This window comes from Staurois parvus, unplaced genomic scaffold (genome assembly GCF_062004578.1).
Source record: "Staurois parvus isolate SC_StPar_1 unplaced genomic scaffold, SC_StPar_1.0 ptg000604l, whole genome shotgun sequence".
Taxonomy (NCBI): domain Eukaryota; kingdom Metazoa; phylum Chordata; class Amphibia; order Anura; family Ranidae; genus Staurois; species Staurois parvus.
This window is the reverse complement of record NW_028318400.1, coordinates 5,220,390-5,364,568: the sequence shown is the minus strand read 5'-3', so window position 1 is coordinate 5,364,568 and position 144,179 is coordinate 5,220,390. Positions and strand designations below refer to the sequence as shown.

General features: G+C 44.4%; 1 protein-coding gene and 1 pseudogene across 1 annotated transcript; both read right to left on the bottom strand.

Moving 5' to 3' along the window:
* Positions 1-39,477: 39,477 nt before the first annotated feature.
* Positions 39,478-133,756, bottom strand: IPMK (inositol polyphosphate multikinase). The gene is made up of 6 exons (XM_089692796.1): positions 133,287-133,756; positions 94,887-94,972; positions 93,306-93,402; positions 91,200-91,372; positions 65,833-65,914; positions 39,478-60,017 (listed from the first exon to the last, which is right to left on the bottom strand). Exons 1-6 carry the CDS (start codon positions 133,441-133,443, stop codon positions 59,386-59,388), a joined length of 1,227 nt encoding a protein of 408 aa, XP_089548922.1. The 5' UTR covers positions 133,444-133,756; the 3' UTR covers positions 39,478-59,385.
* On the bottom strand, positions 72,459-72,576 carry LOC149449810 (U2 spliceosomal RNA; annotated as a pseudogene).
* Positions 133,757-144,179: the final 10,423 nt, after the last annotated feature.

Below are 144,179 nucleotides of genomic sequence, written 5' to 3'. Positions count from 1 at the left end.
AGGACAGGAGAGACAACATGGCTGCGACCAGGGGCAGACTGACCATTTGGAAACTCAGACACTGCCCGAGGGCCCGGGGTCAGTAGGGGGCCCCAATGACATGCCCCTGGTACCTTTTTCATAGGCTTTTTTGAGTTTGGGCAAGGACACGGGGGCCCCATGATCCCCTATTGCCCAGGGGCCCCATGAATTGTCAGTCCGCCCCTGGCTGCGACCTAACAAGATGGCTGTCAGGTACGGCGTCCATGCCTCTATGCGCATAATCGTCACAGAAACCACACAAGATTCCTTAAGAAATGGCACTACTATATTGGCATGAATGTATTTACTCAGAGGACTATGCCACTCTGCTCCTGTAGTCTGCTAGACTGTCCTGTTCTATGATCTCGCACAGCTCGGTGATGGCCTGTGGGGGAATGGCGTTGAATAGATTCCCTCTCTTCTGATTCCCCCCTCACCCAATTTTTTTTTAATCTCTCTTCTCCCCCTCCTTTTTCTCCCACTTCTCTTTCTCTATTTCTCTACCTGTCTGCTGTTTTTATAGATGGAAAAAAGAAAAATTACATGGTGAAGCGCAGGACTCAGAAACTCCCTCTATCCTGAGACATCTGAGCTAAGCAGACAGGTGTCTTCTATGCTTACGAATTGCAACCTGTGAGCCCCACTACTCAGGGAAGATATGATGTGTTGAATGCCATTGTCTATTTCTCATATAACATGTTGATCACAAGTATGGGTCTCTGTAAATGTAAAATGTCTTGTTTATCGTTGATTTTTGTACTGTTGCCATGTGCTGTTACTAAAATAAAGAATTCACCAAAAAAAATCTGAGCCACTTGCTGTTCTCCTTCTTCCCCCTTGAGCCCTTGCTGTGTGATGATATCAGCTTAAAGGTCAATCTCTCCTGAGCACTGGGCCATGAAAAAGTGGGGGGAATCTTCCCTCTTGGAAAAAGAGAGCATAAGACCTAGGTGAAGCAAGTGGCAAGTCTCCCACATATGATAGTGTAGAGAGGTATGGTTCAGTAGGAAGGTATATGCTGGAACCTTTCCATACTGTCCTTCCCTGGAAGTGAAGACTAAGATACCGCTTGCACCTCAATCGCCAGGGAGTAGACATGTGCATGCTGGAAATATTTGTTTAGTTTCAGAATCATTTGTTCATTGAAAAATTTTGTATTGTCATATTTATTATGTTTACTGGATTCATTTTTGGAAATCGTTTCATATCTTTGGCATTCGTTTTGCATCTTTGTTGGTCAGGGTGGATTCAAATCAGAAGGATTTGATATTTTTAGACCCTCGTCCAAATCACCAAGAGAAGTGGCATGAGCTGATTGGACAATATTGTCTGGCATCATGTGCATCCAAATTAAGGAATGAAATGAAATTTGGATCCATTCATTATCCAAATCTGAATTATCAGACAAATTCTACAATATCAATATTTTCTCATGACCCTGAACTACCATCGCATCATGAGACATCACCCGAATGAAACAAATGCATTTGTTAATGTCGTTATAATTTTTTTTATATGTTGACATTCATTACTGTGCCCATTTGGAGATTTGTATATCTGAATATCTGAATCTCCAAAAATGACATTTTTGTCCGAAAAATGAATCATAACGAAATACACAAGTCTACTAGGGAGCCTGAGCTCACAGTTCATGGGCAACCATCTAAAGAGACTTTTAGTGAAAGCTCTAGAAGAGATTATTGCCTAATTTATTGTTTACAAACCAATGTAGTTGGAGATATCCTGATCCATACCTCACCCTCCTTCTGCAAGAAACCTTTTTCTGTTTTGATATCTACCTGCCTGGCGCCCATTAATTTTGAGCATCCAGAGAAAAGAAGCACAACTGAGACAGATGTTTCTGATTCTATACTGTGAGTAAATGGACATATTGTAGTAGTTAAATAGCTGAAGATCAATGTGCATGCATAACTATGGATGATCATTACAAATAGCTCTACAGTAATAACAAAAACCCCGCAGAACACAGAGTCTACATAAGCACCGTTTCTGTACTTAGTTAGGAGTGGTGCTAATACATAAACATTATTGCTTCAAGGGGCTATGTAATCATTTTTTCACCTTGGACAGTCAGTGTATGCCAAAACTGCATCTGTCACAAGTGTTAGATTCCTCTTGCACTGTGTTCAATATTACTATTCCTATTCCATGTTACTCCGATTACAGTTACATTTTACAGCACAAACGTGCAAAAAATGTCTAAGAGCATATGTCTTAAAATACAGCTTCATCACATCTGTATTAATAATATATAGGCATATCCATTTTCAGTACTTATTCATACAGTTTTGAAACACAAGAAACCCAGACATTCTTAGAATATATTTAGTTTCCTAATTTCCCATTTTGATTATCTGTCTGACATATTGGTAAGAGATTCAGTTCAGGTTTGATTGAATTTTCGAAGTTGGCAGGAGTTGTGTGGCTTTTTAGATTTCTGTAGGTAGACATCCATATCCTATAACATCATTCACCCAGATCACAAAACCGAAGGGACAAATTAAAACATATCAGTCTGAATGAAAATGTATTTATGATAATGCATTTGAAGGTATGAAAAGTTATTAAGAGGGACATGTATCATAGTAAGAGGATATTGGTATCATATCATTGTATCATAAGCCATCCAAGCACGTGCTACAGAAGATGTGCATATACTGCATTACATATGGTTACACAGTGACACCTAGCGGCAGCACTAAGAAACGGACACTCTAGAAAATATATATATATATATATATATATATATATATAGACACACTATATTGCCAAAAGTATTGGGATGCCTGCCTTTACACACACAGGAACTTTAGTAGCATCCCAATCTTGGTCCGTAGGATTCATTATTGAGTTGGCCCACCCTTTGCAGCTATAACAGCGTCAACTCTTCTGGGAAGGCTGTCCACAAGGTTTAGCAGTGTGTCTATGGGAATGTTTGACCATTCTTCCAGAAGCGCCTTTGTGAGGTCAGGCACTGATGTCAGATGAAAGGTGTTCTAATGGGTTGAGGTCAGGACTCTGTGCAGGCCAGTCAAGTTCCTCCACCCCAAACTCGCTCATCCATGTCTTTATGGACCTTACTTTGTGCACTGGTGCACAGTCATGTTGGAACAGGAAGGGGCCATCTCCAAACTGGTCCTACAAAGTTGGGAGCATGAAATTGTCCAAAATGTCTTGTTATGCTGATGCCTTAAGAGTTCCCTTCACTGGAACTAAGGGGCCAAGCCCAAACCCTGAAAAACAACCCCACACCATAATCCCCCCTCCAAACTTTACACTTGGCACAATGCAGTCAGGCAAGTACCGTTCTCCTGGCAACCACCAAACCCAGACAAGTTCATCAGATTGCCACACAGAGAAGTGTGATTCGTCACTCTAGAGAACACGTCTCAGTGGTACTCCAGAGTCCAGTGGTGGCGTGCTTTACACCACTGCATCTAACGCTTTGCATTGCACTTGGTGATGTAAGGCTTGGATGCAGCTGCTTGGCCATGGAAACCCATTTCATGAACCTCTCTACGCACTGTTGTGCTAATCTGAAAACTACATGAAATTTGGAGGTCTTTAGCTATTGACTCTGCAGACAGTTGGCGACTTCTGACAGTTTGCTTCAGCATGCGCTGACCCCGCTCTGTCATTTTACATGGCCTACCACTTCGTGGCTGAGTTGCTGTTGCTCCCAGTTGCTTCCACTTTGTTATAATACCACTAACAGCTGACCGTGGAATATTTAGTAGCAAGGTAATTGCACAGATGGCAACCTATCACGGTACCACGCTTGAATTCACTGAGCTCCTGAGAGAGACTCACTCTTTCACAAATGTTTGTAGAAGCACTCTGCATGCCTAGGTGCTTCATTTTGTACACCTGTCATGCAGGTGATTGGAATCCAATGATTTGGATATTACAGTATATAAATATATATGCATGTTTATTTTATCTACACTGTGTGTGTCAATTAGTTAGAAATAATATATATAATTATAATGGGAAAAGTATGCCGGTGTAAAGTGCAACCTCTTCAAGCAATTTCAAGGCAGCCTCAGTTCTTTTCCAGGGAGTGTAGCATTTATTGTATCCCAGCAACAGATGACAACAGTTGTATCTACAAACATTCAGATATAATATACTGCATATGCACTGATCAGCCATAACATTAAGATCGCCGACAGGTTAAGTGAATAACACTGATTATTTTGTTACAATTGGGTCTGAAAGTTGGTGGGATATATTAGGTAACAAGTGAACATGTTCTCCATAAAGTTGATGTGTGGAAAGCAAATAAAATGGGCATTGCAGTTTGCTATGTACAGGGATGTAGAGCTGCAGACCAGTCAATGTGCCCATGCTGACCCATGTCCACAGCCAAAAGCACCCTGATAGGACATCAGAACTGAACCACAGAGCAATGTAAAAAGGTAGTTTTGTCTGATGAACCATGTTTTCTTTTCCATCATGTGGATGGCCAGGTGTGTGTGTGTCACTTACCTGAGGAAGAGATGGCACCATGATGCAGTATGGATGGAAGGCAAGCCAGCAGAGGCAGTGTGATGCTCGGGGCAATGTTCTCCTGGGAAACCTAGGGTCCTGCCATTTATGTGGATGTTACTTTGACATGTACCACCTACCTAAACATTGTTGTTGACAAAGTACACCATTTCATGGGAACAGTATTCCTTCATGGCAGTGGCCTCTTTCAGCAAGATAATGCACCCCCTCCCCACACTGCAAAAATTGTTCAAGAATGGTTTGAGGAACATGACGACTTTAAGGTGTTGACTTGGCCTCCACACTCTCCAGCTCCCAATCCATTGAGAATATGTGGGACGTGCTGGAAAAACACATTAGATCTATGGAGACCTCACCTCACAACCTACAAGATTTAAAGCATCTGCTACTGATGGCTTGGTACCACAGCATACCTTTAGAGGTCTTGTGCCATCCATGCTGCAATGGGTCATGGCTGTTTTGGTGGCAAAAGGGGGACCTACTCCATATTAGGTGGGTCATCATAACCTATTTACTTGCAGTCACTCAGCAAAGGTGCTAACTACACAGTGTGACATACAAGTGTAGCCAGGACAGCTACTGCTAGCTGTTGCAAAATGTTCCACCATGTTGAATTGTATTACTTCTTGTTTGAGGTATCAACCAAGTTAAGTAAAGGTATCTATAATACAAAGCTTGCTGAAGACCAAGTGGCAGAGGCCATCCTGAAAAAGACCATGATCAATGCTTAGCTATAGTGTGTTTTCAATCCTGGGGTGACTGTGTTGGGTTAGCCCGAATGGATGGGGATTGATAGTTATTGGCCAGAGGGGGAATGTCCAAGAGACACGTGTAGAGAAATACAGAGGGGAACAGATGTGTGTGAGACTGAAAGCTGCGGCACCTGTTACTGGCTACCGATTCCTAGGTGCCAATGTGGACACAGGTTTTTAGTGACTACTTTACTGATTCCTGGTGTAGGAGAGACTACAAGTCCCAGCTTCCCCAGGACTGTGTAGCTACTGCATTGCACTACCAAGTAGAACTACAGTATGTTCAACAGGGTACTCTGAATTGAGAGACTGAGTCTGTAAGTGCCCCTGTTGCTCCACCCGAAGAAGGCGACCGGAATGATGAACTGTGAGAACTGTGAGTGTTGATGTTTGATACTATTCAGACATATACTATGCCTTTGAAATCAGTTAGCCTCATATCCATCTAGAACCAAACCTATTTGTCTTAATGGTGGTTCTCAGAATGGCTCTTCTCTCTTACCACTGTTTTTGCCTATTTTTCTTATTGTCTGTATTATCAGCAAGGTGGTGTAGCCCAATAAAACATTGGAAAACTTTAAGGTATGTCAGTGAGTTTCATGCAACCAAGGTGCGTCACCCTTCAAAGGACAGAAAACATCTTAAAACCAGCAGCTCCTTAGGGGATAACGGTAAAGAATATATACATTTGTATGGGAACCGTAACCATGAAAATGTGGAAGGCAAAAAATGAAAAAATGTTACAATGGTACTTCACAATGCTGACTAGAGTTGGGCTTGATGTTCAAGTCAAACATAAGTTCGACTCAAACATAGGCCGTTCACCCAACGAGCCCCACAATACACTGGGTCCTGACAGTAGTGGTACCATGTACCCCATACTCATTCACATGGGCGGAAGGATCTGGGGGCCCCCTTGTTAAAGGGGACTTCCAGATTCCGACAAGCCTCCAGCCCGCAGACCCCCACAACCATCAGCCACGGTAGTGGGGAAGAGGTCCGTGTTCCCATCAACATGGGGACAAGGTGTTTTGGGGGGGAGCCCCCCTGCCCTAAACCACCACTCCATGTTGAGGGCTTGTAGGCTGGTATAGTTCAGGAGGGAGGGGCACTCACTCATCCCCCCCTTTCCTGGTCTGGTATGGATTTTAGAGGGCCCCCACTCCATTTTTTTTTTTAAATTTTGGTATGGGGGTTCCCCTCAAAATCCATACCGGACCCAAAAAGGCTTGGCATGGATTGGGGAGGGGGGCATGCCGTTTTTTTTTATTTATTTATTTTTTTAATTGCTTTTTACATTAAAGAATCTTTTCATTACTAAAATTCTTCATGACTTAATAATATATCTCATGTGGTATTTTAGTAGTTGTGCAATATCTGCATACTCGGATGCGGTAAGATATCACTTAGTGAATTGTCCCTGTTCAAAGTTTGCGGTTGAACTTTCATTAGGTTCGAATGTTTGTCTGCGAACCAAACGGGGGCGTTTGGCCCACCACTAATGCTCACACCATAAATAAATAAAAACAAATTCCAGTATATATCCCATAGTTTGTAGGTGCTATAACTTTCACACATACCAATCAATATCCACTTATTGGGATTTTGTTTTTCTACCAAAGATATGTAGCAGAATACATTTCGGCCAAAAATTATTAACAGTTTTTTTTTTGTTTTTTTTTATGTGGTATGTTTTATAGCAGAAACTAAACTTTTTTTTTTCTTTTTTCAAATTTGTTTTTCATTTATATATTTAAAAATAAAAATCCAGAGGTGATCAAATACCACCAAAAGAAAGCTCTATTTGTATGAAAAAAATTATATAACGTTTGTGTGGGTACAGCGTTGCATGACCGTGCAATTGCCTGTTAAATTAGCATAGCAAAAAATGGCCTGGTCTGAAAGGGAGTAAAACCTTTTGGAGGGCAAGTGAATATACTTTAGGAAAGAAGGTCAAGGAAAGCAATTAGAAGGTGTGTTTATTTTTATTCAAACATGGCATGATAGCAAGAACAAACTTTCTGCAGATTTTTTGATCATTTTGGTCTTTGAAATATATTTATCTTCCCTATCATTAACACTGGCTCTCACAGTAGAATGTATTGTTGCCACCCCTCACTTTCTGGAAGTCTTAAAATATCACAGGAGAACTAAAATACTTTTCTCAGGTTCTCAAAGCAATGTAGAGGAAAGAAGGTATGCAATTCCCAACAAAATGATTTGTCAGCACTCAGTCCAAATCTAATGTATAGCAATTACTAAATGGATTCATTTAGTTGTTATAAATTGGGGTAACCAGCTGCTGTGACAATGACCCTCTCAGCCTCACCCTTACAGAGATTTTCATGGGACACCAATCCCCCACTGGGGTCTGTTAACTCTGCCGGTAGCGTGCACACTCACACAATAGCTGCTACCACGTGTTGTAATGGAAACACGCACTGTTCTCGCTATCGGCTGTACAACTCTGACTTTTATGAAATGTCTGTACAAATGAAGGCAGGGTCCCTATAGAGTCTTTGCAACCCTCATCTGCCAAAATATTTTGTTAAAGTGAGTTTAGCTCTGTTTAAGCTGCCAGATGGGGCTTAGAAAACATATGTCCACACAGGAGACTGTGCTGTCGTTCAGTTACTGAATAGCGACTCTTGCAGACCAGAGTCTTCTGATGCAGGTTTACAAATTTAAATCAAATCCTTCTAATAATAATTTAATGTTCTATGTAATGAGATGGACATCTTGCAGGTGTGTTCCACAGTATGGTATGCAGGGATTTTTTTTCTCAGAGATCAGGTACAGGAACTCCCCCTCTCTGAGTCCCCCTTGTCTCCGCCCCCTATACCCTCCTCTGAGCAACTTCCCTTGGTTCCACCCCCTAGCCATCTCCCTGTCCCGCCCCTTTTAGAGAATACAGAACCAAGTATCATTTTGTGGTGCTAAATCATTTGTATGGAATTAGACTACCCCAGCAACAGAAGATCCCCCCAACAATAGATCCCACATCAGCAACAGAAGATCCCCCAACAACAATGGACCTGTCTGGGAATTCCAGTGAGACATTGTAAGGGAATTCCTGTACAGCGACTGGCGCATAGATATGCACATGCACACATCATCGCTCATATAAATTATCACAGGCGCATCACTAATAAAAATGAGGATAGCCTCACGCATGCATGCAAGAATGCATGCACATGGATGCACGCACGCGGGATCGTGCCCACAGTTTCTGGTACCAGACGAGCTATTTAAGGGATGCTCTTGTTCACTGTCAGTGCTGACTGGTCTTCAGCTGTTGCCTGTGCCCTGTGTTCTTCCAGTGTGTTCCCTTGTTACTGCACCGACTTGTTCCTGACCTGTTTTCGAATTCTGCTCTTGCCTTGTCGCCAGTATCTGACCCGGCTTGTTCCTGACCTGTTTTCGGATTCTGCTCTTGAGTTGTCGCCAGTTTCTGACCCGGCTTGTTCCTGGCTTCGGCTCTGCATATGATTTGGTACCTAGCTGTCTGCCTGTTCATGACCCTGGCTAATCCTGTGACCTTGCTTCTTTCTCCGACCTTGACTTCCCGACCAGTTTGAGTGCCTGCCCGGCTATCTGCTGTTCTGCAGATGTGCACCTTACTGAGCGTTTTCCAGCCGTCAGTCTGCTGAAAGCTCTGATAAGTCACATGTCCTAAGCCTGCAGCGCAAGTCGAGTGCCCCTTTGACCTCAGTTGGACTACTGAACATGGCTACTGTTCCTGACCTGATGGTTCACCAGTCTTCTTGGAACTGCTTCTTCTGCTACAGGTTCTCATATCAACATCTGCTGGCATTTGTGTTCCTCCTGTCCCTCGGCACCATTTGTTCCACTCTCAGTGAGGCCTGGGCTGGAAATTTAAGAGAAGCCAACCTCATGATTTCAGTCTCTTCTTAGGTACATGACAGGGGACCACCCACAACAAAACCTAACCCCCAGCAACAAAACATCTACCCCAGCCTCATTAGATCTCCCTGGCAACAACAGTTCAACAGACAGCCAGCAACCTCTTCCTCTACAGTAGATCCCTACTAGAAATATAAGAACCCCCAGCAACAATAGACCCTCAACAAAAAAACAGATCCCCACAAGTGACAATAGATTCCTCAGCAGCCAGCATCAATATAACCTCCAGCACACCCCTTGCCATTACATACATTCAGTGCTGGAGATGCCGGAACTGCGTTCCCCCATGTTCCCGCTGAGAAAAAGCCATGATTGTATGTAAGGACCATTTATTGTCACGTGGACATTACTGTTAAATTTTTGACTTGGCTGAAAATGTCAAAACACTGACCATAGTAATCCCCATTCACGGTGTTTGACAGATGTTTCAACATGTGGCTTTTTCATAAAGAAAACAAATTTATATAAACATGGGTATAGAATTATCCCCCATGGGAATCTTAGAGAAAATCCTAAAAATGAAACCAATCCACCCTCCTAACTTAGGTCCTTAGGCCAGACTATTGCAATGCATTCTAACAATGACACAGCTAGGAACCTGCTGGCTTTGACCTGGAATTCCCATTTGTTCTGCTTTCCAGATCTTAGGCTCTAGCTATAATCTCTGGCATTCTAAGGCTCCATTCAGACTTGGCATTTCTGGAATGTGTGACAAAGCACAGAAAACACAAATTTGTCAGTGCGTTATGGAAACGTGTCACACTTGTGGTGCCATTCATTCTTAATGTCACCTCAAGCATGGGTACCAGTGCTGTGTATTTCGTTACTGTCAAACAGTGGGTGTAAAAACGCACCACGCTCCACTCCAGAAAAGGTTTTCAGGATTCTTTGGGGTGTTTGTCACAGGTAGGGCAGCCCATTCAAGCGAATGGGCAGCCAACCTATCAGATTGAAATTCACTAAACTGACACCCAAATTTCGCTGTCACAGCCAAATTTTTACTGGCATTTCCAAAAGTTCTCTCTCCAGTCCAAACAGCACTGATAGTCCCGCTCCCCTGCTTGCCTTGCTCCTGTCCCACACACAAGGCTCCGCCTGCTGCAGTCCCTTGCACCATAATATCCCCTGACATTCTCAGGCACTTCCTCCACCAGACTCACCCCCTACACATATTGTGGCAGGCACTAGGATGATCTCTTCCAGCCCTGGTCCGGAAATGTGCATGCGCAGTTCCAAGCCAACCGTCACAGCCATATTTTTAACTGGCAACCTTTTCCTGTCAAGGGCATTTACTGGAAGGAGAAATGTGCCCATTTTTTACAGGCTGCCAGTAAAAATACTGACAGTTGGCAACACTGAATGGGCTGCCCTATGCTTGACAAGTGGAAATTCTCCAAAACCTGCAAAAGAATCCACTAGTAGGAACGCATGTTCCCACTATGCTCAAGTGGGGTGAACCCAGACTAATAGCTGACTGAAAGTAAATATGGAAGTGTTACCACTCTCAGTCAGCACCAGGCATACATAGTCAACAAAATAAAGCTGCTGGAGAAGAAGGGAGGCAGGACCAGTGTTTCCACTAAGCAAACTAGGCGGCAGCCTAGGGCGCACTGCCACTCAGGGGCACCTAGGGTGCTGGCACTCTCTCTGTGTGGGATGTTCAACACGTCATGAATAATCCTTCAGCTGAGGGGAGGGGCAGCAGAGGGGAGGAAGAAAGGACAGAGGAAGATGCCGGTTGTCTGGGACCAGTGTGGCAGCTGAGCTGTCGCTCCTGCCACCCTTCCAGTGTTCCTCTCAGACTCAGTCCCTTACTGCAAGCCAGCTGGCATCTGCTGATCACTGTGGAGTTCAAGCCCTTCTCTTCCCATTCATGAGACGAGCCAGAGCTGTGCCTGCAGAGGAAGATAACATCTCACTCTGATGTCTTGTGTCTGTGCGAGTGTGACCTGGCCGGTCGGACATCCATCACATGTGCAATGTGTCAGCTAGTGATGACATCATCACAGTCCCACAGCCTGCTCTTCTAGTGTCTTCTGGGCCTGCTGATCTGTGTCAGTGTCGGTGGTGGTGTTTTGTACCGGGTCTGTCACTGTGTGGGATTGCTCAGTGTGTGTGTGTGTGTGCGCTGGCCTGCCTGCTGTCACAGCATTTTATTCCCCCCATTGCCAGGAGAATTCAAGCCTGGGATCTGTCAGAGTGTGGATCCATCATCCTCCACTCACTGTAACTGTCACCCTGCCACTGCCAGGCACAGATACAGTCCATCCGTGACACTGATTTTGTCTTTAACCACTTGCCTACCAGGCACTTATACCCCCTTATTTACCAGGCCGATTTTCAGCTTTCAGCGCTGCCGCACTTTGATTGACAATTGCGCGGTCATGCAACATTGTACCCATATGAAATTTTGATCATTTTTTTTCTCACAAATAGAGCTTTCTTTTGGTGGTATTTAATCACCACTGGGCGCTTTACTTTTTGCGCTAAAAATAAAAAAAGTGTAAAAAATTTGAAAAAAAAAAAGTTTCTTTGTTTCTATTATAAAATTTTTCAAACAGGTATTTTTTCTCCTTCACTGATGTGCGTTGATGAGGCAGCACTGATGGGCACTGATAGGCGGCACTGATAGGCAGCACTAAAGGGCACTGATAGGCAGCACTAATGAGGTGGCACGAATAGGCGGCACTGATAGACAGCACTAATGAGGTGTCACGGATAGGCGGCACTAATATGCAGCACTGATAGGCGGCACTGATGATGGGTACTAATAGACGGCACTGACTGGCATCACTGCTGGGCACTGACTGGCGGCACTGACTGGCACAACCCCTGGGCACTGACTGGTGGCACTGACTGGCAGCACTGCTGGGCTGCACTGGTGGGCGGCACTGGTGGGCAGCACTGGTGGGTGGGCACAGGTGGGTGGCACTGGTGGGCACAGGTGGGTGGGCACAGGTGGGTGGCACTGCTGGGCACAGGTAGGTGGCACTTCTGGGCACAGGTAGGTGGCACTGCAGAGTGGCACAGGTGGGTGCACTGCTGGGCACAGGTGGGTGCACTGCTGGGCACAGGTGGGCGGAGCTAGTGGGCGCACTGCTGGGCACAGGTGGGCGGAACTTGCGGGCGGCACTGCTGGGCACCGATCATCAGGGCACTGATCATCAGTGTCCTGATGATCGGTGCCGATCCCCGCTCTGACAACTGCCGGTTCTCGGCAGTACTTTCCTCGCGATCTGACAGCGTGAGGAAAGTGCAGCCGAGAACCAGCACTTGCATTTTCCTCTGATCAGCGTGTCATTGGACACCGCTGATCACGTGGTAAAAGGCTGCTGTGATTGGCCTTTTACCACATCACGTGATCAGCTGTGTCCGTAAGACACAGCGATCACGGAGATCGCCGGGTGCGCGCCCCCTGGGGCGCGCAGGAGAGCGCGTTCTGGGAGGACGTCATATGGCGTCCACCCAGAACTGGCCGGCCGCAGTGCAGCCATCATTCGGCTATCTGTGGTCGGCTACTGGTTAATATTGGTGCTGGTGGCATCTTTTGGCACTTATTTTTGCAAATTAAAAAAAAATAATCAGTTTCATGTTTTGTTGATTTAATATTTTCTGTTTTTTTTTTTTTTTTTTTTTTTTTTTTGAAGGGGGCGCAAGTAGCTGGTGTTGCCTAGGGGCACAAGCCCTGAAGTGGGGAGCACCATTTCTTCCCTACAAGCAACAACGTATGCTGGGACTTTTTTTGCACTTTTACTGCGTTTGGGGTGCGTTTTTTACAGGACACGTGACTCAAAAACTGCATCAAAAACGCAATGCATGTAATTTTTTATGCACTTTTGCTTCGTTTTCCACTGATTTTAATGGGAAGGTGCAATTTAGTGTGTTTTTTTTCACCACAGGAAACCTGCACCAAAAATGCAACAAGCAGGATTTTTAAAAAAAAAATAATGTGCCGGACCTGCAATAGATCAGTGTGAAGAGTTCTATAGGAATACATGGTCACACATTATTTTCTGCTTTTTTTTTAATGCAAAAGCGGAAAAAAAATGGATCAGTGTGAAAGCAGCTGCTATAGGGAAGGTCTGCACTATCACATCAAGGATCATAAAAGAAGGTATAAAGTAGTAATATAATTACTATCATTGCAATTGCAGGTAAAAAAAATATTAGATAATAATTGTATTTGCTGAGCTTTTGGATTGAACCATTAAACCTGAATTTAGGTCCAGTTCCATGAAGCCATACCCACATTCTGTTGCAGATCACTAATCAAACATCCACCCACCATAGTTGTGGCTCATGTTGTAATTGCCCGATTGTTGCCCATGTTGTTGTAATTGCCCATTTGTTGTAAAATATTGTCCCAATTGCCAGTTGGTTGCTCTCATATTCTAATGATTGTCTATATATTGTCAAGATTGTTGTTTATGTATTTTCGGGACTATCATTTTGTTGACCATGTATTATACCTACCATCTGCTTGCTGCCTATAAGTTGTCAAGATTGTGATTTTTTTGTCTCCATATTATCAAATCAGCGCTATTTGTTTCTAAAACCATATTTCTATCATTTAATCTCCTGGAGGCCTGACATTATTACCGTTACCCCATATTAAATAACACACAATTTGCGCCACTAATAAATCCTGCAATTTGTGGACTTTAGATATACTTTAACAGTTACTCTAACACTAATTTAAAGAGTTACCAAACCCACAACAGTAAAATCAGTCTGTATATTCAGTAAAGCATGCTTGATATACTCACTGTGGAACCTAAGGGGGTAATCCTCTGCATTGCGTAAAAAGGCCATATGATCCTTTCTTTTCTGTTCCTTCCCTTTTTCAAGCGACCACGTCTTATCTCCTGATAAGACAGACTGAACCATAGGCATTTGCACATGCTCAGTTTGGTGTGTATTGCTAGAGAGGTTTTTTTTTTTTCTTGGGAGAGTGCATGTGATCAGCAAAGGACCAATCAGCACTGTACAGACAGAGGTCAGGGGTTTTGCATCTTCCTACAGCAGAAAGAAAACTCTTTCTACAAGCTTTAGCAAGTGCTGGGCTGGACACTGATAGAAGTCACAAGACTGCTCTAACATCTGATGAGAAAAGGTATTTAGCAGTTTATATTTACTAAAATAATTGGATTTCCATGTTCTGTGTACTGTGGGAGAGTGGATATAGTCGATGCAGGGTCCTGGGTTTAGTAACATTTCAAACACTAAAACTATCTATTCCAGAAGTATCCCACACTGAAAACTAACAACCCCTGTGCCCAAAATGTGCTGCAATTAAATAATTCTTGATGTCCCAGTCACCAGAAGAAACATAAACTGTATATACACTCCAATAAAGGGTGTACATATATTACAGTCATCATAGTAGAAATTATATTGGCAACGTCATTCAGTTTTAGCCTGCTTCTCCCTTGGAGCCATAATGATATGGTTACGTCTTAATCTGCCTTGCCTTGTTAACAGTTTCTGTACTGAACTCTCAGTCAAGAGGTGTCTGTCAAACACTTGAAAGGCGCCTGACTCTCAGCCTTTTTCCACAAGGCCTCAAAACAGCATTCATCAGCGGCTCTTATTCCAAACCATTATCAGCCCCAGCAGTCATCATTTTGCAATTTCCTCCTCTAAATGATTTACTGAATCTTTAGTCCTTTCTGAATATAAATAATACATAATTATCTTCTAAAGGAGCTGTTATAGCTATAACATAAAGTTTGATTTCTATTTCAGCCAAAAATGTTCTTTCATTTCTAGCTAATTGGCATTAACATTTTGTAAAATATATCCATTAACATAATCCCTTTGTCCTCTTGCTGCATTCTTTGAGCATGTGATATTATCCCTGGTTATTAGTAATTATTACTGCTTGCTGTTCAGAGGAAGCCATAAGTCCAAAACAAAGAAGCTGTACCCATAGAAAAGATGCCTAGATGATGAAAAGTACAACCACCAAAACCTGTTACCGTTCACCAGGGGCGGACTGACCATTTAGAAACTCGGGGTCAGTAGGGGGCCCCATGAGATGCCGCTGGTACCTTTTTCATAGGCTTTTTTGAATTTGGGCAAGGACACAGGGGCCCCATGATCCCCTATTGCCCGGGGGCCCCATGAGATGTCAGTCCGCCCCTGGCGTTCACCATATAATCCATCCTTGCATATTGTAAGAGGAACAGGCACAACTGATAGTGGCAAACCATGCACTAGACTGGAAAAGTACATATTCACCAGCACACCACGAATCTCCAATATGGTCCAAAAGAGGTTTTTATTACAAAAGGATCACATCACAAAAGAAAGTGCAACGTTTCGGAGCTGCGCAGGACCCCTTCGCCAGGCATGTGATAAGCTATAGTGAAGAAATGGCAAATCCAAATACTCGTGGGCTTAGGGATAGACTCCAAAAGGATGAAACCACATCATGAATTTCTTGGAATATGCACGCCTTGCTGCCCTCAAATGACCGAGGAAGTCCAATTGTACTGAGTAGAGAAAACCAGAAAAAGGGCACACTGGCCTAGTGCATTACCTTAAAAATGTGTTTATTGAATGATAAAAGTAAGTATTGTACTCACAAGATGACAATACAGTCAAAGGTACATCGTATAAGAACAGCTCGGTCCGATCCGTACTGCTTGTGCGTCCATAATGGGAACTCTGGACCTCCAGCAGGATAACGCGTTTCGAGGACTTGCCTCTTCCTCAGAGCTCTGAGAAAGTAATTCTGTAAGAAATGAGTAATTGCAATTAGTCATTCACTGTGTGTGTGTCAGTTTCACCTTGAGCTGTTGAGGTCTGTAAGTAGACAGGAGAAAATATGCTACCCCCTTCCACAAACATGTTCCTGCTGTCCTTCTCACCACTACTAGCTCCAGAATCAATCAGCACTCTTCCCCAAACTTCCTTCTTATACAGGAGACAGCAGAACTCCAGCTTCTGTCAGTCAGAGGAGAGGAGGAGGTCAAAGAAGGAGGGAGCAGGGGTGTGAGTTGCCAGGAGCTGTGCCTATGGACGCACACATTACCAGCTCGGAGCGTGCATGCGCGGGGGTCTTCTTAGCACCAAGTTAGGTAGAGAAGATACCCAAAAACAGGCAGGAAAAACAACAGTTTTGAAACCCCCCAGGGAAAGAGCAAAGGAAAAATTTGAAGGACAAGGTTAGGTAATAATAGGTACTGTTAGTCTGGACCACCTTCTTTAAACGTAAAAAGAGAGTTTAATATAATTTTAAAGCCTTACTTCACTGAAACTTTTTTTTCTTCATTTTTATAGTTTTACATAGACTGGGGAGAGGCTAGAATCTCTTTCTCCCTGATTAGTGAGCATGAGTATCCAACTCCCCTCGTACATTGGTGGCATTTGCCAGTGGGCACAAATATCCACTTCTTTAGCATTTTTTTTCTTTTTCCTATAAATGCACTGGGGACATTTCCCCTCACTTCCTATCCCCTTGACAGTATGCCACACATTAAGTGTAAGAAATCTCTCAAAGACAGAGACAATAATAAAGTTCTGACAGATGTTCTAACCCTTCCCTATGCTATAAAAATACAGTTTTTGGCTATAACTTGATGTAACTGTTTTAAATCACTGTTCACTTAGTATTTCCATTAGCGGCTACATTCATTATACAGCAGTGAGCTTTGGGTGAGGAATGCTTTAGATCAGCTTGTATTTTGTGTTTCACATCGCATTGGGTCAGGCCCCATGTGTCATCTGGCCATAATGCCTTAAGCAATGTTCTCAGAGAAGGGAGAAGATGAAGTCACCCATTAAGAGGTCAACAATAAAATGGCTATTAATCATACAGCTCCTAATTGTTAATAACTGCAGTGTTTTACTAATATATAGTGAACCTGCTCTTCTTGCATGAACTGCAGTTAGGATATTCAGAACATTACAAAAGGATTGCCTAGTTTTTATTGAAGAAAACTTCCAATTTTACAGAAATGAAATCAAAGGAATCAAGATTGTTTGCAGTTCCGTTGTCAAAGTCTGCGGGGTACAGTATAGACAACCAGACAAAATTATATAAACCTATAGATAAGTCAAAGACAGGAGGTGTCAGGCATTTTAAGGGTCTGCCCTTTGGAGAAAAGATTAATTTGAAGTAAGTTGTGGAATTGGTAATTTGGGCTTTTTGCAGAAGTGCAGACCTGTTTGATAGAACTGGTGGGTTGGTTCAGGGGCAGTCCAACCATTTGGAAACTCGGGCACTGCCGAGGGCCCTGGATCAGTAGGGGGCCCCATGAGATGCCCCTGGTACCTTTTTCATAGGCTTTTGAGTTTGGGCAAGGACACAGGGGCCCCATGATCCCCTATTGCCCGGGGGCCCCATGAGTTGTCAGTCTGCCCCTGGGTTGGATCTTCTGTTAGTAAATGGATTTTATTAAGTTACAGTATGTATGAAGTTAAAAGAAACCAGATTCATATATTGTACATAAAATGTTGGCAATAAGCTTGAGAAAGTCAAGCCTGGAGAAATATAAAATATGAACTGTCCCACAAGTATCAATGTCAGGCTAGGTTGGTTCACTTCTGGCCTTGGTCTAAATGGTCACTATCCACATATTTATATTATATCATCTGTGTCAAATATAGGTAATGTTTCAATATTTTGCCCTCTGTACATTTTACAATCAAATTTGTAGACAGTCTGCCACTTTCTTCTCTGGCCTCACTCATAATACGATTGACCATTCTAAAAGATGTCAGCCTGTGCTGTGCTGCTACTTCTAATACCTATAGATATGAGATTACTATTACTATTGTATTATATTTTCAATTTTTAAAAAAAAACGACGATGGTTTGGTAATGAATATTCAAGACCATCACACTTGCTGAAATTGATATTAAAGGCATATTTAAAAAAAAAAAAAAAAAAAACATGTTATACTTACCCACTCTGTGTAGTGGTTTTGCACAGAGCAGCCCGGATCCTCCTCTTCTTGGATCCTCTACCAGCGCTCCTGGCCCCTCCCTCCTGCCAAGTGCCCCCAGAGCAAGCAGCTTGCCATGAGTGCAACCAAGCAGGCACACCGCTCTGTGTGCCACAGCTCTACCCACCCCATCTTTCTCCTCATTGGCTTTCTAGTTGGGATTGGCTCCTACTGCTGTCTCAACCAATGAAGAGGGAGAGTCAATGGAGAGTGAAGACTCTCGTGCACATTGCTGGGTTGCAATGGGACTCAGGTAAGTATTAAAGTAGGCTGAGGGGGCTGCTGCACACAGAAGGTTTTTTGCCTTCATGAATAGAATGCATAGAATTCAACCACTTGAAGTTTCATTAGAGGAAGGCACTGACAAATAGACTGGAAATCGTTGACTGATATAGCCTATTGTTCTCATTCCTATAATAATATATCATCATGATACATAAAGTGTACTCTAGTAGAATATGGGCAATTCTATGGGGCTCATAAACATATAATGGGGAATAGAAAAGACAATTTACATAAAACGTGGCAAGCACAAAAAGACTGGGATGTTTCATCAAGACTTGGGTTTGAACTCTAGGGGGTTTATTTACTAAACCTGGTTGACTCAGAATCTTGGGCACCTGTGCATGGTAGCCAATCAGCTTCTAACCTCAGCATGTTCAGTTAAGCTTCAGCAATAAAACCTGGAAGCTGATTGGTTTTTATGCAGAAGTGGACAAGATTCTGAGTCAACCAGGTTTAGTAAATAAACCCCTAGAAGTCTGACCTTGAATGGATTTAGCTGTACTCATGGAATGTCCTGAACTACACCATCATTCTGCAGCATTGCCAAACTTCAGTACAGTGCAGAGAACGTAAGCTGCATGATAACCCCATAAGCTGGTTGGTGTAGTCATCACCTGATATGATTTTTTACTCTGCTGTAACAGTGCTGGATATCAGAAATGTTAGACCATATGTGCAACGCTGTAGTAAATTAGGTCTAAACATTTCAAGCATTATAATCAGAATGTAAAGGCGGCTTAATATTGAACTCTTCTAAACTTATTAGTTCATAGAAAATGAGTATAAATGTGTTAGCAGTGTACAGCATTTCCTCTCTCTCCTTTTGTGATATGAGAATGAAACCTACATGTGGATGATGAGCTCCGATGTAATATGAAGGCAGAAAATTGCTTTTTTAGCTATTAAGCCATTATTATATTTTGCTTTTAAATGAAACCATTCACATTACAACAAACAACAAAATGTCAATTTATCCGACTTTCCTTATAGTGGGATTGCAAATAATGTACATGGTCTGACTTCCCACAAAATGTTGTGTATGTGTGCACCTGCCTCAAAACATTTGATTAACAGAAGAGAAAAACAGTAGAAGTTTTACTGCATCTTGGTAGCTGAGTTTATTTTTGAGATAATCTATGAGAGCTGAGAAGGAAGGATTACAATCCAGAGGACATAGCTCTTCATTAAAGTGCTACTAAACCATTAACAGTAAAATTAGTCTGTATATTATATATACTCATTGTGGAACCAAAGGGCTTAATCCTCTGCATTGTGTAAAAAGGCTGTTTGATCCTGACTTCTCTGATCCTCTCCTTCTTTCAGTGTCCCCCCTCTTATCTCCTGATAAGACATATCGTGTGGAGTCACTCTGCACATGCTCAGTTTGGTGGGAATTGAGAGAGGTTTTTTTTTTCCTTAGGAGAATGCATGTGATCAGCACAGGGCCAATCAGCACTATCTAGACAGAGATCAGGGGTCCTGCATCCCCCTAGAGCAGAAAGAAAACTCCTCCTAAAAGCTTTAACCAGTGCTGGGCTGGACACTGATAGAAGTCACAAGACTGCTCTAACTGCTGATGAGAAAAGATATTTAGCAGTTTATATTTACTAATATAATTGCATTTACATCTTCTGTGTACTGTGGGAGACTGGATATAGTGAATGTAGGGTCCTGGGTTTAGCAACACTTTAATGCATTGCTTGCTCTCGCAGCTGTCAATCAAGTGCGGTGAAGAGGAAGTGGTAGAGATAGGGGCTAAGTCTGGCTGTGTGTGTCTATGGAGTGTGGCTCTATAGACACACAGGTCAGGAGTGAGAATGTAGTGTTTTTCCTCATAAAGTTTTTTTTTTTATATACAATAACTGCATATAGGGTATGATGTGTGATTAATTTGGGTGAGAATAGGAACCCAGATGTTTGAATTACTATACTTGATTTTCAAAATTTCTTGAAAGAGAAGATACTGAATAATGGAGTCTTTCCCATAAAGTGACCAGTTCAAACATAAAAGAAAAGGTCTCCCTAAATGTTAGAAGTAATACTTAACTGCCCACTGCTGATCTTGGCTCTCTTGAAGAGATACGCTTGTAAATAATCTTCAGGTATCAGTTGCTTTGTCCCCTGTTGTAGGCTGTGGATCCTTCTTCTATCCAAATATAGGGGCCGACAGAAGGAGTAACAGAGTGCTGAGGGGGACCAGTCATCCAACAGTACTGGAAGGTATGGATGCTGAAGATACGTCTGCAAGATTAGCTCAATAAAACCAGGATCGACAGCTCGGCACATTATTGGTATCAAACCTAACACTAATTCATTTTTCTCTTTGAAAGGAAACTTTCGCATGTTCACATACTTGATCTTCCATATTTTTTGTCAGTAGGTAAAATTAGCAATTTGTAGATTACCACTAGTGGCAGAGCAAATCACACTTCATTACTCCTCCAAAACCTGTGCTAGGCCCATGCAGAACGAAGAAATTGACTCACCTTTGCTTACAAGGACATATAAAGGGCTAGAGAATAGGACTGACTTGACAGTGCTTTGGTCTCATGATTGGCTGTTCAGACACCTAGTTCTTTTTCAGGAAAGCTAGTGAAGAGAGTCACATGCTCACCCATACCTGGAAGTAGTTTTTCTTCACTTAGGTGGGTGAAGCACCTTGTGAGCAGTAGAGGAGGAACAAGAAGTTGAAGTATGCGATTCAGAACGGATTGCACCATTATAACCAGAGAACTACAATTTCCAGGAGGTCAGCAATGGAAGCCCTTACATTGATCTCAGAAAAGAAGAGTACTTCAACAACTGTTGGGATAAGATATCTGCCATTGTTTTTAATTAACCAGCCAACTTATGCAGGGTATAGTGTTGTGAAAAAGTATTTGCCCCTTCCTGATTTTTTATTTTTTTGTTGTTTTGCATATTTATCACACTTAAATGATTCAGATCATCAAACATATTTTAATATTACACAAAAATAACCCCAGTAAAGTGAAGTTTTTAAATGATGATTTCATTTATTAAGGGACAAAAGCTGTCCAAACCCTCCTGGCCCTATGTGAAAAAGTAATTGCCCCACCCCCTTGCTAAATCATGAATAAACTGTGGTTAACCACATTTTTTTGGAAAGCGGGGTTAATTTTTTATTTTTTTTTGTTCAACCAGGTTGAACAAAAAAAAAACAAAAACAAAAACAAAAGAAAAACTGATAGATCCCCATATTAACCCAAGCATTGTGGATGCAAGGATCTTCCCATGCAAGTGCTTCCAACATCCCCCTCTGTTTATGGGTCCATTGAAGAGGGCAGGACCCAAATAAAAACCCTTTCCCACCCTGGGCAGCCTGCGTGGCAAACTCTCTGCAAAGTCACTCAACATAATCACCAGTACCAAATTATTGTATAAACAAATCAGCTCTGCAGGCGCTGATCAAATGCTGTTTTTACAGCATGACTTTTCAACAGAAGCCAGTCTTTAGAACGACTTCTGTTGAACAGACAGGAGTACGCGCATTCAGCTGGTTCCTGCTGAACTGGCCGAATTTTGGCATGTGCGTGTCCAGCTTTATATTGTGAGAAGAAACAAATAAACACATCTGTTGTCTAGCAAATAAGAGTGAACATAGGCCTTACAATAAAATCTTACTGCGCTGATCTTCAACATACTCTGGTTGGCTGGGATATGTAGCACAAAAAGTTCAGAAATAGGTGTTGCAGCTCTCCAAATGATCCACTGGGTGGCAGAAGGAATCTAGATAAAAAACAGAGCACACACCCGCCCTAGTGTAAGTCCATTTATTATTGAGATAAAAGAAATAAAATAGATGCATTCACATTGTAGAGCAGTGTTTACAGCACGTCGGACAATAAATGGTCATCCCCAGTTTCTCCCTGGTGGCTAGCAGAAGGTGTGTTATAGGCTGATGACAGCTCCTAGCGAGTGACAGCTCTTCCATACAGATGGCGGCTGAGCAGAGCTTGCCGCTGCTACCGTGTATGTGCCACGCATGGCCTGGAAGACACTCCACACAGAACGGAGAAGAGAGGAGTGGGATACGTGCACAAGCATGGTTGCTATGATGACGCGTTTCGGAGGCATGGCCTCCTTTATCGAGTCACCCCCACACTTGTCGCCCGGAGTCTTATATACAAAACGACTAATAACCCACTAGGATTCTTAAAGGGGCAACTCCAAGACCAACATGTGGAGGGTCCACAGAAACCAAAAACCAATATCGCAATCTTATTTCATACAAAATGATAACAACAATGTTAATAACAATGAACTCTACCTTGGTCCTAAGCATGTGTATATATATCTCCCTTCCTTAAAACCTACATATAAATGAACATATAAGACTAAACAATAAGGAATTATAGATTAGAATTAAAATACATGATATTATTAATATAAACAAAGTGTTTGTATGTCATATAAATCTCATTCTAAGTGACCTATGGCCATGGCTGATTGACCCAGTAACATTAACTGAGGGAAGTCAAATCAATGTGTTGATTTCTAGCTGGAGATCAACACATTGATATACCAATGTGTGTATATACAACCCTTCATTCAGACCCTTAGGGACTAGTGACCCCATCTGGTGGATCCAAAAAGCTTCTCTCCTACAGAGTAACCGGAACCATTATCACTTATGCATTTTTTTTTATCATGTTTGCACTTTCATCCTTTTGGGATTCACATTTGATTTCCTTTTGGTAAATGGGTGTACATACTTACTCACAAGTGATTTATATTTATGTTCAAATTCAAATGCAGATATTTGTAATATAGCAGTCAGACATCACTAACCTGACCAATCACTGTTTTTGGTAGAAATTATATTTCTACATGGCAAATAATTTACTAGCAGGTGTAGTAGAGTAATAGAATTCCAACATACCCAACAGTCATGACATGCGTGCTGCTGATTCTTTGTAATTGAATCACTAATTGAAAGGGGCATGTTCAAAATAATAGCAGTGTGAAGTTCTATGTACATGCTGATTACAGTGCATTTCTCTCTGAAATTCTGAGGAAAATGGGTCGTTCCAGACATTGTTCAGAAGAACAGCGTACCTTGATTAAAAAGTTGATTGGAGAGGGGAAAACATATAAAGAAGTGCAGAAAATGATAGGCTGTTCAGCTAAAATGATTGCAAATGCTTTAAAATGGCAACCAAAACCTGAAAGACGTGGAAGAAAGCGAAAAACTACCATTCAAATGGATAGAAGAATAGCCAAAATGGCAAGGACTCAGCCAACAATCAGCTCCAGGAAGATCAAAGAAGGTCTAAAGTTACCTGTGAGTACTGTTACAATTAGAAGACGCCTATGTGAAGCCAAGCTATCTGCAAGAAGCCCCCGCAAAGTCCCACTGTTGAAAAAAAAGACGTGCTGAAGAGGTTACAATTTGCCAAAGAGCACATTGACTGGCCTAAAGAGAAATGGCGCAACATTTTGTGGACTGATGAAAGAAAGATTGTTCTTTTTGGGTCTAATGGCCGGAGACAGTTTGTCAGACGACCCCCAAACACTGAATTCAAGCCACAGTACACCCGATCCCCGGATCTTAATCCAATAGAAAACTTGTGGGGTGACATCAAAAATGCAGTTTCTGAGGCAAAACCAAGAAATAGAGAACTGTGGAATGTAGTCCAATCATCCTGTGCTGGAATACCTGTTCACAGGGGCCAGAAGTTGGTTGACTCCATGCAACACAGATGTACAGCAGTTCTCAGAAACAGTGCTTATACAACTAAATATTCATTAAGTCATTCAAAGGAAAGCAAAATCTTCAAACATTTTTCAGTTTATATAGTGAATGTTTGAGTTTGTAAAGAAGAATACAAACACTGCTATTTTTTTGAACAGTCTAATATTCAATTTTCTTAGAGGAACAACACAAATTTGATATATTTTTCTTCATGTTTTGATTTGGTATAGAATATGTAGTGTTTCCAATGCATTTGTGTGTATGGAAATAAAAGCTATTAGAAGGATTTTGAGCTTTATTCACTTTTCTCAACACACTGCTATTATTTTGAACACAACTGTATATATATATATATATATATATATATATATATTCTTTTATGGTCATTTATAAGCAGTGGTTCTATAGAGTGCTCCATTGCATTGTCTAGCGGCGCACCCTTGCTGGGCATTTTGTCCTGGTGGTACATTTTTCATGTGGGCGCTCGGTGGAAGGAGCCTCCTGTAGCCCTAGCAACATGGAGGTGGGACGCTCGTCCAGCTCTGAGGTTCCGAGGTGCTTCTGCCCTCAACTGACTCACTTCTGGTTTTGCCCTGATGGAATTAGTCCTGTTCTGATGATGCACTTCCGGTGTGCTGGCTTTGTGTACATTCCAACACATTTGACGTCCTGGTCCTGAGGTCTAGGGAGTCTCTTTGGCAATTTTACAAGATACAAACTTGCATTTGGTGCTCATCTCTACATTTATAGCAATACAATACACATTTGTGAACCTTCTCAATACAAAAAGTCTAGCAAACCACAACTTTATAGTAAATAAGGACAATCTGCCATATGAAAAGTGAAACCAGCCATAAAAAAAGTGGAAAAAATGCTCAGTACAACATATATTCTCCAAGATTCAATCAAATCTTGAAAGGTGATGAGAAAACGTGATTCCTCCACCAAATAAATAATCAGCCGCTTGCCAAAAATATTGATCTCACTTTCCAGAGATCAATACACGCTTGTGTGCTCATACTCAGCACTCATCTCACTGTTAGGATACTTTAACGGCTTCCTCAGCATAATATGACAGACACCAGAAGGAATCTTCTTGTGCAATAAACAGATATTCCCTCCAGAGAAGAAGATCAAAGGTCCACAGTGGTGTTGTATTGTAAAACAATTTTTCATTTAAAATAAGCAGACATATACTCACAAACATAAGAAGTATAGGCACACATAAGAAACACACACCAAAGCCAGCTAGGCCCCGCCCAACATGTTTTGCCACCAATCAGCATCTTATTTATTATAAAGTTGTGGTTTGTTAGCCTTTTTGTATTGAGAAGGTTCATAAGTGTATATTTTATTATTATAAACCTAGAGATGTGTACCAAGTGTACGTTTACATTGGGAGAAGCACTCTTTTTGATTTTTGTTTCACTAAGCACAAATAATTTCTTATACATTTTACAAGATATGTCATTTTGTGAAGCAGTGTGTTTCTATAAGGCAAGTAACACTTATTGCGTCACACCTACACTGGCCTTTAACATCTAGGGAATAATTGATTTCTACATATGTTTGCTTCCTTCATCTTTGGTCTTTACCATCCACAGCCAGTGAGCTATTCTCTCACCTCCACAATGTGGTCACATCCCACATGTCCCTTTGTGTTTTTCTACACACATTATTATTGCTTCACATATATCGTTTATAATGGGCTTATCTGTTTTTTCAGTCCAGTCTTACATTATTACTCTTGCCTAGGGGCATTAGCAGGGGGCGGGTACTGCGGGGCACCTCCCACTGGATGGCCATGTGGATAGGACGTGGTGCTTGTTTCAGGACTATAAATTGTGTATTGGAACTGTGTGATTATTTCAGCTCTGAGAAAGGGAGCATGGCTCCCGTAATGCGTCAGCAGGTTCCAGGAAGGGACCTCATGATCCGAGGCTTACATGCCTGATTGCACAGTTGGTTTGTGAGTACCCATTTGTCTTTTGTATATAATAAAACTGTCTATCAGGGTATTGCATGAGGAATGTGTGCCCTCTTGTGTGGTTTTTTTAGTGCTTTGAGGATTTCCCGATCCAAGGAGGGTTGCACCAACCAGAGAGGCTTTTGCTGTGAATTTGTATCCAGCATCCTGATTTGAGCGCTGATGTGATTTGCATGGTTTGACTATATATATATATATGCTGAGGACCGAGGTAGGGTTCACTGTCAATAACATTGTTGTTATCATTTTGTATGAAACAGGATTGCGATATTGGTTTTTGGTTGCTGTGATCCCTCCACATGTTGTCCTTGGAGTTGCCCCTTTAAGATTCCAGGTGGGCTGTTAGTCGATTTGTTTATAAGACTCCGGGCGACGGGTGTGGGCATGACTTGATAAAGGAGGCCATGGCTATGAAACGCGTCATCATAGCAACCACGTTTGTGCACGTATCCCAACCCATCTCTTGCCCCTGTCTGTGTGGTGTGTCTTCCGGGCAGTGCGCGGTGCCGGCCAGTCCAGGCGCATGTGTGGTAGTGGCGGCACGCTCTACTCAGCCGCCGTCTGTATGGAAGAGCTGTCATCAGCCTATAACACATCTTCTGCTAGCCACCAGGGAGAAGCTGGGGAGGACCATTTATTGTCTGATATGCTGTAAACACCGCTCTGCCATGTGAGTGCATATATTTTATTCCTTTTATCTCAATAATAAACAGAATAACACTATGGCGGGTGTGCGCTCTCTGTTGTTGTTGTTTTTTATTCAAATAGGGGTGAAGCTATGAACATCAGTGCTGTATACTGTAGGTAGTTGAGGATACATACAGTTTATACAGTGCAAACAACAGGTGTTTCTATTAGTAAAGGAAATAGTTTGGGGTTTTTTTGTTCAACCTCTTAGATTGTAAGGAGCAGGGCCCTCCTAACCCTCTTGTATTGAACTGTATTGTTTCCCGTTACATTGTAAAGCGCAGAGCAAAACTGTTGGCGCTATATTTATTTATTTCAGATACTTATATAGCGCCGTCAATGCTCTTTTACATATATATTGTACATTCACATCAGTCCCTAACCCTCAAGGGGTGTACAATCTAAGGTCCCTAGCTTACATTCATACATACACATACTAGGGCCAATTTAGACAGTATCCAATTCACCTACCAGCATGTCTTTGGAGTGTGGGAGGAAACTGGAGTACCCGGAGGAAACCCACGCAGGCACAGGGAGAACATGCAAACTCCAGGCAGGAGGTGCCGTGGCTGGGATTCGAACCAACGACCCTAGTACTGCCAGGCGGAAGTGCTAACCATTTAGCCACTGTACTGCCCCTATAAATCCTGTATAATAATAATAACTTGGCACAAAGGAACAATTTAAAGAACAAGTAAACCCAGAATTAGGCTTTGAACTTAATCTGGCAGGATGGATGCCAGAGAAGAGGTCTATTTTTCTCCTATTTCTCTTTCTCCTTTGTTCCTGTCTTCCTTTACTGTTGATTATGAAGCTGCCGCAACATATATGGCTCCATCCGAGAGATAATGGTTTCTGCTGATGGAGCAGTGACATACAGTTCACTCTAGAGAAGGTTTTGAATCGATGATGATACCATTAGATTGACAGGTCCCTTTAGCTCTGTCACGGACTCTTTGCTGCATAACGAGACAACTTGTCGGGGCTCAGCTCCCATTTTCTGTAACTCCGTTTCATTTGTTGGTTAGCTGTAGTCAGCTCCTGTTGTGCACCTTAGTGTCTTATTGATGTAAGAATGAGTGACATATGTTTGTAGTCTCTTATTTCTCCTTACTGAAAGCAAAAAAAAAATTATTGAAACAGGAGAATGCATGCAATACATTTCTACACATTTTACCACACTCCTGCCTTCCAAAAAAACAAATGACCAATTAATCAAACTTTGATAAAACATGATTTATGGTTTTTATTACAGCAATTTTTGGCTGATAATAGGTAGAGTGTTGATACAGCTCTTCTTAAGGTATGACGCCAGTAACATACAGAGCTGCAGAATGTTTGGCACTCTATCAATCTTTTTAGCAATTGCACTTGATGTTTTCAGTCATCTCCAGCTGGGATCCATGGCAGCCTTGCAATCTGCACTGCGGTTGCAAACTTTTTGGAATCATCTCATGTAGTACAGTAAGTTTGATCATACCTCAGTAATACATCCACTGCCATCTAAAATCTAAAAAAAGAGCTGGGCTGTTAGGCTTAGAACTGGCAAGCCAATTGTAGTGATACCAGCTTCAATTTGCTAAAGGTTTTTCTGAAAGCCACAAACATTGTACATGTAAAAATAATGAAAAAGGGTTTGTCTTTAATTGGCAGCTGAATTGGAGGAAATGGGATATGGACTACATTCTACTTTAAGCTGCTGTTACTTTTTTAATACAATTAGATCTAAAGATGTTCTTCACTTTAAAGAAAACCTGGCTTGTAAACGTGAGGCTACCAATGCAGATTTTCTTCTGAAAATGCACCTAGCTGTCTCCATTTTGATTACAAACCTAAAACAAGCAAGTAGTAAGTGAAGATAGAATTATTTTGCGTATTTGTCTAGGGTTAGTACATCAGAAAGTGTTGAAGCTAGGGGATTGGCATTCTCAGAAACAACTCAACAATGGTAACATTTTATATTTCTCTCCTAATACGATATTTGGAACGAGATTAAAGTCTTTGATATGTATTGAATAATCTCTATCTCCCATCTTTGAGGCAGAAGTGGGACCCTTTTAGAGCAAAACTTTTATGTCCATGAAGTGTATTACCTTGTGTCTTTTTGCCCCATATTGGCACTATATCCACTGGAGTATTTGCATTTTGCAGAGCAGAGTAGGGATTGACCACAGCGGGATTACTTTGATAGTTGGCCAGCTTAAACATGTACTGCAATATGTGTGAACCAAAAATCCCAGTTTTTCCATTGCAAAGTTTTCTAGAAAGGGTACAGTATATAGCAATGTGCAGAGGGTTCATCCAGAATTTCTAGTTTTACTTACCCTGGATGCAGTTTTCATTCAGGGTCAGTGGATCTGACTGCACTCTAACTGGATGCAGCTGTTTTGTCCCGTTAGTGGCACTCTGTGCTATGGCTGCATACAGTGTCCAGATACAGAGTAGAGCTGCATCTGCATGCTGCAGTTTAGTTGCCTATAAGCCCTAAAGTGGTATAAACCAAACATGCAATTTATTGCAGCTTACCAATCATTAGATGTCTGAATTTATTATTTTTTTTAGGCTTTTTTCCTCTCTATTTTCACCCAGTGATTCAGCCGGTAACACACTCCCTGGAATAAGGTGCCTACACTCTGGATGAAGGAGCAACAGAGACACCTTTGTACAGCAGCATTGTCAGTCTGTTGGAAGGGTAGTGTAAGATGCACTAGCAGACTTAAATACACTAATAAATTGAAGCCAAACTCTGGCTAACACTTTTTAAGTAGTTAACACTTTTTTTTCCTTTTAGGATAAAGGTTTTATATAAATGAATAAAAGCTGATCATTGTAAGCAGGGCTGTATTAATGCAAGGGCAGCCCTAGGCACTGCCCATGGGCCCCATGAGCATGGTGGCCCCATGACATAGTTGCCATCTGTCCTGTTTTTTAATCAGCTGTCCTGCAGAAGCTTTGTCACAACCTATGGCCCAGGGCTGGAGCCCTGGGGACATCTGCAATACTGTATAGTGCTCAACACACAGAGTGGCAGTGGGGTACCAAGCACTGGAATTCTGTGATCCAGCACCTGGAACAGAAAGGAAGACTGCACTGTGGGCAGAGTTTTGTCCTGGCCAAGAGAGAGGGGCGCGGGAGCCTGTGATCATGTACTGTAAGTCATCACAATGGGAGAGAGGGCTGTGACTGAGGAAAGAGTTAACATTCATTGTCATTACCATTGATGCATTGATGGAATGGGTGTTAACTTTCACTAGCATGACTACCAATACAAGTGGGGGAAGGGGTGTTAACTTTTTATGCCAATGACCTCCCCGCATTGGAGGCCAGTGGTGGTGAAAGTTAACCCATCCATCACCTGCAATGGTGGTCATGGTAGTGAAATTTTAACCCATCATCCCTCCTGCATTTGTGGTCATTGCAGTGAACATTAACCTCTTTCCCCCTGCCACACCCACTTTTTGCCTTGGTGTGCTAAGCACTCTGCTGGTTGCCATCTCCCTTGTGGGTCGCCATCTCCTTGTAAGGGCCCCAGTGCATTACTTTGTCCAGGGGCCCATGATGCTACTAAGACAGACCTGCTTGTAAGCACCTCTTGTCAGTATTAAATGGTATGTCTCAAAACTCTAACCACTACATCTGTAAGACAGTTCTGTTGGAAAACAACAGACCTACTGGCCAGATCACCAGGCAACAAAAAACCCTAACAAAAATAAAAAAAATTAATCCAAACATTGCATCTACGAATTGGTAGACTGCAATCAAAAAAATGTTTGCTTTTGGGTTTAATACCGCTTTAATCTTGACTAATTGTAAACCTTATCTTCTGTGGAATTTGACTTACCTCTTATAAAAATCAAGCTTTTACTTTTAATACAAATGGTAATAGACTAGTGAGAGAAGGAGTTAATTATGTCTGCACTGCCTATTGTTATTTGTAAAATATCCGCCAATATTAAAAGTATATAACTCCACCTTAAGTATCTTCTTATTTGCAAAAGTATAGAAACCTATTCTTCACTATGATCATAGGGAATTCATCCTGACGAGACAGGCACATCCAGTAATTAGATACACAGCATTTGCAATTCACCACAATACTGTATCGCCAGCTGATAAAGACTTCTGCTACATACACAATGCAAATTATAAATGTATTAGGCAGTAAATAGTGAAAGTAATCAGCATGTTTCTTTCCATAGAGATTTATCTGCATATATATTATCCAGCTCCAGCTACGTAAATTACGTTTCTACAGTCAGGTAATGAAATAATGCTCCGTATTCACTTAATGGCAGCCTCCCTGGGAAATCTGCACGTAGTGAAACTGGCAAGCAGCATTAATTTGTTTAGACCAGTGGCTCCCTGCATCAGTCCTCAAGGACATTCGGCAGTGAAGTTTTCATAGCCACGATAGGGATTAAGGCTACTTGATGACTCAATCAGGAACTGTCATTTCTTCTCCCATGTAGAAATGTATCATTATACTAGACACAATATGCATTTAGAATATAATATGTGTAAATGTAGACAAACCTATAAATACACAGATGAAGTAACTATGCTTTAACTTTCTTACCTGTCAGAGATGTAATTCTGTTCAGCCAGTTTCCTTACAATATGCAAAGTGTGAGTGTACAGTGAACGAGGAAACGTTCAGTGATGTGGTCGTCTCTGTGCATACCTTTCTTCAAAAAGCAAGCTCTACTTGTAAGATTCACAGTACTGTGCAGTGCAGTATGCCTGCCTAGCTAACAGGACTCTCCTAGTCTAGGGTACTACACAAGGCTAATGAAAAGACAAATGAGGGGTTGGGGCCTGGAGCAGCATGGCGTAGGGTGCACAGATCAGGAGCTTCGCTTGAGACTCATCTTCTTACTTGATCTTGCAGTCTCTCTTTCTCTTTTTGCATGCCTGGGACTTGCTGTAACTCTCTCCTCTTGCCTGCCTGCCATGTCACCGTTGTGGAAACCGCCTGATGCCAGTGGGAAGCTGGACAAATTCCGACACAGGATCGAGATGCAGCAGGGGAAGATGGCGTCGCTTCATCTACTGATGTGGAACAAGCTAGAGGGGACACTGTGAAAGTACTGGAGGTGATCTCCACTTGTGGAATGAAATGAAAACGAGAAGCGCACCAACCTTGTGCATTACCTCAGTAACCAAAATGTATTAATTGTAAAAAATATACTCACAAACAGCTAATGAAATCAGGCATGTAAGTCCTCACAGGGACTTGAAGATAGCGTGAGTCCCATCAAGGGAATGGGTGTTCAGTATAGCTGACGCGTTTCAAAGGGAGTCCCTTCTTCATCAGCTCTGATGAAGAAGGGACTCCCTTCGAAACGCGTCAGCTATACTGAACACCCATTCCCTTGATGGGACTCACTCTATCTTCAAGTCCCTGTGAGGACTTACATGCCTGATTTCATTCACTGTTTGTGAGTAAATTTTTTACAATTAATAAATTTTGGTTACTGAGGTAATGCGCAAGGTTGGTGCGCTTCTTGTTTTCATTTCATTCTGCAGTATTGATCGGGCTTCCCCAGCCTTGTTTTGGAGCCGCACAGCCCTTTATGCATTGGTGGACGATTTCTCCAGGCCTGGTTCCATCTATTCGCCACCTGTCTGAGTCCTAGAGCGCAGGAGAATTCGTCTTTGATTTACTGTGGTGATCTCCACTTGCCAGAGCACTTCAACAGCCAAAATTGAGGAGGTAAATATTGATATTTCTCTCATCCATCAAGATTTTAAGAAGTTGCAGAAGCGGGTCACTGAGGCAGAGAACAGGCTCATCCACATGGAGGATGGTCTGCCGCCATTACAGACCACCACTGATTGTTTAAAACTTCAACTGAACTCTCTCCAACAGAAGCAAGATGACATGGAGAAGAGCCTGTGGCACTGTAACCACAGATTTGTTGGCCTGCCCGAAGGTGTGGAAGGCTCTGATCCCGCATCCTTCCTGGAGAACCTGCTCACTATCACCTTTGGCAGAGTGGCTTTCTCCGCCACGTTTGTGATAGAGTGGGCTCATCGCTTGGATACCAGACTTCCCGCAATGGGGCTCCTCCATAACCATTCTTCACCCAATTCCTGAATTACCAAGATCAGGACACCATTCTGCAACTCACCAGGAAGAAGGGTAATATACCCTTCAGAAATGTTAAAGTAGCGGTGTTCCTTGACATTTTGGCAGAGGTACAAAGGCAATGCACAAAGTTTCTCAAGGCCAAACAGCAGCTTCGGATCCACCATTTGACATATGCCATGTTGTATCCCCCCAGGCTTCGAGTTGTGGGCGTCGACAAGGTTAATTTTTTTGAAGATTTAGAATCCGTTTTTTCCTGGCTGGAGCACCGTTAGGCAGCAGAACCTGCACCTGCTTGATCTTCTTCTTTTTCAGCTCCATTCTACTGGTCACTCCTCAGCAGGATTGTGTTGGCATGTCGGTAGTTCTGTTGGCTATTCACATCACAACATTCAAGTGCTCGGAATCTGTGAGATTTATTAACCCCTTTTTATATGTTTTTCGATTTTTTTTTTTGTTATTACACTTTGCCTCCTCTATGCTATACTTATAACTGTATTGCCTAATCACGGAATCTGAACTACACCCAGTGGTTGATATTCTTTGCCCTGCTACTTGACTACCACTGGATCATCATATCTTTCCCCCTTCTCCACTATGAGGTGAAGGAGACTTTTATGTTTGCTGAGACCTTGCCCCATTTCTTCTCACATTATGCTGGAATTCTCAAGTGCCTCTCTGATGGATGTCCACTGGACTTTTGGCTCTTTTTCTTCCCCAACCCCCTTCCCTCAGTTTTCTCCACTTGTTTCTCCGGAGGACAATTGCCCTGTGCCAACATGGGTTCTCAGCAAATGTTCGCACGCTTAGCTATTAGAGTACTTGGATTTTATTATTTTTTCAGTTGCACTATAAAGGTGTTTCCCTGGCCACTGGCCAGCCTGATATTCTTTGAGTGCAGTTGCAAGTTGTTTTTTTTATTTTCCTTTGCTGGGCCAAAGCTAGTTTGGTAGCTTTCATTTTCTTAAATGTAACTCTTTTTATTGTTTGGTATAGTCCTTTAGGCAGAAGGTTTACCATATGGGTACGCTCTTTCCCCTTCAGCTTACATTTGGAGATTCAACTCTTTTTGGCTGTCCACCCTCCCTAATTTGGAGTCTATGCAGAATGAATGGCAATTTTTCTTTACCACAAAACAGGGTTCGGCTTCCTGCGGTGCCCTATGGAAATCATTTAAGTTGCATGCTCGCACTATTCTTCCGGCCCACATCTGCATACAGAAAACAGGAGGAAGAGTACTTGACTTCATTGGAGCGTTCTTTTCAGGCTGACCCATCACTAGATAATGCTTCCTTACTGAAAACGCAGGCTAGAGTGGTTAATAATCTTCACTTTGGAAAAGGCAAGCAGCAGATCTTCTTTAGTAAGCAAAGGGTTTTTGAACATGTGTTTTGCTCACCGCAGACCCCCCAGTGGTGGTTACACTGCAGAATGCTGTAGGTCAATACTTAAAAGACCTGGCTCTTGTTGGGGAGTTTTATCATTTCTTTGCTTCCCTGTATTCTTCTACTATCAGATGCACCCTGGCCATATTAACAGAATTTCTATAGGATGTGGTTTTTCCTACACTAGCTCACCCCCCCCCCCCTTCCCCACCCAGGTTAAACTGCTGGAGGCCCATATCCAGAGAAATTAACCAAGGCCATGGCACATTTTACTAAGACACTGGGATCATATGGACTTTCATATGTGGCAGAGGTGTTCCTTTTCACCCCCTCTGCTATAAGCTCTTGTTCTGACAATTGCTATTAGAACATACCCCGATATCTGAGGTCTGCGTGTGGGTCAGTTGGTTAAAACCATCAGTCTTTATGCAGATAAGGAAGAGAAAAGGGAAGCACCACCTAAGTGCAATATTATAGTAAGTAATTTATTAGCAATAGTTTAAAAATACTCATAAAATAGGTAATCGCTCATCGCCATAGGGTGTCCTTACCCCAACAATACCACCCACAGCCTTTAGATTGTGGTGGCAGTTGTACAGGGTGGGGATGAGTGGCCGACGCTATATCTTTCGATTACCTATCATATCCTGTGTGTGTTTTTAACTTCTTGCTAATTAATGATTTACTATAATATTGCACTTAGGTGACACTTCCCTTTTACCTTCCTTATCCTTGTATACAGTGTTGGCAAACTCTTAGGATAACCGCCAATGCTTACCAGTTATTGTGCACTTTTTATGGACATTATGTTTTAATATTGGCAGGCCGGGCATTATCTTCACTGTGTTCCAGAATTTCTCTATTCCTTTACGCAGATGATATGCTTTTGTATCTAGCAGATATAAGTCACTCCCTGTTGGCTGTATTGCACCCTAATAAACAATTTGGGGAGTACTCAGGACTGAAAATCAATTATCAGTTTGATAAAGTATATAGGAATTTTAGTTACACTTTCCCGAGCAGGATATTAGGCTTAATTTGGAGCCTTTATATACACTTTTGAAATCCAAAACGGACATGGTCTTGCCCTCCCCTGGGGGTCATGGGCTGCATCAATATAGTAAAAATTATTTTGTCACTCAGGATACTCTACATTCTCTGGCATGTTCCGTGGACTTTAACCTCTATTACCTAGCTGCACAGCTATCCCATTTCTTTCATTTGGATAAAGATTGTTACATCACTCTTGTGTGTTCCTCAGTCTCCTCAATTATCCATCCTTTTCAACTTATTTTGGGGGACATGTGGGATCCCTGGGATTTTTTAGCAGGTTGCAAGGGATTTTTGTATCACCACTATAATGTGTGGGAGCTGGCAGCGCATAAGATTAATGCCCTGCCTGTCCACCCGTGAGCAATCCTTGCTTTCCTGAGTTACTTACTGTGCCTGATTTTGAGCTGTGAGTAAATAGAAGGGTTATATACAGTTGTGTTCAAAATAATAGCAGTGTGTTGAAAAAAGTGAATAAAGCTCAAAATCCTTCTAATAGCTTTTATTTCCATACACACAAATGCATTGGGAACACTACACATTCTATTCCAAATCAAAACATGAAGAAAAATATATCAAATTTGTGTTGTTCCTTTAAAAAAAATGAAGAAAAGTGAATATTAGACTGTTCAAAAAAATAGCAGTGTTTGTATTCTTCTTTACAAACTCAAACATTCACTATATAAACTGAAAAATGTTTGAAGATTTTACTTTCCTTTGAATGACTTAATGAATATTTAGTTGGATAAGCACTGTTTCTGAGAACTGCTATACATCTGTGTTGCATGGAGTCAACCAACTTCTGGCCCCTGTGAACAGGTATTCCAGCCCAGGATGATTGGACTACAGTCAACAGTTCTTCTCTATTTCTTGGTTTTGCCTCAGAAACTGCATTTTTGATGTCACCCCACAAGTTTTCTATTGGATTAAGATCCAGGGATTGGGCTGGCCACTCCATAACATCAAACTTGTTGGTCTGGAACCAAGATGTTGCACGTTTACTGGAGTGTTTGGGGTCGTTGTCTTGTTGGAACACCCATTTCAAGGGCATTTCCTCTTCAGCATAAGGCAGCATGACCTCTTCAAGTATTCTGATGTATTCAAACTGATCCATGATCCCTGGTATGCGATAAATAGGCCCAACACCGTAGTATGAGAAACATCCCCATATCATGATGCTTGCGCAACCATGCTTCACTGTCTTCACAGTGTACTGTGGCTTGAATTCAGTGTTTGGGGGTCGTCTGACAAACTGTCTCCGGCCACTAGACCCAAAAAGAACAATCTTACTTTCATCAGTCCACAAAATGTTGCGCCATTTCTCTTTAGGCCAGTCAATGTGCTCTTTGGCAAATTGTAACCTCTTCAGCACATGTCTTTTTTTCAACAGTGGGACTTTGCGGGGGCTCCTTGCAGATAGCTTGGCTTCACATAGGCGTCTTCTAATTGTAACAGTACTCACAGGTAACTTTAGACCTTTGATCTTCCTGGAGCTGATTGTTGGCTGAGTCCTTGCCATTTTAGCTATTCTTCCACGTCTTTCAGGTTTTTCGTTGCCATTTTAAAGCATTTGCAATCATTTTAGCTGAGCAGCCTATCATTTTCTGCACTTCTTTATATGTTTTCCCCTCTCCAATCAACTTTTTAATCAAGGTACACTGTTCTTCTGAACAATTTTCCTCAGAATTTCAGAGAGAAATGCACTGTAACCAGCATGTACAACATTTGCTGCCTTCCTTCCTTAAATAAGGGCAATAATTGCCACCAGTTTTTCAAAGAATGAATGACCTCACTAATAGAACTCCACACTGCTATTATTTTGAACATGCCCCTTTCAATTAATGATTCAATGACACAGAATCAGCAGCATGCATGTCATGACTGTTGGATTTCTATTACTCTACTACACCTGCTAGTACATTATGTGCCATGTAGAAATATAATTTCTACCAAAAACAGTGATTGGTCAGGTTAGTGATGTCTGACTGCTATTATTTAGAACACATGTATGTGTCCCATGTATTATCTAACAGTAGTATTAAATAATTTCAGGACCTTAAGTCAGAATTCGATCTACCCAATTCCATGTTTTTCCGTTAGTTCCAGCTCTGTTACATGCTTTGTACCCAATTCGATGACTCTGTTCTGCATTTGGACTCCCTTTATTTGCTGGACATGCTTCTTAGTTCAGAGTCTAAAAAGCTGATTTCCACCTTTTTCAATAGTCTTCTTTTACCGACTGCTATTAACCTAGCCTATCAACTGAAAAACCGTTGTGGGGCAGACCTGAGGGAGCTGGAGGATGGAGATTGGGATGACGTGATAGAAGCATGCAGGATTGTCTCCTCTAAATTGCGTGACCAGCTTACCCAACTGTGCGTTTAACTTCTGTTTGCTTGTCTAGATACTGGGTAAACTACAGTCCTCTTTGTCCTAAATGTGGAGAGACTGGAGGTACCTTTTATTATTTATGGTCATGCCCCACTATTCAAGGTTATTGGGCTCAAGTAGTCTGGTTTTTACATGATCAAATGAGCTCACCCTTAACTCTCTGCTCCAGGGGCAATGTCTTCTTGGCCTCCTTCCCAATCCAGATAGTGATAAGTAACTACGTATTTTCTTGCAAGAACATCTTTTTATGGCTAGAATGTTGACTGTTCGTGCCTATCTCAGGGCCTTGCCACTGACATCCCAGGAATGAGTGGCTACCATTGATACTACACTTCCATACAAGAAATGAGTATATGTCCATAAAGGGTGCCCAGCTAAATATCAACATTTGGACAGATTGTTAGATCAAGCCTTTACACATGATGATAATATGGCCAATATATTACTGAACACTTTTATTTGTATGGATTTTCACATGATTTGAGCCTGGTATTACTTGGTTTTGATGACAAAAATCCAGTGGCTCTTCTTTTTGCCTTCCTTGTCCTTATGGTTATAGACAGTAAGACACTGTAAGCTGTTGTATTTAGGATCTGGTATGTTCTTTCATTGAAGGCATTGTCTGAGCTACAGGTTAATATTAGCTTGGGTACTTGCCTTGATGTTGAAATGACTGTTTTCTCAGTTGGGGTTTACAAGGTGTTATCAAAGTTTCGAGACTAGTTTTGTAACATGCCAACAGATGACAGCACAAGGCTGCACACAGTCACAGGGAGCACCAACCTTCATCAGTCAGTGTGCCAAAAGACATCATGCTTTGTACATCGGGAGCTGTACAACTGGTGCTATTCTGACCACAAAGCACAAATGTGAAACTCTGCATGATACTGGGTAAATCTGCCACAGACATTTGACATGATTCGGCAAGTTTACAGCGATGCTGCAATGAGGCGTTCAAGGTGTTTTGAGTGGCACACGAGCTTAAAGAGCAGAAGAACAGCACTGGAAGATGAAAGAACAGGAAAAACCTTCAATGAGCTCAAGCCCCAAAAAAGCCCGCTTACCAAAGATGAAGGTCAAGGTCGTCATTTTGACATTTCAGAGATCCAGCGATATGTTCAGTTTCACGTAGAATTTCACGTTTGCCCATTGTTCTAACTTCCCTGATGTAAGAGCAGACGTGGTTTGGGAGAACAAAAATCCCATTTACATACCTCCAATAAAGTGAAAAGCAGTGGTCCTTCCTCATCTGTTCCAGTGGAGCTCAACAGTGCTGACTTTATGATGACAATCCCATTCTCTGCTGCCCTGTATGGTGAACTGCGACTATCATGATGAGGCGTCCAGCTACCTTGACATGCAGATAGTGGGTTTAAAGACACTGGGCATCATTCAACAAAGTAGAGAACTGGTGCTGGACATCACAACAGAGTGTCAATGGAGGACAGTACGACAGATGTGAGTACTGCAGCAAAAATTTTATTTTCTTAATTTTACTGCTTTAAAGCAATTTGAGTTGACCTTGAAAGCCCACAAGTACCTGTTTTGCAATTATGCACACTAAATCAGCTAAATCATATTTCTCAGATATGAATTACACCTCTTGCAGGTGTATGCTATATGTATATTTACTGTATGTGTATGGTGTCAACCCTTTGCTTATTTCTGCTTGAAGCGAACAACAACAACCAAAAACACACTACAACGCAGAGTAACTGGTCATAGAACTAATTTTAATAGCAATTTAAGTATGCCAAATATACAGCTATTATATTTAATCACATTACAAAAATTACATGTTTTAGACTTCAGAAAAATAAAGAGTCACTAGGTACACATTTAGGTATATTTACTGTACATGTAGTGGCAGAGATTTTGAAAATTAAAACACTTATTTCATTATTACATCAAAATAGGTAATTCACTTAACATACATTCATTCATCAAGTACAACAAAATTTAGTACTGTAGTTTTATGAAAAGCTTAAAGACAAAGATTTCTGTCCAATATCTAAATCTATCATACAACTTGCAGTACATATCCCCGAGGTATAAAGTGTCTGTGTGCACACAATTCCATTATTCAGTAATGAGCAGATATGTTGTCATGTTATACAGCTGAAAAAGAAAAGGTTCACTTCAACTGTGTTCAGGAACAATTTAAACAGTATGGATTAAAGACCAGTTTAATTGCACAAATTGTAGTCTGCAAGGGAAGTAACCCACATAAACCAGCATGAATTCATCCATTTGCCATCCTAATTTTGGACTTTTCTAATGCGATTGAAATAGATTAAGGAAATAAGATGATTTGTGGGGAAAGGTCCCATTGAGATTTGACCCCACTGTCACAGTGACCACCAGTGGGAATGTAGAATGCAATAAAAAGCTTCCCTATTAGAGAAATGCCCCTTTCTGTTGGGCAATTAAAACAAGAGATGGGAGGAATCACTCCAAAAGGAACATGGACAATTTAAAAAATGACATTCTGAATAATCCCTATATAACACATTAAAACCAAAGTTTGGTGAGAGTTCTATTTTAGGGAAAGTATGCCTTACTCTGAAAGTGGAATTATTCTCATCTACCATCAACTGCTTAACATGTCCCAAAGCCAATCACCCTGTGCACCCAATTGTGAGATGCAACTACAGCCTCCAGCCACAGACAATGGAGGAGTCTAAAACTGGGTTGGTGCAAAAGAGAATTCAGTAACTAGCTCACTTTTCAACTCAGGCTATCTTTTTAGCAAATTGCCTAGTAAACTACAATAAAAGGTTAAAAGGATTAATGAACTAAAATTGGCTTCTGCTGGATAACTAGTCCTAGTTTACAGTGAAGCCTGGTATCACAATAAGACGTTTTACAAACACTCTGGAGAGTTGAAATATTGAGGTGTATAAAACCTGGTATACACTAGCAGTTTTTTTTTTTTTGTTCAACCCAGCAGGCAGAACAGGAAAAAACTGGAGAGCTCAGGCGTAGTAACAATACGATGTTGGAACACAATAGCTCAGCGGGGCAGGTCACTATACTGACAGGGGAACGCACCCCGCCAGAACACATCTGTCAGTGCTCTCAGCCACTGGCTGACTCGCTGAGTGAAAGACCAGGCCACCGTACACATGGGCCGAATGTCGACCGGTTGTTAAACCGGCCAATGCCACCCAACATTCGGCCCGTGTATACTAGGCTTTAGTTTGGGGCACAAACATCCAGCTGCAGAGTAGCCAAGTAATTTGGTTTATTGCTAATGTTTTGATGGAGGTCCCACCTTTGCAAAGTTTAAGGTTAAAGTTTAGGATGCAAGCCTGTATTCCCAGTTTCCCAACAATGCATGCACATATTTGTTACATAGTGGTTAACCAATCTCACAAATAAGGACATTTCTGCCATCTGCGTGGAAGAATTTCTTCCATTTTTCCATGCCTATGGCAAGTAAAATTGCCAAAGGGCTTCTCTGTTGGACATCTCCACCAACAATGTGAGCTAAAACTGGGGGAAGGACTCAGCAATTCAAAATGTAGAAAAGCAGCACAACACTACTTGACACGTTTAACCCTTAACCTGACTACATGTGTTGCAATAGGATTGTGCCATCCACTTTTTGATGAGGACACATTCAATTCATGAACTAGTCATGTGACATTTTATTCATCCAATTTGAGCAGATGTTTGAAATTATCCTATAGTGCAGGGCTCTCCAAACTGGGGCCCAGGGGCAAGTTGTGGCCACTAGCTTACCTTTATCTGGCTCTTGGGGCACTATTTTAACAACTGACATCTACAGGGTACTGTTCTTCCCATTGATATAAACAATGGGGTATTATTCCTTCCATCAAAACAAATGATGGGGCATTGTTTATACCCACTAATGCCAGGCATTTTCTAGTCCCACTGGTCACAGTCAGGCTTTCCTAAAGTCTGAAGGACAGTAAACTGGACCTTTACTTATAAAGTTTGGAGGCCCCTGATCTAGTGCGACACAAGTCTTTAAACTTGCCTGCATCAATCCAATCACTTAATGGGTCAAAAATGTACTGTAAAAAGTATAGTTTGAAATCAACTAGTCCACCTACAGACCTATGTCAGTGAGCAAATACAGAAGTGCTTTCAGTCAGTTTGATGCAAAAACAACATCATTTAGCAGTTATGGCCAGGTCTATTGACCTCCCTTTGTCTTGCTTCAAGTTACTTCTATTTCCATAGAATTGTCTAGGGCGAGAAGTTGTTCTGAAACAAAACACCTGTCTGTAAAGGTCCTAACACACGATTGGCTTGACAGCGAATTGAAGTTTGATGCCCAACTGATGGAAATGAGAAAGAGATAACGTGTGGAGCTGTTCAGATTATCAAAATGATAGCTTCAACAGTCAGACTGACACCCACTTAAAATATTTGGTTCTGTTACAATTTTTTAAATTTAAGATAAAATTTATATTTTCCAAACTGATGTTTTATATTAAATCTTTAGTTTTGCAAATAAACATTTTGTAAAAGATCACTCATGACCCTAGTTTTGCCGACCATTCTACAAAACAAAAAACAAAGCGCAGCAGGAGCTTCCTACATTGTGACCATTTGTCTCATTGAAATGCCATATACAGCCATACAGAGCAAATCTAGAGGGAGATTACTTCACTGGGGTTTGATTTACTTCCCTTGCACACTGAACAGCCTATTTGCCTTTTGCAAAGCAATTTTCCCTAATCAGTGAATGTGGTGAAATTATACTTTGCAAAGAACATCCAAATAAAGTGCAAAGAGGGGGGGAGCATTTCTGCCTGCGCAATTGGATGATGGAAGTCAGCAATGCATTGAGTGTGAGTAATTTAAGTGCAAACTAACCAGTGTAGTTAACAGGCTTTTCCTACAAAGTAACTAAGGTTACCCTGGTAAATGTCAGAAATGGAGCATAGAGCTTCACCCACTGCTTGAAAACAAATTTTTTCCTGGTAAATATAAAATCTTGAATATATTGTATTTTAAGACCTAAAATATATAAGAAAACAAAATATATATTCATTTAAACTATGAATTAAATAAAGCCATCGCATTACACAGTAAATTAAAAGATTGTACATGATTGTAATGTATGTAGCCAAGTTTAAATAAAGAATGGAATGCTGAAAAACAGTGATCCACATGAAATCTTTGGCAAGCAGGCTGACTGGCAATGGCTTTTGGCCATGCACATCAATGGCAAAAACAGACTGACATGAACATCTGGGCAGGAGGCACAACAGAAGAGGTCATAGTAGAACTATAGAGATGCACAGATGCAGAATTTGTACAAACAACTTACAGCCAACATTCAAGCAAATATCTGCCAGCCTTCAATATCAATGGTACCTTATACAAAGGCAGATTTTCAGCAGAGTTGATCTAGAGCAACGTGATCGACATGGGCAGGTCACTAAAAATTGACAAATGTGGTGCTTTATTAAGGCCAAAAGGATTTTAATGTGCTACACTATCACATGAATCAGTTCAGATTATATTACTTAACCATTACATTGGTGTTTGGTATTTAATATCCAGTATACAAAATGGTTTTTGCTTAAAGTATGGCTAGATTCCACCTAGCATGTACAGTGAGGTCCTATGAGATGTACAGTAAGGAGAGGAGTAAAAAGATGACATCTGCCTTAAGAGAGTACACATAAACACACATACATATACAAACAATGCATTCATTAAAGAAGAAATCCGGGCAAAAATTGTATTTTCCCGTGCAGTGGGAGACACAAACAATCAGTCGATCCTAAAAGCGCAAGACCGGTCCCCGCCTCTCCTGCCCTCTCGTTAGCGGTCTTGTGAATAGGCTGTTCCTGATGTCATCATACCCACAGACAGGCTCTGGACTTTGAGGATGGCAGGAACATTCCACAGCTGCATGTGAGGGAGCACAGTTTTCCCGAGGATTGGAGGACAGGATAAGTATAGCTTTTCCCATAAGCCCCTGGACAAAATGAGAAGTGACCCCATGCAGTGGAGCATGTGATTGGAGTTCTGTTTTAAGTATTCAGACCCCCTTTACTTTTTTCAATTTTGTTATGTTGAAGCCTGATACTACAATTGTTTTATTTTTTTCTCAGTCTACACTCAGTACTGCATAATGACAAAGTGAATACAGAATTCTAGAAATGTCTTAACCTAGTAAAAAGAAAAAAACTAAAATATCACATTGGCATAAGTATTCAGACCCTTTGCATCAACACTTGAAATTTAGCTCAGGTTCATCCCATTTTTCTAATTGTTGTTGAGATGTTTTTTCATTGTCATCCACTTGTGGTAAATTTAATTGATTGGACATGATTTGGAAAGGCACACCTCTCTGTAAAAGGCCTCACAGCTGAAAGTGCATACTGTATCAGAACAAAAGCCAGGAGGTCAACATGAACTGCCTACAGAACTCAGAGACAGGATTATAGCAAGGCACAGATCTGGGGAAGGCTACAAAATAAATTTCTGCTGCACTGAAAGTTCCCAAGAGCACAGTGGCCTCCACAATTCTCAAATGTAAGAAGTTTGGTACAACCAGGACTCTAAGAGCTGGTCACCTTACCAAACTGAGCAGTCAGAGGAGAAGCGCCTTAGTAAGAGTCAAAGTGACCATCAGGGTCTTGATCACCTATGAGATTCAGAGATCCTGTGTGGAGATGGGACAAAGTTCCAGAAGGTCAACCATCACTGCAGCTCTCCACCAATCCAGGCTTTGTGGAAGAGTAGCTTGACAGAAGCCTCTCCTTAATGCAAAAACACATGAAAGCCCACTTGGAATTTGCAAAAAACCACCTGAAGGACTCTCAGACTGAGGAACAAGATTCTCTGGTCTGAAACCAAGATTGAACTGTTTGGCCTCAATTCTAAACATTATGTTTGGACGAAACCAGGCACCACCCATCACCTGCCCAATACCATCCCAACAGTGAAACATGGTGGTGATAGCATCATCAATGCTGTGGGTGTGTTTTTCAGCAGCAGGGACTTGGAGTCTGTTCTTTGCTCCATTCAGCTTTCCCTCAACCCTGAGTAGAGATATCCTCAATGAAAACCTGATCCACAGTGCTCAGGATGTCAGACTAGGCCAAAGGGTTACCTTCCAACATGACAAAGGTCCTAAGCACACAGCCAAGACAACACAGGAATGGCTTAGAGACAACTCTGTGAATGTCCTAGAGAGGCCCAGCCAGAGCCCTGACTTAAATCCTATTGAAAATCTCTTAAAAAAGTAAAGGGAGTCTGAATACTTTATGAATGCACTGTATACACACACAATTATTCTGTATATAATAAAAGTTCCAGTGATAAGTAAATCCTCATACTTTAAGTACTTTCAGCCTCTGATTTAAACACTACAGCATTTTTGAGTCTCGAGCTACAAGCTATAAAAATGCTCAACAAGCAAAAACCTATTGTTTTCAATAGCCCTTGTTCACACCTGACCATCCTGTTGTTTGCAGCAAAACACCTGTCGCTCAAAAAAAAAAGTACATGGGCTACTTTTCAAGCAGAATTTAGCATTTTTGTCTCCACAGACTTCAATGAAAGCACCTGAAAAGCAAGACATGAGCTTTTTTCAAGCATATTGTCACGTTTTCTGCTCAAACAGCAGCTCTCCACCCCTTTTTCAGCAGCACTTTACAACTCTTAGGCATTTTTTCAGGTGTGTTTCAACTGACAAAAGCAGCAAAAACATGCAGCTCTGCTCCAAAAACACTCAAAATGCTTAAGAAAAAAAAAACACATGAAAATGTGACACTTAGGTGTAAATGTAGCCTTGGGGCAGCACAGTGGCTAAGTGGTTAGCATTTCTGCCTGGCAGCACTAGGGTTGTTGGTTCGAATCCCAAATACGGCACCACCTGCCTGGAGTTTGCATGTTCTCCCTGTGCCTGCGTGGGTTTCCTCCGGATACTCCAGTTTCCTCCAACACTCCAAAGACATGCTGGAAGGTTAATTGGCTCCTGTCTAAATTGGTCCTAATATGTGTATGTATGAATGTGAGTTAGGGACTTTAGATTGTACGCCCCTTGAGGGTTAGGGACTGATGTGAATGTACAATATATATGTAAAGTGCTGTCTAAACTGATGGCACTATATAAGTACATGAAATAATAATAATATGGACTTTTAACATGTTTGCCAAATATAGGTTTTTAAATATGTGAACTAAATTTTAAGCTATGCAGGTGAATGTGAAGATCCACCTTTTTCTAGACTTATTTGTGATAGCCTCTCCGCAGATACCGAACACAAGGACTAATACTAGACATGCCCTTGAAGCCAGCCTTCCCTACATATATGCTTCCTACCTTTTGCCATTTCTTGATGTCATTCACTAGCTGGAATAGGTGGTCAGGGAACACTATTGGGAATTTGTTGAATTCATATTGCTGTATATACAGAAAATGTGCCATTATACATGCCAATATAAAGAGGGTCAATAAAAAGAATTGGTGTTCTCAAAGTCATACAAAGTCCCTTTTGCTTTGCATGCGCCAAACTTTCGGGCAGGCCAAATCACCACGGACATCTACCCTGATCACAGGTATCCGCACACAATGGCTGTGATAAGTTTGCAGTGTGCATCTTAGGTGTTACACCCAGCAGGGGCGGACTGACAACTCATGGGGCCCCCGGGCAATAGGAAATCATGGGGCCCCTTTGTCCTCGCCCACACTCAAACCATACCCAAAAAAGCCTATGAAAGGTACCAGGGGCATCTCATGGGGCCCCCTACTGACCCCCGGCCCTCGGGCAGTGCCCGAGCGCCTAAATGGTCAGTCCGCCCCTGACACCCAGTTTAAAAAAGAAAATTAAAATGGAGCATTCTGTGAGAAAAAGCAACTAATAAACATTGCTCGCTATGGTCGGAGAAGACACACTCTTTCAAAGCCTATCTGAATTGTAAACCTAGACAGAACAGCTGGCCAGGCAAAGACAAGCAAGCTCATTACATTCACTGTATGAACAAGTTTCCAAGAGATAATATTTAAATCATTTGCATTGTGTTAGCCTTGCATAGAGTACAAATGACTTCCAGGCAAAATTTCTGTAATTCTTCAAGAAAATAAGTAATCAAAATTGTTCACAGCTTCTATAAGAAACTGGTATGAGATTTGATTCCAGTTTAATGGGGCACAAGCAGTCATATCAGTGGGTAAATCATTTTCAATACTCCCATAGCAGCAGCCGCCACTCTGACTTTCAGCACATACTAGCTGGAGAGCAGCGATTTTAACCTTTCAAGTGACATGAATGGCCTAGGCTTTGTGTGCAGCTGGATTGAAGCTGTTTCTCCCACTGGTAGGATTATTTGTGACAATCCCTTTTAATATAGATAACACATCTTGCAAAAAAGGGAGGAGAAGTAAAAATGCCTGCTCTGCTTAGCGGCTTAGTATAAGTTTTAGGGCTAAACTATAATTGCTGGCAGACACCTTAATAAGCTAGAGTTAAAGGGAATTTTAGTAGCGCAATCCTGCTACTAAAACCAACAGGTACAAGAAATTATCACTACATAAATGGAACAAATTGCCCAGTATGGAGTTAACTGCATATGTAATATGCAGTAGTGATCACTTTCACATGATTGAACAATGTTCCCTGAATGTGTGAATAATCACTACAAAAATGCTTCTCCGGAGGGAGTTATTTGTTCCATTTGTTAAGCGAACATTTGCTAATTTTAGTAATTTATCCCCAGCAGTTTTAGTAGCAGGATTGAGCTACTGAGACACTCCAGTGTAGCTCAAGCACATTAACATTTTTGCCAGCTAGTGGTTGTTCTTTGTTGCACAGTAAAAAAAAATAAAAAATTATATATATATATATATATATAGCACTATAAACCTCAGTATTTCCTTTTGTTCTGAAGCACACAACAAATACGGGGAGATTTACTAAAACTGGAGCACTCAGAATCTGGTGCAGCTGTGCATTGGAGCCAATCTGTTAACTTCAGTTTGTTTAATTAAGCTTTAACCTCTTGGCGCCGGCGCCTCCCGGCCCTTTAAGAGTTTCAAAAGACGGGAGGCCGGGCGGAGTTTTAGGGTCATGTGACCACCGTGATTCGCCATCACGACGGTCACATGATCGGAAAAGGTCCCGATCAAAAGGGGAGATCGGGACCTTTCCCGGAGTAGCGGACACGTGCTGGGAGCGCGCAGGGCGCGCGCTCTCAGCACACATGTATTTTTTAATTGCACGTAAATATACGGCCTCGACGCCGAGAGGCCGCGTATTTGAGTGTGATCAGCGTCAACAATAAAACCTGGTTACTATTAGTGATGTACAGATACACTGGCTGCTGAAAATTAGCTGACGACAATAGGATCATCGTCTACATGTTATGAAAGGACCAGCCCCCGCTACCCTACTTTTAACAGCGCATCACTCATTCACTGTACTCTATGAATGAGAAAACTACAAGTCCAGACAACCTTAGCGGCTATTGGCTTGTAGTTCTCAATGAAATACCACGGTGCAATGAGCGCTGTGGTAGTTCATCAGTATTTCCTGTCAGAGTACATCACCTTGTTCGTCTGGGATGTACAGGCAAGCAGATATACTGACAGTCCTGCAGGAGTCCTGCATGACACCAGCCATCTGCTGATGGCTGGTGCAATGTTTTCCAGGCTCCTGCAAAAAAAAAAAAAAGCACTTTTTTACCTGCAAACAATTATTTTAAATTTGCTATTTTTTGTCAAACGTTTAACTTATCCTATTGTGCAGCATATACACCCACACCCATCAGCTACTTTATTAGGTACACCTTGCTAGTGCCATTAAAATATCCCCCATACCATTACACCACCACCAGCCTGAACCGTTGATACAAGGCAGGATGGATCCATGCTTTCATGTTGTTTATGCCAAATTCTGATCTTACCATCTGAATGACACAGCTGAAATCAAATGCCCATTCTCCTCTGACATCAACAAGGCATTTCCATCCACAACTGCCGCTCACAGGATATTTTAAATACCCAGACCGGCCCGTCTGGATCCAGAAAACATGCCACGTTCAAAGTCACTTAAATCCCATTTCCTCCCCATTCTTATGCTCGATTTGAACTACAGCAAGTCGTCTTTACCACATCTACATGCCTAAATGCATTGAGTTTATGCCATGTGATTGGCTGACTAGCAATTTGTGCTACCAAGCAATTGAACAGGTGTACTTAATAAAGAGGTGGGTGAGTGTGTATTATATATATATATATATATATATATATATATACACACACACATTTTTTTTTTTTTTTTTTTTAACTGACCATTTCGGTTTTCCATAAAGTGAATCCTGATTTTGCACCACTAGGAACTATGCACAGCTGCACCAGATTTTGCACGCTCCAGTTTTAGTAAATCTCCACTCATTCCAGCTAATGTCTGGGGCAGGAAATAGTCACTTAGACAGTGCAGAAAATAATTATTTGATCCCCTGCAGATTTTGTAAGTTTGCCCACTTACAAAGAAATGAAGGGTCTATAGTTTTTATCACGGGCGTATTTTAAATGACAGACAGAATATCAACCAAAAATCCAGAAAAAAAATAAATGACACAAATGTTATAAATTAAGTTGCAGTTTAGTGAGTAAAATAATTATTTGATCCCCTACCAAACAATTCTGGCTCCCACAGACTGGCTATGTGCTCATGTGGTACACAGATTAGTCCTGTCAATTTAAGAAGCTGCTCCTAACGACAACTCCTTATGTGTAAAAAAGACACCTGTCCACAGAATCTTTCTTCCATTCAAACCTTGCCACCATGGGCAAAACCAAACAGCTGTCAAACGATGTCAGGATTGTAGACCTGAACAAGGCTGGAATGGGCTACAATACCATCAAAATGTTTGGTGAGAAGGAGACAACTGTTGAAGTGATTATTCACAAAATGGAAGAAATACAAAATAACATAAATCGCCCTCGGTCTGGAGCTCCATGTAATATTTCACATTATGGTGTAAGTTTGATCATGAGAAAAGTGAGGGATCAGCCCAGAACCACACGGGAGTAGCTTGTGGATCAAGGCAGTTGGAACCGCAGTCACCATACAAACCATTGGTAACACAATACGCCGCCATGGATTGAAATCCAGCAGTGCCTATAAGGTCCCCCTCCTCAAGGAGGCACATGTACAGCCCCGTCTGAAGTTTGCCAATGAACATCTAAATGTTTCAGAGAAGGATTGGGAGAAAATGCTGTGCTCATTTGAGACCAAAATTGAGCTGTTTGGCAGTAAACTTGACTCGCCATGTTTGGAGGAAGAAAAATGCTGACTATGAGCCTGGGTTCACACTGATGCAGTGCAGCACATCGCATATGATTCGCACAGGAACCGCACCTCATTCCTCTGCAAATCACATGCGATTTCTGTATGGTGCAATTTAAGATATACATTTTGCATCCGCACCAAAACAGTGCAGGGCCCTTTTTTTGTCCGCACCAGAATTATATTGCATGGGTATTCACAACCATGCGATCCGAATCTGCACATCGCACCACATTTTGTGAACTGATTTTGGGTGTCTAACATACACCCACAGCGGTTCGCATGAATGGGGTGCGGAAAACGCACAGAAACCAGTGCAAATTCTACACCGCATCAGTGTGAACCTGGGCTGACCCTAAGAAAAACATCCCTACAGTCAAGTGGAAACATTATGCTTTGGGGCTGTTTCTCTGCTAAAGGTACAGGCTGACTTTTCCGCCTTGAGGGACCAAGTATTGTAAAATCTTGCATGAAAACCTTCTTCCCTGGATGGGTCTTCCAGCATGACAATGACCTAAAACATACTGCCAAGCCTACAAAGGGGTGGCTCAAGAAGAAGCACATTAAGGTCATGGTGTGACCTAACCAGTCTCCAGACCTTAACCCTATAGAAAATGTATGGAGGGAGCTAAAACTTCGAGTTGCCAAGCGACTGCCAAGAAACCTTAAGGATTTAAAGATCTGTAAAGATGATTGGACCAAAATCCCTCTGGAGATGTGTGCAAACCTGGTAACCAACTACAGGAAACATCTTACCTCAGTACTTGGTGGAGAGGCCCTTGTTGGCAAGCACAAAGTCATGTTTTGCTTGGGGATCAAATACTTATAAATTGAGTTGCAGTTCAGTGAGTAAAAACATTTGTATCATGTGTTTTGTCTGGATGTTTGGTTGAAAATCTGTCTCTATCATTTACCATACACCTACGATAAAAATTATGAACCCTTAATTTCTTTGTGAATGTGCAAACTTACAAAATCTGCAGGGGATCAAATAATTATTTCTCCCACTGTCAAAATACACTGGCATCCCATTGGCTGCATGCACTGATCGAATGCTGGCTTTCCTGCAGAACCGTTCAACAGTAGCTGGTCCAACATTAACAGAGGGGTCTACACATGGATCAAAACTCATCTGGTTCCTGCTGAACCAGACACATTTCAATATTTGTAAGGCAAGCTTAAGACTAGTGTTAAGTTGGTGATAATCTCCCTAATATCAGAGCTGAAAACACTTGTGGACAATTTAAAGTGGTAACCTTTGTAGCCCCAAGATTAAAAAGGCCATAAATAGCTCAATCTCACCCATGATCAAATGCAATAAAAAAAACTCAGAAGATAAGCAGATAAGTGTTGGGAGCCACTAGCTCTCCATCAACAAACTTTGTTTCTGCTCAGAAACATTCCAATATGCTGAGATCAGGTTGTCTCTGTGACCTAAACGGATCCTTTCCTGTCCTCATTGGGAGGAAAGAAGGGGAGGTGTTAACAGCATGTAGGAAGAGTTTGTTGAACAAGTCACACAAGTGTCAAAAACTACTGGCTTGTTACGATACGCAAGGGGAGACATCTGTCTATTGCCAGATTAAGGATGGTCATGCACTATTTTGGTCATTAACTCAGATTTGAGACCAAATATTAGGACTAATCTAACAATACATCTATCAGTTATGGGCACCCTAACTCCACAACACAGAAGTGCCAGCAAAACATGGTCTATGGAGCTTTGGAAAATCTGGTCAGACATAACATGCACATACATAGATTCTAATAATACAAATAAAACAAAGATGTTTGACATTCCAGTTCTTTTAATGATCTACCACAATTGTAAATCACAGAAAATAGCTCTCAAAATATTTGAGAAATGTAATAAATCCCACAATTTTGTGCAAAATATTAGAAATAAAATCAGCTTGTAGTTCATTAAGTAACAATAATCAACTTTAGGGTAAATTTATTAACACCATGGAAGCAAAGATTATCCAAGAAGAGGGTAGCATGAAGTATAAAGACAGACAGTCAGTAACCTACATGTGGCATAACCGCCAACTACAGTACCAAAAATCTTTCACCTACATGTGGCATAACCGCCATCTACAGTACCAAAAATCTTTCTCAATTCTGGTCTGTGACGGTTCTCATTTATCTAAGTCACTGTATATCTAGTAGTAGCAGCAGTAGAAGTAACATTCAACATTACTTGCTTTGTATTGTTGAAAACATTTCTAGCTTAGCCAAGCCATTTCCTTACTTGGGATGGGCGTCAGGAACATATCCCAGCCGTTATATCCACAAAAGATAGTACCAACACCTTGATCAAACCACAATCAAAAGGCAAACGTTATTGTCCAAGAACAGAATGAAAGCGAAAGTTGTGGAACCACCCTGCTCTAGTTACATATTGCAATATTCTTGCCTAAATGTTGGAAAATAAACATTTACCTTTACATGTTGATTGGATGAAAGCATTGGTGCTACCTGTGTGAATATAAAGACTGGGGTATTTTTCACTTAACACTTATTAGAACTGAAAAGGTACCTTGGATAAGCTAGGGAACTTCAACAATAATTCATGATCACTTGTGTTACAATATTCTCAACCAATTTACCATATGTCTAAGGAGCAGCGCAATTATTTGAAAGAAAAAAAAATAGAAAGACACTGGTTTGGGGTCGGCACCTAATTAACAGAGGGAATGTGGCAGTTTTCCAGATAGCATATATATGCTTTAAACGCTGAGAAGCCGCATCTGTGCAACCTTGTGTAAACACTTTTCTATGCCAAGATCATGTGCCCTGCATGCTCCCAGCAAGGACCAGGAAACTCCTGATGCATACTTGTGAATGGGAGCTTTCTGATCATGTGACTGCTGAGAATGCCAATCACAGCAGTCACATGATCGGAATGCCCGCCTCCCAGCATTTAGAAACTCTTCAAGGGCCGGGAGGCAGTGGCAGGAAGGAGTAACAAAGGAGCTTGCACCCCTTCTGTTCATTGGGAGCCCCATCAGTTCCATTTTTTATGTTTAGACGAGTGGTGCAGGCATTATGCTGGCACCACTATTTGTCAATTCCCCTCCTAGGGTCTTAAAATTCTGAAGGTGTTTAGCTAGGCAGCAACTGTACACACTCCAGTCCACTTCATTTATCACATCTTTAGAAGTGTCCCATGTTCCCACAGCAACGGCCAATCAGGTTACATATGAATGTTCTCCCAACAATAATTTTCTAGTGCAGGTCTGAATCTAATCAATGGTTGTAAGGCAGCACACTTCTCAAGACAAATGATACATGAGAGAAAAATACCATGAAAAGTGACCAAGCACAAGTCATCTGTAAAAAAAAAACCTGAGTAGGTGGCTTAAAATGCCTGTTAAAGAATGATTAAACCAGAAAGTGTATTCATATTTTCATGTTGTGCTGGGCTTTTTCCTTGAAAGTGCTGCCTAAAAAAAGAAAACAAAAGTGTGCTAAAAGCCATGTATTGCACACACATGTAGGCACGTCTAGCATTTGAGCATTAATGCATTCTATTGGCCAGATTATGAATTTATTCTGGTCACTGGAATGCATTAACACTCAAACACTAAATGTGACTAATGTTTATATGCATTAGGATAAGTTCCTTATTTTTTCTGCTCTTTAGCTCCTTCTGAATGTGCATTTTTCAGCCTGCAAACACCCACAGTATGTCTGCAAGGACACACAAGCTTAGAAAGAGGTGCTTTTACAGGCAAAAAACACTCAACGCTTGTAAAAGTGTTTTTTCATATATTTTCTTTCAGCTCTGTGTGAGCCCTTAGTGCAGGTAATTACTTTTTGATTGATTTTCATCAATAGCACTGGATTTAAAGTGTAATTCCAGTCAAAACCTAACTAAGCTAAAATCTACTCTCAGTCCAGTCACATGATCAGGTCCCAGTGCCTACTGCTCATTATATATGCATATGAAAGCATCATCTTTATACAATTTATGGAAAGCCGCAATTGTCAAAAACAAAACAAAATATTCTAATGTTTAAAGAGGGAAACAAAAAACACAAACTTTATACAATTTTATGGAAAGCCCAATTGTCACAAAGATTCTAATGGCTTAAAACAAAGAAGCACTCACTTTCAGTCTGGAAAGAATGTGGTGAAAAACAAGCTGCCTCTTCAGAATAGGAAACACATTTGCAACAAAGTTTGTTAAAGTACTTTCAACGTACATAATTAACCTAGGGAGGATGGTTTTTCCTTTCCTCAACAAAAGTGGCGTTACACACACACAAGGACATCAAAAATTGGTCTGGTCCTAAAGGGGTTTATTCTGGCTAGAGTGGAATAAGGAACTCCTGGTTCTCCAGAATGGACAGGATTACCATAAGATCCAACTTCTGGACACTGAATTAAACTGGCCAATATGTCCTTTGTCAGCTTTATTTCCATTTTAGCAGCTGTGTTAAATTAAAACATATAACTTGAAAGAACAAAAAGCAGCAAAAAATACTTGGAAATTATGTAGTAAAAAATGTCCATGCCCTTCAACTGTGATTTTAAAAGTTTTCATTATGTTCAAAGTTAAGGTGCTTATTTATAAAAGGCCATCAAACAAACTAAACCTGTAGTGAACCAAGATGCCATAAAGTAAAACAGATCATGCAGTTAACCAGGTGTCCATGCGTACCTTTAGCAACCTTCTAGAGCTGCCTGGGAGCCTTGAAGGTTAAGCTTGGTACACACTAGCAGTTTTTGGGGTTTTTTTTCCTGTTCTGGGTTGAATGAAAAAAAAAAAAAAAAAGACTGCAGAGCTCAGGAGCATCCACAGTACTAACAATCCAATGTTACAAAACAATAGCTCAGTGGGGCAGATTGCTGTACTGACAAGGGGACACCGCCACCCACCCCCAACCCAGAACACAGCAGTCAGCATGCTCAGCCAACAGATTCTGATTGGCAGAACTTTTTCGGTCATGCCCCTTCGACAGAAGCCAGCTGGTTCCTGTCCAACTGGCCGCCGTACACACTGACCGAATGTCGGACTTTTTTTTTTTAATTGAACCAGCCGATGACACCTGATATTCGGCCTATGTCTACAAGGCTTTAGATTTGCTTCGTTATGCAAATAACTTCACAAAGATATCAGACGTTTAGCCCTCTAATATGAATGCCCTCAGTGACCAACTGCAAGGAGCTAGCGTAAAGTTTGACTTAATGTTCATATTTGGAAGTCTTTATGTAATGGTGGTTTCCAGATCAGTTCTCAATATGTTCAAACATGTATATGTAAAATAACCAAAGTCAATAGACCAGTATATTCCATTAAGGGGCACGCTACTTTATTCTAAGCCTACACAGAAAATATTGGTGAACCAGGAGATCATACCCCTCAGTGCCAAAAATGGTGTCTGCCACTATCCCACTGGTGAGTCCAACTGTCAGAGTATAAAATTACTGCACTTTGCACATCTTCATTGACCCATGCACTGACTTATACAGTCACATTATGCAAGTAGCAGCTGGAGTATTAAAAACTCAGTGACTGGTTATAGAGAATTATATAGGGTCTGATAATTCTCTAATCTCTGGTACCCTTTAAGAAAACACTTCTCTATCGTAAACAAATAGTCAGTACCCCCTGAAACTACTGAATGTACCCAATATTCTCCTTATTGCTTTTTAGGACATTAGAAGAGCAATAGGGCAAATATTGAATATACAAAGATTTTTTTCAAGGTATAGATAAATCCAATGCAGCAACATTCACCACCGCTCCGAATATCTGGATTCTGCAGTTCTTAAAGGAAAGCTAGATTGAAGTAACATTAGGCATGCTGCATCCACCCCTAAAGACCACATTTAATCATGGTCTGTCATGATTTTGAAAGTCTCACTCAGGTAAACACTCACCACATCTTCCACACTAGAGATTTTAGAATCTACATTCCCTGAACCAACTGTGCACCACTGGTAGAAAAATAGAACACACAAAAGATGAGGCAAATGCAGTCAAATCCAGGAATGCAAATAGAAACACAAAAATATAACTTTTCATAAAAAATATCCATGTCTTTTAGGTTACTAAATTTAACCCATATTTCTTTTTTGCCCCAGAGCTCCCTCTTCTACAAACAAAAGTCCAAGAATAGGGCAACGTGCCGCCTTGAATAATGCACAAAATTTATATATTGTAAAAGGTAGGAAATGTGGATGGAGGACTCTTAAATGAGAAGTCTGTACTATAAAATGAGTAGTACATTAAAAAGTTAAATCAAAGATACATGGGACATTAGAAAACTGAATTTTCAACACCTAAAACCAAAAAAGTATAGGCAAAAACTTTTTCTGAGCAGGAAAAGGTGTCTTTTTTTTTTTTTTAAATTGCTTTCCGTTCGGACGGCGGTTCTACCCTAAAAACAGGTGAAACACATAACATGTTCCCAAAGGTGAACTTATCCTTTAAAAAAAAAACATGTAAAGTGGTTGTAAACCTCAGACATGAAATATGAACAAAGCATATCCCACTATAGTGTGTACTTGTCTCAATTAAGAGCACCAAGTTTCATTTTGTCTGCTGCTTTGTTCCTCTGATATCAGCACAAGTTACCTCTGACAGGTTTTCCTGACACCAAGAGAAAGGTTGATAGAGAAGGGACCTCTAGCAGATTGACAGCCTGGGCTCTATTCCTGTGTGCTGTGTGGAGGGGGTGTGTCCCTTCCCTCCAATCTGCTCTCAGAGCTCTCCTCACTGAGCTCTGCTGAGTGTAATTTCAGCTCTCCACCCCCTTTTTTTAAACTTAGAAAAGCTTTAAAACTCAGCACTTTGCATGGATATGCAGATAGACAGGTACATCTTTTGTAGGAATTTCTTTCATCTCCATCACCTGAGGCCACTCACTTCACTGGGTATATGTAAGTATTTACAACCAAATTAAACCAAGACAAGATTTCTGTTTGTGTGGATACCACCCCTGAACCCAACTGTAATCCCCGCACACTCTCCTGCCATACAACAGATGTCAGGTAATCACATCTCACTGCTTTATGCTGTTTTGCCACCTGTCCCCTACAGAATTTACTATAGGAACCATAGGAATATTAAGGGTTAAACAGCCAGGCGCATCACCCCTTATGAGTATGTGACTGATCGCTTTTTAATTCCTGGCTCCACGATCTCTGCTGTGGTAGGATACCAAAGCTTTGCAGTAGACTTCACCTTTACAATTTTTAGTGCAATATTAAAACAAAAAAAAAAAACACAAACACCTCATACCCCTTGAAAAACTGCTAAAATGGCTACAGCACTAGCATTCCACTGGGCCTCTGTCCCAAGGGCCTCACATCTTGGTGAACTGCTGCTGACCCACCACCTTGTTATTAGGACACTACTGGTAGATGGCCAACTGGAGCTCAAAGCAGGAAATGTTAAACATTTTCATACAACTGTTGCGAGATCCAAGGCTGTAAAAATGCCAGAAAATTATGTTTATGTGCAGGTATCATTAGATCCTGTCATTTTAGAGGCATTTCAGGGATGACAGGTGTTCAAGATCTAATATTCTTTCAAGAGGTAGAAAATTATCCAGTTTTACAAAGCAGCATGGAATCTACATCAGAAACAAAACATATTGAAAGTTAGGTTATGAATATTCTGTGGACACAGCAGAAACATACATACTTATACACACACGCACACATTTTAATTAGGATCTCAGCACATCAGGACATAGAAGTCTCTAATATCACACTGACCATGTGATGAGGCAATGGATCTATTTTCAGAAAGTTTAAATTATTTGGGATACAAAAAAAATAAAATTGACTACGGTGAAAAAAGGCCAATTAACAGCACAATACGCCATGTGAAGTCATACAAGATGCATTAAACTAAATATAGTCCTTTCGTAGCTGTGCAAGCTTCTAAGGGTCTATGCACACTGGCTTTAAAACCACCAATGCTCTTGGCAGAAAAAAAACACTAGTTTTCCCTGCCTCTAAATGCTGAGCTTAAAATATGTCTCTAAATGACCTAATGTGCATGGACACACAGGATAACATTAGTTGCTTATACAGGCAAAACGTTAAACTCCTTTAGGAGCAGTGTTTTTTTAAGTCAGCATGCATGGACTCTTATGGTTTTAAAGTTCACACATTGCACACACGCACGAAGCCAAAATTGTTGTGAATTTACATTATGTTGCAGTCATAATGGAAACAACCGCTGACATCACAGAGGCACAAAATTATTACTTCAGTTAAGTGATAGGTCACTTCTTATGAGGGTTCAGATAAATTACAAACTGCATTTCACACTGGCTCAGTTCACAAAATTGCAGTCTATAAAAATGTACATTTCAATGAAAAAACATGGTTACGTGATGCAATTTTTTTCTATTATTTGTATAATAGAAAAATTAATCTATCTACATGGGGAACGACTAGCAGGAAGGCTCTCACTGAGCTCCCAGGCCGTGTATAAGTTACTTATCTAATATGTAATTTGTTATGATTTTCGAAGAACTCAATATTATTGTAAAAAGGATACCATTGGTTCATACTTTCCTTACTTTTACCATTCTTGCTAGATTGGCATTGCCCATTCTGGGTAAAAGCGCTTATAGGTGAAAGCCAGTATTGCAGCTAATGGCGCTCTATGAAGGTAACTATACAAGAACTTGTATAGTGACAGACTTTGTAAGGAAAATATAAAATGAATACGGAGGAGGATTAAAGGTAACAGTTTATGAGGGGGCATGGGTAGGGTCTGTTACAAAAGTTGTCCAGTTTTAACTGAAAGTAGTCAACCCCTTCATAGCAGACCATAAAACAAAAATACAGGAAGAACCTACATTTTCCCAAAAGAAAATTGTACTATATCATTTTCCAGTTCTATATTTTTCAGCGGAGATAAACCTCCAAACTGCCTCTATACAAAAAGGCATTGTATTTTTCATGGACACTGCCCAGATTAGGTAATGAGATTCTACTGCACATTTACTGTGCATGTGTTCCTGGAAGAATGGTCCCAAATTCAGAATTAGCTAAATCTAGATAAGAAAGGTAAGCACCATAATATTGCCTTCCTACCAGCTACCTTGTACCAGAGAAGTGAAAGTTATCGCCACACCTTGCCCACCACAGGTTCCGAATTCCTTGAACACTTACAGATCACTTCAATATTCCTGAGTATTATTATAAAAAGACAGACCCCCTTCCACCAAGATGAAAAAGACTGCAATGCAGAATCACAATAAAAAGGGAAGGGAATAAAATTACCACAATTTACAAGTGCAAATAATCTTGAAGTTAAGTTCTTGATTATCCAGTCATTGGCTCCCAATCACCATGACACAAAAGTTATTCATTTAAAATACTCTGCAAGACTGCAATTAAATTTTTCAATCCATAGATATAGCCAGCGTCTTTTTCGTCACTCGGAAATACGTGGGCAAAATCAATCATCCTGACATCAACCTGCGAGTTTTCCCTGGACTCTGTGGAAATGTGACAGAAGACATTTTCCAGTTTAGACAGAAGGTTTCCATTTAGATGTTCTGGTGCAGAACTGTTTTGACTTTTCCATGCTCTGTCTTGCTCTACAGTTTCCCCTTCCAGGAAGGCTTGGCTGTGTGGCCTCTTGGGGCAGGTCTTCTTGTGGCTAGCGCAGACTCTAGACAGTTTCTCTTCATGCTCTTCTCCCTTCCTGCTGCTCACAGAACTCAACAAATTTATGTTGTTATTGCATTCCGGAACTTCAACATCTGTAAACAACTCTTTAGAAAAGACACTCTTCTCCAGCAGTTTTCCATCAACTAAATCTGTATTTTTGGGGGGGCAGGAGCCATCATAAACAAAGAGCAGGGAGCTCGCATAAAAACTGAGGGTGTCTTGGTGCTCAAACCAATTGAGAATTAGTTTAACTTTCAGCAGACAAGCAGACACGGCATCCTTCCTCAAAGAACAGTCATTACCGAAGAACTTGGAAATGCCTATCAAGCAGAACAAACAAGTTACACATGGCTTCAGTTCAAATACATACAGATACCATTTAACAAAGACGTTACTCTTTACTAGAAATGATCTCTCCTATTCCCTGCAACAGTAGAGCTGCTAATATTTTTTTCCCCATTTCACAACAGCATCTGCACCATTCATTATGGCACCATACTGCTCGACTTTTCAAGTCACACTGTAACGCAAGGAAAGCTAAAAATGTGTTATGGAAGTTTCTACACATGTATGCTGGCAGTGAGAGCCATGGTGACTTAAAGGTTAATTAAAAACAAAATGCAGATTAGCCATATCACAAAGTAATTACACCCCTAAATTTGCCAAAACTTCAAATCCATGGAATTACAATAAGGTGTTCCAGATTAGGTGCTAATGATTAGAAACTTGCTAGGGAGAATGCATGTGAAACCTTTAAAAACAGCAAGATATCCATGATCTGGTGTTCTCTTTGCTACTGAGGCATGTAGTGTCAAGATCAAAAAAGCATTCTAAGGTCCTTAGATAGTCACATCCTTTTTTTTAATCTTTACCATACTCTTTTTCTAAGAGTATGGTAAAGATTTAGAAAGATTACTTTTTTTTTTTTAAATCAATTGAAGGAAAATAATTTACAAGTGACAGATTATAAATTGACTTCTCAAGGTCAAGAACCCTGAAATTTCATTGTGGGATTAGCAGACATCTCGGGCAACAGTTGGTGTCAGAGTGCATGCATCTACAATTTTATTAATATACCTGCAGCAAGGTGGTGGAAATGTCAAGATTTGGGGTTGCTTTCCGGCTTCAGGACCTTGGCAGCTCACAACCATCAAGTCAACTACATATTATGTATCATATCAAAAAGTGTGCTTGATGAGAATGTGGTGCCACATGCTAAAAAGATGAATTTATCTTTTTTTTTTCTGTGATATAACATTAATAGAAATGTTCTCTGCGGTGACAGGTCTTCATGGCCCTGAACTTCCAGAGCTGCAGGGGTTAACTTTCTCAGCTCCAGCACTGCAGTACATTGAAGTCCCAGTGGTCACCTGCCCCCTTTTGTCCTTTCCTCTATTCAAAAAAGTCTATGTATTGTACTGTAGTCATAAACTGCATGTAGAGGAGCAGTTCCCATCATTCAGCCACCTTTTCCCTACCACAGAACATGACTGAGGACCTGTCATCACCATAGGGAACATGTCTACATTAAAAGGGGCAGGACATAGGATAAACTTCATAAACAAGTAGTGCTGGTAAACCTATATCACAGAAAAAAAAATATTTTAAACTTCAGAGTTAAAAACCAGAAATGGGTCTCAATGCTACAATTATTCAAAAGCACAATAGCAAATTCTCCAAGGAATGGCTCAAAAAGAAGAGGGGAATGATTGCCCCATACTCAAAGTCCCGATTTGATACACGTTGAAATTTTGTAGGGGAATTTAGAAATAGTTAATGCATTGAAACGCAAACATTTTGCAACTGAAAGAATTTTGCACAAAGAAGTGGTAAAGCTCACTCAGCAGATGTCAGTATTGGACAGTTACATGAAATTCCTAAAAAAAAAAGTAATTTCTGCTAAAGAGGCAATACCAGCTTCTGATGCCAAAGTTGTACTGACTTTTCTACTGTGCTCTATTACATCTACATATACAGTGTGTCTTTGTTGAACAAATTATTAAAAATGCAAAATTTTCTTGTGTCCTTTTAAAAGTATGTCACATTTATCTCTAGACACTGTTTCAATAAAGATCTATTGTTTGTTGACTTTCCCAACATATTTAAACAGGCAATTTCCGTGGGCTGCATTTAATGTTTCGTAGCTTCTGTAGTTTTTTGTTTTTCAAGGATATTGATGAAGATACATTTGGAAAACTACTGCTTGCCATCATAATTAAAGGCTTATACTGCAGGAAATGTTTGGCAATAAAACAAATTAGATTTGCACCTGCATGAGCAAAACAAATGTGGAGGCAAATAAAGCTTTCTTAATTGGCTTAAATATGTACACGTCTGAATATACAAACACAGCACAATGAGGGAGTTGGTAATGTAGAGAGCAGACATTAAAGGATAAGTTCACCTTTTTGGGCAGAATTTCACTTTTCATAATAAATAAATAGAAGCGGTTTCCAATGCCATTACTGGCCCAGCTATCCTAATGTGCTTTCCTCTCATGTACCTCATCCACGGGACGTTTTATTTTTTTGTCAGTTTATGTGAGATTTTGAACTGATTTTCATATTCCATAATTTCCTTAAGATTATCTCTCAGCATTCACTTCTGGAAGGCCACCTCCCAGAAGCCCTCACTTCCTTATTACATCACAGAAGAGGGCATGGTAGGGTGTGTTCACCACTCTGGACCACACCTCTTTCATTACACCCACTTTCTATACTATATATAGATCTCCCATCAGCTACAGCGGGTAAAATAAGTATTGAACATGTCACCATTTTTCCCAGTAAATATATTTCTAAAGGTGCTATTGACATGAAATTTTCACATGTCAGTAACAACCCATGAATTCCATACAAAGACTAATAATTTCAGAAATTGAGTTATGTGTAATAAAATGGAATGACACAGGGAAAATATTGAACACGCTAACTGAAATTTATTTAACACTTCGTACAAAATCCTTTGTTGGTAATGACAGCTTCAAGACGCCTCCTGTAATGAGAAACTTGTCGCATGCATTACTCGGGTGTGATTTTGTCCCATTCTTCCACACAGTCTTCAAATCATAAAGGTTCCGTGGGCCTCTTCTATGAACTATGATGTTTAGCTATTTCCATAGATTTTCTATTGCATTCAAGTCAGGAGACTGGCTGGGCCATTTTAGCAGCTATATTTTTTTTAAACCAACTGAGATTCCTTGACTTTCTGTTTGGGAACACTGTCTTGCTGAAATGTCCACCCTCGTTTCATCATAATCCTGGTAGATGGCAGCAGATTTTATTTAAGAATGTCTTGGTACATTATATTTACTGAGAAAAATGGTGACGTGTTTAATACTTATTTTACCCGCTGTATATTGGTGCATAGGAGAGCTGGATTTTAGAGAAAAAAAAAAGGTGAACTTAGCCTTTAACCTCTTGCCAACCGCAATAACGGTTATAGTGTAGTTGTCCAGTTCACAATTGATCAGGTGATGAGGTAAAAGGTCAATCATAGCGGCCTTTTACCACGTGATTAGCTGTGTCCAAATCACCAGCAAGATCACAGTTGCGGGTTATCGACAGCACTCACGCTGTCACAGTGTGACGAAAACCAGCAATTGCCATTGAACAGGTCAGCAATGAACATCAGGGCACTGTAGTTCTGCCATTCAGTGCAGCCTCATCAACACCCATCAGTGAAGGAGAAAAATTACCTGTTTGCAAAACTTTACAATAGAACAAAGAAATCAAATTTTTACAAATGTTTTGCTTTTTGTTTATAGTGCAAAAATAAAACACCCAGTGGCAATTAACTACCCCAAAAAGAAAGCTCTATTTGTGTGAAAAAAATGATAATTTCATACGGACACAATGTTGCATGAACGTGCAATTGTTATTCAAAGTGCGACAGCGTTGAAAGCTGAAAATTGGAATGAGCACAAAGAGGGTAAAAGTGCCCAGTAGGCACGTGGTCACACACACATTTCCCTCTCAAAAATAAAAAAAATTTCCAGGTTGGAGTACTGACCCTCATCTCAATACTCTCAAGTCACTGACCCAGAAAAGTATGCTGTACACCTGTTTCAGTTCAATGACAGGAAAACAATGGAACGAAAGATCAGCATGGCAGTCAGGCATTTAATTATTCTCAGAAAGATGTGCTCAACGTGGATGAAGTATTTCTCTCATCAGGTTTCTTTTCAAGTCTGAAAAGCTTGAGATGCTAATCCAAAACATTTATAAGTGATCTGCATGCAAATGTATTGTGTGCAAAACATCATTGGTGAAGGTTTATCAGCTGCTAACATTTTGGAATAAAAACTGAGAAGTGGAGCTACTTAAATGCGGAGGAGAAGAATCGAATACAATGAAAGATGGCTAAAAAGTTTTTATAAAAACAGGAATCCAGGAGGTAACTGGTACCTTAACCCCCTTATGACCAGGGTCAAAACAAACCTTACTGCTCAAATCCAATTTTGCATGCGTGTTAATATATTTATGTTAACATAATTGTACATATCGCAACTACTTAGTGCATCCAGGTGGATCATCTCTTTTTCAGGACAGATTAGGCTTTCGTTTGGTTGTAAAGGTTGACGGACAGCTCTCAATTTTGTTTCATTCCAAAAACAAAACCATCCCAAAATAGTTAAAATAAATAAATAAATTTAAAAAAAAACTGTTTTAAACTCTAGCCTTATATTTTGGTGCCATTACCATGACCCACCACCAAAAAAACCCTGCCAAATAAATTCTGCTCCCAATGATTGCAGCGATACCCATAGTAGAGCCAAGAAACAGTGCGCATTTGTTGTTCTTGTCCTACTGAAACACACTGACACTACTTGCACCAACACTGAACATAAAACCAGTTTTTCTTACCTAAAAAACACTGACCCTAACACTGCCACTAACTGATATTAATACTAACTGAAATTTACATTGACACTTACAGTGCCACCAACAGCCAAGGCTGCCTTTGCAAGAGTGACTAGCGCCAGGGCGAATGACAGGCATGACTCTGCTGATTCCCACAGATGCTTCTGCCACCTATGAGCAGCTAGCTGCAGTCACCAAGCCCTGTACATGTCAGCAGCGGGTGCAGCTGTCCATGGCTGTCCGCCCAGCCACGGATTACCTGCAGTGATTACTGGCTAGGTGAACAGCCACAGATAGCTGCGGCCACCACCAACTAGTCATTGAAGTGTAAAGGGCCCAGCAGCCAAAGCTAGAGACTCACAGGTGGTAGAAACTGCTGCAGCAGTCAGCAGATAACTGTCGTTGTCATTCGCACTGTTGCTAGTTGTCTGTGTGAATACAGTTTAACAGTCACTAAAATATATCAAGCTCTGAACTAGTTACACTTTATATTTTCTTCCCAACAGACTTTTTTTTGTCTGTACAGACTTCCTCCTGGGGAGCTCTTCCTGTTAGGAGAGCATCTCCAGCACAGAGGAACACCTATGTGGCTCCCAGGATTAAAGCCTACTTCCTGGAGATGTGCGTATATGTGGTCACGAAAAGGTTAAAGGGAATCTAAACGTTTTTGTCTTAAAATAAGAAAAAATTATATTGCACAGAGCGGTCACTCGCAGTCCTCCATTGGCACTGTCCACTCCTTCTTTCTCCTCTTAGTAAGCCAGCTGGCAAGGGGGCAACCATCCCTATGCTCCTGAGCTGGGCTGTGTGCTTCCAGAGACACACACACAGTCAACAAGCCAGGCCACCTGCTCCCTCCTCACACAATAGGCTCACAGCCATAGACTTCTCCTGCTCAGTGTCTCTTGTGAATCCATGACAGCCCTGAATCAGTGAAAGTCAAGTTTGTGGATGGGGAGGTGACCTATATCGATCTAGTGCTGTGCCCGTCTGCAATCAGCACTGCTCCCTTTCCTTCACACAGGCTCAGATGCAGCAGCAGAAGCCATTGGCGCCTTCCTATGGTGGTGCACCAAGAGGAAGAGCCTAAAGCTCCAGAGGGGAACCCCAGAAAAGTAGGATCAGGGTAGATTGGTGCAATACCACTGCACAGAACAGGCAAGTGTAGCATGTTTATTAAAAAAAACCCCACACAATTTAAAAAACTCTTCTTAAAAGAAAATTAGGTACCTTCAATACATACAGCCTAAGGTTTTATTCAAATACAACTCACCTTCTTTTACAGTCTCTTTACTTAAACTCCGTCCGTAGTGCTGGTTTTCAGTTTCATAGCTGTCAGAATCAACATGGTATACCTAAAACATGAAAAGGCAACAGAAATCCTTCATATTAGGTTAACAATCAGCAGACTAAGCAATTCCTCGCACACAATATATGGCATCATTGCTATTACACACCTTGCTGTTATAGTTCTAACCCTGTACAACTGGTGATCACAACCTATTACTATAGGGATCTGGTTTTTAATTCTTGTGAATTTATACCACTGCTGCCTGGCACCACTGAATTAAGTTAACATGAGCTGCTATTAACAAACCTTGCACATGGGCAATTTATACTGAGCATAGGATGAAAAAAAATGCATAGGCAAACATTACCTTTTGTGAAAACTGCATTGTCTAGCTTTCCTAAGAAAGTCCCCCCCCCCCATACCCAAATGTATAGTTACTGGAATCCCACAGTCTTCATATCCCATGACTGAAATCTACCTTGCCACCAGTTGTAATGTAGATTCACATAGACTTCCTGATACAGTATGAGTTTTGGACAGGATAAATACTTTTCCTCAAGGGAGGTAAGCAGGCAGGATAACTATTTAAATGCCACTGCCCTCTACCCCCAAAGCTCTTGCTGACAACATATTCCTACTTTTATTGAAGTTATTTCCAGTATCTAACGTTATCCACTATAAAGAAGTATTTTACAAAATCCTGAAGTGAAGGATGAGCGGCCTGTAATTAAGCAAAGACTAAACTGTTCCTAAACCTTAATTCCAGGTAGAATTACAAAGTTGTATAATAGAAAATGCTCAGTGTTAAGCAATACTGCCATCTACTGTTACAATGAATAAAGGACAAAAAAAAAAAAATCTGGATTTCTCCACTGACAGATATAACTGGGGTCCAGAAGCTGTCCTGGATACCTCTATGGAAAAGGATAGCATAGTATTAAATTTCCCTTGTCACCTCCTTTTCTTCGGTTCATTGTTCACTACCACAGGTCCATGTGCTCTATGTTTTGTCCTTGTTATTCAAGGACAAAATTAGTAATTGCAGGTAAAGTCTAAATATTTTTTTTTTTTTGCAGTGACCATTTCCATTCATAAAAAAGTGAGGACAAGATGAAGAAAACAGACCAGTGATTGTGCCAATGGTATTGCAGCTCTGGTCACAGTTTTTGGTAGCAATATCTGGGAAAAGACAGTACTTTACACCTGCCTCCTACTGGCATTAGCATTTCCTGGAGATCTGTATATTTTAAATAAAAAGATGGAACTTAGTAATCTGAGTCAGGCCACCAGGCTTTTAAAGTGGTTGTAAAGGTTCTTCATTCTATCTATTGGAGAGGATTTAATAAAACGAGAGAGATCTCAAGACTTGATATGCGTTAAATATGCAAAATTAAGTCATATGTCCCTTTTGGTATGAATTCAGATTGGGATATCAACTGCTGCATAGATACCAAATATATAGATTGTCTTTATTACCACTTTATATCTGTTTTATTATGTAATTATATGGATCGTTCCCAGTCTCCTGCATTTCATATACGATAGTAACAAAATAGTTTCACTCCCTTATGGAGAGACCAGATATATATATTCTTTCACCAGGTTGTCACTGGTCTGGATTTTTATTCATTGATTTATTAAGAGACGGCTTTGTTTCTGTTGTTTGCCCTCCAGTAACATGGAGGTTCTTTACATCTGGTTTTGATCGCCATCTAGTAATGACCTTCTTCAAGATGGCGGTTCTGACACTCGGTTTTTCTAAGATGGATGCTTGTACATGTCCAGTTCCAGTTTTGTGTGCAATTGAATGGAGGAGGGTGGGGACCAGACACCTTATGAATATGTAAGATGCTAGCACTGTACCAGCCCTTGAGAATGTCCTATTGGACGAAATGCGTCAGTAGGGAGTAACAATGCTGACGACACTCCACTGCTCGGTCCCGGGTCGCAGCGGCTGCACATGTAAGCTGGCTATTTTCTGTTTTGTACAACTGAGGTTACATATTGTTTTATCAATAAATTACTACACTATTGAAAGTATTTCTTGCTCCTGGTGAGCCTTATTTTACCAGAGTCTGGGCAGAGAAGATGCCGTCCACATATTGATTGCTGTGACAAGATACATACGTTTCTGCTAGGTTATATGGGCGTTTGTGCTGCTGTAGTGGCAGCTATCAGCTCTGGTGAGTTTGTAATGCACTGGGAGATGGTGGTGGTTCATTTACAACTGAATTGTGTTGTCTACAAATCAAGAACACTTTTAGGGTGGTGGATGTACACTCATTGAACACTTTTTCATATGTTTATGATATATTGAACACTTGATTTATATGGACATTCATTTGTGAGCACTTCTAATAATCGGTTTGTCACTTCACATTGTTTATTTAGCACTGCACTTAATATTTTCTTCATTCTATGCATGAATGTAAAAAAAAACCTGTGTGCAGCAGCCCCCCCCCCCCAAACAATACTTACCTGTGCCCCATCTCGATCCAGCAAGGGTTTCTTCATCCTCAATGGCTGAGATAGTAGCAGTAGCCATTGGCTTCTGCTACTGGCAATCACAGCCAGTGAGCTAATGAGAAAAGAGCATGGGCGGGGCTGAGCCAAACTCTGTGTGAATGAACACAGACCACAGGCTTGGGAGCAAGCCTGCTTGGTTGCCCCATAGCAAGCTGTTTGCTATGGGGGCACTAGGCAGGAGCCTGGAGAACCAGCGGGAAACCCGAGAAGAGGAGGATCGGCTGCTCTGTGCAAAACCACTGCACATATAACATACCGTAATAAAGTTTTATTATATTTCTATCATTGTAAATCTAGAATAAGTCAATGAAAACTATAGGTAACACTTTTTTTTGTCATTTTGGATAGAGTAAGGGAGGGCTATAACCCGTCAGATTTTTTTTTTGCCATCTATGTCCCATTTTGGAGATTTTCCTTCACTTTCTGTCCCATAGCTAAAACAAGACGTGAGAGAAAACCTCTGAAAATCATGGGAATCCCTTAGGGACCCCCAGGTCACCAGACCTAGTGTCCCCATTGGAAGATTTCTTCCCTATTACTTTTCTGGGGACAACACAAAATGTAGGGTTTTCTTTTACTTTCAGTAAAGTTACACTTTAAATTGTGTGAGGGGTTCTTTACGGTTAAAGCAGTAAGGATCTTAAACTCCCTTCACAGTTGATGTTGTCAGCAGGACTGTAGATAAACTAAAGAACTTTTGGAGGGACTCCTTAGGCCTCATGCACACAAGCTCAAATTATTTTTTCTACCTCTAAAAGCCTCTCTGTGTTACCCATAGCCGTTTACAGTAGTTTAGAGCCTGGGGGAGGGAGAAAAAACCCACACACTTCACTTGTGCATTTCAGAGAGGAGTGTTTTGGCTTACAAAAACACCAAGATGTGTCTAAAACGTGCCCAAGAGCTAGCCGCATTTGCCACTTGAGCTTTTAGTCATTTTCATTGGCCAGAATATTACAATTAATTTTGAAAACGCACACATTTGCAAAAACACGGCTAAGGTGCTTTTTGAAGCCTCTTTTCTCCTGTCAGGAGGAAAGCAGTCAGAAGAGCCCCAGTGTGCATGAAGCCTAAGAGCACAATGTACAGGAATATGGAAAATGGCAGTGACAAACACACACACAGATAGACTTGGGTCTTTAGTCAACCTCACCAACTACGTAACTTCATTTCACAGGTACTACCTCTGCTGCTAAGCATTATGGCCGACTTCTGGTAGGTAGGGATAGGCATGGTGGGTACATTTGTTTGCCCATCTTTGTGATTATAGAACTATGTTGTTCCCCTGTAAGGCAATACTAGCTCATATGAGCCCAGATGGTTTTCTTTTACTTTCTTTGGACAATAGTTGGAGTGAAAGGAAGAACTTTATGAGCATGTGCATTTTTGGCTTAGTAAAAGTAATCACTTTTGATATCAGAAACAAAAATGATTTTCTCTTCAGACAGTTATGCAGAGGCCCTATTTATTTATTTCTGCTTTTTGAAAATAATTTAAGCCATAAAAAATAAAAAACACAGCATTTACAAGTTTTTTTTATTTACAGATCTTAAAGCAGCTGCATTGTTTTCAATTGAGACATTCACAAAAGGTGAGTAGGTATGCACTGAGTTCTGTAACACAAAACCCAAAAATCTGCGGCCAGGGACATGAACCTCTCATCTGCCTGCTCAGTGGGGATCAGTGGACACATCGCCCACTGAGCAGGCGAGTCCGCTCGCATAAAAAAGGCCTAAACAGAACAAAAACACAGACTTGCCCCATTTAAAATTTAAAAAAATAAAACAATTACGGACCTGAACGGAAGCAGATGAAAAACTGATGTGAACTGGCCATGTCCGTTTACATCTGCCCATAGGAATGCATTGCTGTCTATTTTTCATCAGTCAGCAGACGGATGAAAAATTGACATTGAACTCCCATGTGAAAGCGGCCTTAGTGGTAGACTGGTGACAGTCATTACCAAAATAGGTTTATAAACATTGTTAAAAGGCAGACGCATTTCTGCCACGAGAGGCCTGTCACACAACTTGCATCAATACAAGTCTCAGGTCTCATCCACACATCAGTACAAATATACCTTGCATGTTTACAGAAGCCAACCATGCCTGTTGTAAACTGACAAGTGCAGTGGATATGGAAAGTACATTTACACAGCACTGCAATCACATCTAATAAGCCTCAGCGCACATTACCTGCTAAAACGCACTCAAACTGTTTAGAAGCATCTGTGGTGCAATCTGTTTTAACCACTTGTCTACCGAGCACTTTCACCTCCTTCCTGCCCAGGCCATTTTTCAGCTTTCAGTGCTGTTGCACTTTGAATGACAATTGCGTGGTCATGCAACACTGTACTCAAATGAAATTTTTATAATTTTTTGGAGACAGATAGAGCTTTCTTTTGGTGGTATTTAATATAAACAAACCAAAAACTGAAATTTAAAAAAGAAAAATGTTTTTTCTTAGTTTCTGTTATAAAATTTTGTAAATAAGTAATTTTTCTCCTTCACTGCTGTGCGCTAATGAGGCTGCAGTGATGGGCACTGACAGGCGGCACTGATGGCCACTGATAGGTGGCACTGACTAGCAACACTGAAAGGCAGCTCAGATGGGTACTGATATGTGGCATTGATGTGCACTGACAGGTGGCATTGATGGGCACTGACAGATGGCACTGATGGGGCTACACTGATCATCAGGGCACTGATCATCAGTTTACATGATCATCAGTGGAATGCCAATTACCGGCTCTCCTCTCCTCACAAGCTGTCAGCGTGACAGCTCGTGAGGAGAGAACTGCCGATAACCAACATTTCCTTATTTACATTCGATCAGCTGTGATTGGATACAGCTGATCACATGAAAGAGCCGATGTCTTTGGCTCTTTCCGCTGATCGGTGATCCGCTCTGTCCCAGGGACACAGCGCACCACAGATAGACAAGCTGCGCGTCCTCGGGGGCACTCACGCGCGGTTAGAGTGGGAGGACGTCATATGATGTCCTCCCAGAACGAGAGAACCACCACCCACCCGTCATTTCCTTATATGGCAGGCAGGAGGCGGCTAAAGGATAAGTTCACCTTTGGGAACATGGAACATATTCCCATAGCTGCAGCCACGCCCACCAGACTCATTCCCTCTGACAGATAATACAGAGAGAAGTCTCCCCGTACTGCCATTCTTGAAAACAGCGCGACCATACGAGGCTCTGCCCTCGCAGCCGCATCATTCATTCACGGACTTCCGTGAATTTTTTTTAAGTCCGCAAACGTGCAGATAACGAAAAACCCGTAAGTGAATCACAAAAAAAGTGCAAGTGTAAAACACCACACGAAAAAGTGCACTTAGGGGTGTGCTTTGTCCTTCCCCCGAAGGGGATGGACCACTACCCTGATCCCCCGGGGCACGAAGCTCCTGACAGGGACAAGGTTCCCATTTGGTCCTCCTGGCCAAAAGGCCTGGTGGACCACCGTTCCTTGTGTCCAGCCGAAGCCAGACACCCAGTACTTGGTTAGGGGGCTCTCCCGGAGAGAAAACCCCCTAGGGATAGGGGAGGAAGGAACCAAAAGGCCACACATCCTCCCCCTAGACTTCAGGGCAGGCCCGAGGACCCACACCCTCCATCCTGTGAGAAAACACACACATAAGTAAGAAAAAGTGACAAAACATGGGAGGTGTAGTAAATTAAATAAATAGAAAATAAAAAAGTGGTCGTGCCAAATAGTGCACAGACCAGGCCCTGAGGCCTGTAGCAAAAATTGCCCTGGTCCTAGCCAAAAGGCCTGGTCCTAAGGGCACTGTGCAGAAAAAGTGGAAAACACAGTGACCATGTGCCATTTTCACATTGTGGGGTCCCACACCCAGGTGCTACTAGTGGCACCCCTGAGGCAACTACTCAGGGGGCACTGGTTTGCGGACTTTCTGCCTTCCCGACCCCTGGCCAGACAAGGTAGATCCGTCCAAATCAGGAGGAACTGGGTCCTTCCGGTCTCCTCGGGAGAATTACTCACGGGCCCCAGCTACTACTCGTGGGCACCATGCTTTCTGTTCCCCCTGTACTAGCCGTCCAGACCCCCATCATTCCAGCAGGGGTACTATACAACCAGCCATCCCCGCAAAGCTAGAATGGCCGTGGAGCACCCCCACTGGACACTGATAAGAACAGATACTACACTTGATCTTAGCCAAAAGGCCGAGAAGCGGACTTCCGTGAATGAATGAACTGCAAGACCCGACAGCCTTAGCGGCTGTGGGCTTTTAAGTTTTCAATGCACTACCACAGCAATGTAGAGCGCCGTGGTAGTTCATTGAAGCTTCCTGTCAGAATATCTGCTTGGCTGTACATCCCATACAGCAAGCAGATATTCTGACAGGTCTGCAGGAGACCTGCATGGCATCAGCAATCTACTGATCGCTGGTGCAATGCTTTCCAGGCTCTTTCGGACAAAAATAATGCATGCACTTTTTTACCAGCAAAAAAAATTTGCATTTATTTTTCTTGTCCAAAAGGTGAACTTATCTTTTAACGATAACCTGGCATGTTCATACATTTTATGTATTTCCCAGTGGTTGGCAAACACTAACTATAGCAATTTTCTAGATTACTTTCTGAACACTATCACATACAAAATGGAATGGCAACTGCATCATAAAAGTTCCACTCTCATATGGGACCAGTGTTTGAACATGTAAAGAAGTACAGCTCCTGGGGGTCACTGAACAGTGGTCAAGTGGCAAACACAAAATCCTTGAGTGATATAGTAGAATGGTATATGTAGGTTATCTTTGCAGGAGGTAAGAATGGCAGTTCTTCATGCCCCCAATAGTGTAGGCTCTGGAAACACAATGGAAAAAGGAGAGGGGTTAGCAGCACCATCATTTTGGCTTATTTACCAAAAGTCACCCAACACTTCCAATGTGTTGACACTGTGGCTCAGGGCAGCACAGAAAGCACGATGCCTCAAATCGCACTTTGTACCCTGTGTATGATAGTGATTGGACTGAACCAGCTGGTTGACACCAGATTTTCATGCATTAAGCCATGTGTGCATTTACCCTAATAAATACAGCAAGTACAGCAAGAACGGTTTAGCCTCTGGCTGAAGCAGAAATACGCTTGATGCTTCTGTTAAACTATTCATCTTCTATTTTGACATATTAGCTTTGTGCGTGCTGCTATGAAACTAAAATTCCATTTGAAATGTGAAAACAGTTTCCTGTCATTTTCAAACAAATTCCAAACATTTTCTCATGTACCGATTTCCTAAAGTGTCTGTATATCCAAAAACAAATTCATCATAAAAGCTTCTCTATTAAAGGAGTCTAACTACATGTGCCCGTTGTTTCCAAAACATTTCAGTATGGATAGAATACGCAATGACCCTGCCAGTTTGACTTTCTTGACACCCCCCCCCCCCCCCCCCCTTGCAATGATCTGCAGGCTGATCTAGTGTGTGCCATGTTTCCACCACATTGCTCCATTTTCCAAGAAAGAAAGAAAGTGCAGGGTAAACTCTTAAACCTGCTTACACAAGTCATATAATCGCTTTTTACACACACTCATTTGTGTGGCTGGGGGTACAGCACAGGAATAAGCAGCAGCAATGTCACCAACACACAGAAATCTCTAGGATTTAAACCCCAGCCTGTGCTGTGCAGAGGAAAAGAGGAGGATGGCATTCACAATACTTGCAAGAATTTCATTTTATATTTGCCAACTGTTTTGCGGTGTTTAATGAATGGATAGTGGTTTGTGTGCCCAGAGTATATCTAAAACACATTAGGTTCACAAACACTTTAATGAAATTCATAGGGTGTATTGTTAAAGTGGTAGGCCTCAGGTGATAAACAGATAAAACAAGTCATTCTGCATTCATTCTACAAATTTCTGTCCCCTACATTCATTCAAAATGCAGAATTTACACAGAATCTCTCGGCTCTAAAAAGTAGAGGGTGGGGAGCTGAGGTTACATCAGTGAGGAGAGCTCTGAGAGCTGATTGGAAGGAAGAGACACGCACACACCCCCTTCACAGAGCGCACCAGAACAGATCTGAAGCTGTCATTCACAGGCTGTGCCCCCCCTGGTAACCATTTTTCGCTTGGTGTCAAGCAAATTCGTCAGAAGTGACTCATGCTGATAGCAGAGGAACAAAACAGACAGAAATGACAATTACTTCTCTGGACTGAGACAAGTATAAACTCTAGAGGATTATGCTTTGTACATATTTCATGTTGGAGGTTTACAACTACTTTAAGTCTGTAACAGCTCTGAATAAATACACCATGTTTATCTATGCGTTTATTCCTCCCATAACAGTACAATTACCTCTTATAACTATTATAGTTAAGATTCCAAAAACCAGCTTAGAATGAAATGTAGCTTTGTTATGCAAGCAATGCGATTCTCTCATTAGGATCCCAAGATATCACTACTCAAAAAAATTAAAGGAATTAAAGGAGTTTAATCAGAGTATAGCATGAAGTCAATTAAACTCCTGGGATACTGATCTGGTCAGTTAAGTAGCAGAGGGGGTTGTTAATCAGTTTCAGCTGCTTTGGTGTTAATGAAATTTACAACAGGTTCACTAGATGGGCAACCAGGAGACAACCCCCCAAAACAGGAATGGTTTTACAAGTGGAGGCCACTGATATTTTTTTCCCTACTCATCTTTCTGACTGTTTTTCACTAGTTTTGCATTTGGCTAGGGTCAGTGTCACTACTGGTAACATGAGGCGATACATGTACCCTACAGAGGTTGCACAGGCAGTCCAATCCCTCCAGGATGGCACATCAATACATGCCATTACCAGAAGGTTTGCTGTGTCTCCCAGCACAGTCTCCAAGAGCATGGAGGAGATTCCAGGAGACAAGCACTTACTCTAGGAGAACTGGACAGGGCCGTAGAAGGTCCTTAACCCATCAGCAGGACCGGTATCTGCTCCTTTGTGCAAGGAGGAACAGGATGAGCACTGCCAGAGCCCTATAAAATGACCTCCAGCAGGCCACTGGTGTGAATGTCTCTGACCAAATAATCAGAAACAGACTTCATGAGGGTAGCCTGAGAGCCCGACGTCCTCTAGTGGGCCCTGTGCTCACTGCCTGGCACCATAGAGCTCGATTGACATTTGCCACTGAACTCCAGAATTGGCAGGTCCACCGCTGGCGCCCTGTGCTTTTCACAGATGAGAGCAGGCTCACCCTGGGCACATGTGACAGACGTGAAAGGGTCTGGAGAAGTAGTGGAGAATGACCTCATCTCTGTAATTCTACGGATAATAGCATCTGCTCTGATAGGAGGTGAAATATCAGCGATTACATCATATCCTTTCATCCTCTCCTCTCTGCATTAAAAGGAAACTAGTGTTCCCATCAACCACAGAGAATAGTGAATGTGGGTGGGTACACTAGGCCCACACATGTTGAATGTGTTTGAGAGTCTTGGTCTGCCCACCACTGCAAGTGGGGCTAAATTACATCACTGTTTCTTGGAGAAAGAACTACAGAAGGGATGTGCCAATACCAGTGGCTGGGGGAATAGAAGGTATAGCAGCCAAAAACCAAAGAGAATTAATGGTTTCATTTGAAAATGAACAGGCTATTTCAGATCAACTACTGATGGATGACATATTATAAAGTTTTTTGCCTGGAATTCTGCCCAAGTACTTCCTAAGCAGGTTTGTTATGAACATGTTGGCAGATAATTGATGCATATATGGCAACCTCTTTATAATGTTTGAATATTTCCGATAAAGAATAAGCAACACTGGCCAAGTATCACATTAGTATGACATTGTTGAACTGAGGTTCTTTTCTTAGGAGGATAAAGATCTTAAAACAAAGCACATAGTAGAAATAACTATGGGGAACTCTGGCAAATATTACCCAAATTCAGCAGAGCCATAATCAGTACAAATGGGGAAAAAAATTGTCACCCCTTCCACACGTCAATATTATGTTCTATGTCAGCTGTACTGTCATACCGTCAGAGGCTGTGGGGGCAGAGCAAAATCTCAGGATATCCCAATCTGGATTTTATATTAGCTGCTTTCTTATTGCAAGGGAAGTAATAGTCTAAATTAGTTATATTTAGGGACTTTAAAAGCCCATTCTAAATTGCTCTGTTTATCTCAGGGATGTTCAATTTATATCGCCTGATGCCCAGGACATGTAGTTTCGGGCACCAAGGCAGTCATTTAACCTTTAGCCCTGCTGCGGGCAAGGAGCAGGGTTCACCTGTCAGGTGGAATCACTCGGGCAGTCGTGCTGCCACCCGATTGCTTCCAAACAGCCTCGGGCAGCCTCTGCCCCCCTGCTCGCTATGTCTCCCGGGCTCTGCTTGCTCATCTGCGGGCCGGTTTAGCAGGTGCCAGCGGGTATAGGGGAGGGAGGAGAGCAGGCACATCCGCTCTCCTCCCCCTCTTATACTGACCTAGAAGTGACGCTGTGACATCACTTCTGGATCCCCGTTGACAAATATTCCAGCCATCGACGCCCGGTAAGAATGTAATTCAGTGCGATGTGCACGGCATTATATCCAGTGGAGTACAGGGGAGACATCCAGGGTCTTTTAGACCCAGGATGTCTCAATAAAGAGAACCTGTCACCAAAAATCATCACATTTATTCTCTATGGTGTCTGCTATCAGAAAATATATAATGCTTAAGGGTTTTGTGTATCCTGATGTAAGTGTATGAAAATAAGCAAAAACAACTCCGGCAGGCCTAAAATGATTTTTTTTAAGCATGTGCAAAAAAAGAAAAAACAGCTCTAGCAGCAAAAGGGATAAAGGATAAGCCCAACACTTCCCTTTCCTGACGAGCACCCAATCGGTGCTCATTACACTGCAAGGTCTTTCTCCTCCCTGTAGTCCCTGGGAGTGGTGCTGGAGACAAAGATGAAGAGAAGATTAACAGCTCAATGTTAAAAATATTAAAACAATTAAGTTGCCATAAAGACCCTTTTGTTTTTAAAGCCCTAGACAATCCTAAAAGCATCTGTTTTAAATACGGTTTTGGTTACAAAAAATTTTATCATCTGAACAAGTAGATTGAGGCACCAATTTAGTCCCCGGAGAAGCAATTTTTTAAAAAATGTCCACACCCCTGTTATCTGTAAGATCCAAATTCTTCTGTAGCTTTACAGAATGTCTATAACAAACTCCAGCCCCAAGAACTGTGTGCAAAAACCTTCCACCATACAATGGGCTGAAAATATGCCACAGTTTGCAATTTATAGGGTATTATATAATAAAGTCCTGCCAAAACACACTTAATCTGCACCAAAACAAATCAAACTTGGCTGATTGCCTTCATTTTTATGCATAATGGAACAAAAGGAAGCAAAAGTAAATAAACATTGCATGGACAACCTGCAACTCATCCAAGGGATCTTGTGAACATTTCTCTAAAGAAAATTAGTTCCCTGCAGGCCTATTATGTTTGACTGTGTTCCAACACCCAAATCAGGATTTAGAACAGTAGGTGTAAAAGCTTTTCACAAGGGATAATGGCTGATAAGCTCCATTAGAGGCATTTAACCCATTTCACTGCTGGGAAAGCCTGTAAATCAACGTGCAAAAGCTTTCAGAAGATAAGGTTAAAAAAAATAAATATAACAGTCAACCTACTGAGCCTGCAGCCAAAGCTAAGAAAAGGAACAGTATTCTGACAGAAGTCAAAATAAATAAAAATAAAAAAGTTGGTTTGCTTTTATAACTGATGCTTTTAAAATCACGTCATATTTAATAGTACACAGTGTAGCAAAAAAATTAAAATATAATAATAATAAATGATACCACCCCAAGTCTTATGGACTACCTTGATCAAAATATGAATCAACGCAAGCAATGAAATATTTTCTGTGATATTTAGATCATCATCATACTAAAAACTATGTTAAATTAAAACACAGGAGAAGAGTATTTCAGTACCTACAAAAAAAATTTAAGTTTTTTCATCTTGATCAGGAAAAAGAAACCCCTTTGCGGGAGGGGTTTATGGCAAACACTAGGGACTTTCATCCTAACCCCCCAAAAATGATATGTTTCAGAGCAGTAAATACTGATGTAGCTCTTTTCATATGAAATTTAGCTTTTAAAGTGGTTGTAAACCTGAGACATGAAATATGAGTAAAGCATATCCCTCTATAGTGTGCGTCAACCCAGAGTGTCATTCCTGTCTGCTGCCTCATTCCAATCACACAGTTTGTGACTGACATACTCAGCTCTTTTCTAAATGGAGGTGTGTCCCTTGCCTTTAAATAGTATTATACAGGATTTATATAGCGCCAACAGTTTGCTCAGCACTTTACAATATAACAGGAGACAATACAGCAACAATACAGTTTAATACAAGAGGGTTAGGAAGGCCCTGCTCCTTGGAGATAACAATTTAAGAGGGAGGGGCTAATGGTACAAAAGGTAGTAACTGTGGCGGATGGACTGGTAGGAGGAATAAAAGATTCCATTATTAGCTGAGGGCAGGATAGGCTTCCCTGAAGAGATAGGTTTTCAGAGATCGCCAAAAAGTGAGCAGAGTAGGCGATAGTCTGATAAATTGGGGTTCCAGAGGATGGGGGAAGCTCTGAAGAAGTCATGGAGATGAGCATGGGAGGAGGAGACAAGAGAGCTAGAGAGCAGGAGTTTGTGCGAAGAGCGGAGAGTACGGTTTTGGTGATATTTAGATACAAGATTGGTGATGTAATTTGGGGCAGAGTTATAAATGGCTTTATATGTTATTGTTAATGTTTTGAATTTTATCCATTGGGCAATGGGAAGCCAGTGGAGGGATTGGCAGAGAGGGGTGGCAGATACAGAATGGTTCGTGAGGTGGATGAGTCTGGCAGGAGCATTCATGATAGACTGAAGAGGGGATAGCCTGCGATGAGGTAGGTTAATGAGGAGGGAGTTACAATAGTCAAGGCGAGAGATAACAAAGGAGTGAATAAGTTGCTTAGTAGTTTCCGAGGTTAAGAACGGGCGTATCTTGGAGATGTTGCGGAGGTGAAGTCTACAAGATTTGGACAGCAATTGCATTTGGGGCTGAAAGGACAGATGGGAGTCTAGGACTACACCTAGTACCCTGGCATGAGGGGAGGAACTGGTGGTTGTGTTATTGATCTTGATGGAGAAGTCAAGGGAGGGGGCACAGGCTGGAGGGAATACTAAGAGCTCAGTTTTGGAAAGATTGAGTTTGAGAAAGTGGAGTGACATCCATGCCGATATGTCACTTAGTAGGTTAGTAATGCGAGAGGAGACTGAAGGGGTGAGGTGAGGAGTAGAAAGATAGATTTGTGTGTCATCAGCATAGAGATGGTACTTAAAGCCATGGGAATTTATCAAGTGACCAAGGGAGGAGGTGTACATGGAGAAGAGTAGGGGTCCAAGGACAGAACCTTGAGGGACCCCTACAGAAAGAGGGAGTGGAGAAGAGGTGCCAGAGTTATAGGTAATGCTGAAGGAGCTCTGCGATAGGTAGGAGGAGAACCAGGAGAGAGCAGAGTCTCGGAGGCCAAGAAAGTGGAGTTTTTTGAGGAGGAGGGGATGGTCAACAGTATCAAAAGTCGCGGAGAGGTCAAGTAGTAAGAGTACGGAGTAGTGGCCATTGGTTTTAGCAGTTAGTATATCATTAGTGAGTTTTAGTAGGGCAGTTTCAGTGTAGTTTAGTGAGCGAAAGCCAGACTGTAAAGGGTCAAGAAGATTGTTGTCAGTGAGGTAGCAGCTCAGGCGATTGTAGACTAAGCGTTCTAAGAGCTTAGAGGTAAACGGGAGCAGAGAGATGGGTCTTAAGTTGTTCAGGGAGGGTTTTTTAAGTATGGGAGTGATGTGTGCTTGCTTTAGAGGGGAGGGGAAGGCACCGTTAGAAAGGGAGAGATTGAACATGTGAGTGAGGGAGCATAGGATGGAAGAAGAGGGTGACCGTAGTAGTTGTGGGGGGACAGGATCCAGGGGGCAGGCAGTGAGACGGGCTTCTGAAAAAGCCTTAGTGACCTCTTCGGTAGTAGCAAGGTCAAAAGAGGAAAGTGTTGAGGGAGGTTTAGTATAAGGTATGCTAAGTGGGATGGATGTCTGTGCAGCGAAGATACCCCTATGAATTGCATCAATCTTGTTTTTTAAATGATTTGCAATCTCGTAAGCAGTGAGTGAAGTACTGGGTGGAGGTGGAGAAAGTAGAGAGTTAAAAGTGGAGAAGAGACGACGAGGACTGGATGACAAGCTATTGATGAGAGTGACAAAGTAGGCTTGTTTGGCAGCATGGAGGGAGGAATAGTATGTTAAGAAAGCAGATTTATATAAGGTAAAAGCTTGGTGAGATTTGGTTTTACGCGACAATCGCTCCAGCGCACGACTATGTCATTTAAGATTTCTGGTGTTGTCAGTCTGCCAAGGTTGTAATGGTTGGGGCCTGATACTTCGAGTGGTTAGAGGAGCAAGTGAGTCTAGTGTGGATGAAAGCGCACTGTTGTAGAGAGCAGTGGCCAGGTCAGGGCAAGACAGGGGAGAGATTCTGTCATAGAGGCAGTCAGTTTCAAAGTGGAAAAGAGCAGGGTTCAAGATGTGAAGGTTTCTGCGGGTAATTGTTTGCTGCTTGGAGGGATAGGTGTTTGAAGATGAGGACACTGTAAATGAGATGAGATTATGATCAGAGAGAGGAAAGGGGGTGTTTGTGAGGTTGTAGGGAGTGCAACGATGGAAGAAAACAAGGTCTAATGTATTCCCATCAGAGTGAGTTGAGGACTGTGTCCATTGTGCAAAGGCAAAAGATGAGGTTAGGTTGAAGAGTTGAGATGTAGCTGGGTTGTTGACATTAATGGGGATGTTAAAATCTCCAAGAATGATAGTGGGTAGTTCAGAGGAGAGAAAGTAGGGTAGCCAGGTGGAGAAATCATCAAGAAAGCGGGACATCGGTCCAGGAGGCCGATAGATCACTGCAATCGGCAGAGAAATGGGATAAAACAGCCGAATGCAGGGAGTCTTGAAAGAAGAGAAAGATAGAGAGGGAGGGTTAGGGAGGACTACATAGGTGCTCAGTGGGGATAGAAGCAAACCAACCCCACCTCCTTTCCGACCACTGGGTCTGGGTGAGAGTCCAGAGAAGGCCTCCATAGGAAAGTGTTGCAGGAGAAGAAGAATCTGCTGCTTGAAGCCAGGTTTCTGTAATAGCTAGTAGGTTAAGGGAGCGGGAGACAAAAAGGTCATGGACAGAGTTGAGCTTATTAGGAACTGATAAGGATCACATGAATTGGGGGAGAGGAGATGTTTCTCAAAGACAGACCAGCCACAGACACAGGCCAAAGTCATAAAGAGTGCAAAAGGAGGTGAGAAGCAATCACTACAAACAGACCAAAAGATATACACTAATTGTTCTGAGTTTTAAAGAAAGTCTATGCGTTGTTGAAGTTACAGTTTAGAGTGGAGATGAGAGCAGATGAGATCAGCAATTTACCGAGAGATAGCAGAAGTCTATGCGTGGCAGAAGTTACAGTTTAGAGTGGAGATGAGAGCAGCAATTTACCCAGAGATAGCAGAAGTCTATGTGTTGCAGAAGTTACAGTTTAGAGTGGAGATGAGAGCAGCAATTTACCCAGAGATAGCAGAAGTCTATGCATTGCTGATAATAAGTTAATTAGCTCTCAAGCTCCCCTAATTGAGCTCTGCAAAGCAACTTCAGCTTCCCACCCCCTAAAATTTCAGAGCTGAGAGATTCTGTGCAACTTCAGTACTTTGAATGGATGTAGAGAAGAAAGGGCTGTAGGTATAACTTACGTAGGAGGATTTGTTTTATTTCTGTGCATCACCTGAGATCACTGGGTAAATGCAAGGGTTTAACACCAAAATCAAAAGTTTCAAAAGGGTCCAGATAATAATACCATTTCAAGCAACACAAATATAATCTATTGTCTAATGTATTGTCATTTTGTGAGTACAATACCTACTTTTAATATTTAATAAACACATTTTTTAAGGAAATGCATTAGGCTGGTGCGCCCTCTGTTTGTTTCTCTCTAGTCAATATATGTGGACTTCCCCGGTCTTTTGAGGGCAGCAGGCGCGCATATCCCAAGAATTTCATGATGTGGTCCCAACTATGCAGAGTCCATCCCTAAGTGCAGGAGTATCTGGGTTTGCCATTTCTTTACAAATATAATCTAATCTCTTTTGGAGTTCTCCCATTCCTTTTCTTCAGGCAAAATCATACTTATCCACCCAATTACACACATCTGTACAACAACAAGGTTTTGTTAGCAAAACCATTCTAACAAAAGATTATCTGCATGAACTCAAAAATTAGGGGGAACCAGCCTCACTGCATATTCACATAGATACTAAAGCAACCTACAAATATTATATAGCAGTTGGCTGTGCATTAATTATATGGTCATAAAAAGGGTCTTATGAAAAACTGTACTGAATGAACATACATGATTCTGCCAATCCGCAGACATTCCTGATGCTGGCCTATCTGGCAGGAATGCACCAATAGCAACTTGCCAGCAAGGCTGATCTGGGTAGTAGGAAAAACATCCTGCAGACATATGATCATTCTTAGGTAAGTTTGATAGGCCTCTTTTTAAATAGCTTGGCTTTCCTGGCTATAGACTGTTATATGATAAACAAGGAAACAGGTCTTTGCACAGAAAACAGAAGGAAACAAAGCAAGTTTGTATTTCTTTTTTTGCTCTACAAGTGCAAACTTTCTGGGATGGAAGGGGGTATATGAAATGCATACAAAAAAAAAAAAAAAGATTACAGAACAGAGCAGAGGAAGATCCTCCATCAAGTATAGATCTTTTTTCCTGGTTTAGGGCCAATTCACACTGTATGTGGTGACAGACGTTTTACCACACTTTTGACAAATACGTGGGGCAGCAAGTCCCACCCTCTCCCCCCCCCCTATCTATGGCAGCACCATTTTGTGTTCTTGCTTGGTATTGGCTAGCATTGAGGTATCATCTATGGAAACTGAACAGTCCAGCTTTAAAGAGCCTCTAGGAGCTGCCCTTTTATTCCCGTGTTCCACCTGAGGGTTGATTCCAGCTATTTCTCCTTTGGAATCCATGTCTCAACATGCAGTACAGGACTAACACTTACAATTTGTAGCCCTGCCATCTCTGCCTCAAACTATCCCCTTGGATGTTTCCAAAAATACTGTCTGACATTCCAGCTTTGCTGAGATAGAGCAAGATCTCCATTGTAGATTATCTGGACAATCAGCTTCTACAGGCAGATGCTCACCCTGAAATGGAAGCCAATCTGGAGATCACCATTCAGATTCTGGAGGAGTTCACCTTGTGTATCAGAGCCCGATTCTGGATGAGTGTCAGGCCAAGGTGTTTCTCTCCCAGATAAACTCTAGAAGCTCTGAGTCCAGAGCTCTGCCTTTTAACCTCCTGCAAATGGGTATTAATTTGTATCTTTATGAGTGCATTGGGCTTCAGGGTCTCATTGATGGTGGTTCCGTGTGATCAACATCACAAGCGGATTTTTCAGTGGGAGATACAAAGCATAAGGGACTATGCTGACAGGTCAAGAACTCCCTAATTTATTACCTGGAAAGGAATTTCTACCTCTCCATTGAAGATAATAACTATGAATGGCAACCTCATCGATTTGAGAGGGTGACAGGACAGCTGTTGATGCAGAGGCCGCAAGAGGAATTCTGGTTACCAGTCAATGTCCTGGAACAGTGCACGATCAAACTGTCTGTTACACTGCACCAATCTTCTACAGGGTTCTCCAAGGCCATGGCATATGTCAGATCACCAGAGAAGAAAGAAGAGCCAGGCAGAGGTGCTAGAGGTCTCCCACATGCGATGCCAGACAGTGCACCATGTTATGGTTCTATCTGCCGTTTACATTCCAGGAGCAGACTACAGAAGTCCACAAAGTCTAGATCAAGGGAGGAGAGTGATTTCTGCAACTGGGAGGGCTTCCTGCAGATCTGCCAAAAGTGAGGGGTTGCCAATCATGGATCTCCTGTCATCATGTTTCAACAGTAAAGTGCACAGATTTGGGGCAGGGTGAAGGGTCCCTGAGCAGATGCAAAATATACTCTGGTGGTGCTTTTAGCCATGTCCACTCTAATTTATGCCTTTCCTCTCCTAAAGTTTCTTATGCAGCTTCTATTCCAGCTGCAAGTCAAAGGGATTCTAGCCATCCTCATTGCTCTAGATTGGCCTTGTCGTCCCTAGTAAGCCAATGTAGTTAGTCTGTCAAGCCACCAAATCGCTGGTATCATAACTGTGGAGTGCTATGACAACTGCAGATCAAACAGAGGCTAGGATGGCAACGTTCTTGGCTATAAAGGATAGCAGGATTTAGTTTTGCTTTAGGTACCACTGAGGATAAGTTGTTGGCTTTAGCAGGCTATTTTCAATGACTGCGGGCCTGTCAGGAATGGATTCAGCCTTTCCTGACCAGAAGTGGCTGCACAGGGAAGCCATCTTGACTTGTTGTGAAGGATGCATCCTGATGAGGTTATATATTTGTCTATGCTAGTCTTTGATGACAGGGAATATGCCTATCAGACTCTGCGCGAGTATACCCAGGATCAGCTGCTAGAGTGCATACGGGTCGCTCATTCCCTAGTAGGTCAGGACCTAGAGCTCTCTGAGGTGCAACCATTGATTCAGGCTTGTATTGAGTTGGCTTCATCTAGTACCCCTGAAAGCAGGGATGAATTTCTTCCTCCATTCAGGGCGAGTCAAATAATATCACTGGTATGGTTGTTGGAGGATGATCCGGATTGCTTCTTGGAGCATTATTCAGCATATTCACCACAGGTGCTAAAGAAGTGTATAAACGCAGTGCAAACTTTGATCAGACAGGCCTTGTGTAAGCTGAGCGTTGTCCAACCCTTACTGCAGACATGGTCAGACTTGTTACACCCAGCCTCAATCAGCTTGCAACGAACCAGTCCTGTTTCTCATCATTCCTCTGCTCAAAGCTCTTTTCCTGCATTCCCGACAGCACCCCCAGTGATAGCCCCCCCAGTGACAGCCCAGTATACCCAGCAATCTGCCACATGTCGGTACCCTACTCCCACTCACTGTACCATCCTGCCAGTTGACTCGGTGCCAGTTGACTTGGTGCCCGCTGTCGTACCAGTTGACTTGGTGCCAGTTGACTCGGTGCCCGCTGTCGAGCCAGATGACTTGATGCCTGATGATTCGGTGCCAGTTGACTTGGTGCCCACTGTCGTACCAGTTGACTCGGTGCCAGTTGACTCAGTGCCCGCTGTTGAGCCGGATGACTTGATGCCTGATGACTCGGTGCCCGTTGTCGTACCAGTTGACTTGGTGCCAGTTGACTCGGTGCCCGCTGTCGAGCCAGATGACTTGGTGCCTGATGATTCGGTGCCAGTTGACTTGGTGCCTGCTGTCGTACCAGTTGACTTGGTGCCAGTTGACTCAGTGCCCGCTGTTGAGCTGGATGACTTGATGCCTGTTGACTCGGTGCCCGCTGTCGTGCCAGTTGACTCGGTGCCCGCTGTCGTGCCAGTTGACTCGGTGCCAGTTGACTCGGTGCCCGCTGTCGTACCAGTTGACTCGGTGCCAGTTGACTCGGTGCCCGCTGTCGAGCCAGATGACTTGATGCCTGATGATTCGGTGCCAGTTGACTTGGTGCCCGCTGTCGTACCAGTTGACTCGGTGCCAGTTGACTCAGTGCCCGCTGTTGAGCCGGATGACTTGATGCTTGATGACTCAGTGCCCGCTGTTGAGCCAGATGACTTGATGCTTGATGACTCGGTGCCCGCTGTCATACCAGTTGACTCGGTGCCAGTTTTCTCGGTGCCCGCTGTCGTTCCAGTTGACTCGGTGCCAGTTGACTCGGTGCCCGCTGTCGTACCAGTTGACTCGGTGCCAGTTGACTCGGTGCCCGCTGTCGAGCCAGATGACTTGATGCCTGATGATTCGGTGCCAGTTGACTCGGTGCCCGCTGTCGTACCAGTTGACTCGGTGCCAGTTGACTCGGTGCCCGCTGTCGAGCCAGATGACTCGATGCCAGTTGACTCGGTGCCCGCTGTCATGCCAGTTGACTCGGTGCCCGCTGTCGTGCCAGTTAATTTGGTGCCTGCTGTCGAGCTTGGTGACCCGGTACCCGCGGTTCTGCTAGAAGGCTTGGTGCCCGCTGACGTGCCCGGTGACTCTGTGCCCGCTGTCGTGCCAGATGACTCGGTGCCCGCTGACGTGCCTCTGCCCACTACACAGCCCGACATGCCAGCCCCTGATGTCCAGTTAAACTGGCCGATAACTGATACCCAGCCTGCTCCTGGAAATCCTGTGCCCAGTGACCTGCCTTCCTTGATTCTCCTACACAAAGAGAAGTCTACCAGCAGGAAACCCAGCCAGCCGGTTTACTCCGGCAGTAGGATATTCAGCCAGTTACCGGACCCGGGCGGTGGAACATTTTGCCCACTAAGGACTGTTTGGAGCGTCCTGAGGCCGCTCCTTGAGGGGGGGGTTCTGTCAGGAATGGATTCAGCACTGGTGGTGGGACTCTCCTGCCGTGTGGGCTGCAGTACCAGAGCTGACCAGCGGGTGCTCTCAGCACTGGTGGTGGGACTCTCCTGCCGTGTGGGCTGCAGTACCAGAGCTGACCAGCGGGTGCTCTTAGCAGCCAGAAGCTCACAATCCGCCAAACCTGGGGCTGATTACAGAAAGGTGTATATAAGGCATGACCAGGCCTGTGCTCTGGGCCTTGGTGTATGTTTTCCCATGAGCCCCTGTATCCTGTTCCTAGTTCCTGTGAGAAGATACCTTGTTGCCGACCCTGCCTGATCCTGATTCCTGTTGACCGTCTCCTGTTCTGACTACTGGCTCATCCCTGACCATCCTTCTGCCTGATCCTCTGTACTGCGCTGTCCGTGAGTTACTGAACCCGGCTTGTGACCTTGACCATTCTCTGCCTGCTCCTTTGATACCTTGCTGCCCGCACGTTGCTGACTTGGCCCGTCTGACCACGCTCACTACTCTGCCATCCATCCATCCTGCACGGATCCAGCCGTACCTGCACATACCTCTGGCGGATCCCTCTATCACTAGCAGGTGTACTCAGGGGCCGCGACCTGGTTCCTGTCTGCTCCAAGTCCATCCCCACCATCAGGGGCCCTGGTGAATAGCAGACTGGGACTTAGACTCCGCGCCCTGGGGAATCCTGCCCTGAGGACCGCTAGAGGTACCACCAGGCAGTCGTTACAGAACCCTAAGGTCGGCCTGACCATTTCACCTCTCCAGCCCTGACTACGCCTGTGTTCCTGCACCTCCTAAGATTAGTGGAAGGTTAGTTTGCTCACTGTGCGTTTATATATATATATCTGGGTGGCTAATAATAACCTGTATTATACTATACCTGAAACCTGCGTTTCCCTGTGTCAGTCCACACCTTTCTGGTCACTCCTTGATTCCTGACAGGGCCTCTGTCTGCAGTTTCATTCACTTACATCTGATGTCACCACGGGACTTGAATTTGGTACCATTCATCAAAGAACACCTCGGAAATATTCTGAACCTCTCATTTTTTTTAGCAAAAGCTGCCTTCTATTTCAGGCCGAGTGTCCATCTTCTCATAAGCCTCCATTTGTAGTTTTACACAAAGGACACTGTGGTTCTTTATCCAATACTAATTGCTAAAGGTGGTGCCTGCCTTTCATGTTCGAGAGAATATCATTCTTCCCTATAACCCTGGCTGGTGCATAAAGAGAATGTGTTTCATTGTTTGGATTGTTGCTAGGTCTGTGCAAGTTTGTCTTGCTTGGAAGAAAAGGGATTTCCTTAGGTAGCAACAAAAAGGGTCTGGCAGCCTTCTTGGCCACAACCTCTATGGATTAGACAGGATTGTTCAGGTATACAGCATCAAGAGTTTGATGCCTTCCTTTTGCTGTCATGGCCCACTGCACTAGGGTAGTTAGCACCTCAAGATTTTCATAATTGAGCATCTGTGTCCTAGGTTTGAAAGGTGGCCACCAAAACTTCAGTTCACACTTTAACTTTGTGAAACTTTGGTCCCAGTGTCTTACAGTAAGCAGTGCCTGAGGGGAGTTGATTGTTTAGACACTGCTTTGAGACATTACAACAGTAAAAATCTTTTAGGGTCCATTCACAAAGCCACTGCTTTATAAGCAGCTGGTCTGCTGCGCAGTTGGATGGGAATCACTGCTTTGTTCCTTTAAAAAAAAAAAAAAAAACTTATATTGAAATGTCACACAGAAATTTTATTAAGTTCAATTGGCCACCACACAGGCGCTAGAAAAAAAAAGAAAAAAAAACACCTCAGTGCATCATGCCTACACACCACTCAAAGCAGTGTTGTGAATCGGGCATACAGGAGACGAGGTATTTTCCTTGTCATGGAGTGGGAATGTGCTGGAATAACCGCTCAGCTCAGTCCCACCGCATCTGGTGTGAATGGACTTCGTTTTCCACTGTGTACTTGCCGTATATTTTTTATTTTTTTTGCTACATTCACAAGCACACAGCTACCACCCTGCTTTATGGGTAACTTAGCTGCCTCTAGCAGGGGCCACCCCCTAGGCTTTGCTTATGTGCCTAGTAACCTACTCCTGCAGATGGCACTATGTTCCAGCAGTCGAGACCTTTTAGACAGCTGCTGTGTCCTTCAATGAACAAAGCAAACAGGCTTTTATGGCAAGTACAAATCCTATTTTTATTCACCTAGGCTCATGTAGGTATGAGCAACTAAATATGAATAGAGTGAATGCGAGAACCGATACCTTCTGTAGAAATTTAAAACAAGATGTGAAGCATCTGAAATTGACTAGCATTAAGACATACATACAGGGAAAAAAATTTGACTCATTCCGTAAACAATTTATTTCTCAATGGAGTGTTAAAAAAAGTGTTTCATTAGTTTATGGGCTTCTGAAACAAGGGATGTAGTCTGTAGGGATGACTGTAGCTACAGAAAAGTTACAAAGCTGTGCACTTTGGTGGCCAGTGGGTGTCACAAACATGGAGAATGTTTACAAATAAAAATATGTTAGCACCCATCTAGACTGTCACATAAAAACTCCAGTAATATGGTCATGTTGGCGCATGGTTTATCAAAGATGGCTGAATTAGTTACACTGTCAGTAACTGGGAGCTCCACATACATAACTCCACACACCTGTGCATGACAGGATACCATCTTGCTGTTAACACTTTACATGTAAATACATTCAGCGACCTGTGCCAACATCCTCTATACATTATTTTACAGATGACTAAAAGTCGCCATCTTGTTCATGAATTATGTCCCATATATGAGGGATGAATGCTTGACACCTGTCAGAGGACTAACCTCATCTCCTATGTGTTACTGAGCACATTGTCCCTTTGCACTAGTAAAGCCTCCACAACAAACAGGGAAAAAAAATCAATGAATTGCATGCAGGGAAAGAAAAAAAAAAGGAAGGACTTACAGCAGCAAAGAAAGTCCACCAAATGACCACACTAAAAAAAACACAACATACACACACACACGCCAAATGGCACAGCTGAGGTTCCCATGCACATTGCTGGACTGAGAGGGGGCTCAGGCAAATAATGGTGGGGCTGCGGTGGGAGGAGCACAGATAAGTTTTTTCTATCTTCATGCATAGAATGCATGAAGGTAAAGAACCTTCAGCCTTCAGTGACTCTTTATATAAGCGGTACTGTAAAGTATGCATTTTCTATGCATGCTCTGTGCTGTATGTCTATTCTCAGACTGTATGTGCTCTGCCTACATGTTCCCTGGCTGTATGTGTTCTGAGTTTTCCTGCTGCACATGCATGTACGCCATCTGTCATGCAAGCAGGGAGTGGTCCATAACTTTCTGGCCATAAATTCACTTGAGAATTTATGTCCTCCAGTGAGAACAGGAGGACAACAAAAAGGAAAGTAAGCATAAAATGGGAGAATATAGCATTACAAGGTGGTGTGGATACAGCTGTAGAGCAGAGATAAAAGTGCTGCATTATTGTGAAACTGCAAGTAGAGAGGATTCCTGCAGTGCTGTTGACCTAAATATGTCCTTCTGCAAAGAACAGGTGAGATAGGGAGACAGGGGAGTGAACAGGTGAGATAGGGAGACAGGGGAGTGAACAGGTGAGATATGGATACAGGGGAGTGAACAGGTGAGATATGGATACAGGGGAGTGAACAGGTGAGATAGGGAGACAGGGGAGTGAACAGGTGAGATAGGGAGACAGGGGAGTGAACAGGTGAGATAGGGAGACAGGGGAGTGAACAGGTGAGATAGGGAGACAGGGGAGTGAACAGGTGAGATAGGGAGACAGGGGAGTGAACAAGGAGAGTTGACAGGGAACTGACGTATATGCTTACTGAAGGGTATTAAAGCTGCATAGGAACATGAACCCTACAGTATTTTATTACAAAAAAGGCTGTTCTATTTTATTTTACAGAACTGCAACCTACTTAACATTTTAAAAGCTTTTTTTATTTTAAAATTTTGGATAACATTTAAAAGATAAAAGTGATTGTTCTCTACTACAGCTACACAATTTGTGAAGATTTGTAAAATGGCCGCAGCAGCTTAGGCTACTCAACCTCTGGGACTCCCAGAGTTTTTTTTTATGCTTTTGAATATGGTGGGAAGGCTTTAACTACGGTGACAGTCAGGTGACACACATGGGAAGTGAATGTTAAATTTATTCAGTAATTCAGCAAAATTTCCCAAAAACCACACATCAATAAAAACCTGCTGTAATACTAACCCACCCCCTTATCATTCAAAACTAAAATATTAGCTGGAGTTACACTGCAGAAAAGGGAGAGAAAAACCAAACACAGCAACATCTGATATTCCATAAACGACTTCACTTACCCTCATGCCTAGAACCAGGAAACCAATCTCTTCCATCAAAGGATACTTGCTGACCTGCTGATGTATCTTCTCAGCTGATGCATACGGGTCATAGCTCTTTTGGCCAATTTTCACATCCATGATACATGGTTTATTAAACTTCCTTGTTACATCTTCCAGTTTTAAATAAAGATCTGTAAAATATTTTTATAGATTAGCATTTGTTCTTAAATTCACAATATAGTTCCTAGTAAAAAATAGAACATTTCTAGTTTAAAAATATTTGCCCTTAACACACATTCATACACCCAAATTTAAAAAAAAATTTGACCAAACATAGCCAAAGCAACGGTTGTAGGATAAACAATATTATAACCTACCATGCTGTCTGCAGTATGAAAAACCATCTGAGACCTAGAAAATTTGGGATAGCAGTCAAAGCCAACATACCCAATAGTTTTCTATACATTTGATGGGTCAAAAACATCCAAGACAATAGAGCAGAATACAATGTCTGGGTGCTTACAGCTATGCAATGCTTAAACAGATTTTGCTGCATTATGTGTGGATTCCATTCTTGACCTTTAAGGGTGATTCCACTTTCATGGGAAAAAAAAACTAGCAAGTAGAAAATTCAATCCACTTCAATCTGCATTTCAGTAGCTTTTTGTAAAATTTCATGCCATATGGCAACCTGGGAGAGATTTTGCACACCATTGGGATACAGAATACCTCCATAATCATCATTGCTTCTTGTGTAAGTGGTTCACCAATTTTCTCAAGGATGCACTAAGATATAAAGTCAGAATTTAGGCATCCTCTGCAACAAAAATGTCATTATTAGTGAGATACTCCCAAAGAGTTAATCACTTCTAAAAGAAATCAGACCCTGCAATTTTCTTGGCTGGAACTATCCAATTGCATCAGATGATCAATAATGAAAACGTAAGTGCTGTTCAGATTCACTCTGCACATCACCACAAACAGGCTTTTCTTTTTCTTCAGAGTGGAAAAAGGTAGGAATCTGCAACAAAATTTGCTAAAATCTTTGCAGTGAACCTTGATCACCCAAAGAGCATTGTTTTTTTTTCCCTCCCTTCAACCAAAAAGTTGAATAATGCCTTTGCTATAGATGTAGGCCATTTACAAATCCCATGAAGATTGACCTGAAAACTCCCAGGACATAGCTATGCAAGGAAAGTTAGTACTGTTCACGTTCACCAAAACAATGAACTCACAGCTACTGCATTAGGGGAGAGAAAGCACATCTGAGGAGATCTGAATCAAAGAAAATACTCCTGCGATGGTGAAAGTGAACAGTAATAGCTAGGCCTCGCTTAGTAACATACTGACAATTATCAAGTCGGTCTTCATGAGGTATGTAAATGTCCTACACCTACAGCAAGGGCATGATTCAACTTTAGTCAAAGCTGCAGTTTGTTTTTATCTACACAGTGGCTAAATGGTTAGCACTTTTGCCTGGCAGTACTCGGGTCGTTGATTCAAATCCCTGCCACGGCGCCACCTACCTGGAGTTTGCATGTTCTCCCTGTGCCTGCATGGGTTTCCTCCGGGTACTTCAGTTTCCTCCAGCACTCCAAAGACATGCTGACAGGTTAATTGGATCCTGTCTAAATTGGCCCTAGTATCTGTATGTATGAATGTAAGTTAGGGACCTTAGATTGTACGCTCCTTGAGGGTTAGGGACTGATGTGAATTTAAAATATATATGTAAAGTGCTGCGTAAATTGACGGCACTATATAAGTACCTGAAATAAATAAATCTACAGCTACACCTTATCTGCATAGGTCGTTTTCTTTGGTAAATATGAACATTCCTCACATACATGTTAAAACCAGGGGATTTTTTTGCTAGAAAATGTACTTATAACCCCTTTCCACCGCCTGTAAAAATGATTGGGTGTCTGTAGAGATGCTCTGATCACTTTTACATGAAAGCCCATCACCTGCTCTATGAAAAAAAAAAATAATCATGACTACAGCTGCAGCCATGATCCCGATATCATCACTCCCATCCAAGAAAGAATATATACGTACGGCAGGCAGGAAATGGTTAGAAACAAAAGTACACATTTCCAGAAACAATAAAACAATACATCCACATACCATCTGTGCATCCTGGAGGAGACCATGTGCCAAAATATTTGGGTAAAAATGCCCTCAGATCACGGAGCTTAGGATCTGTGCAGTCACTTGAGAAAACCTGTGGAAAACAAAGAAATGTGGGGAAAATAAAAAAAACCAATGTCATTGGCTATTTTGGAAAAAATTCTGGCTGTTATCCTTTCATAAGCAGCATCTGTGAAGTGTTAAAGAGAATGATTATGATATTTCCTGGGAACATCAAAAATAACAGACACACAGTAGCTCTGAAGTCAACTTGGTGCTTAATGAGCATCTAATGGAGAAAACTTATTGTACTGGTTTGTGTTCTACTGTATCTTGGCAGCTGCAACAGTTCAAACACAAAATGAATAATCACAGGGCCAGATGGAGGCTTGGAAGAAAAGAGGAGCAAAATTCACCTTCGAGTCAGGCACACAGCTGTTAATTCTGCAGTCTGGTCAGTATACTTTATCCACAATTAAAAAAATAAATTAAATTTCTGGAAATTAGTCTGTGTACCAAAAAACGTACACAAAATCCTTAATTTCTATAGATCGACTTGTGTACAACCAGCTAGCCCATACACAGATCAAAAGTCAGTCAGTCCATGCTAAACCAGACATATTTTCATCCATGTACAGCCAACTTAGGTCTATGGATATTCCAAACATCCAGTACAGACAGACATCACTGATCTCTGGGTAAAGATGAACCTAAATAAGAACAGGGCAGCACTATAACTTAAAGCGGTATTACACCTGAAGTCAATCTTCCCGACGCGCCGTACCTCCCCTGGCTATCAACACCCAAAACCAAAAATGTAATATATTGTAGTTTACCAATCATTAGATGTGGTGGATGCACACACTTTCTTTGGCTTTTTCACTTGGTGATCCGGCCAATAACACACCTCCTGTAATAGAGTACCCCCACTCTGGATGAAAGTGCACAGGAGGCACCTTTGGACAGTAGCATTGTCAGTCTGGGGGAGGGGAGTGTTAGATGTATTAGCAGAATTTAATACACTAACAAACTGAAGCCAAACTCCAGCTAATACATTATAAGCCGTTACAGAACAGCATGTCCTTTTTGGGATAGAGGTCTTACATAAATAAAAGCTGATCAATGTAAGCACCCCTGCTAGTGTTAAATGGTTTGTCTCATCTCCATCCATAAATGTAGGCCATCCTTCACACTACTGAGCTCCACTGTTGTATACTAAAGTGTGTTAAAGAAAAAGGCTATTTTATATTTTGCAGAGGTCCACTTTATACTGTACAGTACAAAGAAAAGGTTTTCAGGGTACATGACTTGTGGACTACAGGAACCGATCTACAGGAAGAAAAAAAAAACACTACCTGAATACATGAGTTCTTATAACCAAAAAGGGTAAATATGAAGAAGTTGATCAGACACAGAAGGGAAAAAAAGTATTACTTATATTAATGAAAACTGTAGTTTGTAGATGCTGAATGTATTTAATACTAAACATAGTCAAGAGGTAGATATTTACTTCAACATTATGCAACCTAGCTATAGATCACTACATTTCATCTACAAAACCCACTGAATGAAAGTTACCATGTTGTAGAAATCCAGTTCTCTTGGTCCACGTGGTGGAGGCTGCAGTTGCTTCAGGACAGTCCCATCAGGATGTTGCAATATGCCTAAAAGAAAATATATACATGTTTATATTTCATGTATTGGACGTTATACCTTTTTTTTTTCTTTAATTAAAAAAGTTACAATGGTCCTCCAGAACTTGGAAAATATACTTCCATTCCTCATCTGTGCAATATTAGATACAAAATGTATATCAATGCAGCTTGGAAATGACCTAATGCAATTCTTCTCCAGAAGCATATTGCAAAGGACTTTGTATTAAACCAGATGAGGACTGCACAGCCAACCAGCAACAAAGATGACTAGATACAGTATAAAATAGCATAGGATCCTTAACACACCGAACAACAGGATGTTTACTGCCCAAACCTGACCAATATGATAGTAAGTCCAAGGCTGGACAGGAGGCCCTAGCTTGTGAAAGATTCAGTGACAATGAAGGTGTGTTAGCCTAGAGATCCCCTTCTCCTGTCCATCTCCCCATTACCTTTACCTCATTTATAACTAAAATGTATGTACATCCCCATTTGTAAAACCCAACCCTTGATCAAGATCAAATGATCCTTCATTAGAATTAAGGCACCCCAAACAGAGCACATCTTACAATCTTTACAACTAGGGATGTGCCGATACCGAGTATTTTCAACAGTACTCATACTTTGCAGTGCGATTTGCATGCATGGACGCAAATTGCATCGCAGATTAGCATGTGAATCGAATAGGAATGCAGCTCCTGTCCAAATTGCATGTCACAGCCCAGGTTCACATAGCAGCCATGAAGGAAACCTCCCTACAGGAATCCAATGTGGAGTCTCAGATTTGAAATCCCCGCCACTTGCTTTCCTCTCCTTGCAGCGATGACAGTTCGGACTTTTGATTGGTCAGCACCGTCACATGGACGGTGCTGACCAATCACATGGACATTATCTAAGCTTTCTGAAGAAACATGATCCACAATAAGTGAGGAAACTTAGCCATAAATCAGCAAACCTATCCTTGATATTGAAAAGCAAGTAAAGATATGACTATTGTAGTTTTGGGCCCAGCTACATAAAGTTGCCAGTTTGTGGTCTATGGTAGGTCAGGTCTCCGGGAGAGCTTCCAACAAGTTGATACAGCATATCCTCCATTTAAACTGTGCAGTAAACATTTACGTTTTTTATAGGGCTTCTTACAACCAAAGGTTTGTGGATATTTCCAAATCTAAAAACTCAGCAAAATGCACATACTAGAGAAAAACAACTGATGTCAACTGTCCTATTGACAAACGTTGTAGTGAGGTAACAAAGTACTGCATTGTACATTTGGGCGCACCAAGCTATATTTTCTTCCCATTTAAATCTACTAAATTAAAACCCTGAGAAAACACACAAACCATTCAATGTACTTTACTGCATATAGCTCTAGTGTGAATCCCACCTTTACTGTTCTGTGATTGGTCACTGAGCGAACTGGGACCTCATCACAATAGTATATAAAAGTTCTGGTAACTGCATTGTGTATATGGCTGCAGGTGTACTTTTGCTACTAGTGTCTACAGAAATCAGCAGTCAAACTAGTGGATGGAGAAACTAAACCATATTTAAAAAAAAAAAAAAAACACAGCAAAACACCCCAACAACACACACACTTTTTTAAAGTAGTAAGGAAGAAAACTAGCAATACTATATATCCAACAGGCAAACAAAAAGATACAATGAACAAAACACAAAGCATGAAACATTTTACAACCTGGGCTATATTCTCACATTACATGAAGTAAAACAGTTGCACTACAGGAAAGAAGAAGTAGTCATCTGAGCTCTATGGTTACAAACATAATATTTTTACAGACTGATGCTATCAGTAGCTGTGGGCCGAGTAGAATGTAATGTCTATGGTGATAAGCATTACAGCCATTAATAACATCTCAGAACAATGATAATTACAAACCCTGTAGATGGGCAAATGTCAACTACATAACATTTTACTCAATAAATGAACCCTCAATGCAGATCCAGGTGATTGTTACTGAAAGGAGATGTATTAAAAAAAAAAAAAAAAACACCCATACTCACTAGTCTGATACTGCAGCTGTCCCCCACTAACTCTAAAGGCCCCATTCAAACCTGAGTGTTTTGTAGCCCGAAGCTCCAAAATGCTTGAGAAGCAAAAATAATTTATTCTCAATGGAGATGGTTCATATCTCCACTCCAAGTCACCTGCAGCTCAAACAAGCTCTGGAGCTTTTTTGGTTTCTCAAATTGGACAGATTTGCACGTTTTTATTCCCATAGAAATTAATGGAAACGTGCGATTTTCTGCTCAAATTAAAAATAAATATATATATTTATATTATAACGTAACTTTTTTTTAACAATATATAAATGTAAAATAAATATACAAATAAAAATCATAAAATTAAACCACCACCACCACCAAACAACCAAAACAATGAATTTCATTTTTATCCTTCAGGGTTAGGGGGTTAAGGTTAGGGGTTATTTATTACATAGCATTCATTTATGATTATTTTTATTTATGTATTTATTTGACATTTATTAAATTATTAAAAATAAATTAAATATTAACATTAACAATCATTTTTATGTTAACATTGTCCTTTTTTTAATAATTGAATGAGATGTAAAATAAATACATATATAAAAATAATCATAAAATGAATACTATGTAATAGTTTACCCATAACCTTAACCACCTAACCCTAAAAAAAAAAAGAAAAAAAAATTGCATTACAAATATATAAATTTTTTTTTACTAGTATTTTTTTTTGTTTGTGCTATTTATCATTATTTCATATTGTATTTAAAATAATAAAAACACAAAAATAATAATAAAAACAAACACTAAAAACTAGTGCAGGTGGAAACCACTGAAGGACTTGCACTTTATCCTGCGGCTGCAACCACCCACACAAAAAACAGGACCTATGGACAGGTGCCATTAATCTTAATGGCACGCTGCCCGCACTGAAAATTGTACTCACACTGCGTACCGCACTGTAATACAGCTCCCAGTGCAGGCTGAGGTTTCTGTAAAGGTACAGAGACCTTTGCCCTGCATTTTGTGAGTAACAGCAGCCCATTCAAATGGACTGCCGTGCCATGGCCCACAAAATGACATTAGTGTGAATGGAGGGTAACAGCCTGGAGCGGCTCTGCTGTCAGCTGATTCTGGGTCACAGAGGAATAAAAGCAAGTGCACTCCTGTGACCCAGAAGAGAAGTATGGCCAAAAAAGCTTTGATCTGATTTATCTATCAGTTTTACATGGCTTACCTGTAACAATTCGCCTCTGTTTAATTTGCAAGAAACCAAAGCAAAGATGCAACAAGCAGATTTTTTTTTTTTTTTTTGGCATTGCATCAGATTGCAGATTTGGCCACACACACTTCATAGAATTCCAGCTTTACTATGACTTAAATAGTCTGCTTGGGTCAAGTTTGCTCAAACTACTTTCTTTACAGCCACTGTTGCTATAATACACTGTTGTCGCATTAGCTACATAAAAGGTATGCAACTTGGTGTTCCAGCAGCAGTACAGGTGACTTCTGCTGGGGGAACCAAAATGGAGCCAGCCTGAATGCCTCTCTGCTGGCCTTGTATTTTTATCAATGAATACAAGATGCCTGACTGGCTAAGGTGGAGAGAGGTGGATGAATGATGTCAAAATTCCACCTTCACCAACAGTGAATGACAGCGCACACAGCAATCTTATCTGCATTCTTGGTCCATGAACAAATTGCATAAAATCACTTTAAAGCTGGAATTCTACTTCAAGGTGCAATCTGTCAGATGAGCAAAACGTTGAAAATTAGACTGCAACTGCAGATTTTTTTCTTCTTTACATTGTTTTGGATAGAGCAGATGAAGAACCATAAGCCCTATCAGGTCCGTTACTGTAACTGAATAGAGCCTTGGACAGCAATGAAGAGACATGAAGTGGGGCAGAATCTGCAATAGGGGAACAAAGATACAAAAATAATTTGCACACATCCAGGGTTCTAGCAAGACATAGAGAAATAAAATAAGTATAAGGAGACTAGACCCCAATTAGCTGTGTTACAACACACTGTGGTGTCAATGAGCCTTAACAGACGGCAGTAAAAGTCTTGACAGATGTTTTCCCAATTTATCACAAAAAAGTTTTGATTGGACTTACAGTTAGTGGAACTATACTCCATCTGAGCATCACAAACCGAAAACGCTATTTCATTCATATTAAACATACAAGAGCAAACTCACCCATCCATCCAGAACTCACCCACTAGCATATCTGGCCATGACCATCTTAAGTAAAATGATTCATGTATCATTTACATCCTGGAAAACATCTGCCCTTAGCTCAGGCATGCAGACAGGATGGATTGCTTAAACACAAAGAGCGAAGCTCATATTGCAGTATGTAAGATAGATGATAAGGGATGCACTCAAAAAACTGATAACAGGAGGGCAAAAGATCCAAACTCAAAGGGCTTAAAGTCATAAATCTGCACACAGTTCAGACAGATCCAAAAGGAAGCCTGGCCAAGCAGCAAAGAGGACACACAGGTCAGATAGATCCAAAAGGAAGCCTGGCCAAGCAGCAAAGAGGACACACAGGTCAGATAGATCCAAAAGGAAGCCTGGCCAAGCTACAAAGAGGACACACAGGTCAGATAGATCCAAAAGGAAGCCTGGCCAAGCAGCAAAGAGGACACACAGGTCAGATAGATCCAAAAGGAAGCCTGGCCAAGCAGCAAAGAGGACACACAGGTCAGATAGATCCAAAAGGAAGCCTGGCCAAGCAGCAAAGAGGACACACAGGTCAGATAGATCCAAAAGGAAGCCTGGCCAAGCTACAAAGAGGACACACAGGTCAGATAGATCCAAAAGGAAGCCTGGCCAAGCAGCAAAGAGGACACACAGGTCAGATAGATCCAAAAGGAAGCCTGGCCAAGCAGCAAAGAGGACACACAGGTCAGATAGATCCAAAAGGAAGCCTGGCCAAGATACAAAGAGGACACACAGTTCACATAGATGCAAAAGGAAGCCTGGCCAAGACGCAAAGAGGACCACACTGTGGATGGTGTGACTCTAGTCTCTGCAGGAAGGAGATCTGTCTGCTGTTATATGTAGACGGGGAAAACGTCAATAGCCAGCACTTGCCTAAGAGACTAAGAGCACGTTTTGGGGGGAATCCCCTTTCATCACCCTAGTATGGGTTACCTGTGACCTTTTCTGGCCCCATTTGATTTGTTCACTTCCATTTAATGATTTTTTTTTTAATCATTCAATTTTTCACGTATATATCCACTTATGTGTTGTTTCATTCCATCATACACAAGTCAGAACTGAGCACTTAAAGTGTTACTAAACCCACAACAGTCTGTATATGCCGTAAAGAATGCTTGTTATACTCACTGTGGAACCTAAGGAGTTAATACTCCACCTTGTGTAAAAAGGATATTTGATCCGGTCTTCTCTGATCCACCCCTTCTTCCAGTGTCTCTTAAATATCTCCTGATATAACATAGGCTCAGGGGCAAGTTTGGTGTGCACAGGCTAAGTTTGGTGTGTATTACTAGAGTTTTTTTTTCTTGGGAGAATGCACGTGATCAGCACAGGGCCAATCAGCTCTGTCCAGACATAGGTCAGGGGTCCTGCATCCTACTACAGGAGAATGGAAACTCCTCCTACAAGCTGTAACCAGTACTCAGCTGGACACCGATAAGAAGTCACAAGACTGCAAATGCTGATGAAAAAAGGTATTTAGCAGTTTATATTTACTAAAATAATAGCATTTCCATGTACTGTGGGAAACCAGATACAGTGAATGCAGGGTCCTGGGTTTAGTAACACTTTAATTTTCCGTCTGTTACTTTGTTTTTAGCTAAACATCTCCCCTCCTGAAGACTCCTGGGATGCATGACATTTGCAAAAGAAACACCCAAAACAAAGGTGCTGGGACCACTGTGGCCATTTAAACCCAAATCAGTCCCAACTGCCCCTAGTGCTGCGAGACCCTACTTGAGAATGGGAAAAGACAAAAGCAACACATAAAAATCTCAGAGCAGCGTCAAAGGATGCATGTGATTTATGAAGTCATGAGATTGCTGTTGTAATGTGCAATGTTCATACTTGTGGGCACAAATGGTCCAATAATGCAATATCACTGACATGCCAAAAGAAATACTATATTCTGAGTCAATAAGGAGGTTAAAATCAATCCACAGCATAGGTTAAGAACAAACTCCACACTGCAATTAGGATTGTAGGGCATTTATTCAGTCCACAGTGGGGAATATATGGCAGAGCAGCACTGGTCCTGAACACCTGACTCATAGATGTACGGCAATCTGCAATTCGAATGGTGGAGGCAGCAGAGATTTGGCTGAATGAGACACCCGAAGTGCCACACCGGAGGGAAGCGGACCAAAAGTTCATCAATGTGAAACCGAAAGCTACCTAGCAGACATCAGTCAGGAATCCACAGCAGCCAGAAGCATCTGGTCTCCAAGATTACATGTTTTGAGGCACAACCTCTTTGTCAAATCTTGACATTTGCCTAGGCCTAGAAACCAGGAAATAACTGAAGAAATGTTAAAAAATTGCAAAGTTAATACACTATACCTTCCTAATGCTAGCAGCATAAGGATTAAAAATGTCAATAATCAGTGTTCATTGGCAGAGTGAAGGTTGGTTTTCATAGTGAAAAGATACACAGCTTAATCTCTAAAGAAGTTAAAAAAGATCCACATGTCTGGTTTAGGAGATCAGTTACTGTGTCTATCAGAAGTCTTCCCAGGTTCAGAGACATTGACAAAATATATTTGCAGATCTAAATACTGCTGCATCTAGATATCACAGCAAAGCAAAATTCAAACCAAAATCCTTCGCATGACACCACAAACGTCATCCACATGTGAATCCATCATTACAAGGTAAGGCAGACAAACAACCAACACAAGGACTACAACTACACTAATCAATAGTTAAAACAAAAACATTAAGAGTGTACTATATCTTTAAAGCAGAACTCCGGTCAAAATTCTCTTACCATGTAGTAGGGCTGTGCTCCTACTGTATGGATCAGCTACTTGTTTTTTTTTTTCCTACGGGTGAGGACAAAGCTCATACTCATCTGACGTACAACCCTCAAGGAAAATCATTCTCCCCCATGGCCCAGTGGTGGACTGTTCCTGTTTATGGAGTGTGCTGACCTCAGGAACAGTCCATTTACAAGACCACTGGACTGCGTGGGGCAAAAGCTGAAAGGGACCGGTTTTGCGCGGAGAGTATCGGCAGTGCAGGTAAGTATAACTCCACGGTCCTCTCCCCACAACAAAACAAGCAGTTAACCCACGTAGTGAGGGGGGGGGGGGGATTTGCCCAGTATTCTGCTTTAAGGCTACATTCATACAAACTCACATTGCAAAAATGAAGTGTTTTAGCCCTTTCCACTTGGTGGATTCTGTTCCAGATTAGAGCAGAGCAGGCAGATGACATTCATGTTCATGGACAGAGCCCGCAGCCGGGGTGTAAGAAGGACTCTGTCCTTTTACATCCGACTATCCTCTGATCCACGCCGTCTAAACGGAAGAGGACAAGCCCCCTTCAATTTTTTTTTCTTCGCGAACCCCGAGTCAGTCGGGTGTAAAAGAGACAAAATTCCGTTTACATCTGCTGTTCATAGGGATAAATGGATCTTCTGATCAGGTATGCCTGAAAAATGGAAAGGTGGACCTGGTCGAAACAGCCATGTGAAAGGGGCCTTACTGTGCGGGCTAGTACCAGTGCCGGTTCCTGCAGGGAGATGTGCGACAGCATTTCAGCACACTGCACCGCTCCCCCCCCTCTAACATTATTTCAGTTGAAACGGATAACAAACGGGCGACTTGCCGCTATTCATAGATCCTATTTTATTCATACAGGCTGTTGTACCAGCTTCTATGAATGGAGAGGCTGGATGAAAAGAGTGGGAATAGTCAGGCACTCGAGTGCCTGTAATAACTCCTCAGTTTTATTAACCCCCCCCCACTGCACTAGACATTTGCGGCAGCAGGGGTGGGATGTTGGGGGATATTGGAGGAGAAAGTGTTCTGCTAAACAAGGACACAGCAGAACACTGGATACATATAACTGAAGGTAAGCAATTATCCCTTATGCCGATTCCGGCTTTAAACTAGAAATTCCTTTTACGGCCATTATTTGTTGGATTATGAGGAAAGTAAGCAGGAGTCAGACACAAACATGATTTCAATGAAAAATACAAATAAAAAGTATGATACTTTATGCTATAGATCCCTTTGCACTTTAGACTCAATTAAATCAAGTGCATCCAAACCCAAGAATAAAAAATTTAATTTACATCAGGTTAAAATCCTTAGGATGAGATGGCTGCATTCATTTTTCAAGGCTTTTTCCCTTGTCGCTTGGTAACACTTCCTGTTCTAGAGAGACTCACTGTACCCATAGAAAAGCAGTAGTGTCACCCTGCAACAGGATGATAGGACAACAGAACATCTCTTCTATTCATTTAATGAGGTTTAATGTTGATAAATGTAATGTTCTGCACTTGGGGGCTAAGAATATTCATGCATCATACATACTAGGGGGGGTACAACTGGGGGAATCAATGGTGGAGAAGGATCTGGGGGTTCTTGTAGATCACAAGCTTAATAATGACATGCAATGCCAAGCTGTGGTTTCTAAAGTGAGCAAAATCCTCTCTTGTATTAAAAGAGGTATAGACTCCAGAGAGAGAGATATCATTTCCCCCGGTACAAATCATTAGTAAGACCTCATCTGGAATATGCAGTTCAGTTTTGGGCACCAATTCACAAACAAAAAATTGGGGAACTGGAGAAAGTACAGAGAAGGGCAACCAAACTGATAAGAGGCATGGAGGAGCTCAGCTATGAGGAAAGATTAGAGGAACTGAATTTATTCTCTCTTGAGAAGAGGAGATTGAGGGGGGATATGATCAACATGTATAAATACATCAGTGGTTCATATAGTGAACTCGGTGTAGAGTTATTCACCCTGAGGTCATCACAGAGGACAAGGGGGCACTCTTTACGTCTGGAAGAAAACAAATTTAATCTCCAAACACGGAAAGGTTTCTTCACAGTAAGAGCTGTGAAAATGTGGAATAGACTCCCTCAAGAGTTGGTTCTGGCCAGCTCAGTGGATTGCTTTAAAAAAGGCCTGGATCATTTCCTAGATACACTGAATATAATTGGATACTAACATTTATAGGTAAAGTTGATCCAGGGAATATCCAATTGCCTCCCAGGGATCAGGAAGGAATTTTTTTTCCCTGCAGGAGCAAATTGGATCATGCCTTGCTGGGATTTTTTGCCTTCCTCTGAGGGTATAGGATTAGAACTTTTTTTTTTTAATGGTTGAACTGGATGGACTTCTGTCTTTTTTCAGCCAGACTACCTACGTAATTATTTCTCTAACATGGAAAGACATGTGAGCTCACTGTAAGCATTAACATATCTATTGGATTTCTGGAAGGATCAACCAGTATGCTTGGCACTTAACACATACAGCTAAGTGCTTTTAATTGTATATTTAAAAGGCAGGAGCATAACAGAATTCCACTGTTGGGGTTCAAGACATGGACATTTGTAGGCATTTTATATTCCTAACACAAAACGTTCATGCTTTCCTTTGTCTGGGGAGCCAGAGGTGCCACATACATACTTTTGTAAAACAATGCTTCATTGTATTAACATTTACCCACACACGCATGTACAAAAATGTTCGCAAATGCAAAACTTTCTTTGTACTCTGTAAGTAGTTTATAAAAACACAAAGCAAATTGGTGAACGGGCTGGGGAGAATGGGGCGGATGGTACAAGTTGTGTGGATGAGCTATCTTCTCGTAGCACTGGTAGTATAGCATAGGTCTTACAGGCATAAAGGAAATGTGCTGCATTTTTACCTCCAGATTCCACCATCTACTTTGTGTGAAAGGAGGATTTGTTTTCCCCAGCTCTGCCTGTTGGCTGAAAAAAAATAATAATTGTGTATGGCCAGCTTTACATTGGTTGACTACACACAGCTCTAGACAGTTCCAGCTACAAAAACAAATGGCCCATTCACACTGCACAGGCAACAGCGCCAATGTGAATGAGGCCTTATTCTCACATCTGTGCATGTAGCCAATTTTTAACCATCTATTTCTATGCAGCTACTGAATATGATAATGCAGAACACACATGAAAGGAAGTTTTTCTTAATATCCCGTATGTCATCACTTTGTCAACTCTTAAGTCTTTGCATAACAGAAGGTCCTTTCCAAACTGATTACACTGCATTTTCCTGCACATTGATGTATTTAGAACACTTCTTGCTGAAGGGGGGGGGGGGGGGGGGGCGCGAGGTGAAACCACACACAAGCAGACAGGCTTTTTATTGCAGTAAAATACACCTACCTGCCTGCTCAGAGCAATACCAAGAAAAGTAAACTGAGGTGCAATTGTACAGCTCAGCTTACAGCAACTGGCCTGATCCCTGTGTGCAAAATGATTAGGTCCTGTGCATGCGCAGAAGTGATGTCATCCCACACCGGTCAATGAAGATGGTCAAAAACCGGTAAACAGATGAAGGTGCCAGAGAGGGAGTGTTGGAAGGGTGAGTATTAGTGGTGCAATAAAATGAAAATTCTGGTGCCAAAACCGATACCGAAAATTCAGAATGCATGTGGCCAAAAACCGAAATGTCTGCGTATGTGGGGGTGAGGAGGCTCCAATTTTTTTTTTCTACTTTCATGCATATTTTTTTTTTCTAACTTATTATTTTACTGATATCACATAGGGGACCAATAGTCCCCTATGTGATAGCATATGAGTGACAGGTCCTCTTTATAGGGGGAAGGAGGTGGGGAGAGGAGCACTGGAGGGGGCAGCAGAGGAGCAGTGTATACAGCGAGGTAGCAGTGTACACAGAGAGGCTCCCTCACTGGCTGTCACTATATGTCGGTGCCAGTTTTTAAATGCAATTGCTGGCTTTTTTCTTTTTTTTCTTCACTATAGCTCACAGAATTAGCTGTCACTTTCCCCAGAGCTAAAGGAAACTTTGTTTCTTTTATCTCAGGAAAGAAACTAAAAGGAAATATGGTTTCTTTAACTGGGGAAATAAACTAAAAGGAAACTTTGTTTCTTTTAGCTGAGGGGAAAGTGACAGCTAATTCTGTGAGCTATAGTGAAGAAAAAAAAAAAAAGCTGGTAATTACATTTAAAAACCGGCACTGACAGCCAGTCACTGTATACACTGCTCCTCTCCTGCCTTTCTCCGCTGCCCCGCCCTCACATCTGCAGTACACACTGTCCCCTGTATCGGCTAAATTTTTCCTATCGGGCTATTTTCGGCCGATATGTTTCAGTGGCCGAAATTTCGGTGCATTCCTAGTGAGTATTGATACCTTTAGATCCACTTTAAAGTGAAACTCCAGGAAATAATTTTTGCAAACTTGCTTTGGTCCAGCTTAGCTCAATGTGGGTATCCATGTTGGATATTCGGAGGGTCACTGGGGGGGATGCTGAAAATCACTGTAGTCATCCACCCTACATACATGGACAGCTGTGATCTTGCTGCTGCTCCAGTAGCTACCCCTCTGCACACTGAACATGTGAATCATTGGCCCCAGCTGCATATGGATGTAGCCATACTCCCGTAGGAGCTGCAGGAATACTGTCCAGGTCCTCCCTAGTTACTTTGCCCTGAAGCTAGGCACATAGGCTCATTCACACATTTCTCAAATAACTAGTCTAGGGGCATTTTTGTTGTTCTTATTTTTGGAGAACTTGGATAGGGATGAGGGAGATCCTCCAAAAACAGGAACTATGTACACTTGAGGACTTTAATCTTCAGGCCAAGCTATGTCAGAGTCTGTGCTTGAATCAAACAGTGGACTTCAGCTCAAAAGGCAGTAGTAACTTCATTAGAGTTAAACAGCACTCAGTCTCTAATATCCTTAGGGATGTCTGTACTCACAAGGCCAGTGAGCAGCTGTATGCCTTCCTCCATGACATCAGACAACCCCTCAGCAAGGATAGCAGAACCTGGTCTCAACATTCAAGCCCTCAGGTAGCCCACCTGAGGCCACATGGCAGTAGATGCCTGGGAAGGCAATGTGCCCTCTCCCAGGCTGGATCAGATCTGGATAGGAAAGAATCCAAACCCCCATGTGCTCACTGAATATAGACAATTACCTACCATGCCTTAGAGCCTCTCTCTGGGATAGGCCAAGGCTGTGTCAATATTCATGCGGTCATCTGCATAACTCCACACATCCTCCAGAAACTTCTAAAGTTTCTTGGATAAAGAGGAAGCAAGGCAGACCAGCAACACCTGAGTACACAGAGCAGACCTAACTAAATGATCACCGCTCACTAAGTACAGTGAGACAACTATGTTTTCCTAATAGTTACAGCCACTGACAAGAGTGACATCAAAAACACAACTAATTCTATCTAATCCTAGCACCTACCCAGGAGAGTGATACATTTACATCAAGCAAGGCTGCTCAAAACTAATTCCTGGAGTTCCACTTTAAGCTGCTTGAAGAGGAAACATGAAGAACAAAAAGAAAAGCAAAAGAGCTTTTCTGATTTATAACAGATGAAAGCATTTTGGTGTACGTCACACTTGCTTTATTGGTTATGAAGTACCCTATTCATCTACCTTGAATGGAAAACTGCAGCATGAACACATTTTATTAACGCACACCAGCAAAACACAGTTAAACACTGCTACTCCAGTGATTTCCACTTGCTTCCAGGTCCCATGTTAAACTGCTGCCCTGCTGCAATCTGAACACAGGAGAACTGTATGGGCACCATTCAGAGAATACTTTACATTTACTGAGTGAATGCAGAGTCAGGGCTCGATAAAGCTCAGGTGCCAGGTCACCATGGCGACTAGAAATTGCGCCCTGGAGCCTGGGTTCACACACTAAATGAGAAAAGTGGCCTAACAGTGCCAAATCCCTATTAAATTTGGAAAGAAAAAAGACCAAAAAAAAGGTTATGGTGGGTATTTTCAAAGGCGCCACACAAATTAAAATAATAAATGTATTTTACATAAAAAAATATTCTAAAATAAATCTTCACATTTTCAATAAAATGTTTGTCCATATTGAGGTGTGATCTCTCTTTACAAAAATAATTCTGTGTTCAATTTAATATGAATAAATGTACTAGCATAACAATTTATTCCACAAGCTTGACGAGTTTCCTGGAGTATGTCCACTTCATCAGGAGCTACAAGTGGAATGGATGGAAATTTCTAATACCACATACCACAGCTAGGGAGATCTCCACCAAGACCCATGCAAGGAAGTAAAAAGGAGAGACGAATCCACATAAAGGGCCAAAGCCTGGAGCAAGACCACTCTCACACACACAGGTAGGATTAGTTGTAATTGAATTAGATTGTCAGGATCAAAGTTTTTTTACAAAAGCACCACATCTGTTAGGTGGTGAGTCAAAATTCTTTGCTGCGCACTCTTAGAAGTATATTAGACTACCATATAAAGAGTTTATCTGATAATGGGTATTTTTAAAGTGTTACTAAACCCAGGACCCTGCATTCACTATATCTGGTCTCCCACAGTACACAGAACATGGCAGTGCAATTATTTTAGTAAATACAAACTGCTATATACCTTTTCTCATCAGCAGTTAGAGCTTCTGACTTCTATCAGTGTTCAGCAGAGCACTGGTTAAAGCTTGTAGAAGGAGTTTTCTTTTTTGCTCTAGGAGGATGCAAAGCCCATGACCTCTGTCTGCAGAGTGCTGATTGGCCCTCTGCTGATCACATGCACTCTCCCCATAAAAAAAACCCTCTATAGCAATACACACTAAACTGAGCATGTGCAGAATGGCTACGGGTTCAGTCCATCTTATCAGGAGATAATATGTGGACATCTGAACAAAGAGGAGGAGAGAAGACAGGATCAAACTGATTTTTACTGTTGTGGATTTAGTAACACTTGATTTTAATTTTAGAAGCCCACAAATAAATATCCACAAGGTCTTCAAAGTAAGATAGAACCACTTAAGATCATGCCATGGTGCATAGCAACAATCCTATTTAACCATAAAGCCTGCGTGTGAATCGCTCTGGTTCACACACTGCCTCCCATTGACTTCAATGTAAAAACTTCTGTCAATAGCAATCCTATGTGAACACTTCTCTCCGCAAGCCACTCTATCACTTGCAAGTCTGAAATGTACTGCTGCAAACTCGCCCAGAAAAGTTTTTGCAATGGAACTCAGAACACAAAGCATGTGGATCGCAACAACCATGATCCAAATAGCGGGGAAATACACTTGTTCTGCAAGGGACACCCCAGGCATCTTGTACATATCCACTCTCCCCTCCCCCAGTTGCCTGAGGCAATGTGGGAGGCACCCTACAGTTTACCCCAGAGAGGACATCCGCACTCTGCCGTTGCATTCCCAGTCTGTGTTCTACCACAAATTTGGACTCTTATAATGCACGCCACCTGGTTATCCTGGGTTCGTGTGTTTCTTCTTGTCTCATCCAGGTCAGATGGGCATAGTCAAACACCAGACAAAGCATCATGCCAAGGAGAAAACAGCATAGTGAGTCTAATGCCCTCTTAAAAGCCAGAAACTCCGAATCCATTACAGCATTATTTATTTTGGCAGCTGTCAATTTTCTACCAAGACAGACTATGGGGTGTTCCTCCCCACTGACCTCTAGAGACAAAGCCTTCGCCGCTTGAGGCATCTGTTTGGACAATGACAAATCCGGAACAAGCAGCACTGGATACTGACATATGGCTGCTATAAGCGCCCAGAAAGCCTCCTCGTTCTACTTGACCGTGACTAACTTCTTACCCTTTGTTAAGTCAATCAGTGATGCAGCAATAGTGGTGAATTTGGGAATAAAATGCCGGTAGTACCCAATGATGTCCAAAAAAGTTTGGACCTGTCTCTTGGTGAAGGGGCAGGGCCAAGCCTGAACAGCATCTACCTTGTTTCAGCTGGGGTTTCACCAAACCCCTGCTTGCAATGTACCCCAGGTACTTGGTCTCCTCCATTCCAATGGCACACTTTCCGAGGTCAACAGTAAACCCCTTTCTATAGGGAGTTCAAGACAGTTTGAACTTGGGGAAGATGGGACTCCCAGTCTGTACTAAAGAGGACAATTTCTCCAAATACACCAAGGTTAAAAAAGGAACTGCCAATATCTTTGGTGAGGTCTAAGGTAGTAATTTACCAGGCTGGTCCAACCTCTCTATGCTTTGAACTTCGATACCTCATTGAGTTTACTGAAATCATTACAAAACTACAAAGGGTCGCTGGGCTTTGGTATCAACACAATCAGGCTCACCAATCACTCAACGGTAAAGGGAGTTCAAGCATATTCTAAACTTCCTCCAACACAACTTTTCTGTGTGCCTTGAGAAGGCACATTATTTGGATCGTCACATTAAGTTCCATACCAATGTCATGTTCCCTGGCAGGACCTACAAGTTCTGAAAACATAGACCTAATCCTCTGCAAAAAAAAAATATTTGCTGCTTTTGCAGCTTGGACAGGGAGATGGAAACTGGGATTAAGTTCTCTACAGGGGGCTTAGAACTAACCTAAGCCAGGGCAGCTGCCTGCTCTTAGACCTTCCAGGGTTTTAACAGATTCAAGTAGAAGGTTTAGTACGGTTTCTGCTTCCCAAGTTGTTGTACTTTATAGTTTACCCCCACCAACCTTTTCTACCAACTCAAATGGCCCCTGCCACCTGGACAGAAACTGTCAACTGTGGGTTGAAGCACAGTCACCCAGTCCTCCATCTGGAACTGTCTAAGCTTGGCGGGCTGGTTGTATACCCTTTTCTGTGCTTCTTGTGCTTGAGGTACTTCTTTGAGGGCAACAATAGCACTGGGAGTAAGCAGTCCCAATCCTTTACATATTTTTACACCACCCTCTTGGACATAAGATTTCAAGGTCTTATTGAACTTTTCGACTAGCCCGTCTGTCTGCAGGTGATAAACTGATGTATGCTGTGAAAGACCCAACTAGGACAGGGGCTTTTGGAGGGGACTAGGGGCTAGCCTTATACCCACGGATTAAGGCCCATGGAAAGAGCAGATCATTCTCCAACAATGGACAACTACATGATGAATGCTGAGAGAGGCTTAGATTATTCTGAGTAAAGACAATACAGCTTCTCTTCTGGAGTGGATGGAAAGGTGTATTATTGGTCTTATACAGGTTAATGGTCAGAGGAAATATGGGAATTTCATGCAGATTGGGTTGGACAAGCTCCTCCACTTGGGACAGAAATATTTATCAACAATCTTTCTCATAATATCTATAAAGATAGATGAATCCCTTTTTTTTTTTAAGGCAACATATGCAACTGTTTAATCTGGAACAATTAGCATAGGTCCACCATCACTCTTGACATGAACGGTGTACCTTGGTCTATCAAGATTTCATTAGGGAACAAGTTGAATAACTTTCTAGCAATTGCTTTGTAAGAGGTTTTACTCAAAGGGACAGCCTCTGGCTACCTTGTGGCATAATAGATACTATATGATTTATTGGTGTTCCAAAGCCGATTTCACTAATGGGCCCCATCAGATCAATCACAATAAGCTCAAATGGTACCCTGATAATGGGCAGAGGCACCAAGGGGTTCCTAAAATGCGATATTGGGGCAGTGACAAGCAGGATATGAACTAGAATATCGTTTTACCTCTGCAGTTAGTCCAGACCAATAGAACCAGTCTTATTTGTTCCTGTGTTTTCTCAGTCACCAGGTGATATCCCAGTGCATCATCATGAGCCATGTCAAGTAACATGCACTCAAAGGGCTGGGGGACCAGTAAATGGTCAACCACCTCACCCCAGACTTTAGTGACTAGGTATAGCAACTTACTATTGAGCGCAAACCGGGGAAACCTTTTTTTTGCCTCAGGCACTTGTGATACCCCATTTGCCACTGTAATTTGTTCTGTGGAATTTTTAATGTGGGGTCCTGCATTTGGGTAGCACAAAATGCACCTAGACACTTCCAGGTTAGAATGCACTGAATTAGAGGAACCTTCTCTCTCATTCCCCTCAGATATAACCTGCAATAGTTAGAAAGGATGTAGAGGAAACCTCCCCATAACCTGCATAAAAAAAAATAAAACACTATATCATGTATGGGGTTGGTTAGCACTCCAACCTCCTGGGTAACTGCCACAGGCAGTAGCAATAGTCGCTTGTACCAGTGAGTAGTCTTTACTGTCCTCATGTATACATACTACTTGCAGGATCTTCATTATGGGGTTCACTCACCCAGCTACCTCAGCATTGGCAATAGTTACCATACTACGTGCATTTACCAGAGTCTAGGTGTGAAGTTAGACCTAGATGTCACGCTCGAACTGCCAAGCAGTTAGGTCCAGCTGGGCAGCACAGACCAACTGTGCGTAGAAAGGCATCCTCTGTTAAGCCTCATGGGTACCTTCTGCAGGAGACATTGAGCCTGGCAATGATACCACCAACACAGCACAATTTAAATCGTTTGTGACAGAGCAGACTCTGGTACACTGGGGTGTTCACTCCCTGACTCTCCTGAACACTGGTTCTCGAACTTGCTGATGGCTTTGCCTTCTGCAGTGGCAGAGCTGCGTGGGAGTAGATCCTCCACTACAGTGTACCACTATCATCTTCACCAGTCGTTCCATTGTCTGGTGTTCTTCATGGCTAACAACACTGCAGCCCATTAAGTAGCACCCACAGGTAGTGGGTCACAACAATCCACTCCATGATCTGTGGTCCAGTTATCTTCTCCAGCTGTAGTCACTTGGTGGCCAGCTACAACAGGTTGTGCATTTGGTACCACAGGGACTGGCCAGTACAATACTTCAAGTGGTGTATATAGGGGCCTGGACATCCACAATCACCCCAAGGTGTGCCAAGTTTGTTTTTTGGTTTTTTTTATATATAGTCCTTGGCATCAGCCGTCAGTAGGTCATAGTGGACCATGGCAATAAAGTTAGCACACTGGTCCTGAAGCCACTCCTCTCTCTCAAACATGCTTTCAAATTTCATCTTGAAAGCTTCCACGCCATTATGTGGCAACAACTCCCTTCAGACGATCCGCTAACTCATCCAACTGGGCCTGCATAGCATCCCTCTAAGCTTCCAGCTGCATTGCCTGGAACATCTGAGCTGCATCAAGGTCTTTACTTTCTCATGTCAGTGGTTAGTTTCTGTTGAGGCCTGCTGCTGAGACTGTATTTATGACCTCTGCCACACCACTCTCAGAGGTCTGCAACACCCATTCTGTTCTAAACTAGGACATGCAAAAATGGGTAATGGCCCTTTAAATGTCAACCAGGCACAAATGACTTTTGCAGAAGAATGTGAACAGTTCACAATCCTGGCATAATGAAAACCATACAACCCAGCACACATCAGCACACAGGGCTTAAGGTTCCCACTTGTTCCAGGGTACAAGACAAGCCCCAGGAGCCTAGAAAACCAGCGTCTCAGTCTGCAGAGAGTCTACCCTTATTCACAGCTGTGAACCACTCTAGACTGCCTCTTAAACACCTGATACTGCAGTTTTTGAAAATTCCCTTGTATGTGGTTTAACCCCTTCAGGACCAGAGTCCCTGTAATCAGGGTTTGGAAGTTATTTTTCCCACCCAAAGGCTTCTCCGAACCTCTGAATTCTGAGTTCCTAATGAGGACTTTCCAATGCATAGTACTGAAAACCAATCCCTACCTCTCTAACTGGACTATTCTGGAACCACTCACCCTGTACAGGTGAAAACATCTGAGTGCTAGCAATATCTTTTGAGCTCTCCCTTAAAAAATAAGTTCACATTTTGATTTAAAAAAATAAATATGCTTTTTTTGCAGGTAAAAAAAAAGTGCATTTATTATTTTTGGCTGCAGGAGCCTAGAAATCATTGCACCAGCAGATGGTTGGTGCCATGCAGGTCTCCTGCAGATTAGATTCAATGAACTACCATAGCGCAATGGTAGTTAATTGAGAACTAAAAGCCGACAGCCGCTAATGCAGGCCAAAGACGGGTCGCATATCGGCCGAATTTTAGTCTGCACGAAAAATCGGCCGCTATTCACGCCGCTAGTGGGGCCAGCCCGTCGGCCGTTTTTCGTGTATCTTCTCATTTATTTTTATCGGTCATGCTGGAAAATCCATGAAAAACGGCCGTTTTTCATGGACATTGGTGGCAGCATTGGCAACGGGGCCGACCGATTTTCTGTTTATCGGCCGACAATTCAGCCGATAAACGGCCCGTTTATGGCCTGCATAAGGTTGTCAGGACTTGTAGTTTCCCATTCACAGGAATGATGCGGCTGGCACCCTGCACAGCCAAATGTTTCTTAAATCTGACAGCTAGCGGAAGTAGATCCTCCACTAGCTGTCAAAGTAAAACGCTCATTACAAATATGAAGTAGAGGCATCTTAATGTGCACATCAAACATTGATCTAAGGGTAACAACAGCAGGAAAAGTAAAAAAAATTGTTAAACTCATCACTGCTGTGAAAAACATAGTAAGGTCACATGGAGATGAGGAAGCAAGCAGAAGGATGAGCACATGAAGCCAGTGGACCCTGCTATGCAATAAACTTATAACGTTACCCAGAATGGACAAACACATTTCTAAAATAAATAAATAAAATAAATACTTTTTAAAAACCCTCACAAAAAATAAAATGGGAGTGTATATTTTTATTTACCCCCCTTCCTCACACTGTGCATAAACAAATAAAATTAGAGACAGACACAAGCATACTTGGGATGCTTCTGTGACCAATGATAAATGTTTGTTTTTGATTGTTCTATAAAAATGTTTCCCAATTAGGCTAAAATTGTCGTTATAGCACTTCATGAACAAAACAAGCAAAATCAGATGTCACACTTGCAGTGCCGTTCATTTCTAATGGCACCCCAGGGATATGCAATTCATATCGCCCGACGCCCGGGGGGCATGCAGTTCTGGGTGCTGGGCAGGTGGTTTTTATTCACATTTAGCCCTGCTGTGGGCAAGCAGCAGGGTTTTCTTTTTTTTTACTTAATGTAGTAGATCCCAGTGTAGCATGAACAGATCTTCATGCTACACCAGCATCAGCGGGCTCTCCACTCTTCCATGCTGCTGCCCCAAAGCAGGCAGTCCTCTCTCTGGAGGCTCCCTCAGCGGCCCCATTCAGCCCCAGCCATTCCACTACCTCTCCTCCGCCTTCCTGGACACAGTGCTGACAAGCCACCCTTCCTACACCCCTCACCTCAGCACTCGCTCTCCTCTCAGTATTGAGTTCTATTATCTCTCCACCATTTGTATCCCCCTCCCTATGTCTGCACACGCTCGCTCACTCCGCTGCAGAAAAAACACACAGCAGTCGGCCTCAGGACCTGGACCACCATGCAGGACACATCTTGATACCCGGCAATAGCAACATGCATCACACTGTCCTATTACTTCTCATCTACTCTGCCCGCCACTGCCACACACAGCACTGTACATTGTGATGATGAGCGAAGGGGTGGTCAGAGCTGTCGTGGCTGAGCGCAGGGATGGTCAGAGCTGTCGTGGCTGAGCGCAGGGATGGTCAGAGATGTCGTGGCTGAGCGCAGGGATGGTCAGAGCTGTCGTGGCTGAAAGCAGGAATGGTATGAGCTGTCGTGGCTGAGCGCAGGGATGGTCAGAGCTGTCGTGGCTGAGCGCAGGGATGGTCAGAGCTGTCGTGGCTGAGCGCAGGGATGGTCAGAGCTGTCGTGGCTGAGCGCAGGGATGGTCAGAGCTGTCGTGGCTGAGCGCAGGGATGGTCAGAGCTGTCGTGGCTGAGCGCAGGGATGGTCAGAGCTGTCGTGGCTGAGCGCAGGGATGGTCAGAGCTGTCGTGGCTGAGCGCAGGGATGGTCAGAGCTGTCGTGGCTGAGCGCAGGAATGGTCAGAGCTGTCGTGGCTGAGCGCAGGGATGGTCAGAGCTGTCGTGGCTGAGCGCAGGGATGGTCAGAGCTGTCGTGGCTGAGCGCAGGGATGGTCAGAGCTGTCGTGGCTGAGCGCAGGGATGGTCAGAGCTGTCGTGGCTGAGCGCAGGGATGGTCAGAGCTGTCGTGGCTGAGCGCAGGGATGGTCAGAGCTGTCGTGGCTGAGCGCAGGGATGGTCAGAGCTGTCGTGGCTGAGCGCAGGGATGGTCAGAGCTGTCGTGGCTGAGCGCAGGGATGGTCAGAGCTGTCGTGGCTGAGCGCAGGGATGGTCAGAGCTGTCACGGCTGAGCGCAGGGATGGTCAGAGCTGTCACGGCCGAGCGCAGGGATGGTCAGAGCTGTCACGGCCGAGCGCAGGGATGGTCAGAGCTGTCACGGCCGAGCGCAGGGATGGTCAGAGCTGTCACGGCTGAGCGCAGGGATGGTCAGAGCTGTCACGGCTGAGCGCAGGGATGGTCAGAGCTGTCACGGCTGAGCGCAGGGATGGTCAGAGCTGTCACGGCTGAGCGCAGGGATGGTCAGAGCTGTCACGGCTGAGCGCAGGGATGGTCAGAGCTGTCACGGCTGAGCGCAGGGATGGTCAGAGCTGTCACGGCTGAGCGCACCGATGGTCAGAGCTGTCTTGGCTGAGCGCACCGATGGTCAGAGCTGTCTTGGCTGAGCGCACCGATGGTCAGAGCTGTCACGTCTGAGCGCAGGGATGGTCAGAGCTGTCACGGCTGAGCGCAGGGATGGTCAGAGCTGTCACGGCTGAGTGCAGGGATGGTCAGAGCTGTCACGGCTGAGCGCAGGGATGGTCAGAGCTGTCACGGCTGAGCGCAGGGATGGTCAGAGCTGTCACGGCTGAGTGCAGGGATGGTCAGAGCTGTCACGGCTGAGCGCAGGGATGGTCAGAGCTGTCACGGCTGAGCGCAGGGATGGTCAGAGCTGTCACGGCTGAGTGCAGGGATGGTCAGAGCTGTCACGGCTGAGCGCAGGGATGGTCAGAAAGGGATGCACAAATCTTATCACCCAACACCCAGGACATGCAGTTCTGGGCACCGGGTAGTTTTTTTTTTTCCTAAACACATATGAGCCTCACAGAATGTGTATCTCTTTATGCAGGGAGCGTGCTCCAAGCACAGAGAGCGTGCCCCAGGTCTTGTACTAATGATCGGGACCTGGGACTGCCAGTACTGGGTCACAAGATCGCAGCATCTCATTTGTTCATCACACTGCAAGGTCTCTCCCCTCCTTGCTATTCCCTGGATGCAGTGCTGGAGACAGGCAGGGAAGAGATAAACAGCGCAATTTTAAAACCATATTAAATACGGTTTTGGTTAAAATAATTTTTTTTCTATCAGGACAAGTAGATTGTCATGAGGGACAAGTATATTGGGACCCTAATTTAGTCTTTTGGACAAGTAGTTTTTAAATAAAAAATGTTCCACACCCCTGCACCCTAAACATGGGAAGCAGAAGTGCTTTTTCGTGAGAATAATGCATAGTAAAAAAAAAAAGAGTGCAATGCTCAAAAAGGTACATCAAGCTATTTTGCCACAATCGCCAGCAGTAGAAAGATCGACTGCTCCAAGTACATCTCTCGACAATCCACAGAAAAAGTGCATATGTACAATACCCGGAGTCACACGTCATTGTGTGAATGAGACCTGAGGTTCACCACATACATTACAATCTCCTTTGGAGCTACCAAAAAAAAATCACAAGTAGTGCAAGGGCCTGCCTGATTGGATACAAACTGGTTACATTGGTCCGATGCTCATATTGTACAGTTCTGGTAAATCTAAAGTTGGTTGTACAGTCAGATTATAATTGTATGTTGATCCTTACTGCAAGCAATGCTCAAACGTCATCAAACTTCCGCTTCCGACCACCTTAGGCGATCGCACCTGTCAAATTCGGGTACCCGCTCCCCAAAGGTGCCAATCCTTAACAGAAAGTGGGGGGCAAAGCCTTACAGTGGAACTTCCCCTTTTGGGTGGAGCTCCGCTTTAAGCAATACAACTTGGTCACCATCCAACCTGCAGAAAAAGCACTGATGAGGGACTCACTCATCTCTCAACCTACAGCAAGCTCCAGAATCAGAATGACAACACCATGCAATGCAATCTGACTGGCTCATCAAACTTCCTGCACAGTTGGACTGAAAGGAAAGGACACCAAACCTAAGAACAAAATCACATTGGGATATAAAAAAGGAGTTAACAGAGGTCTGTACAATCAGAGTGGAATGTTTATTGACTGTTTCAAAGTGACACTAAACACTATCCCTATTCTCCAAACATATCCAGTACCTAAAGTAGAACTATAGGCAAAACCTTTTTCCCCTAAGGGAGGGTCAGATTTTTTTGCCATCTGTGTCCCATTGTGGAGATCTCCCTTCACTTCCTGTCCTATAGCCAAAGAGGAAGTGAGAGGAAACCCCTGCAAATTAAGGAAATTCCTTGGTGACCACCCCAGGTCACCAGAATTAATGTCCCCATTGGAAGAATATCCCTCCATTCCTCTTCTGGGGACAACCCAAAATTTGGAATTTTCATTTACTTTCACGTTCAATGAGAATGGTAAACAGGACAAACAGAGAGGATATATCTCCCGACAAAATGAATGGTTCAAATTGCACCACACCCACAGGGATGCATGTGATTCACAGAGGAATCGCACGGCTACTTCAGCTGAAGTAGCACAATTTCAGTTCAAATCACATGAGATTCTTTTAGTGTGATTTGTGCCCATTCATTCTGTATGGGCTCAAATCACACCACAAAAGGTATCAGTTTCGGGTACTGGAGCATTAGCACAAGTACTCATGCAAATGCTTAATATCAGTCCAACCCTAGTTCTAATCCCTCTCCACTCTATACAAAACAAACTTTTGCCTTTAGTTACACTTTAATGACTTGGAATGAGCAATGCACCTTAGTTGCGGTCATGAGCACTTCTCTATGCACACCACAAATCCCAGAAATCCCTAGTCCATACCTGAACAGCATACATATTTTTAAACCAGAATGTAGTGTCACTTTAGGCATAGAACCCATTTCACAATACAAGCCTGTTCACACAAAAATGCAATAGCAATGAAATCTCAGTGTCAGCAATATCCTGTACGGTATCCAGGGCTCAGCACATGGTTCCTTCTCCACCTACACTCTGCTGTAAAATACGCTAACAGCGATAACCTCAAGTCACGTGAAGAGTCATTCTCAGCCAGCTCAACACTTATGACAGGCTCAGGAGAACTTCTTTCAGTGACATTCATCAGAATGTAACACACATCTGAATTCATATTTTTGGTGAAGTATAGGTATAGTTTAAGAAAAATTCTTAGCTGGAGTAAAGACAGAACAGAGCCCTGTATTGCTGTCTGTGTCCCCTCTAGTTAGAGTCACCCTTTATTTGTCTTGGTGTCCACTATCACCTAGACCAGTGGTCTCCAAACTTGGGCCCTTTGCTTGCTGTTATCCAGCCCTTGGGGCACTATTTCATCCACTAATTCCACCAATGGGGCATAATTTGCTCCACTGACACCAATTAAGGGGACAATTCCTCCCAATGGCACCAGCGATGTGGAACAGTCTCTCCCAATGACACCAACAATGGGATCCAGTGACACCAAAGATGGGGAACAATTCCTCACAATGATACTAAAGATGGGGCACAATTCCTCACTCTGATGCCAAAGATGGGGCATAATTCCTCCCTCTGACGCCAAAGATGGGGCACAATTCCTCACTCTGATGCCAAAGATGGGGCATAATTCCTCCCTCTGACACCAAAGATGGGGCATAATTCCTCTCTCTGACACCAAAGATGGGGCTTTGCTTTTTCCCACTGACATTGGGACTTTTTCTAATCCCAGTGGCCACAGTCCGGCCCTCCTGCAGGACTGTAAACTGGCCTTTTGTTTAGAAAGTTTGGAGACCCCTGACCTAGACAGAAGGTGATGGGAAATCAATATACTACAGGTGTGAGCAGAACAAGAGGCGAAGGTCACTCTTCTAGTAGGGACGCCTGTCCCAGAGACAACTCCCTTGATTTGTACAGACTCCCAAACCCAATCGTCTCTCCAAAACACAAAGTAAAGGGAAATACCTCAAATGGCACACAGGCAGCGAAAAAAAAAACATTTTAAATGAAAGGATAAATCACATATAGAAGCATGTCACACCTATATTAAGGGTGTAATGCATAACACCCAGGCCAGCCCCCCACACTCCCAATTCCCCCCCCTCCCTGTGTCAGCAGGTGGGGAATCCTCTCCCATCTCCCGCTGTCATTTTGAAAACTGAGCAGCTCTGTGGGGCTCTGTGTCATTCATTTACTAGAATCTGCGAATAAGAAAACCATAAGTCCCATCTGCCACCACGGCAGACCGCATGTAGTTCTCAATGGACCACAAGCATGCTTGTCAGCACACTTTTAGACCGTTCACCCTGCCTAACAGAAGGGCCATGCAGACAGAGGTGCAGGCAGTGTGTGCAAGAGCCTGATGTTGCACCTGTGATCCCCCAATTCTAGGTGCAATACTCTGCAGGCTTCTGTTAAGGATAAATGCACTGTTTTTCTGAAACAATATGTGCATCAACTTTTTTTTTTTCTTCAAAATGGTGAACTTTAGGCTGGGTTCACACTGATGCGGTGCAGAATTTGCATCGTTTTCTGTGCACATTCCGCACCGCATAAGAATAGCACCCCATTCATGAGAACCGATGCAGGTGTGTATGTTAAGAAAACAACACCCCCCCCCCCCGAAATCGGTCCGCAAAACGCGGTGTGATGTGCAGAATTGGATCGCATAGGTGTCAATACCCATGTGATCTGATTCTAGTGCGGACCCAAAAAAAGGTCCTGCACCTATTTTGTGCGGGTGCAGTGCGATTTGATTCATACAAAACATATGGCTCCAATCGCACTGCACACGAATCGCATGTGATTTGCAAAGGAATACAGTGCGGTTCCTGTGTGAATCACATGCGATGTGCTGCACCGCATTAGTGTGAACCCAGCCTTAAAGCCATTAAAGTTATACTAAACCTAAAAATGTTTTTTTATCTTAGAGTGTTACTAACCCCACAATAGTAAAATCAGTCTGTATATGCAGTAAAGCATGCTTGTCATACTCACTGTGGAACCTAAGGGGTTGTTTAACCACTTGCCCTCCAGAGGATTTACCCCCCTTCCTGACCAGGCCATTTTTTGCGATACAGCACGGTCATGCAACATTGTACATAAATTAAATGTATGTCCTTTTTTTCCCAACACAGTGAGCTTTCTATCGGTGGTATTTGGTCACCTGTGCGGTTTTTATTTTTTGCGCTATAAACAAAAAAAGACTGACAATGTTGAAGAAAAAACAACAATATTTTTGACTTTTTGCTATAAAACATGTCCAGTAAAAAAAAATTAAAAATACAATTTCTTCATAAATTTAGGCCACAATGTATTCTGCTATACTTTGCTAAAAAAAAAAATCCCAATACGTGTAAATGAATTGGTTTACATGAAAGTTATAGTGTCTACAAATGGTGGGATATATACTGTAATTTTTTTTTCTTTACTAGCAATTAGACTTACTGCGGGACTGCAGTGGGCATTCTGACACTGGGTGGGAACTAATTGCCACTGACATCTCCAGTGACACCAATACAGTGATCTGCGCTAATAAAAAGCACTGACATTGTACTAATGACACTGGGCAGGAAGGGGTTAACATCTGGGGCGATCAAAGGGTTAACAGTGTGCTGTGTTTTACTATGTAGACAAGCTGGTACAAAGCAGCCTGTTTGTGCTGACAGGGGGGAGAACTGTGTTTACACAGACCTCTCCAATGTCTGCTCCACTGACGATCATGGAGTCCCGTCCGAGAATTGGTGGCTGGACCTGGTGATTGACATGCCAAGGAGCCAATAATGGCATGGGTAGGGAGGATGCATGTGCCCCTACCCGGAAATGCAAATCACGTATTTATGCGTGATTTTGCACATCCCTGCCGTCCTGTAGCAGTACTTCTGCTGTAGGGCGGTCAGGAAGTGGTTAAAAATACAGTTTGATCCTGACTTCTTTGATCCTCCCCTTCATTCAGAGTCCCCCTCTTATCTCCTGATAGGACATATCGTGTGGAGACACACTGCACATGCTCAGCTTAGTGTGTATTGCTAGATGTTTTTTTTTTCTTGGGAGAGTGCAAGGTCATTGGTTTTGCATCCTAGAGCAGAAAAAACTCCTCTTACAAGCTTTAACATGTGCTCTGCTGGACACTGACAGAAGTCACAAGACATCTCTAACTGTTGATGAGAAAAGGTATTTGGCAGTTTATTTTTACTAAAATAACTGCATTTCCATTTTCTGTGTACTGTGGGGGACCAGATATGGTGAATGCAGGGTCCGGGGTTTAGTAATACTTTAATGCATTGCTTGCTCTCACTACTGTCAAACAAGTGCGGTGAAGAGAAAGTGGTGGAAGGGGGGCTAAGTCACGCTGTGTGTGCGGCTCCATAGACACACAGGTCGGGAGCAAGAATGCAGCGTTTGTCCCCACAGCAAATGGCTTGCTACGGGGACACACAAGGAAAAGGAGGAGCTAGGATCACTGGTGGGGGACCCTAAAAGAGGAGGATTGGGGCCACTCCGTAAGATACCACTGCAGAGAACAGGTGAGTAAAACCAGTTTGTTATTTTAATTAGAAAAAAAAAATCTGTCTTTAGTAACACTTTAGGGGTTTAAACCCTTCCCTACCAAAAAGTAAAAAAACACACATCTGGCCATATTGTATTGTTCAAAAAACACAGTTGTCAGTACTACAAATAATACCTGTAGATATGTTAGGACAATGCCATCCATACAAGACGTACTACTAAAGGCGCTAAAATCAGCTTCATCAGCTTCCACAAGTCATACACAGCCTGTGTTATCTGATGCTGCTCAACGGAAAAAACAAACGTAAAGAAGAGGACAACTCAGATCATCCACACGAAGTGTATGACCTACCCAGTCATGGCTCATTTCCAGCAACGCACTGAGCCAGCCTGTGTGAGGTGGGAGAAGACTACATACACCTGAGAACACACAGGAGGAGGGGGCTGAGCTCAGCAATACACGCCAACTGTAGCCTTGCACACACACCTGGCCAAGCGGCAGATGCACCCACACATTCCTGGTTGGAAGGCACGCACACACACTTGGCTGGGGGAGGGGGGGCACATATACACCTGATTGGGGGATAGATATGCACACACGGCCCGGGTGCCGCACTCATGCACACATGGTTGGAAGGTGCACACAAAAACCGGGCACACCTGGCCGGGGGGTTATACACGTGAGCAAACCTGGCCGGGGGGTTATACACGCGAGCACACCTGGCGGGGGGGGGGGGTGGGCGCTTATAAACGCGAGCACACCTGACCGGGGGGGAGTTATACACACGCGCGCACACCTGGCCAGGGGGGGGGTTTACACTCGCGAGCACACCTGCCGGGGGGGGGTTACACACGCGAGCACACCTGCCGGGGGGGGGGGTTACACACGCGAGCACACCTGCCGGGTGGGGGTTACACACGCGAGCACACCTGCCGGGGGGGGGGTTACACACGCGGGCACACCTGCCGGGGGGGGGGGTTACACACACGAGCACACCTGGCCAGTGGGGGTGTGGGGTTATACACGCGAGCACGCCTGGTGGGCGGTTATAAACGCGAGCACACCTGGCCGGGGGGGGGGAGTTATACACGCGCGCACACCTGGCCAGGGGGGGTTACACACGAGCACACCTGGCCGGGGGGGGTTACACACGCGAGCACACCTGGCCGGGGGGGGTTACACACGCGAGCACACCTGGCCGGGGGGGGTTACACACGCGAGCACACCTGGCCGGGGGGGGGTTACACGCGAGCACACCTGGCCGGGGGGGGGTTACACGCGAGCACACCTGGCCGGGGGGGGGGGTTACACGCGAGCACACCTGGCCGGGGGGGGGGGGTTACACGCGAGCACACCTGGCCGGGGGGGTTACACGTGAGCACACCTGGCCGGGGGGGTTACACGCGAGCACACCTGGCCGGGGAGGTTACACGCGAGCACACCTGGCCGGGGGGGGGGGGGTTACACGCGAGCACACCTGGCCGGGGGGGAGTTACACGCGAGAACACCTGGCCGAGGAGGTTACACGCGAGAACACCTGGCCGGGGAGGTTACACACGAGCACACCTGGCCGGGGGTGTTACACACGCGGGCACACCTGGCTGGGGGGGGGTGGGGGGTTACATGCGAGCACACCTGGCCGGGGGGGGTTACACGAGAGCACACCTGGCCGGGGGGGAGTTACACGCGAGCACACCTGGCCGGGGAGGCTACACGCGAGCACACCTGGCCGGGGGTGTTACACACGCGGGCACACCTGGCTGGGGGGGGGGGGTTACATGCGAGCACACCTGGCCGGGGGGGGGGGTTACACGCGAGCACACCTGGCCGGGGGGAGTTACACGCGAGCACACCTGGCCGGGGGGGTTACACGTGAGCACACCTGGCCGGGGAGGCTACACGCGAGCACACCTGGCCGGGGGGGGTTACAAGCAAGCACACCTGGAGTTACACGCAAGCACACCGGGGGAGGGAGTTACACGCGAGCACACCTGGCCGGGGGGAGTTACACGCGAGCACACCTGGCCGGGGGGTTACACGCGAGCACACCTGGCCGGGGGGGGTTACACGCGAGCACACCTGGCCGGGGGGGGTTACACGCGAGCACACCTGGCCGGGGGAGGTTACACGCGAGCACACCTGGCCGGGGGGGGGGTTACACGAGAGCACACCTGGCCGGGGGGGAGTTACACGCGAGCACACCTGGCCGGGGGGGTTACACGTGAGCACACCTGGCCGGGAGGCTACACGCGAGCACACCTGGCCGGGGGTGTTACACACGCGGGCACACCTGGCTGGGGGGGGGGGTGGGGGGTTACACGCAAGCACACCTGGCCGGGGGGGGGGTTACACGCGAGCACACCTGGCCGGGGGGGAGTTACACGCGAGCACACCTGGCCGGGGGGGTTACACGTGAGCACACCTGGCCGGGGAGGCTACACGCGAGCACACCTGGCCGGGGGGGTTACAAGCAAGCAAACCTGGAGTTACACGCAAGCACACCGGGGGAGGGGAGTTACACGCGAGCACACCTGGCCGGGGGGAGTTACACGCGAGCACACCTGGCCGGGGGGGTTACAGGCGAGCACACCTGGCCGGGGGGGTTACACGCGAGCACACCTGGCCGGGGGGGTTACACGCGAGCACACCTGGCCGGGGGAGGTTACACGCGAGCACACCTGGCCGGGGGGGGGGTTACACGCGAGCACACCTGGCCGGGGGGGAGTTACACGCGAGCACACCTGGCCGGGGGGGTTACACGTGAGCACACCTGGCCGGGGAGGCTACACGCGAGCACACCTGGCCGGGGGTGTTACACACGCGGGCACACCTGGCTGGGGGGGGTGGGGGGTTACATGCAAGCACACCTGGCCGGGGGGGGGTTACACGCGAGCACACCTGGCCGGGGGGGAGTTACACGCGAGCACACCTGGCCGGGGGGAGTTACACGTGAGCACACCTGGCCGGGGAGGCTACACGCGAGCACACCTGGCCGGGGGGGTTACAAGCAAGCACACCTGGAGTTACACGCAAGCACACCGGGGGAGGGGAGTTACACGCGAGAACACCTGGCCGGGGGGAGTTAAACGCGAGCACACCTGGCCGGGGGGGTTACACGCGAGCACACCTGGCCGGGGGGGTTACACGCGAGCACACCTGGCCAGGGGGGTTACACGCGAGCACACCTGGCCGGGGGAGGTTACACGCGAGCACACCTGGCCGGGGGAGGTTGCACGCGAGCACACCTGGCCGGGGGGGGGGTTACACGCGAGCACACCTGGCCGGGGGGGAGTTACACGCGAGCAAACCTGGCCGAGGAGGTTACACGCGAGAACACCTGGCCGGGGAGGTTACACACGAGCACACCTGGCCGGGGGTGTTACACACGCGGGCACACCTGGCTGGGGGGTTATATGCGAGCACACCTGGCCGGGGGGGGGGTTACACACGAGCACACCTGGCCGGGGGGGAGTTACACGCGAGCACACCTGGCCGGGGGGGTTACACGTGAGCACACCTGGCCGGGGAGGCTACACGCGAGCACACCTGGCCGGGGGGGTTACAAGCAAGCACACCTGGAGTTACACGCAAGCACACCGGGGGGGGGGGGAGTTACACGCGAGCACACCTGGCCGGGGGGAGTTACACGCGAGCACACCTGGCCGGGGGGAGTTACACGCGAGCACACCTGGCCGGGGGGGGTTAAACACGCGAGCACACCTGGCCGGGGGGGGGTTACACGCGAGCACACCTGGCCGGGGGGGGGTTACACGCGAGCACACCTGGCCGGGGGGGTTACACGCGAGCACACCTGGCCGGGGGGGTTACACGCGAGCACACCTGGCCGGGGGGGGGTTACACGCGAGCACACCTGGCCGGGGGGGGTTACACGCGAGCAAACCTGGCCGAGGAGGTTACACGCGAGAACACCTGGCCGGGGAGGTTACACACGAGCACACATGGCCGGGGGGGAGTTACACGCGAGCACACCTGCCGGGGGGATTACACGCGAGCACACCTGGCCGGGGGGGTTACACGCGAGCACACCTGGGGTTACACGCGAGCAAACCTGGCCGGGGGGAGTTACACGCGAGCACACCTGGCCGGGGGGGTTACACGCGAGCACACCTGGCCGGGGGGGTTACACGCGAGCACACCTGGCCGGGGGGTTACACGCGAGCACACCTGGCCGGGGGGGTTTAAACGCGAGCACACCTGGCCGGGGGGGTTTAAACGCGAGCACACCTGGCCGGGGGGGGGGGGGTTACACACGCGCACAGCTGGCCGGGGTGGGGGGGTTACACGCGCGCACACCTGGCCGGGGTGGGGGGGTTACACACGCGCACACCTGGCCGGGGGGGGTGGTTTACACACACGCACACCTGGCCGGGGGGGTGGTTTACACACACGCACACCTGGCCGGGGGGTGGTTTACACACACGCGCACACCTGGCTGGGGTTTATACACATTCACACCTGGCCGGGGGGTTTAAACACGCGCACACCTGGCCGGGGGGGTTACGCACGTGCACACCTGGCCGGGGGGGGTTACGCACGCGCACACCTGGCCGGGGGGGGGGGGGGTTACGCACGCGCACACCTGGCCGGGGGGGGTTGCGCACACCTGGCCGGGGGGGGGGGGTTACGCACGCGCACACCTGGCCGGGGGGGGGGGGGGGTTACGCACGCGCACACCTGGCCGGGGGGGGGGGGGGGGGGTTACGCACGCGCACACCTGGCCGGGGGGGGTTACGCACGCGCACACCTGGCCGGGGGGGTTACGCACGCGCACACCTGGCCGGGGGGGGGTTACGCACGCGCACACCTGGCCGGGGGGGGGTTACGCACGCGCACACCTGGCCGGGGGGGGGGTTACGCACGCGCACACCTGGCCGGGGGGGGGGTTACGCACGCGCACACCTGGCCGGGGGGGGGGGTTACGCACGCGCACACCTGGCCGGGGTTACGCACGCGCACACCTGGCCGGGGGGGGGGGGGGTTACGCACGCGCACACCTGGCCGGGGGGGGTTACGCACGTGCACACCTGGCCGGGGGGGGGGGGGTTTACGCACGCGCACACCTGGCCGGGGGGGGTTACGCACGCGCACACCTGGCCGGGGGGGGGTTACGCACGCGCACACCTGGCCGGGGGGGGGGGGGGGGTTACGCACGCGCACACCTGGCCGGGGGGGGGGGTTACGCACGCGCACACCTGGCCGGGGGGGGTTACGCACGCGCACACCTGGCCGGGGGGGGGTTACGCACGCGCACACCTGGCCGGGGGGGGGGGGGTACGCACGCGCACACCTGGCCGGGGGGGGGTGTACGCACGCGCACACCTGGCCGGGGGGGGGGTGTACGCACGCGCACACCTGGCCGGGGGGGGGGTGTACGCACGCGCACACCTGGCCGGGGGGGGGGGGTGTACGCACGCGCACACCTGGCCGGGGGGGGGGGGTTACACACGCGCACACCTGGCCGGGGGGGGGGGGTTACACACGCGCACACCTGGCCGGGGGGGGGGGTTACACACGCGCACACCTGGCCGGGGGGGGGGGGTTACACACGCGCACACCTGGCCGGGGGGGGGGGTTACACACGCGCACACCTGGCCGGGGGGGGGGGGGGGGTTACACACGCGCACACCTGGCCGGGGGGGGGGGGGGGTTACACACGCGCACACCTGGCCGGGGGGGGGGGGGGGGTTACACACGCGCACACCTGGCCGGGGGGGGGGGTTACACACGCGCACACCTGGCCGGGGGGGGGGGTTACACACGCGCACACCTGGCCGGGGGGGGGTTACACACGCGCACACCTGGCCGGGGGGGGGGGGGGGTTACACACGCGCACACCTGGCCGGGGGGGTTACACACGCGCACACCTGGCCGGGGGGGGGGTTACACACGCGCACACCTGGCCGGGGGGGGGGTTACACACGCGCACACCTGGCCGGGGGGGGGGGGGGGTTACACACGCGCACACCTGGCCGGGGGGGGGGGGGGGGGGGGTTACACACGCGCACACCTGGCCGGGGGGGGGGGGTTGCGCACACCTGGCCGGGGGGGGGGGTTACACACGCGCACACCTGGCCGGGGGGGGGGGGGGGTTACACACGCGCACACCTGGCCGGGGGGGGGGGGGTTACACACGCGCACACCTGGCCGGGGGGGGGGGGTTACACACGCGCACACCTGGCCGGGGGGGGGGGTTACACACGCGCACACCTGGCCGGGGGGGGGTTACACACGCGCACACCTGGCCGGGGGGGGGGGGGGTTACACACGCGCACACCTGGCCGGGGGGGGGGGTTACACACGCGCACACCTGGCCGGGGGGGGGGTTACACACGCGCACACCTGGCCGGGGGGGGTTACACACGCGCACACCTGGGCCGGGGGGGGGGGGGGTTACACACGCGCACACCTGGCCGGGGGGGTTACACACGCGCACACCTGGCCGGGGGGGGGGGGGTTACACACGCGCACACCTGGCCGGGGGGGGGTTACACACGCGCACACCTGGCCGGGGGGGGGGGGGGTTACACACGCGCACACCTGGCCGGGGGGGTTACACACGCGCACACCTGGCCGGGGGGGGGGGGGGGTTACACACGCGCACACCTGGCGGGGGGGGGGTTACACACGCGCACACCTGGCCGGGGGGGGGGGGGGTTACATACGCGCACACTGGCCGGGGGGGGGGGGGGGTTACACACGCGCACACCTGGCCGGGGGGGGGGGGGTTGCGCACACCTGGCCGGGGGGGGGTTACACACGCGCACACCTGGCCGGGGGGGGGGTTACACACGCGCACACCTGGCCGGGGGGGGGGGTTACACACGCGCACACCTGGCCGGGGGGGGGTTACACACGCGCACACCTGGCCGGGGGGGGGGGGGTTGCGCACACCTGGCCGGGGGGGGGGTTACACACGCGCACACCTGGCCGGGGGGGGTTACACACGCGCACACCTGGCCGGGGGGGGGGGTTACACACGCGCACACCTGGCCGGGGGGGGGTTACACACGCGCACACCTGGCCGGGGGGGGGTTACACACGCGCACACCTGGCCGGGGGGGGGTTACACACGCGCACACCTGGCCGGGGGGGGGGTTACACACGCGCACACCTGGCCGGGGGGGGGGGTTACACACGCGCACACCTGGCCGGGGGGGGGGTTACACACGCGCACACCTGGCCGGGGGGGGGGGTTACACACGCGCACACCTGGCCGGGGGGGGGGTTACACACGCGCACACCTGGCCGGGGGGGGGTTACACACGCGCACACCTGGCCGGGGGGGGGGTTACACACGCGCACACCTGGCCGGGGGGGGGGGTTACACACGCGCACACCTGGCCGGGGGGGGGGTTACACACGCGCACACCTGGCCGGGGGGGGGGGTTACACACGCGCACACCTGGCCGGGGGGGGGTTACACACGCGCACACCTGGCCGGGGGGGGGGTTACACACGCGCACACCTGGCGGGGGGGGTTTACACACGCGCACACCTGGCGGGGGGGGTTACACACGCGCACACCTGGCGGGGGGGGTTACACACGCGCACACCTGGCGGGGGGGTTACACACGCGCACACCTGGCGGGGGGGTTACACACGCGCACACCTGGCGGGGGGGGTTACACACGCGCACACCTGGCGGGGGGGTTACACACGCGCACACCTGGCGGGGGGGTTACACACGCGCACACCTGGCGGGGGGGTTACACACGCGCACACCTGGCGGGGGGGTTACACACGCGCACACCTGGCGGGGGGGGTTACACACGCGCACACCTGGCGGGGGGGGTTACACACGCGCACACCTGGCGGGGGGGGTTACACACGCGCACACCTGGCCGGGGGGGGTTACACACGCGCACACCTGGCCGGGGGGGGGGGGGTTACACACGCGCACACCTGGGCCGGGGGGGGGGGTTACACACGCGCACACCTGGCCGGGGGGGGGGGGGGTTACACACGCGCACACCTGGCCGGGGGGGGGGGGTTACACACGCGCACACCTGGCCGGGGGGGGGGGTTACACACGCGCACACCTGGCCGGGGGGGGTTTACACACGCGCACACACCTGGCCGGGGGGGTTACACACGCGCACACCTGGCCGGGGGGGGGGTTACACACGCGCACACCTGGCCGGGGGGGGGTTACACAGGCGCACACCTGGCCGGGGGGGGTTACACACGCGCACACCTGGCCGGGGGGGGGTTACACACGCGCACACCTGGCCGGGGGGGGGTTACACACGCGCACACCTGGCCGGGGGGGGGGTTACACACGCGCACACCTGGCCGGGGGGGGGGTTACACACGCGCACACCTGGCCGGGGGGGGGTTACACACGCGCACACCTGGCCGGGGGGGGGGGTTACACACGCGCACACCTGGCCGGGGGGGGGGGTTACACACGCGCACACCTGGCCGGGGGGGGGGGTTACACACGCGCACACCTGGCCGGGGGGGGGGGTTACACACGCGCACACCTGGCCGGGGGGGGGGGTTACACACGCGCACACCTGGCCGGGGGGGGGGGTTACACACGCGCACACCTGGCCGGGGGGGGGTTACACACGCGCACACCTGGCCGGGGGGGGGGTTACACACGCGCACACCTGGCCGGGGGGGGGTTACACACGCGCACACCTGGCCGGGGGGGGGGGTTACACACGCGCACACCTGGCCGGGGGGGGGGGGTTACACACGCGCACACTGGCCGGGGGGGGGGTTACACACGCGCACACCTGGCGGGGGGGGTTTACACACGCGCACACCTGGCGGGGGGGTTACACACGCGCACACCTGGCGGGGGGGGTTACACACGCGCACACCTGGCGGGGGGGTTACACACGCGCACACCTGGCGGGGGGGGTTACACACGCGCACACCTGGCGGGGGGGGTTACACACGCGCACACCTGGCGGGGGGGGTTACACACGCGCACACCTGGCGGGGGGGGTTACACACGCGCACACCTGGCGGGGGGGGTTACACACGCGCACACCTGGCGGGGGGGTTACACACGCGCACACCTGGCCGGGGGGGGTTACACACGCGCACACCTGGCCGGGGGGGGGTTACACACGCGCACACCTGGCCGGGGGGGGGGGGTTACACACGCGCACACCTGGCCGGGGGGGGGGGTTACACACGCGCACACCTGGCCGGGGGGGGGGGTTACACACGCGCACACCTGGCCGGGGGGGGGGGGGGGGTTACACACGCGCACACCTGGCCGGGGGGGTTACACACGCGCACACCTGGCCGGGGGGGGTTACACACGCGCACACACCTGGCCGGGGGGGGTTACACACGCGCACACCTGGCCGGGGGGGGGTTACACACGCGCACACCTGGCCGGGGGGGGGGTTACACACGCGCACACCTGGCCGGGGGGGGGTTACACAGGCGCACACCTGGCCGGGGGGGGTTACACAGGCGCACACCTGGCCGGGGGGGGGTTACACAGGCGCACACCTGGCCGGGGGGGGGTTACACAGGCGCACACCTGGCCGGGGGGGGTTACACAGGCGCACACCTGGCCGGGGGGGGGGGTTACACACGCGCACACCTGGCCGGGGGGGGGTTACACACGCGCACACCTGGCCGGGGGGGGGGGTTACACACGCGCACACCTGGCCGGGGGGGGGGGTTACACACGCGCACACCTGGCCGGGGGGGGGGGTTACACACGCGCACACCTGGCCGGGGGGGGGGGTTACACACGCGCACACCTGGCCGGGGGGGGGGGTTACACACGCGCACACCTGGCCGGGGGGGGGGTTACACACGCGCACACCTGGCCGGGGGGGGGGGGTTACACACGCGCACACCTGGCCGGGGGGGGGGGTTACACACGCGCACACCTGGCCGGGGGGGGGGGTTACACACGCGCACACCTGGCCGGGGGGGGGGGTTACACACGCGCACACCTGGCCGGGGGGGGGTTACACACGCGCACACCTGGCCGGGGGGGGGTTACACACGCGCACACCTGGCCGGGGGGGGGGGGGTTACACACGCGCACACCTGGCGGGGGGGGTTACACACGCGCACACCTGGCGGGGGGGGTTACACACGCGCACACCTGGCGGGGGGGGGTTACACACGCGCACACCTGGCGGGGGGGGTTACACACGCGCACACCTGGCGGGGGGGGTTACACACGCGCACACCTGGCGGGGGGTACACACGCGCACACCTGGCGGGGGGGGGGTTACACACGCGCACACCTGGCGGGGGGGGTTACACACGCGCACACCTGGCGGGGGGGGTTACACACACGCACACCTGGCGGGGGGGGTTACACACGCGCACACCTGGCGGGGGGGGTTACACACGCGCACACCTGGCGGGGGGGGTTACACACGCGCACACCTGGCGGGGGGGGTTACACACCTGGCGGGGGGGGGTTACACACGCGCACACCTGGCGGGGGGGGGTTACACACGCGCACACCTGGCGGGGGGGTTACACACCTGGCGGGGGGGGGTTACAGACGCGCACACCTGGCGGGGGGGGTTACACACGCGCACACTGGCAGGGGGGGGTTACACACGCGCACACCTGGCAGGGGGGGGGTTACACACGCGCACACCTGGGGGGGGGGGTTACACACGCGCACACCTGGGGGGGGGGGGGTTACACACGCGCACACCTGGCTGAGGCCCTCCCCCCGAGAACACACAGTAGTGGACGAGGCTGAGCTCAGCAATACACACCAACTTTATCCTTGCCATACATATGACCAGCCACCTGATGCGAGAGAGGGACGCAGCCATTGAGTAACTTGTCGTTCCTGTGCAGTTCCTTGTCCCCAGGGGGGCGCTGTCGGGGGTCCGGGGGCTCGGCGCCCCTGTGCTGGTGCTGGGTTGCCATCCTGCAGCAGAGGGGGGGATGATGAGATGATGTGCGCCCAGGTGACAGGAGCAGCGTAACCTCCCTCACCGTCCGCTCCTCATCCTCCCCACCCCCAGCATGCCGACACTCATTGCCCCTTCCCCCGGCTCACACACACGCGGCCGCCGACAGCACGACTGGGCGCAGCTGACAGCCTCCGAGCCTCCTGCGTCACCGCGTTACTTTTCTGGAAGCCTGGGTCCCGCCCCCTTCTCGCCTGCCGACGTCACGGGAGTGCTTTCGCACACAGTAGAAAAGCCTCTCTCCCCGTTCAGAGCTCCAACGGGGGGGCGTGTTCTTGGGCAATACGTCGCTGAGTAGGCGTGTCCGCCATGCAAATCACAGCACTGGGCTTGGCAGTGTTTGCTGAGGAGGTGTCACCGCTGTGTGTGATGGAGGGGAGGGGGAGCTGCCTTGGTGAGCCGTGTACAGCTCAGGTGTGGGGATGGACTGTGAATGGACTGCTTACGTCACTCTATACAGGAGGGATCCGGGTACCTGACATGCTCAGCACATGGCCACTCACCCCTGGCCTCTATAACTGCACCTCATTCTGTGTATGGGGTCACCGACCTGCCTGCAGGAATGTAAACATAGGAGGAAGTTCTGGGGAGCACAGCCCTCCCCCACCATATAACCAGACTACATTTGTGTCATCTATGTAGTATAACGAATAAAGTTTGTTGTACCTGTCGTGGGCTCACATGGCGCCAGCCTCTGGAATTGGTTGGTGGTGGAGCAGCGGCTTGTAGGCCTTCAGGAGGCGGAGCTGCAATTTTGCATGGAGTTAACAACCCTGCAAATGCTTGGCTCGCTACTTCAGCGCGATCCCACTGACTTCAATGGGCGGGTTTAAAGTGATGCTAAACGCACGCTGCTGATGCCCATTATCCCTTCCCCTTCTGTGTGTGGATGATGGCGCTGTCATTATATTAATACAGAATAAAGTACCTAATCAATATACAGCTATCACATGACCCGGCTCTTTCCCAGCATGTCTGCAGGGAAACAGTGGCAGGTGGAGCTTCTAGCCCTCTGCTGCTGGTCACATGTTCAGAATAAAAAAAACAGCCTTTGGGATACGGAGTAAAAATAAATCATTATTATCAATAAGCTATTGTAAACTGTCATACAAATATATATTGAAATAAAATCTGTATTATTTTTGGCAATAACGGTGTGGGAGGATTTCTGCCAGTCATAGGCTGTGTTACGCCCCTCCAGCCTGTGTGTTAGTATAACAGGGAGGTGAAGCCTCTGTCAATCAAGATGTAGTATACCAACACCATTAGCTGGTTAGAGAGCATGGAGGAGGAGGAAGGGGATGTCATTTACCACTGCCGAAATATAAAACACAATTTAGGGCTCTATCATATGGATGTACCAATCCAAACACACATGCAAAGAGCCATCTTCAACCATCCAGGACACACGCACATGATCAGATTGCTAAGCGTTCATCTTAGGCATGAGGAGTGAGACCAGAAACCTCTGCCGAAATATAAAACACACAATTCGGACTCTATCACATGGATGTACCAATCCATACACCCATGCAAAGGGCTATCTTCACCCATCCAGGACACATAGGCCTTCCATTCACACTGTGTATATGCCCACATTTGGGACTGTATAGTCACATGGACTGCTCAGATGTGATAGGGAGCAGGGGCGGACTGACAACTCATGGGGCCCCCGGGCAATAGGGGATCATGGGGCCCCTGTGTCCTTGCCCAAACTCAAAAAAGCCTATGAAAAAGCTACCAGGGGCATCTCATGGGGCCCCCTACTGACCCCGGGCCCTCGGGCAGTGCCAGAGTTTCCAAATGGTCAGTCCGCCCTGATACAGAGGAAATGCTCAGCACAGAAACACACTGGGAACTGAGCATGTGCAGTAGCTGCCAACACTGCTCTGCAAATTCCCCAACTGCACTGGGGACATGGACAGAAGAGGGAGATAGAGAACAGCAGGATCAACCAGGTATTTTGTGAAATACAGAAAACGAATCCTATAGTAGATAAGTGAGTATGACTTAAGATAATTACATGTACATAAATGCTCAGATTGCTAAGCGTTCATCTTAGGCATGAGGAGTGAGACCAGAAACCTCTGCCGAAATATAAAACACACATTCAGGATACCTGTTCAGATATAGGACAGGCAGCCAGCTGCACAAACTTGCACTGGACTCCATGAACATCCTGGAGAGTATATCAATGCAGGTCCAATGCATGGATCAGAACACAATGTGTCTGATTGGTACCCCCTGTAAATGAGCCCTTAGTACTTATCCTGAGATCAGTCATCCATAGCTATAGGTTTATAGCTCATGTATATTAGAAAATCCCCTAAAAACTGACAGTTCATTGCCTATTGGTAGTGCCAGCGGACAATTCCACTTCTTGTGTTTGTAACTTGGATACCTAACTCTATGACAACAAACTGTCCCTGGATATTATTTTTTATTTTGGCAGTTTTCAATGTCATATTACATTGTGTCTCCTGAATTAATTTAACACACTTAAATCACGGTTATATCGCAATAAAGATGCAGCTGGCTTGTAGGGCGTTTTACATTGACTTTATAATAACGCTTTTTCCACGATCTGACTAGGATTGAGATAATGGTGATAGTTCCAGCCTGCCTATCATCATTGTTCTGTTACATACAGTAAGGTCCATATATATTTGGACACAGGCACAATTTTAGTTTTTTTCAGATATTTACCAAAACATAGTCAAGCTATACTTATATAATGGATAGGGGCTGAAAGTGCACACTCTCAGGTTTAATTTGAGGGTATGTACATCCAAATTGGAGGAAGGGGGTTAGGAATTACAGCTCTTAAGAGAAGCCACCCCCCCTTTTTTCAAGGGACCAAAAGTAATTGGACAATTGAATAAAAAGCTGTTTCATGGCCAGGTGTGGGCTACTCCTTCGTTATTTCTTTTAGATTGTAAGCTCCAAGGATCAGGGCCCTCCTAACCCTCTTGTATTGAACTGTATTGTTGCTGTATTGAATCTCGTTATATTGTAAAGCGCTGAGAAAACTCTTGGTGGTATATAAATCCTGTATAATAATAATATTTCTTTATCAATTAAGCAGGTAAAAGGTCTGGAGTTGATTCTAAGTGCGGTATTTGCATTTGGAATCTATTGCTGTAAACCTACATCAAGTTGATTGGACGGCGCTTCACAGTACAGATGGACATTGATCCAAAACACACTGCAAAAGCAACCCAGAAGCTTTTGAAGGAAAAGAAGTGGAATATTCCGCAATGGCTGAGTCAATCACCTGATCTCAACCCAACTGAGCATGAATTTCACTTGCTGAAGGCAAAACTAAAGGCGGAAAGAACCACAAACAAACAACTGAAGACTGCTGCAGTTAGAGCCTGGCAAAGCATCAGAAAGGAGGAAACCCAGTCTTTGGTAATGTCCATGGGTTCCAGACTTCAGGCAGTCATTGCCAGTAAAGGATTCTCAACAAAATATTAAAAATGAACATTTTATTTATGATTATATTCAATTGTCCAATTACTTTTGTTCCCTTGATAAAGGGGGGATGGCTACTCTTAAGAGCTATATTTCTTAAACCCTTCCTCCAATTTGGATGTTCATACCCTCAAATTAAACCTGAGAGTGTGCACTTTCAGCCCATATCCATTATATAACTATAGCTTGAATATGTTTTGGTAAATACCTGAAAACATCTAAAATTGTGCCTGTGTCCAAATATATATGGACATAACTGTACGTTTCTTAGTGATACAAACATTTGTTCCTTCTACCACCAAGCACATAAACTGTACCCAGTGTTTAGTAAAAGCCAGTTAGCCTCCATATACATTTTAGTTCTAGGAGGACTACAGGATAAGTGGATCTTTCTATATTCAAATAGGGAAGGATCCTACAAACTCCATAGCATTAGTGTAGCCTGGACCCCAGTTTCAAGGCTGAAATGCTAACCTTTAAAGATAGTCAGTCATGGGCAGATCTCAGTGAAAGACGTTGACAGATTCCCCAGTAGATGTTGAAATCTCAACACTGCCGAACCAGATGGTGTTTGCTACTGACAGTATGGCTATGTGAAATAAAAGTTTACAGATTGAGAGCTGTCACATTAGGTTGTCTTCTACACAAAGAGTTTTCAAATAGAATACATGTATTTCCCTCTCTCTCATTTCCTATTTCAGGAAGTTAGAAGTGTTCACATTACCCTGATGTTTTATGATCAATAGACTTCACAGGTGATGACCAAATTTTGCTACTTTGTTTTAATTGAAAGTTATAATAGCTGTGAGTGGCTGTAATTTGTATTTAAATCCTTGTGCAATTCTGAATTGTGTCCTGCTAATTTTTCTTTTGATGGACTTAAAGCGTAATTAAACCTATCGATATAACAGTTTCAAAAAATAGTTACATTCCCAGGAATGTAACTGTCACGTTTGCTTGTGCTCTCAACCAAACTGTCAAACCATCAAATGACTGGTGTCATAACTGATCACATGTGCAGCACCATGGCAGTTGCAGATCAAACTGATGCTAAGAAAGCAGCTTCCTTGTCTGAAAATGATAGGAAGGTTTAGTTCCACTTTCAGTTGTTCTAGTCGTTCTAGAATCAGAAATCATCTTTCATTGCTCTAATGCAGTGGTCTCCAAAAAGTGGCCTGGGGACTGGATGTGGCCCTTTGCTTGCCTTTATCAGGTGCTTGGGGCACTATTCCACCCACTAATACAAGACTGATATTCCTTCTAATAACACCAGCAATGTATAATTACTGTTACTGATTCCAACAATAGGGCACTATTCCTACAACTGACACAAATGATGGGGACCTATTCCTACAACTGACACCAATGATGGGTCACTATTCCTCCCACTGACACAAATGTTATGGAACGCTTCTTCCCACTGACACCAATGATGAGGCACTATTCCTACCACAGACACCAATGTTATGGAACTCTTCTTCCCACTGACACCAATGATGGGGCACTATTCCTACCACTGACACCAATGTTATGGAACTCTTCTTCCCACTGACACCAATGATGGGGCACTATTCCTACCACTCACACCAATGTTATTGAACTATTCCTTTCACTGACACCAATGGTACGGAACTATTCTTCCCACTGACACCAATGATGGGGCCCTGTTCCTTTCCCTGATCCCAATGATGGGGCACTATTTTTCCCCTACTACCAACAACGGATCACTATTGCTCCCACCAATACCAATGATGAGGCATTGTTTATTCCCATTGACATCGGGGCATTTTCTACTCACACTGACCACAATCCGGCCCCCTCAAAGTTTGAAGGACAGTACACCGGCCCTTTGTTTAGAAAGTTTGGAGACCCCTGCTTTAATGCACCCTATCTCAACCATGGTGCTGCTGTCAAAATGAATGTCCTAGGGGGGGATTTCTCCATCCATCTTGTTTGTGTGGATGGAGGAATCTATTAGTTTTTTCATTCAGCCTGAACGAAAACAAAGCTAACCATGTGCAGCGCTACCACTACAGGGGCCCCTTGATAATTCTTGCCCTGACTTTGCAAACCTGTCAAGACCTCTGACACTCTGGGTTCAGACATGTTTCAACAGTATAGAATAATAATGCAAGAGACACAATTCTTTAGTAACACCTCAATATTAGACTTGTTCAAAAGAATAGACCACAGGAATAATGGGTTTAAGATACACAACCCCAGTTAACATATAAAACAGAGCACTGGTAAAATAGAAATAATCATTTAGCAATGCTTACCAAATTATACAGTCATGAAGAGTAAGATTTAACTATTAAACTGCAACACCAGAGGTAAGAGGGGGAAGAAAAGGCTTGCTGACTTATCAGCTCCCCCAAGGCCACCGGCACCACATTGGTGGATGCAGAGACTTACAAGCCGACCTCAATGCACTGTTTAATTGGCCAACTATGTGGCAAATGAGGTTTAATGTTGATGTAAGGTGATGCACTTGGGGGCTAAGAATATGCATGCATCCTACATACTAGGGGGGAGTACAACTGGGGGAATCAATGGTGGAGAAGGATCTGGGAGTTCTGGTAGATCACAAGCTTAATAATGGCATGCAATGCCAAGCTGCGGTTTCTAAAGCGAGCAAAATCCTCTCTTGTATTAAAAGAGGTATAGACTCCAGAGAGAGAGATATCATATTACCCCAGTACAAATAGTAATACCTCATCTGGAATATACAGTTCAGTTTTGGGCACCAATTCACAAAAAAAACATTGGGGAACTGGAGAGAAGGGCAACCAAACTGATAACAGGCATGGAGGAGATCAGCTATGAGGAAAGATTAGAGGAAATGAATTTATTCTCTTTTGAGAAGAGGAGATTAAGGGGGGATATGATCAACATGTATAATACATAAGGGGGGATATGATCAACATGTATAATACATAAGGGGGATATGATCAACATGTAAAAATACATCAGTGGTTCATATGGTGAACTCGGTGTAGAGCTATTTACACTGAGGTCATCACAGAGGACAAGGGGGCACACTTTAAATCGAGAGGAAAAGAGATTTAATCTCCAAACACAGTGAGAGCTGTAAAAATGTGGAATAGACTCCCTCAAGAGTTGGTTCTGGCCAGCTCAGTGGATTGCTTTAAAAAAGGTCTGGATCCTTTCCTAGATACACTGAATATAATGGGATACTAACATTTATAGGTAAAGTTGATCCAGGGAATATCCGATTGCCTCTCAAGGGATCAGGAAGGAATTTGTTTCCCTGCAGGAGCAAATTGGATCATGCTTTGCTGGGGTTTTTTTTTGCCTTCCTCTGGATCAACTGTGAGTATAGGATTATAATTTTTTTTTCTTTTAATGGTTGAACTGGATGGATGCTTTTTCTGCCAGACTAATGTAGGCCATAGATGGGTTGTTTATTGGCTGAATTTACATCCGCACGCAAAATCAGCCGATATTCACGCCGTTAGCGGGGCCAGCCCGTCGGCCGTTTTTCACGAATCTTCACATTTATTTTTATCAGTCATGCTGGAAAATCCATGAAAAACGGCTATTTTTCGTGGACATTGGTGGCAGCATTGGCAACGGGGCCGACTGATTTTTCGTTTATCGGCCAAATATTCGGCCAATAAACGGCCTGTCTATGGCCTGCATATCTATGTAACTATGTAAGAGAGTTAAGTAACTATATGGGCAGCACAGTGGCTAAATGGTTAGCACTTCTGCCTGGCAGTACAAGGGTCGTTGGTTTGAATCCCAGCCACGGCACCACCCTGTGCCTGCGTGGGTTTCCTCCGGGTACTCCAGTTTCCAAAGACATGCTTAATGGTTAACTGGATCCTGTCTAAATTGGCCCTAGTATTTGTATGTATGAATGTGAGATAGGAACCTAAGATTGTATGCCCCTTGAGGGTTAGGGTCTGATGGGAATGTACAATATATATGTAAAGCACTGCATAAATTGACAGCTCTATATAAGTACCTCTAATAAATAAATACTCTGGCATATACAGATATAAGCACCCTCATTTGAATAACAATGGCCTTAGAACAGAAGAGGTCCTTTTAACCACAGGACATTAGTTGCAATCTCTAGTTAAAAGAAAGTGTGCATGGACCTGATATTCCGGATGAATTTTCATCCATGTACGGCCAGCTTTAGTTACCTAGCAGACGATAGTCTTCTTCAGCTGCTAAGTTTACCAGCACATTCTCAAGAAACTAATAGGGCTTGTATAGGACAAACTCATGAAACAATCTAACCGAAAAGAACAGAGAGCATGCCAGGGTCCAGGTGTGTTATTATATATGAGTCCAGTTTTAGTGAATAACCCCCAGTATGTCTGTGTGTTTCCTGTTTGCCCAGTACTATTGAGAAACCATTGTTTAGTGTCACATGATTGTCAGAATATGTACAATAACATGGGAAAGGATTTGTAGCATGCATGTAGCACAGAATAATATTTCCTTTCATCGTCATGTCTGTTAACTTTTCCATGAGTGATCCTCTTGTCACTCTGCAATCCTTATCACTGTAACACCCTCTATATCAATATTTGTTAGATTCCTTTTATTGGCGTTTCCTGGATCATTTTTATTGGAGCCTTAATAAAGTAGCAAATTATTAGCTCAGTAGAAATATACATATAATAAAGTATACAAAGGAGATTTACAGCATTAGTCAGAGAATATTATTATTATAATTTATTATTATACAGTGTGTTATAATAATATTATTATGACAATTAGAGAAGAAAAAATATATTCTGAACCACCACAGTCCTCTGTAACCATTAATAACGTCTGTGTCCAGTGTACAGATACGTAAATTGAAGTATGTTTGATGCTGCTTTTGTACAATTGTAGCTTGCCTGTCTGTTCTATACACATGCAGACAGAACATTTTTGGTTGTTTTGTAAACTTGATAGCAAGCCACCTTAAGTCCTCATGCACACTGGATGTTTTTACAGCGGCTGTTTTTGGCTTTTGGCTTTTTTTCCCACAGCCAGTAAACTCCCCAACATGTTATCCTATATGTCCATGCACACATAGGCTTTAATCAGCGTTTTTTGGCAGGGGCATTTTTTGGCTGGGAAAAAGAACAGAACTAGTGGGTTTCAAGAGGAGTTTTCTAGCTGTAAAAACGCTCTAATGCTAAAAAAAGCAACAAAACATGGTAAAACACGGCAAACCTGAGATTTTGGACTTTTTTTGAGCGAAAAATTTTTTTGGTGTATAATAAAATACTAAACACCACAGACACGGGAAAACGTGGCTAAACACTAATGTAAAAACGCTAAAAAAAACGCTGAAAAAATCATGTTTTTAACATGACTTTACACAGCTAAAGCTGCCAGTGTTATTGAAATGCCCAGTGTGCATGGAGACTTCAAACTGACAACTGTACTTAGATGTCCCCATAGTCTTGCACAGGGATATTACACCTGAACATCGTAGACAGTGGAAAGGACAGATAGTGAAGGTATGAAACCAGGACAAGAAACAGTGAATTCACAAACACACTCTAGAAATAGCATGCTGAATCCAATACATGGATAACCCCCAAAAATTCTAAAGTCACCTACAGACATTAAAGAACACAGAATGGGAAAGTGAGCGCTATAGGCTAGCTGCTGTGACACCAAAAAACCTTCCAAACCAGTAATATATGTATACATTTATGGTCAGTGTCTTTTTCTATGTATACACCTGTATTGGCAGAAATAAGCAGTATTACACTATTCAACATCCTTTCTTTGGGCTCTTTGTGAGCTTACACACCCACAGAGCTGTGTAAGGAGGACGATAGAGGTACTGCTGACCACTGATGATTCAGAGAGGGAACTCCAGACCAGGCTGTTCATATCCTTAAGAGGACCTCTGGCTGACCATTGAAAGTTGTATCTTTAAATGCGTGATTTGATTGCGCATCTGGTGAGTGCGCAATTCTTCTATTACCCGGCACACCACCATACTATTGGATATAGAAAGCTGATCACTATATTCTGAGATCATAATACTGGATCCTCAGTTGCATCACTTTCCTTTTGGACATTGATTTATCACTATTATCACTTTATTTAGCACCATTAGTCACTTTGCAGTGACAGTATATATTGTCATCTCCTTGTCACTTTATGGACTCATTAATGTCATGATTTATGGTCACTTTACATGCACTACAATCACTTTGAATCCTATTTGATATAGTGATATTTTTATTTATTTATTTTTTGCTGGTTCATATATATATTTGTATAATTGCTTCTGCTCCTTTTGATTCATTGCACTTTATTTTGATATTAGACATTAAAGAACATTTAACAATTTTCTTATGCATTCCCTGGCCATGCATGCTCAGTGAAAAGGTGATTAGCAACCCCCCTCACTCCCAGAATTTTAGAAAATGTTGGTGGCAAAGTTGTATACGAATTTTCAGCCTTCATATAATGTTTAAAGACAACTTGACACTTAACCTTATCTACTACTTAATGAACCTGTAATCAATATTTCATGAAATTGTTTCATACTGTGTTCTTCTGCCTCTGCGTGATATTAACCTTGAGCTTCTGAGCTTCTCCCTCACTTCCCTTCAATGCTCTCTACACACTACAAATCAAATAGTCTATAGTCCATCTCGAGAGCAAGCAAGAAAGGGTAGCTATATTCCTACATATATATGTATACATATACATATATGTATGTATAGTAGCCAACATTCCGACAGTGAGGAGGGGGATGGGGGAATGAAGAGGGAGATAGAGGGTGAAAAAGGGGAAGAGTAGTGAAGAGGGGGACGGGGGGCTGAGGAGTGGGGCAAGGCAGTGAAGGGGGGAAGGAGGAGTGAAGAGGGGAACGGAGGGGGGAGGGGGATGAAGAGGGGGACAGGGCAGTGCAGAGGGGAAACGAGGGTGAAGAGCATGAAGGAGGGATGACGTGTGGGACAGTGCAGTTTGGAGGAGGAAGAAGGGTATAGAGGGAGATGGCAGGAGAAGGGGGGTGGATAGGGGAAAAAGAGGGTAAAGAGTGGGATGAGGTGGGGGATATAGGGTAAAACTAGGGGCATGGGGGGAGGTTGAATAGTGTACATGGGGGTATTTCTCCTAGAAATGGACAGCTGGCAGCCATATGCCATGTACTTAGTGTAAATAGCAAGTTGGAAGCAATTCCCCAGCTCTCAATCCCCCTGCTTCCACCACATGCAGTGC

Excerpts from the sequence above, each read along its gene's own strand:
- IPMK (XM_089692796.1), bottom strand. The coding sequence starts at position 133,443 with ATGGCAACCCAGCACCAGCACAGGGGCGCCGAGCCCCCGGACCCCCGA. Across the intron at positions 65,915-91,199 it reads TCCTGGTTCTAGGCATGAGG|GTATACCATGTTGATTCTGA; the intron begins GTAAGTGAAGTC and ends TTCATGTTTTAG. Across the intron at positions 60,018-65,832 it reads TAAAGAGACTGTAAAAGAAG|GCATTTCCAAGTTCTTCGGT; the intron begins GTGAGTTGTATT and ends TCTGCTTGATAG.